Source organism: Mobula hypostoma, chromosome 2 (assembly GCF_963921235.1).
Source record: "Mobula hypostoma chromosome 2, sMobHyp1.1, whole genome shotgun sequence".
Lineage (NCBI taxonomy): Eukaryota > Metazoa > Chordata > Chondrichthyes > Myliobatiformes > Myliobatidae > Mobula > Mobula hypostoma.
Window position 1 is genome coordinate 199,111,933 of NC_086098.1, and position 133,480 is coordinate 199,245,412.

General features: G+C 41.2%; 1 protein-coding gene and 1 long non-coding RNA gene across 2 annotated transcripts; both read right to left on the reverse strand.

Moving 5' to 3' along the window:
* Window positions 1-32,836: 32,836 nt before the first annotated feature.
* LOC134342797 (uncharacterized) lies at window positions 32,837-118,680 on the reverse strand. Its single transcript, XR_010017098.1, has 4 exons — window positions 118,423-118,680; window positions 100,651-100,761; window positions 64,690-64,804; window positions 32,837-34,323 (listed from the first exon to the last, which is right to left on the reverse strand). It is a non-coding gene; the product is annotated as an uncharacterized LOC134342797 (long non-coding RNA).
* Window positions 115,681-117,886, reverse strand: rh50 (Rh50-like protein). Its single transcript, XM_063041377.1, has one exon. It carries the CDS (start codon window positions 117,774-117,776, stop codon window positions 116,346-116,348), a length of 1,431 nt encoding a protein of 476 aa, XP_062897447.1. The 5' UTR covers window positions 117,777-117,886; the 3' UTR covers window positions 115,681-116,345.
* Window positions 118,681-133,480: the final 14,800 nt, after the last annotated feature.

Here is a 133,480-nt window from a genome sequence, read left to right on the forward strand (position 1 = left end):
TGGCACTTATCCTTGTAAGCGGAACAAGTGCTACACATGCCCTTACACTTCCTCCCTTACCACCATTCAGGGCCCCAGACAGTCCTTCCAGGTGAGGCGACACTTCACCTGTGAGTCGGCTGGGGTGATATACTGCATCCGGTGCTCCTGATGTGGCCTTCTATATATTGGCGAGACCCGACGCAGACTGGGAGATTGTTTTGCTGAACACCTACGCTCTGTCCACCAGAGAAAGCAGGATCTCCCAGTGGCCACGCATTTTAATTCCACATCCCATTCCCATTCTGACATGTCTGTCCACGGCCTCCTCTACTGTAAAGATGAAGCCACACTCAGGTTGGAGGAACAACACCTTATATTCCGTCTGGGTGGCCTCCAACCTTAGGGATAGAATTAAGAAATGGCAAGGGTAAAAAGACACTAATAGCAGTTATATACAGGCCTCCAAACAGCAGCCGGGATGTGGACTACAGGTTGCAGCTGGAAATAGAAAAAGCGTGTCAGAAGGAAAATGTCAAGATAATTATGGGGGATTTTAATATGAAAGTAGATTGGGAAAGTCAGGAAGATAATGGATCTCAGGAGAGGGAGTTTGTAGAATGCCTACAGGATGGCTTTTTGGAACAGCTTGTCCAGAAGCCCACCAGGGGACCGGCTGTTTTGGATTGGGTGCTGTGTAACGAACCTGAGGCGATTAGGGAGCTGGAGGTAAAGGAACCCCTTGGAAGTAGTGATCATAATATGATTGAGTTCAGTTTCAAATTTGAAAAGGAGAAGCTGGTATCAGGTGTATCGATATTTCAGTGGAACAGGGGAAATTACAGTGGTATGAGAGAGGAACTGGCCCAAGTCGATTGGAAAAGTAAGCTAAATGGAGGGACGGCAGAGCAGAATTGGATGAAATTCCTACAAGAAATAAGGAAAATGCAGGAAAAATATATTCCAAGAAAAAGGAAAATCATGAATGGCAAAATGGCACAAATGTGGCTAACGAGAGAGGTTAAGGCAAAAATGAAAGCAAAAGAAATGGCGTACAAGGAAGCAAAAATTAGTGGGAAAAATGAGGACTGGAAGACTTTTAAAAATTTACAGAAGGAAACTAAGAAAGTCACTAGGAAAGAAAAGATGAATTATGAAAGGAAGTTGGCGATTAACATAAAAAAGGATACTAAGAGTTTTTTTAAATATATGAAGAGTAAAAGAGTGACAAGGTTAGATACGGGACCGATTGAAAATGATGCTGGAGAAATTATAATGGATAACAAAGAGATGGCGGAGGAACTGAATGAGTATTTTGCATCAGTCTTCACAGTGAAGACATGAGCAATATACCTGATAGCCAGAGGTATCAGGGAATAGAATTAGGTACAGTCAAGATTACTAGAGAGAAAGTGCTTGGGAAGCTAAGTGGACTAAGAATAGATAAGTCTCCCGGTCTGGATGAGGTGCACCCAAGGGTCCTGAAGGAGGTGGCTTTGGAGATTGTGGAAGCATTGGAAATGATCTTCCAGGAATCAGTAGACTCTGGCATGGTTCCGGAGGACTGGAAGGTCACAAATGTAGTTCCACTATTTAAGAAAGGAAGGAGGCAGCAAAAAGAAAATTACAGACCTATTAGTCTGACATCGGTAGTTGGAAAGATATTGGAGTCAATCCTCAAGGACGAAGTTATGAAATACTTCGAGGTGCATGACAAGATAGGCCGAAGCCAGCATGGTTTCATGAAGGGAAGATCCTGCCTCACCAACCTATTGGAAGTTTTTGAGGTAATCTCGAATAAGATTGACAAGGGAGAGGCTGTGGATGTTGTGTATTTGGATTTTCAAAAGGCCTTCGATAAGGTGCCGCATATGAGGCTGCTTAATAAGATGAGAGCCCATGGAATTATAGGAAAGTTATTGAAATGGGTGGAGCATTGGCTGATAGGCAGAAAGCAAAGGGTGGGAATAAAGGGATCCTATTCTGATTGGTTGCCGGTTACTAGTGGTGTTCCTCAGGGGTCGGTGTTGGGGCTGCTTCTTTTTACGATGTATATTGATGATTTGGATTATGGATTAAATGGTTTTGTGGCTAAGTTTGCGGGTGACACCAAGATAGGTGGAGGAGCAGGAAATGTTGAAGAAGCGGAAAGGTTGCAGAGAGACTTAGTCAGTTTAGGAGAGTGGGCAAAGAAATAGCAGATGAGATACAACATTGACAAATGTACGGTTGTACATTTTGGAAGAAGAAATAATCGGGCACGTTATTATTTAGATAGGGAGAAAATTCAAAAATCGGAAGTGCAAAGGGACTTGGGGGTCCTCGTGCAGGATACCCTAAAGGTTAACCACCAAGTTGGACCGGCGGTAAGGAAAGCGAATGCTATGTTGGCATTCATTTCAAGAGAAATAGTGTATAAGAGTAAGGAGGTGTTGATGAGGCTCTATGGGGCATTAGTGAGACATCATTTGGAATACTGTGTGCAGTTTTGGGCCCCCTATCTTAGAAAGGATATACTGATGTTGGACAGAGTTCAGAGAAGATTTACGAGGATGATTCCTGGAATGCAGGGGCTAGCATATGAGGAGCATTTGCCAGCACTTGGACTGTATTCATTAGAGCATAGAAGAATGGGAGGGGATCTCATAGAAACATTTCGAATGTTGAAAGGGTTGGACAGAGTAGATGTGGAAAGGTTGTTTCCCTTGGTGGGTGAGTCCAGGAAAAGAGGCCATAGTCTTAGAATTAGAGGATACCCAGTTAAAACAGAGATGAGGAGAAATTTTTTTAGCCAGAGGGTCGTGGATTTGTGGAATCCATTGCCACATACAGCTGTGGAGGCCCAATCATTGAGGGTATTTAAGGAGGAGATTGACAGGTATCTTATTAGTCAAGGTATCAAGGGATACGGGGAAAAAGCCGGAAATTGGAACTAGATGGGTGAATAGTTTAGCTCATGGGGGAGCTGCGGAGCAGACTCGATGGGCCGAATGGCCTACTTCTCCTTTGTCTTGTGAACCTGATGGCATGAACATTGACTTCTCTAACTTCCGCTAATGCTCCACCTCCCCCTCGTACCCCATTCGTTATTTATATACACACATTCTTTCTCTCACTCTCCTTTTTCTCCCTCTGTCCCTCTGACTATACCCCTTGCCCATCCTCTGGGTTTTTCCCCCCCTCCCCCTTTTCCTTCTCCGTGGGCCTCCTGTCCCATGATCCTCTCATATCCCTTTTGCAAATCAACTGTCCAGCTCTTGGCTCCATCCCTCCCCTCCTGTCTTCTCCTATCATTTTTGATCTCTCCCTCCCCCTCCCACTTTCAAATCTCTTACTAGCTCTTCCTTCAGTTAGTCCTGACAAAGGGTCTCAGCCCGAAACGTCGACTGTACCTCTTCCTAGAGTTGCTGCCTGGCCTGCTGCGTTCATCAGCAACTTTGATGTGTGTTGCTTGAATTTCCAGCATCTGCAGAATTCCTCGTGTTTTCATAAAACTGTTTGTGTGAAAAATTGTCCATTGGGTCCCCTTTAAATCCTTTTCTTCTCACGTTGAACATATGCCCTCTCATTTTAGATTCCACATAGCCTGAGAAAAAGTCTGTGACTATCTACTCTATCTATACCCCTCATGATTCTATAAGCTTCGATAATGTCATTCCTCCCCCTTTTTCAGTCCAAAGAAAACAGTCACAACCTATAGAGTATCTCCTTACAGATCAGGCTCTCCAGTCCAGGCAATATCCTGAGGAATCTTTTCTGCTTATTCACATTCCTTTTTTTTAACAAAACTATAAAAGTTTATTTACACGACAAATACACAAAGTACAAATATTTCAGTATTTACAAGACAGTGATTACATTCAGATTAAAATATGATTATTACAGTCTATAAAACAGTCGATTCCCTGGCGGGGGGCACAGATCCTGGAAATCCCCCAATGTACCCATTGTGACTGCTCCCCGATTCACATTCTTCCTACAGTGTGACCATCTGTACTGTACACACTACTTTAACTCTAGGTTAACCAATGATTTGTACAACTATAACATGATGTTCTAAGCTCTATGTCACTGCTTTGGTTGGTGAAGACAAGATTAATATATGCCTTCTTCACCACTCCGTGAACCTGTATCATCACTTTCAGGGAATTGTGTACATTCACTCAGTCTCGCTGTTCAATAACATTTCTCCAGGCTTCGCCAATCATTGTCTACTGCCTGGCCTGGATTAATTTCTCAAAGTGTATACCTTTGCACTTGTCTGAGTTAAATTCCATTAGAGATTCCTTTGCGCACTTCCCCATTTGAAGTGGATCTTGTTGTTAGACCCTAGACAACTTACTTCACCTTTCAATACATCAATAATTTTGGTATTATCTGTAAACTTGCCACCCATGCCACCTACATTCTTTTCCAAATAATAAATATACTGTACATGATGGGCAATGAAGGACCCCACAATGATTCCTGCGTCATGCCACTGATTACAGGTCTCCCATCAAAAAAGCAATCTTCCACTACCACTCTCTGCCCTCTACCACTGACAATTTGCTAATTTACCCTGAATTCCACCTATTCCAACCTTATAGACAACTTAACAGGAAGGACGTTGTCAAAGACCTGTCTTAAGTCTATGTAGACACTACCTAATGCCCTGTCCTCATCACTCTTCTTGGCTATCTCCTCAAAAATCTCAAACTTGTGTATCGTTATCTCCCAGGAACAAAACCATGCTGACTATCCTTAATCTGACCTTATCTTTCCAAATACAAATAAACCTTGTCCCTGAGAATCCCTTCAGTAACTTTCCCACCATTGAGGTAAGGTTCATTGGCCTGTTGTTCCCCAACTTCTCCTTGCAGACCTTCTTAAAAAATGGCCATCCTCCAGTCTTCTGGTACCTCACCCATGGCTAACAAAGGTCAGACCCCAGCAATCTCCTCCTTTGCTTGTCACAACATCCAAGGAAGCACCAGGGATCTATTCACTTTTGTGTACATTGAGATACCTTTACCTCCTCCTTCAGAATGTTGACGTACTTCAGAATAACACTGCTTTCTTCTCTGAACTCACTCGTTTCCATGAACTTGCTAATTTCCCAGTGCTCCGCACTTAGATAACCACACTGATCCTAAAGGAATCAACTCTCTCCCTTGATATCCTTTTGCTTTTAATATACTTTCAATCTTTTAAGATTCTGTATCTGCCAAGGATATTTTATATTCCTTTCTGCCCTCTGGATTTCCTTCGTAGGCGTACTTGTACATCATTTGTACTTCTCAAGGGACTCACGATTCCAGCTGCCTAAACCTGACGTATACCTCCTCCATTGTCTGACCAGTACCTCAATGTCTCTCAGAACCAAGGTTTGCTGATTCTACTGATCTTGCCCTTCACTCTAACAGAACGTGGTGGAACTCTCCTTATCTCACTTTTAGAAGTCTCCATTTGCCAGGCATCCTTTAAACTACAAACAGCTTCTCCCAATCAACCTTTGCAAGTTCTTGTCTGTTATGATCATAATTAGTCTTGTTCCAACTTAGGACTATAACTTGTCACCCAGTCCTATCATTATCTTCAAACTAATAGAATCATGGTCACTAGTCCCAAAGTGCTCCCTCACTGACAAATCAGCCAATTGCCCAGCCTCATTTCCCAAGAGGAGATTGATTACAGACCTTCTCTGGTAGTCCCTTCTACATATTATGTCAGAAAACTTTCCTAGACACATTTAACAGATTCTTCCCTATCTAACCCTTTTGGACTATGGCAGTTCCAATCAATGTTAGGGATGTTAAAATCATGTACTATTACAACCCTGCACCGGAAGAAGGAATAAACTCATCTCAAGCTTCCAGCCAGGTACAGATATCGAATATAACCAATGTTTCGATACTAAACTCAGAATCAGAATCAGAATCAGAATCAGGTTTATTATCACTGGCAGGTGACGTGAAATTTGTTAACTTAGCAGCAGCAGTTCGATGCAATACATAATCTAGCAGAGAAAAAATAAAACTAATAATAAATAAAATAAAAAAATAATAAATAGATAAGTAAATCAATTACATATATTGAATAGATTAAAAAAAGTGCAAAAACAGAAATTCCCTATATTAAAAGAAAGTGAGGTAGTGTCCATGGTCCACTTTGGAATCGGATGGCAGAGGGGAATAAGCTGTTCTTGAATCGCTGAGTGTGTGCCTTCAGGCTTCTGTATCTCCTACCTGATGGTAACAGTGAGAAAAGGGCATGTCCTGGATTCTGGAGGTCCTTAATATTGGATGTTGCCTTTCTGAGACACCGCTCCCTGAAGATGTCCTTGGTACTTTGTAGGCTAGTACCTAAGATGGAGCTGACTAGATTTACAACCTTCTGCAGCTTCTTTTGGTCCTGTGCAGTAGCCCTTCCATACCAGACAGTGATGCAGCCTGTCAGAATGCTCTCCACAGTACATCTATAGAAGTTTTTGAGTGTATTTGTTGACATACCAACTCTCTTCAAACTCCTAATAAAGTATAGCCATTGTCTTGCCTTCTTTATAACTACATCGATATGTTGGGACTAGGTTAGATCCTCAGAGATCTTGACAACCAGGAACTTGAAGTTGCTCACTCTCTACACTTCTGATCCCTCTACGAGGATTGGTATGTGTTCCTTCGTCTTACTCTTCCTGAAGTCCACAATCAGCTCTTTCGCCTTACTGACGTTGAGTGCCAGGTTGTTGCTGCGGCACCACTCCACTAGTTGGCATATCTCACTCCTGTACACCCTCTCGTCACCACCTGAGATTCTATAAACAATGGTTGTATTGTCAGCAAATTTATAGATGGTATTTGAGCTATCTTTAGCCACACAGTCATGTGTATATAGAGAATAGAGCAGTGGGCTAAGCACACACCCCTGAGGTGTACCAGTGTTGATCGTCAGCAAGGAGGATATGTTATCACCAATCTACACAGATTGTGGTCTTCCAGTTGGGAAGTCAAGGATCCAATTGCAGAGGAAGGTACAGAGGCCCAGGTTCTGCAACTTCTCAATCAAGATTGTGGGAATGATGGTATTAAATGCTGAGCTATAGTCAATGAACAGCATCCTGACATAGATGCTGTTGTCTAAAGCCGTGTGGAGAGCCATTGAGATTGCGTCTGCCATTGATCTATTGTGGCACTAGGCAAATTGCGATGGGTCCACGTCCTTGCTGAGGCAGAATTTCAGTCTAGTCATGACCAACCTCCCAAAGCAGAACACTATATTTGCAATCGCCATAGCATTGACTTCAAAGGCACAAGACTACTGTGTTGCGCCAATGGCTTTTTGAACTGCCTGGTAAAGGAAGCCATTGAAATAAAACTGGAGAAAAAGAATTTTTAAAAAATCTGAAGGTCTCGCTTTGAGTAAGAACTGGAATTTGATTGTAATCCAGGTCATAGAGCAGAAACCTGATTGGATGAGGACTAACCAGTCAGGAGGGACAGACTATGGGGTTATAAATACCACCGGACTAGACATGCCTCAGGCATCATCCCTAGAGAAGATAGCAGTTTTTGTCATCAAAACATCAGTTATAATTGATACCTGTACCCGGCTGGAACCCCGAGAAGAGTTTATTTGTTAACCCTACATCTGTCTGCATTCCTTGCAGAGTATGGAGTTGAGGATTTAGGCCCAGTAAATGAGGTGTACTATGAAGTCAGTTGCCTCTAGTTCCTTTATAAAGTGGAGATCCCTGGTGGGTGACAATTTTCAGTTCCCAGAGAATGGTTAATTTACAGCAAAACAAATTTCAGGGCATAATAATTAGGTATACATCTAGGAAGGTTGGGAGAAAATGATAACCTCTGCAATCTCACCCCAAGAATTTGCGGAGAGAGAAGCCAATTTACCATTTCAGGTCAATGACCTCGCATCAGAAATGGGAAATAAGACAACACAGGGTTTAAAGGACAGGGAAATGTGTGTCTGTGTGTGTGTGTGTGTCTATGGTGGAGGGTGGGGAGCTATGGTTGTGAGGTGGACATATGGGGAAATTTCTGTGATTGATTAAAGCAGCAATATTTATTAACAAATGGATGATTGTACCTGGTGAATAGAATGGTTACAGGAAGAGTGAATAGCAAAAGGTTAGACTGCAACAGGTGTAAATATAAGATACAGAATAATTATTTGAAATTATTAAAATAAAAGGATGCAAATGTGAGATGCTAATTCTGAAGCCAGGGCATCAAAGGGTATGGGGAGAAGGCAGGGGAGGGGGGATGTCTGGAAGAATTGATCAGCCCATGATTGAATAGTGGAGAAGACTTGATGGGCCGAATGGCCTACTTCTGCTCCTATACCTTATGCTCTTATGGTCTCACTGATGTTGAAGAGGCCATACTGTGAGCACCAGATACAGTAGACAACCCAAAAAACTCACAGTCTCCTCATTTGGAAGGACTGTTTGGGGCCCTGAATGTTGGTGAAGGATGAGGTGAAGGGGCAGGTATAGCACTTATTCTGCTTGCAGGGGTAAATGCCAGGAGGGAGAATGAGTGGATAAGGGATCATGTAGAGAGTGATCCTGCAGAAAGCAGAGAGTGGGGATGAGGGAAAGATATGTTTAGTGGTAGGATCCCAGTGAAGATGGCAGAACTCACAGAGAATGATGTGTTAGATGTGGAGGCTTTTGGGGTGGTAGGTTAGGAGAAGGGGAACTCTGTCCCTGTTGTGGCTGCAGGAATATGGGGTAAAGGAAATGGAGGAGATGTGGATGAGGGCAGTATCTATGGTAGAGGAAGGGAAACCACATTCCTTGAAGAAGGAGGACATCTCAGATGTTCTAGAATGGAAAATCTTATCTTGAGAACAAAGTAATACACAAAAAAATGTTAGAGGAACTCAGCAGGTCAGGCAGCTTCTATGGTAATGAATGAATAGTTGACATTTTGGGGCCAAGACCCTTCTTCAGCACTGAAAAAGAAGGAGGAAGATATCAGAATAAAAGTTGGGAATGGGGAAGGAGGATTGCTCAAAGGTGATAGGCAAAACCAGATGGGTTGGAAAGATTAAGGGCTGGAGAAGAAGGAATCAGAAAGGAGAGGAGAGTAGACCATAGGAGAAAGAGAAGAAGGAGGGGACCCAGGGGGCGGTAATCGGCAAGTGAGAAGAGGTAAAAGGCAGAGTGGGGAATAGAAGAAGAGGGGAGGAGGAATTTTTTTTTACCAGAATGAGAAATTGATAATCATGCCTTCATTGGGCTGCCCAGACAGAATATAAGGTGTTGCTCCTCCACCCTGAGGGTGGCCTCATCTTAGCACAAGAGGAAGCCATGAGCTAACACGTCAGAAAGGGAATGGGAACTGGAATTACAGTAAAATGTATGGCCACCAGGAAGTTCTGCTTTTGATGGATGGAGCAGAGGGATGAAGCAGTTTCCCAAGTTATGTCACGTCTCACCAATGTAGAGGACGCCACATCAAGAATATGGAACATAATAGATGACCCCAGTGGATATGCAGGTGAAGTGTTGCCTCACCTGGAAGGACTGCTTGGGGCCCTGAGTGGAGGTGAGGGAGGAGGTGAATGGGTTGAGAACAAATGTGGAGGAGACAAAGGCACTGAGAAAAGTGAACAATATTTATACAAATGACAGGGTTGGATGAGGTATAGTCAAGATGGTTGTGAGAGTCAGTAAGTTCATTGTCAAAATAGCTGCGAAAGTCAGTAAATGTTAACTGTTTTACTTTCTGCAGATTTTTAGTATTCTCAGCATTATCAGATGTTATTATCCAAGGTACCCAGCTTGAATTGAGAAAATATGTATAATGTATCTGAAAGTCAATAAATCTATTTGATTGGAACCATAAGAAATTGTGGAACAATGATGTGGACACAAATAGCAGTAAGGCATAGAGGAGAAGCACTGACAAATATTGGTTTGATACAAGAATCACAGAATAGTGATTATATGGGACCAGTTAATCTAATATAGGATCAGGAAATTATCATCCTCCAAGGAATGGAGTTCCTGACAATTGTATGAGGTTTGTTAAGAATTACATTTTTTAACCCTACAAATGAAAAAGCAGCACTGTTTACTTATTAAACCTGTTTCTCTTCCACAGACCTACCTGACCTGAATTTTCAGCAAGCAATTTCTCAGTACAAGCTGTATATCTTCATATATCATTCTGTGTACCCAGGCACCTCAGTGCAATATTGTATTATGCACATTGAGGATCTGAAAACAAAGCCTAAACTTTTGAAATGATGTACTTAGTCATGGAAAAGCATGCACAAGGCACAATATTTATGTACACAAAGATGGAATCTCACTTGAAAATCAATCACAAGGCTGGGATGTTCCCAGTGCCCTGAAGGATTACAAATGTTGTTCCTGTTCATAAACCCACAGATCTGGCAACCAGAGGCCAGTACACTAAACATGGGTGCCAAGGAAGCTATTTGACAATATACTCAGAATCAAAATTAATTGGCACTTGGAAAACATGGGGTTAATATATGACAGCATTGGGTTAGTCATAGATAATTCTGTTTGTCCAACTTTGTTTATCTAACTCAACTGAGTTTTCTGATCATGGGCACTGATGAAGGTAGTGTGGGTGATACTGTAAAGGGATTTGGTAACATGCCATATAATCAACATGCTGCCAGCAATAAAACCCAGAGGATGAAAGGAGTAATCAAGCGGGCATTGTAGCCTGTATAGATTGTCACTTTGACACATCCTATCACAGACACTCCTTTAGTACTACACATGCTCCCTCATTATTTTTCAAACCGAAAAGTAACCTGTACCTCTCTTTTTCCTAGTTCTGATAAAGGGCCACAGACCTGAAACACACCTGTTTCTCTTTCCACAGATGCTGCCTGATCTGCTGAGTATTTCTAGACTTTTCTGTTTTTGTTTCAGATTTCCAATATCCACACTTTCTTTTTGACTTTCATAAACTGTAGTCCAGTTCTCTTAAGGATCACAATCTTAGTGATATATTTGGTCCTGAATGATTCCAAAGATTGCTCTGAGATTGCAGAGTTGAAAGGTATTCAGTGTTCCCTCCTATTCAGCTTCTGCAGATGCATAAAATTATTAGGGACATGACATTCAACACACATCAAAGTTGCTGGTGAATGCAGCAGGCCAGGCAGCATCTCTAGGAAGAGGTACAGTTGACGTTTCGGGCCGAGACCCTTCGTCAGGACTAACTGAAAGAAGAGATAGTAAGAGATTTGAAAGTGGGAGGGGGAGGGGGAGATTCAAAATGATAGAAGACAGGAGGGGGAGGGATGGAGCCAAGAGCTGGACAGTTGATTGGCAAAAGGGATATGAGAGGATCATGGGACAGGAGGCCCAGGGAGAAAGAAAAGGGGGAGGGGGGAAAACCCAGAGGATGGGCAAGGGGTATAGTCAGAGGGACAGAGGGAGAAAAAGGAGAGTGAGAGAAAGAATGTATGTATATAAATAAATAACGGATGGGGTACGAGGGGGAGGTGGGGCATTAGCGGAAGTTTGAGAAGTCAATGTTCATGCCATCAGGCTGGAGGCTACCCAGATGGAATATAAGGTGTTGTTCCTCCAACCTGAGTGTGGCTTCATCTTTACAGTAGAGGAGGCCGTGGATAGACATGTCAGAATGGGAATGGGATGTGGAATTAATATGTGTGGCCACTGGGAGATCCTGCTTTCTCTGGCGGTCAGGATGAGGCTTTTCATTCCAGGATGAGGGAGATGTCCTTTTTTAAAGAAAGGGGCTTCCCTTCCTCCACCATCGACTCTGCTCTCAAACGCATCTCCTCCATTTCACACACATCTGCTCTCATTCCATCCTCCCACCACCCCACTAGGAATAGGGTTCCCCTTGTCCTCACCTACCACCCCATCAGCCTCTGGATCCAACATATAATTCTCCGTAACTTACGCCACCTCCAACAGGATCCCACCACAAAGCACATCTTTCCCTCCCCCCCCCTGCTTTCCGCAGGGATCGCACCCTACGCGACTCCCTTGTCCATTTGTCCCCCCCATCCCTCCCCACCGATCTGCCTCCTGGCACTTATCCTTGTAAGCGGAACAAGTGCTACACATGCCCTTACACTTCCTCCCTTACCACCATTCAGGGCCCCAGACAGTCCTTCCAGGTGAGGCGACGCTTCACCTGTGAGTCGGCTGGGGTGATATACTGCATCTGGTGGTCCAGATGTTGTCTTCTATATATTGGCGAGACCCAACGCAGACTGGGAGATCGTTTCGCTGAACACCTACGCTCTGTCTGCCAGAGAAAGCAGGATCTCCCAGTGGCCACACATTTTAATTCCACATCCCATTCCCATTCTGATATGTCTATCCACGGCCTCCTCTACTGTAAAGATGAAGCCACACTCAGGTTGGAGGAACAACACCTTGTATTCCGTCTGGGTAGCCTCCAACCTGATGGCATGAACACTGACTTCTCAAACTTCTGCTAATGCCCCACCTGCCCCTCGTACCCCATCCGTTATTTACTTATATACATAGATTCTTTTTCTCTCTCTCCTTTTTCTCCCTCTGTCCCTCTCACTATACCCCTTTCCCTTCCTCTGGGTTTTCCCCCCTCCCCCTTTTCTTTCTCCCTGGGCCTCCTGTCCCATGATCCTCTCATATGCCTTTTGCCAATCAACTATCCAGCTCCTGGCTCTGTCCCTCCCCCTCCTGTCTTCTCCTATCATTTCAGATCTCCCCCTCCCCCTCCCACTTTCAAATCTGTTACTAGCTCTTCTTTCAGTTAGTCCTGACGAAGGGTCTCAGCCCGAAACATCGACTGTACCTCTTCCTAGAGATGCTGCCTGGACCTGCTGCATTCACCAGCAACTTTCATGTGTGTTGCTTGAATTTCCAGCATGTGCATCATTCCTCGTGAAGGACATGACATTGATTGATTGACACCTTTGAGCTTATAGTTAGTAGTTTGTCATTCCAGGTCTGGGATTGCAGTTCGCCAAAGGTGACTGAGTCTTTGCTGGTAAGAGTTGAAACAAAATAAAAGTGATCCACATCAACCTGTGACTGACTTTTGATGTAGATTTTGGTCAGGATGTTAGTTTCTGATTTTTTGTCAGCATTATACTGTGATTAACAATGCAATGTGTTACAGGTCTTTCTGAAATGGATTGGGATAAGGCCCGGCTGAACAGCATTTGACATTGCTTCCATTTGCTTCCATTTCACATTGTTGTGATTGTAGCCAGCATGTTAAAGGGGACTTGGTGCATTTGTTGAACTCAAATGAGGCTTGATTCCAGTACTGCATGGTTATTTCATTTGTGGAACTCTGATTAAATACAGCACCTTTTGTGTACAGCCAAGTTTCAACAGGCCCTTTGTACAAAGACGCTCTGTTGTTTATAGTTATTTCCTTACAATAATTTCAGGGCACTGTGATGTTTCTGCCAATTATACACACATCAGTGCTGTACATCACATTGAACTCACTGTGGCTGTAATAGTAAGAACTTTTTTTTTGCAGTAAGACTCCTTGCATGCAGATGGACCTAAGATATTCATTGATATTTGATATACCTTAGTGTAATCCCTTTAGTTTACTGGCTGCAGTCATTCAAGTTCAAATGGAAGCAATTCCTCACAGAGCGGCTGGAAATTATCCTGACTTCTTGCAGAAATATTGTCACCTTCTACAATATTAATCAATATTAAGTGGTAATCAATGTAAAGAAACAGAATACTGGCTGACCAGTAGGAAGCAAAGAGTAGGAATACAGTGGGCCTTTTATGGTTAGCTGCCAGTGATGAGTGGTGTTCAGACTGGGTCAATCTTGGGCCCGAATCTTTTCAAATTATATGTTAATACTCTGGATAATAGAATTGATGGCTTTGTGGTTAAGTTTGCAGATGATACAAAGATAGGTGGAGGGCTAGGTAGTACTGAGGAAGCAGGACATCTGCAAGGGACTTAGACGGAGTGGGAGAAAGTGCAGAGAAGTGGTAGATGAAGTATGATGTTGGGAAGAGTATGGTAATGCACTTTGGTAGAAGAATATGGTGTTAGACAATTTTCTAAATGGTGAACAAATTCAGAAATCAGAGGTGGAAAGGAACCTTCCCTAGTGCTAGATTCCCTAAAGGTTAACCTGCAGCTTGGGTCAGCAATAAGGAAGGAAAAATGACATGAATATAAAAGCAAGAATGTAATGTTGAGACTTTATAAGATTTGTAATGTATTTAATTTTTTTCAGTAATATTGTAAATATGTTATTCGATTAGGCATTCTTTGTTATTTTTAATAATTCAGTATGGGTTATATGTAAAAGTACATGAATGGCATACATCATCACCCCACTACATCATAGGCGCACGTCTCACTTAAAGTAAAAATGAAACTAGAGTACATGTTATTCTCGGCTTCATGTGTTCTTCGAATTAATTTTTATGTTTTAGAGTTACAAAACATAACAGTAGCAATGAGGATGTTTTAAAGAACCCAAGATGATTACCTACTTATTGAGGTGCAGCAAGATGTTTAAGTTAAATAAAAGTGCACGGAAACACTTGAGTTAAAAAAGCACAGCTCACTTTCTTTGCAAGAGGAGAAGACATCTGAATTCTAAAAAGGCAGAAAAAAGGACAAATTAATGTGTTCATAAACAGTGAGTATCAAATAGTCATAAAAAGCAGTAAAAGCTGGCTACAACGGGAATATAGACATATTTGATTACACAGCAGATAACTGGAATATGTATACTGAGCAAATTGAACAATATTTTGAAGTAAGTGGAATAGCCAATGAGAAACAAGCACTGGTTTTCTTAGTGCCTCGGGGGTAAAATCATAAAGTTTTCTTAGAAGATTGACAGGTTTAAAGGTGAATCCTTCAGAAAATGCAACAAAGTAGGACACATCCTGGTATGAGAGGGAAAGCAACCGGAAGTCATGATGCATGTTGGGACCAACGACATAGGCAGGAAGAGGTCCTGAAGTGTGAGTTTCGGGAACTAGGCAGAAGGCTGAAGAACAGGACCTCAAGGGTGGTGTGCTCAGGATTGCTGCCAGTGCTACGTAACAGTGATGGTAAGAACTGGAGGAGATGGCAGTTGAATGCGTGGCTGAGGAGTTGGTGCAGGGAGCAGGATTTTGGATGTTTGGATCATTGGGATCTCTTCTGGGGAAGTTGGGACCTGTACAGATTGGATGGGTTGCACCTGAACTCGAGGAGGGGCAATATCTTTGCAGGTAGGTTCGCTAGCATGGTTCGGGAGGGTTTAAACTAATTTTCAAGGGGGATGGGACCCAGAGTGATACAGCAGTGAAAGAAGTACATGGAGTAAAGCCAGATCTAATATATAGAGAGGCTTTGAGGAAAGAGAAGCAGAATAAACGGTGTAAAGACAGTAAGGTGGAAGGGCTGAAATGTGTGTACCTCAATGCAAGAAGCATTAGGGACAAAGGTGATGAACTGAGAGCTTGGATACATACATGGAATTATGATGTAATGGCCATTACAGAGACTTGGCTGGCACCAGGGCAGAAATGGATTCTCAATATTCCTGGATTTTAGTGCTTTAAAGGGGATAGAGAGGGTGGAAAAAGGGGAGGAGGGGTGGCATTACTGGTCAGGGATACTATTACAGCTACAGAAAGGGTCCTCTTTTGAGTGAGTATGGGTGAAAGTCAGGAACAGGAAGGGAGCAGTTACTGTATTGGGGGTATTCTATAATTCTATAGGCCCCCTGGTAGCAGCAGAGATACAGAGGAGCAGATTGGGAGGCAGATTTTGGAAAGGTGCAAAAATAACAGGGCTGTTATCATGGGTGACTTTAACTTCCCAATATTGATTGGCACCTGAATAGTTCCAAGGGTTTAGATGGGGCAGAATTTGTTAAGTGTGCCCAGGACGGATTCCTGTCACAGTACGTGGACAGGCCGACCAGGGGGAATGACATACTAGATCTAGTACTAGGTAATGAACCAGGTCAGGTCACAGATCTCTCAGCGGGTGAGCATCTGGGGGACAGTGACCACCGCTCCCTGGCCTTTAGCATTATCATGGAAAAGGATAGAATCAGAGAGGACAGGAAAATTTTTCATTGGGGAAGGGCAAATTATGAGGCTATAAGGCTAGAACTTGTGGGTGTGAATTCGGATGATGTTTTTGCAGGGAAATGTATTATGGACACGTGGTTGATGTTTAGAGATCTCTTGAAGGATGTTAGGGATAAATTTGTCCCGGTGAGGAAGATAAAGAATGGTAGGGTGAAGGAACGATGGGTGACAAGTGAGGTGGAAAATCTAGTCATGTGGAAGAAGGCCGCATATATCAGGTTTAGGAAGCAGGGATCAGATGGGTCTATTGAGGAATATAGGAAAGCAAGAAAAGAGCTTAAGAAGCGGCTGAGAAGAGCAAGAAGGGGGCATGAGAAGGCCTTGGCGAGTAGGGTAAAGGAAAACCCCAAGGCATTCTTCAATTATGTGAAGAAAAAAAGGATGACAGGAGTGCAGGTAGGACCGATTAGAGATAAAGGTGGGAAGATGTGCCTGGAGGCTGTGGAAGTGAGCGAGGTCCTCAATTAATACTTCTCTTCGGTATTCACCAATGAGAGGGAACTTGATGATGGCGAGGACAATATGAGTGAGGTTGATGTTCTGGAGCATATTGATATTAAGGGAGAGGAGGTGTTGGAGTTGTTAAAATACATTAGGACAGATAAATCCCCGGAGAATTCCTCAGGCTGCTCCATGAGGCGAGGGAAGAGATTGCTGAGCCTCTGGCTAGGATCTTTATGTCCTCGTTGTCCACGGGAATGGTACCGGAGGATTGGAGAGAGGTGAATGTTGTCCCCTTGTTCAAAAAAGGTAGTAGGGATAGTCCGGGTAATTATAGACCAGTGAGCCTTACGTCTATGGTGGGAAAGCTGTTGGAAAAGATTCTTAGAGATAAGATCTGTGGGCATTTAGAGAACCATGGTCTGATCAGGGACAGTCAGCATGGCTTTGTGAAGGGCAGATCGTGTCTAACAAGCCTGATAGAGTTCTTTGAGGAGGTGACCAGGCATATAGATGAGGGTAATGTAGTGGATGTGATCTATATGGATTTTAGTAAGGCATTTGACAAGGTTCCACACGGTAGGCTTATTCAGAAAGTTAGAAGGCATGGGATCCAGGGAAGTTTGGCCAGGTGGATTCAGAATTGGCTTGCCTGCAGAAGGCAGAGGGTGGTGGTGGAGGGAGTACATTCAGATTGGAGGATTGTGACTAGTGGTGTTCCACAAGGATCGGTTCTGGGACCTCTACTTTTCATGATTTTTATTAACGACCTGGATGTGGGGGTAGAAGGGTGGGTCGGCAAGTTTGCAGACGACACAAAGGTTGGTGGTGTTGTAGATAGTGTAGAGGATTGTCAAAGATTGCAGAGAGACATTGATAGGATGCAGAAGTGGGCTGAGAAATGGCAGATGGAGCTCAACCCCGAGAAGTGGGAGGTGGTACGCTTTGGAAGGACAAACTCCAAAGCAGAGTACAAAGTAAATAGCAGGATACTTGGTAGTGTGGAGGAGCAGAGGGATTTCGGGGTACATGTCCACAGATCCCTGAAAGTTGCCTCACAGGTGGATAGGGTAGTTAAGAAAGCTTATGGGGTGTTAGCTTTCATAAGTCGAGGGATATAGTTTAAGAGTTGCGATGTAATGATGCAGCTCTATAAAACTCTGGTTAGGCCACACTTGGAGTACTGTGTCCAGTTCTGGTCACCTCACTATAGGAAGGATGTGGAAGCTTTGGAAAGGGTACAGAGGAAACTTACCAGGATGCTGCCTGGTTTAGAGAGTATGGATTATGGTCAGAGATTAAGAGAGCTAGGGCTTTACTCTTTGGAGAGAAGGAGGATGAGAGGAGACATGATAGAGGTGTACAAGATAATAAGAGGAATAGATAGAGTGGATAGCCAGCGCCTCTTCCCCAGGGCACCACTGCTCAATACAAGAGGACATGGCTTTAAGGTAAGGGGTGGAAAGTTCAACGGGGATATTAGAGGAAGGTTTTTTACTCAGAGAGTGGTTGGTGCATGGAATGTACTGCCTGAGTCAGTGGTGGAGGCATACAGTAGATTCCCATTCCAATATGTCAATCCACGGCTTCCTCTACTGTTGAAATGAAGCCAAACTCAGGTTGGAGGAACAACACTTTATGTTCTGTCTGGGTAGCCTCCAACCTGATGGCAAGAACATTGATTCTTCTAACTTCCGTTAATGCCCCTCCTCCCCTTCTTACCTTATCCCTAATATTTTTTCCTCACTTTCCCTCTCACAATAACTCCTTGCCTGTTCTCCATCTTTCTCTGGTGCTTCCCTCCCCCTTTCTTTCTTCCAAGGCCTTCCGTCCTATGATACTCCCCCTTCTCCAGCCTTGTATCCCTTTTGCCAATCAACTTCCCAGCTCTTATCTTCATCCCTCCCCCTCGTGTCTTCATCTATCATTTCAGATCTCCCCCTCCCCCTCCCACTTTCAAATCTCTTACTATCTCTTTTATCTGTTAGTCCTGACGAAGGCTCTCGGTCCAAAACGTCGACTGTGCTTCTTCCTATGGATGCTGTCTGGCCTGCTGTGTTCCACCAGCACTTTGTGTGTGTTGCTTGAATTTCCAGCATCTGGAGATTTTCTCATGTTTGAGTTTTAAATAGACAAAGCAATATGGTTTACACCAGATGTGAACAGCAAGTTAATTAAAATGGAATTGCACACTGGCTCGCTGTTTCAGACATTCCACAAAATGAGTTTCAATAACATTCAAAGATATTAAAATGAAGTCTGCATATATCCAGCTATGAACTTGTACTAGAGACAGGACAATTCCTATGGGAATGACATTTGTAACAGTGCAATAAATCAACCAACAAACCACTTGGGCTTGTATGTGGTAAAAGCAGGAGGGCCAACATTTTTTGGGGTGTGATTGGCTGAGACAACTGCAACTTGATTGGAGACCCATCAATATTTGCATGCCACATCCCCTGTAATAGAATCAACTGAAAGCAAATTAAGGAAGGTAGTGGATGATGCCATAACTGTCTCCATGCTGTAGAACATGAACCGTGGCCCTACAGAGGGCAAACATGAACTGTTGCCCATCAGAGGGCAAATATGTGTTGGTGCTAAACTCTGTGCCTTTGGTTGGAAAGCATATTGGACCAAGGAAGGGCCATGCTGGTCAGAGGAAGCCCAAAAAAATTGCAAAAGCAGTGGTCTACCTACAACAGTTTTTGTAGGCAACATATCTGAGACAGCTTCCGATATGTTAATCAGGCAGTTACTTGTTGAAATGTGGCTTGCTATTAAGATGGAAGAAAGTTCAAGGAGCTTCAGGAAAGTTGTAGGCACCCTGCATTTGTATTTGTCAATATAACGAACCAGAATCTACTCTGCATGCATTAAGCTTAATGCATGTACTTCAAGTGAGAGACAAAAAGCTGCTTGTAAAAGGGGATGCAAAGACCAAAGCCCAATTTGTCTGAATGGAAGGCCAAAAAAAAAATGGAGTCAATGGATTTAGAAAACGGAGGACTCATCAGATGATGTTGTGGACAAGGAAACTGAGAGGAGAGAGCAGATTGTATAGGGAGCAATAGAAGGATTAATGAGAGAATACTCCTGTGTACTAAATATACCGTCCCAAGATCAAGATGCACATGCTAGAAAGAAGAAAAAAGAAGGCATGAGAAAAGAAAGACAAGAAGTTGAAAAGGAGAGGCGATAGAGAGAGAGTATGTGAGCAAGATAGAGAAAGGTGTGAAAGAAAGAAGGAAAGTGAGAAAGAAAAAGAAAGGGGTCAAGAGTGGGATAAAGAAGCTGGGACTGGGACGGAAGCAAGGATCGAAGTAGATTCAGAGAGAAAAGCCAAGAAAAGAAGAAGAGGTGTCCAGAGCAGTCAAAACCATTTCCTTCAGTCTCAGAATTAACTCCTACAAACACCATGGAGGAGTCTCCCGAACCTGAGATTGTTTCACAGTCACAAGTCTCACCTACCAAGCAGAGTGACCTCCCTTACAATGCCTTGTGTATTATCTGTGAAAGTATGTAAATGGAAAATGTCATCATGCCACCATGTGATATGCCTCGATTAATGTGGAAAAAAATGAACTAAATCTCGCATGTCTTGGGCTCCCATCTTTTTCTTGCAATTAGTTTAATGTTTTGGAGTTATAAAACATAACAGTAGTGATAAATGTACAAAGGGTTCATGTACAGAGTGATCCCTGTGGAATGTAGGGGTGAGAAAGATGCGTTTAGTGGTAGGGTCCCACTGTAGATAGCGGATTTCCAGCATCTGTAGAATCTACTGATTATTCCCAGCTGTGTTATGCATTTCTGGGCAGAATGCTGTGGAGGTTACATTAAGGCTTTAAGCGAGAGCTTTGATAAAACAGCACTAGGCATTTGAGACTTCATCCACAATGAGACTTGAAGTTGCATTTTCCCCAGAGATTTAAGCATAGGTTTTTTGGAGATTTACAGGAGGTTACCAAAGTCATAAGGGCTATAAGAAATTAAATCATAAAAAAGCTATTTCTAATGCAGAGGTAAGATGCAGAGTTTGTTTATAAATCATTAAGATACTTCGATCTGGAATGTACTACTTGAAAAAATACCAGAACGAGGAAATCTGCAGATGCTGGAATTTCAAGCAACACACATAAAAGTTGCTGGTGAACACAGCAGGCCAGGCAGCATCTCTAGGAAGAGGTGCAGTCGATGTTTCAGGCCGAGACCCTTCGTCAGGACTAACTGAAGGAAGAGCTAGTAAGAGATTTGAAAGTGGGAGGGGGAGGGAGAGATCCAAAATGATAGGAGAAGACAGGAGGGGGACGGATGGAGCCAAGAGCTGGACAGGTGATTGGCAAAAGGGATATGAGAGGATCATGAGACAGGAGGCCTAGGGAGAAAGAAAAGGGGGAGGGGGGGGGAAAAAGCCCAGAGGATGGGCAAGGGGTATAGTGAGAGGGACAGAGGGAGAAAAAGGAGAGAGAGAAAAAAAAGAATGTGTGTATATAAATAAATAACAGATGGAGTACAAGGGGGAGGTGGGGCATTAGCGGAAGTTTGAGAGGTCAATGTTCATGCCATCAGGTTGGAGGTTACCCAGACGGAATATAAGGTGTTGTTCCTCCAACCTGAGTGTGGCTTCATCTTTACAGTAGAGGAGGCCGTGGATAGACATATCAGAATAGGAATGGGATGTGGAATTAAAATGTGTGGCCACTGGGAGATCTTGCTTTCTCTGGCGGACAGAGCGTAGGTGTTAAGTGAAACGCATGCTGAGCTCGTTGACTTCATTAACTTTGCCTCCAACTTTCACCCTGCCCTCAAGTTTACCTGGTCCATTTCCGACACCTCCCTCCCCTTTCTAGATCTTTCTGTCTCTATCTCTGGAGACAGCTTATCTACTGATGTCTACTATAAGCCTACTGACTCTCACAGCTATCTGGACTATTCCTCTTCTCACTCTGTCTCTTGCAAAAATGCCATCCCCTTCTCGCAATTCCTCTGTCTCCACCGCATCTGCTCTCAGGATGAGGCTTTTCATTCCAGGACGAGGGAGATGTCCTTTTTTAAAGAAAGGGGCTTCCTTTCCTCCACCATCAACTCTGCTCTCAAACGCATCTCCCCCATTTCACGCACATCTGCTCTCACTCCATCCTCCCGCCACCCCACTAGGAATAGGGTTCCCCTTGTCCTCACCTACCACCCCACCAGCCTCCGGATCCAACATATAATTCTCCATAACTTCCGCCACCATTCAGGGCCCCAGACAGTCCTTCCAGGTGAGGCGACGCTTCACCTGTGAGTCGGCTGGGGTGATATACTGCATCCGGTGCTCCCAATGTGACCTTCTATATATTGGTGAGACCGGCCGCAGACTGGGAGACCGCTTTGCTGAACACCTACGCTCTGTCCACCAGAGAAAGCAGGATCTCCCAGTGGCCACACATTTTAATTCCACGTCCCATTCCTATTCTGATATGTCTATCCATGGCCTCCTCTACCATAAAGATGAAGCCACACTCAGGTTGGAGGAACAACACCTTATATTCCGTCTGGGTAGCCTCCAACCTGATGGCATGAACATTGACTTCTCAAACTTCCACTAATGCCCCACCTCCCCCTCGTACCCCATCCGTTATTTATTTATATACACACATTCTTCTTTTCTCTCTCTCCTTTTTCTCCCTCTGTCCCTCTCACTATACCCCTTGCCCATCCTCTGGGCTTTTCCCCCCCTCCCCCTTTTCTTTCTCCCTAGGCCTCCAGTCCCATGATCCTCTCATATCCCCTTTGCCAATCACCTGTCCAGCTCTTGGCTCCATCCCCTCCTATTGTTTTGGATCTCCCCCTCCCCCTCCAACTTTCAAATCCCTTACTCACTCTTCCTTCAGTTAGTCCTGACGAAGGGTCTCGGCCTGAAACGTCGACTGTACCTCTTCCTAGAGATGCTGCCTGACCTGCTGCGTTCACCAGCAACTTTTAAGTGTGTTGAAAAAATACTAGACTAGATTCAGTAATGAAGCTCAGAAAGAAATTGGACCAGAACTTCAACAAGAAGTATTTTGGAAAAGAGACCAATTAGAATGAGCTAGTATAAGTGTGGCAGGCCTCAGGATTACCCTCCTCAACGGTATCATTCTAATGATTATTTCAAAGCAAAGCTACATATTCAGTAGGTAAAATAGTAATAGCAGTAGCAAAGAGAATAGCATTGCCAGGAATACTGTTCATGTGAATCAAAAATTCTCCTGTGAGCACAGCTCCACTGCAGAGACTGGCTCTATCGTCTAAGTCAATCAGGTTACCGCAATGTTAAACTGGTGATCAGTTTCCAGTGTGCAATATGGAAATAGCATCTGTTCTGAAGTGATGATATGTCCCACAGTTCATGTGCTTTTGGTGCTTTAGGACATATGCTAATTGCTCAAAGTGGCTGGGAGTACTTACTTAACAGAATATTGGCCTATCCCTTTTAGCTACTTCACGTTCAATGCAATTCATTGGAGTGAAATTGTCCAATTAAGCCAGCTGGACTCCCTCTTAACTTAATGGATGGTGGCCTTCCTGCATTTAAATTCAACAGTTCCTCTCCTGATATGTCCAGCAGGATTCATCCTTTTCCTGACTTTTGCGGCTTCCATGCAGTCTCCACCACCTCTCCTGCAAAAACCTCACCAGACCCCTCACCTCAGTCACATAGCTGGAAGGCGGCAGTCAGTCAAAGGATGCCCATTCTTTGCTGCCACCGAAGACTCAATTATCTTCAAAGCTCTTCCGGGGAGGAGATGGGCCAACAGTATACAAAAGAAGCCCAATCTTTCAGTATCTCCAATAAACTCCTTTTTTTCCCCCTCAGCCAAGTAAGAAATTAACTCACTGGATTGATTTCCCATTGCAAAATCACTCTATGTTAAATTCTGCTCTAAGTTCTTTGTTTATTTAAGATCTTGTTTATTAATGTAACAGCCTTTAGTGATATAATTGCTTATCACTTCCTCAGGATGTCCCAAAGTGCCTTGTCACCGATAGCACTTCACAAGTAATCCATCAATGTTGTAAGGTTAGCAAACATCCCCAGTAGTTTTCACAGAACAATGTTCTACAAACAGAAAACGAATAAATGACCAAGTAATCTGCTTTCAGTTGAGGAAGGAATGTTTTTTTTTGGACAACTGTATTGCTCATGCATAGAGCTGGCAGGGACTTGATGGGCTGAAGGGCCTCCCTTGCTGCTGTGATCCAAGGCTTGTGGAACACTATTGATATCTGAACTGGACTAAAATACAAAGGAATGAAAGTTATGTCAATCCCAACTGTACTAGTGTGTTCAGGTCTTGGCATGGTACCTCAAGAAGATAAACTGGCCTTCAAGAAGTTGCTACATAGATTTACTAAATAAATTAAATTTATCACCAGGCCCTTGTTTGAGTACGGAGAATTGTGGACTAATTTAATTAATGTAATTTAAATAATTAAAGGATTTGATGATGCACCCAGGTAGGATGTTATCTGGATGTATCACAACATGGTATGCAACTGTTCTGCCCAAGACCGTAACAAACTACGACACTATGTCAGCACATCATGGAAACCAACCTCCATTGCTCTGTTTATACTTCTTGCTCACTCGGAAAGCAGCCAACATAATCAAAGATCCCACCCACCCAGACTTCCTCTCTCCTTCCTCCCCCATCAGGCACAAGATACAAAAGCCTAGAAGAATGTATCACCAGACTCACGGACAGCTTCTATCCTTCTGTTACAAGACTACTGAACTGCTGGTGTGATTAGACTCTTGATCTCAAAGCCTACCTCATTGTGCCCTTGCACCTTATTGTTTGCCTGCATTGTTAGTTCTCTGCATTCTGTTATTGGTTTCACTTGTACTAGCATAACACACTATGTCAATGAAATTATCTGTATGGGTGGCATGCAAAACTGTTTTTCACTGTACCTTGGTACACTTAACAGTAATAAACCAATTTACCAGTTTAAATGGAGATAACCTATCTTCTTCAACGGAAATGAATAAAAGGATATAGCAGTAATATTTTAGCTGGACACCTCAGAAGGGCTTTGTCATCATACTAAATGGGATGGAAATCTGGAATGTTCTCTCTTGACAATCTGTTAAAGCAGATCAACTGAAAAATGTGAAAATGAATCTTGGTAGGCTTTTGTTAGCCAAGGACATTGGGTCTTGACTCTGTTACTCCTTTGGCATCTTTTCTCACTGTTTCATTGCTCTGATATTCTGATGTTCTCCCATGGAACTCTTATGTTCATAAGGCTAGGGAAACAGGCAGTTGTTCTAGTAATAGATGAAGATTGCAAAATCACAACCAATTTATCCAAAATGGTGATAGCATTGAATAAAAATATCTAAATATCTTTTGTTCCTCATGGCCCTGCATAAATCTTTGCTTTGCCCTGCTGATTTATTCCACCTTTTCTCACTCACGTATTACCTGAACCATATCTAAACCCAGTTAGCCATCACATAGGACACGCCTTGTGAAAATCCAGCCTCTTAAAGTGACAATCTGTAGCAGACACACACAAAATGCTGGAGGAACTCAGCAGGTCAGGCAGCATCTATGGGAATGATTAAACAGTCTGTGTTTTAGGCTATGACCCTTCTGCAGCACTGAGAAGGAAGGGGAACATATTTCTGCTATATTCCCACATGGCATGAGTACAGACCCACAACAGAATTTAAATGACTAATTCAGATAGGAAGACTAATCCTAGGCTGGCATGCTGGACATGTTGGTTTCAGACATGTTGTTTTGGGCAGATGGTATAAAGTCTCCCAATGAATTGCTAAACTTTGCTAAGTAGTTTCTAACTGGAATTTAAGCTATGTTCAGATATTAAGTGATGCCCTCAAACTTGCCTGTGCACATACTTCATATTTTCAAACAGGATGAAAACAGAAGGAAACAAGAAGAAATTTAAAGAAGAATTGTAAGAGATAACAGGAGTTATTAAAAAGAAAATGGAATCTTAATCAGGAGGTACCTGAAGATGCCATCAAATCTCTCGATTAAGTGATTGGCTTGCAACTATCTCCTCCTGGTGGCTAAAAAAACATTTTTATGTTGTTTTTTTTTCTGAATTGTGAGGAGTTATTGCACATATATTCCTTGAGTCATTGATAGAGATGGAAAACGTGTATACAAAGTAAAGTACCCATCAGATATGTTACACTGCATGTTCTAATCATGCATGTTCTTTTACCTAGCAGTTACTGGTGAATACAGATAAAATAACCAGAACAGTGAGCACATTTTTCTTTTGTTCAAAACCATCATGAAAATAATATTTTATAGTCACAGTGGTATAAGCTACATGAATAGCTGTAAATGGGAAAAACATGAGATATTCGAACGTCTCAGTTGATAGTTTACCCAGGCAAACATTTTTTCTTCAAAACAGCCTACAGAATAGTTTTTAATATATATCCATCTTTTGTGGAAGAACTGTAATCAAAGAACCTCATCCAGCCTGTTAGCTCTCCAAGAACTCTGCACTTATGTTTTCTTTCTTTGGTAAATATAGCTTTAGCTGTCTAATCCACAGACTATGGAATTCCTTCTCTAAACATCTTTGCATATTTAATACAGTTAGTCGTTGAGAACTTACCCAAAAGCTAACTCGACAACCAAGCTTTTAGTCACTTGCACTAAATTGTCCTTTTTGAGTTTTTTTATGTTCAATTATTCACTGTATATTTCAATGAGAGAAATTTAAATGTATTAAGTGCAAATTTATTGAAATTCCTGGTCAAATTTCAGCTTTGTGTTCACCTTCATGTATAGGTAGATTGGCAGAGTTACCTTAAATTTACCCAATGGTAGTCTAGAAATGTAGAAAATCACTGCTCAAGAAAGACATTAACAAGTGAAACACCTGTGCATGTATGACCATTGTACAACTGTATTTTAAGCATCAGATGTTGCAAGTAATTCCTATTGTGTTGGGGAAGGATTGTTTGTACATGAAAGCTAAAAGGAAGAATGAAAATACAAAGGTAAACATTTGACAGTCCACTTTTGATGTTATTTTAAATATTTCCCATTGAGGCTCATTTTGGTTCATTCAAATCCCTTAATCATCAACAAAGATTAGAAAGAACAGCATGGTGACTAAAATCTTAGCAGACTAAGCAAGCTATCTAAAAGTTACTCTGATAATAGCTTCCCAGATTCATTGTCCTTTATCACTTCAGCGCTCTCTTCCTTGAAATCAGAGAAACTGTCCACTATCCATAGATCGATGGAAAAGAGGGCCGAGACCCATCATCAGGACTAAAGGAAAAAAAGATTAGGAGTCAGAGTTAGAAGGTGGAGGGTGGGGAGTGAAGATTGCACATTGCACATTTAGACAGAGATGTAACGTAAAGATTTTTACTCCTCATGTACGTGAAGGATGTAAGAAACAAAATCAATTCATTCATTCAAGAAACACAAGGAGATGGATAAGACTGGGAGAGGGGGAGAGGTGAAGTAGAGCTGGGAAGTTGATTGGTGAAAGAGATCCAGGGCTGGAGAAGGGGGAATCTCATAGGGGAGGACAGAAGTACATGGAAGAAAGAAAAGGGAGGTGATGAGCAAGTAATGAGTTAAGTTGAGAGAGGGAAATGGGAATGGGGAGTGGTGAATTTGAGGAAGGGGGCATTACCAGAAGTTTGAGAAATCGATGTTCATGCCATCAGGTTGGAGGCTACCCAGATGAAATGAAAGGTGTTGCTCCTCGACCTGAGTGTGGCCCCATTGCGACAGTGGAGGAGACCACGGGCTAACACATTGGAATAGGAAAGGAAGTGGAATTAAAATGGGTGGCCACTGGGAGATCCTGCTTCATCTGGTGGTGCTCGGCGAAGCGGTCTCCCATCTACATAGGGTCTCACCAATAAACAGGAGGCCACACTGGGAGCACGGGACACAGTGTATGACCCCAACAGACTCACAGGTGAAGTGTCACCTCATCTGGAAGGACAGTTTGGGGCCCTAAATGGTAGTGAGGGAGGAAGTGTAGGGGCAGATGTAGCACTTGTTCTGCTTGCAAGGATAAGTGCCAGGAGGGACAACAGTGGGGAGGGATGAATGGATAAGGAAGTCACATAGAGACAATCCCTGTAGAAAGCAGAATGTGGGGGGGGGGTGAGGAAGAGAGAGAAAGAAAGATGTGCTTGGTGGTAGGATCCCACTTCGCCGAGCACTTACGCTCCATCTGACAGAAAAAGCAGGATCTCCCAGCAGCCCCCCATTTTAAATCTACTTCCTTTTCCTATTCTGACACCTCTACTGTTGTGATGAAGCCACACTCAGATTGGAGGAGCAACACCTTATATTTTGTCTGGGTAGCCTCCAACCTGATGGCATGAACATCGATTTCTTGAACTTCCACTAATGTCCACTCCCCCCTTCACCATTCCCTATTCCCATTTTCCTCTCTCATCTTATCTCCTTACCCACCCATCACCTCTCTCTGCTGCTCTTCCCCCTTTTTTTTCTTCCACAGCTTTTTGTTTTCTCCTACATACATATATAATATTTTCTTTTCCAATCCACAGGTATAGTACTGTGCAAAAGTCTTAGGCACCCTAGATTTTTAATATAAATTTTACTTTAGATGTTTATGTTTTGTCTTCTGCATTAGTGTGTCAGTAGAAAAGAGCAAATTTTAGATTTCCAAACATTCACTTACCAAAAAAGTGTTTATACTTTGTTAAAAGAACAACATATTAACTAACAGACCACTTTTCAAATAGAAACTTGGTTGGATGGCATCTGTCTGTCTTGGAGGACAATGGGTGATGATGATCATCACCACAACACTGGGTGGTATGTATGGAGATCCTGAGATGACTAGTCATTAAGATCCCCCTCTTGGCCTTAGCAGTCTAGTCTAGAGGAAAGCTTATGTAGCAATACATTTGGCACCAGCTTGGCTGCAGGAGCTACCAGAAGGATGTTCAGTGACATCCAGCATCATTAGGGGCTCCACTCCACATTTGCTGTCTGGGTTTATTCCCATAGTCTTTGTCTTTCCTGAGGCTGCCGACAAGGCAGTGGGGCTATTTACCCATAGCCGGGAATCTGGTTCATGAGCACCAGGGCATGTCTACACACTGGTTGGCCTGCGTGCAGCGTGTGGTGGAGCCTGTACTCTGTAGTTCAGCCGGAGTCCAAAAGGAGCTTTCTGGTGGAGGAGTTCCACTGGTGAGGAGGCACTCGATGAGGCTTGCCATTGGAGAGGATATGTACTGCCAGGGAGAGACTTACACATTCAGCTCTCCTCTTCGCAAAAGTGCTAGCAAGCAAAGGAAGCTGAAAGTGGGAGTGACAAGCACTACCGCATTAGATGCATCACAACAAATATTGACACTAAAACTTCTTTTTTGTTTTATAGCGGTTGGCAACCAGTTTTTCAGTGCATTACTGCCACCTGCTAGACTTGTGGTGTTCCAACCAAATATGTCCTGGAGTTCTCTACTTTAGACAATCTAGTTCAGCCTGCAGTTCTCTATTAGCATCACTCTGTAGTTACAATTCCTTGTGAATGCTTAATGCACTCATTAGATAATGTCACAAACTGCTATTCTTCTCTAACTTTGTCACGTTTTCAAAGTCAATTACATTGATTTCATCTACATCACTTGTAAAACTAAAATCATCTTGTTAAAGAATAGTAATTATCGCACGTTATACTTTTAAAATTGCTGTTTTTCCAAGTCTATCTGCTTTTTCAGGTTTTCCTTTTCTTGGATCGTAGCCTGCAGTTGTTTACTGAGACCTCGGAGTTCTTCTTCATTTGCTTCCATGTTTTCATTTTATAATCTGAATGTAGATAATTCACTTTGCAACAAATTCCTTTTCCTTTTGTATCCTTGTAATAACTTCCTCCATTTTCCAATCTCTTTTCCAACTCACAGTTGTTTTTTTTGGGTACTTCTATTTGTTGTTGGAGTTCTGCACATTTACCCTGGGCTTCAACCATAAAATCTGAGGATTTCCCTTAAGTTCTGAAACATATTTCTTAAATTGTTGACCATTTGCAATAAATATACTGCCATTAAGATTCCATCTCCCCTGCATTCAGCACTTCTTTGACTTCTTCCCACCTAATCCCTTTAATACCAAGATATTTTTCTGCAGACTTGTCTATAATTTTAATTTTTTTCAGTTCTTTTGCTTGTTTGCACTGAACAATTAATTGCATCCACCATAAAAAGTATGAAATCCTTTCTACTCATTAATAGTGTATCCTTATTTTTCATATTACAGCCCTCACAATTCACCAGTTTATTATTCCCTGTATTTGTTTGCTTGACAGCTTTTTTTCAGCAAATTCTTTCACTGCATCTGCATAACTGATTCCTTGAGTTACTTTTACATATTGTATCTCAGCCGCCTTCTTGCTATAAATGCACCCTCGATATGCTGCGATGTGTTCCTCACCACAATTGCAGCATTTCAGCCTAGCTCCTGCTTCACATTTCCTATATTCATGTTCTCCAGCAAATCTCCCACATCTTTGTTTTCCTCTGCAGACCGCCGCAACGTGCCCAAATTTCTGACATTTATAGCAACTTAAAGGCGGTGGTATATATATTCTAACTGCATATACCCTAAGTAAACGTTAGTCGGCAATCTCTCTTCATCAAAGTTAATCATTACCGATAAACTATCACACTTTTCCCCATTTCTTGTAACTTTCAAACGTTTGGCCTCAATAACTTTTGCTCCTTTTATGTTCTGTTTAATCTCATCCATAGTAACTTTTGTTGGTATCCCCGAAATAATGCCTCTAGTCCACTTTCTATTGTTGGGTATTGAGCATTGTACTTCTTTGCCATCTATTTTACTTAATATTATCACTTGCCTTGCTGAGCACTATCCCTACAAATCACTAATGGCGATCCATTTCATAAAATTTTTGCTCTTTTAATCTCGCCTATAATTTTGTTGAGCATCTTCATCAAACGAATCGGGTTTCAATCACCAAATGATGCCCCGTCTTCACTTAGTTTTATAATTGCTTTAATCTCATCTTCTTTCCATTGTTTTGCTGTCCTGTTTTGATCATCCGCTGACTCCTCAGAGTTTGATATCCCGTAGCTCTGGTTTCTTTTCTTCCTCTTTCCATTCCATTCCTCTTTCCCGCCGACCTCCATCTCTAGTTCACTTCCACTCTCGCCAAAAACTTCCTTCAACAGCTGAGCTCTTTCCTTGATGTTCTCTCTCTCCGCCATTTTCCAGTGAGCTCCACAATCTGTTCTCATTCGGTTAATTATCTCAAATCACTAGCCAGCCATAGTCCCTCACACTATAAAATTGATTACTTTGTGGGTATATAGCCCAGTGCATGATGAAACAAAGATAACAAACAGGTGCTAATGATCAATGACATAATGAGTTGAATGACCTAAACTGATTAACTGACACAGAAACAGGTATAGATGGAATCATACTGGGTGAAGGACAACCAAACTAAAAGGTAAGGTTGTGGTAGATGTGACAGTTTAACCTTCAAATCATCAATTCTTACACCATGGCAAGAGTGAACATAGCAACAAGACATGAGGTGGTCATCCTGTATCAACAATGTCTCTCCCAGGTAGAAATTTTGTGGCAGACTAGAGTTTCAAGACATGTTGTACAAGTTCTTCTGAAGAAGCACAAGGAGGCGGGCAAGATTGAGGACCAGAAACACAGTGGTTGGCCATGGAGACTGAGTGCAGCAGACAAGGGTACATCAAACTGATGTCCCCTTCTCAATCGGAAGACGTCCAGGACTGTTATCATCTCTGAGCTCACAGAAACCACTGGAAATCAAGTACACCCCTCTACAGTCTGGAGAAGTCTTGTCAGAAGTAGTTTTAATGAAAGAATTGCTGTTTTTAAAAAACAAAGCCATTCCTCAGAAGTGGAAACGAAACCAAGAGACTTGCCCTACACAGAAAAACACAAGATCTGGGTTGTTGAACAATGTCAGCAAGTGCTGGAGACTATTAAGTTAAAATTTGACATTTTTGGCTCAAACAGAAGCAGTCTCTCCATAGAAGAGATGGAGAGTGCTAAAGGTTGAGAATCTGCAGCGAACAGTGAAGCACGCAGATGTCCCCTGCAGGTTTGGGAGTGCATTTCTGCAAATGGAGTAGGTGATCTGGTCAGAATTAATGGAATCCCCAATGCTGAGAAGTACAAGTAGATCCACATACATTATACAATACCATCAGAGAGGTGCCCGACTGGTCCCAACTTCATTCTTATAAAGCTTCACTCTTCTTATCTAAGAGAATCTAGTTTTTTATTGTTTACTGCTCTTTATAGTAGAATTTTTGATATTTAGAAATTTTACATTTCATTGTATTTGAAAGCATCTTTGCTTTACAGAATCTTTTTTACATGTGCTTAAGACACTTACACAGTACTTCCCATACATATACAAAAAAAAGGCAACATCCATCATGAAGAACCTCTACAATCTGGCATATGCCCTTTTCTCATTACTACCATCAAGGAGGAGGTACAGGAGCCTGAAGACTCCCATTTAATCATTCAGAAAGAGTTTCTTTCCTTCTGCCACCAGGTTTCTGATCATCCAGGAACACTACCTCATTATTTCCTTATCTTTGCATTATTTTATTGATTGATTGAGATCCAGTGCAGAGTAGGCCCTTCCAGCTCTTTGAGCCGTGCTGCTCAGTCCCCCTATAGGCTATTGGCTCAAAACCTATAGGCTATTGGCTCAAAGCCTATAGCCTATGGGACAATTTACGGTGACCAATTCACCTACCAACTGGTAAGTCTTTGGACTGTGGGAGGAAACCGGAGCACCTGGAGGAAACTCACTGGGAGAGCATACAAACTCTTCACAGGCAGCGGCGGAAATTGAACCCAGGTCACCTGTACTGTAAAGCATTGTTCTAACCACTACACTATCATGCCACCCCAGACTAAATTGTAGTTTATAGTAATTTTGAGCCTTGGCACTATACTGCTGCTGCAAAGCAACAAATTTAACATCTTATCAGTGGCAATGCACCTGATTTTGATTTTTCCAGCAGGCTTCTATTCAAATTAATGTTCTTTTCATAATAACATTGCCTCCTTGCAATCATTTTCAGTTACAGCTGATACTCTGATTCCTTCACCTGTTCCCCTCTCTCTGTACTAATTTCTTTGCCTTACTAGTCTGCACAACGTACAGCATTTCCCCAGCCTAAAAGGCTGAATATATAAAAGAACCTTTATTTTTAAAAGCTATACGGTTTCTGAATCATTCCACTGAGTGGTGCTGCAGGCTTAATTCCTTGACGTGAGCTTGGCATCCAATTCACTTACTGCCTGAAAGATTAATATATGCACATCTTTACAAAAACTAGCTACTTTATGACTCCTGTAAAACTGACAAGCCTACTTTATGGCTGTTTTGATTCAGATTTCATATATTCATAAATTATTTGCAAAACCTTTACTAATCTTTGGGTATCATCCATACAATGATTAAATGCTATTTATTTCAAAAAAACGAGGTCATAAAACAATTTTAATAATACAGATATTAATAATATCCTTGTAGCCAGTGTTGCAAACACAAAATTGACAACGTACAATCAAATAAAAACTTACTGATCTCAGAAGTAGAATGCAATTGTACTCCTAACTTTATAGTAACACAATTTTGACTTGAGTGTGCAATTAAAATTAAAATGACCCCAGCAGTCAAAGTTACTGGGTGTCAATGCCTGGACTAAGTTACATGACTTTAATATTAGTATTAGCAGTGGCCACTTTATTAGGTACACTTGCTCATCAATGCAAAGATCTAATCAGCCAATCATGTGGCAGCAACTCCCATGTATAAAAGCATGCGGACATGGTCATGAAGTTCAGTTGCTGTTCAGATCCAACATCAGAATGGGGAAAGAAATGTGATCGAAGTGACTTTGTGGAATGATTGTTGCTCCCAGACAGGGTGGTTTGAGTATCTCAGAAACTGCTGAACTCCTGAGATTTTCACATACAACGGTCTCTGGAGTTTACAGAGAATGGTGTGGAAAAACAAAAACATCCTTTGAGCAACAGTTTAGTGGGGAAAAAATGTCTTGTTAATGAGAGAGGTCAGAGGAGAATGGTCAGAATGGTTCAGCTGACAGGAATGTGACAGTAACTCAAATAATCATGCATTACAACAGTGGGGTGCAGAAAAGTATCTCTGAATGCACAACACAGTGAATCTTAAAGTGGTCGGGTGCAGCAGCAGCAGCAGCAGACCAGACTGTTTTGTAAGGTGTACCTAATAAAGTGGCCACTGAGTATATGTGACAGCCCTTGGAAACTGATGAGGAAAAGCTCTGATATTTGGAAAGTGACAACTCCCAATTTACTCTGATCTCAGTGCGCAGCTGTGTAATTAAACTTAAATATAATTCACTTTGTAGCATTAGTCAACATGCTCAGATTCATTCTCAGAGGGTTTTCATTTCTTTCCATTGGATCTTTGCATTGTGTTTTATTCCCCTATCTTGAATGACATAGAGTCAGTGGCCACTTTATTAGGTACAGTTGTCAACCTGCTCGTTAATACAAAGATCTAATCAGTCAATCACGTGGCAGCAACTCAATGCATAAAAGCATGCGGACATGGTCATGAAGTTCAGTTGCTGTTCAGATCCAACATCAGAATGGGGAAAGAAATGTGATCGAAGTGACTTTGATGTGGAATGATTGTTGCTTCCTGACGGAGTAGTTTGAGTATCTCAGAATCTGCTGAACTCCTGAGGTTTTCACACACAACAGTCTCTAGAGTGCAAAACAAACAAAAAATAGTGAGTAGTAGTTCTGTAGGTGAAAACATCTTGTTAATGAGAGAGTTCAGAGGAGAATGGCCAGACTGGTTCAAGTTGACAGGAAAGTGACAGTAACTCAAATAACCACAACAACAGTGATGTGCAGAAGAACATTCTGAATACAGAACACATCATGAATGGGCCACAGCACCAAAAGATCACAAACATACAAAAATACACTCAGTGGCCTCTTTATTAGACAGCTCCTGTGCCTAATAAGGTAGTCATTGATTATAGACGGTAAATGACCAGCATTAACAAATTTGAAAATTAATTTATAGAAGACTTATTTGTTAACTATATGCAATTTATATAAAGTACCATGTTCAATAACAGTATTAACAGACTGATATTAACAGTCTAGTATTAACAGACTCTGTACATCTCCTGGAGTCCTGCTGATATATTGGGGAATCTAGCCAAGAGGTACTTACTTTTCTCATAACAATTAAAATATGAACTTATAGTTGAGGTATTATAGACTTGATGACTATAATTACGAATAAGTAACATGATAAATTGAGTATTTATTCAAAAAGTATAGTCACACAACAGAAGAACCTTAGTGTACAAGTTCCAGTCTCCATGAAGGTATCTGCACGTCTCGATAGGTAGTGAAGAAGGGCTATGGGATAGCTGTCTTCATTACTCAGTAGAGTAATGGTATAACATAATAAAACACTGGCATACTGTGTACAGTTTTTATGCCACATTTTAGGAAGGATTTGATTGCATCAGAAGATATCTTGGATGTTGCTTGACATGCAGTGACTCAATTATGAAGAGGGACTGGAAATATTGGATTTGTTTTCCTGGAGGGGGAGGATGGTGATGAGGACCCTGGTACAGAATCCAGAGTTATGAAGGGCATAAATAGGATAGATATTATAAAACTTCTTGCAATAACATTTATCTAAAACTAGGAGGCATAAATTTAGGATAATGGGTTCAAGGCTCAGAGCAGATGTTCCAACCTGGTGTCCCTGAACCTCTTGCTTAACAGTATTGGTCAATGGCATAAAATGGCTGGGAACCTCCGGCTTAGAAGGCTGCAATCTAGAATAGATGAAGCAGGCATCGTCATATTAGTTACAAAATGGCTCAAGGAGCACCTGAATTGCCAATGCATAAGAATTCAGATAAGTGGAATTAGTATAGATAGGTTGGTAATGCCATAGTAAGCCAAAGAGCCTGCTTCTGTGTTGTATGGCTCTATGACTCTTTGTGAATTCACATGGAACCAATGAGCTGCTGAGTATTTTAAAAAGCAAAGTAATAGCTGTATAGCTGAGAGAAGGAAGGTGAAGAATGATTATTTGGAACTAAGACTAAACAAAAGTAAATAAAGATCTTAAATATTTCATAAGGCTGGGGTAATGCTTGGTTTCCAAGTATTGTGCAAACCACTTCACTGAACTGTGAATTTACCTTTATTTTTCATTATTCTTTTATTGCTTAGTGTCAGTAGAACAAAGAACTGTTCCCGGTGTGTGTTCGTCCATCGTCAACGTCGATGAGGACCTCGACACCATTATGATGGTGTCGAGACTAGCGCGTGATTTGGATTTAAGTGAGGGGGAGAGTTGCGCAGCGTCAGCCTCACTCTCTCTTTCCAATTCCCATCTGGATCCAGTGGCAAGACAGAGTCGAGACGGCTGGAGATGGGACTAGGTGCATTGGATGACCAGGACATTTTCTGTGTCTTTTCATGCTCTACGCGTTCCACAACACTTGCAGAGACGCCTTCTTGCCTGTTGGACCTTCCATTGGTCTCGTCCGCTCAGTCCGCCGGAGTCTGTCTTCACATGCTGGGATGGACAACTCCCTATCTCACCGAGGGTTTGAGACCCGTCGGCTACCCTCACCTGGTTTAGCCGGCTTGTCGAAGCCATTGCCCGGGGTGTGGCCGCTGTCGCATGCAAACAGCTACGGGAAGCCAAAGGTGAGAGCTGAGTGTCAGGTGGGGACCAAAGGTGGACTAACCACCTTGAAAAGGATGCAACATGTTCCCCCACCAGAGGTGCTACCCCTCCCTGACACCCCATACACTCCACTGTTCCTGGTGTAAAGAAAGCAAGAATAGGGGAGATCTATGTTTACTTGGGACACAAAATCTACAGAACTGAGGAAAATTAGCAGTGAGGTCATGGATCATATACGGATTACAGAAGAGAAGATTCTTGCCGTCTTGTGGCAGATTAGACCATAAGACCATAGTTAGGATGGACGTCCCTAGGGCTTGACAAGATAAGCCCTCCACCTTGTGGGAGTCTAGTTCAGAAATTGTTGGGGCTCTGGTAGAAGTATCTAAAATGTCTTTAGCCATGGTTGAGGTGCTAGAGGACCTGAGGGTAGCTAATGTTGTTCCATTGTTCAAGAAAGGCTCTAAGAATAAGGCAGGAAATTATAGGCTGGTGAATTTGACGTTAGTAGAGGTTAAATTATTGGAGGGTATTCTAAGGGACAGGATATATCAATATTTGGATGGACAGGGTCTGATTAGAAATGGTCAACATGGCTTTGTGCATGCTAGGTCATGTCCAACCAATTTGAATGAGATTTTTTAAGGAAGTTACCAGGAAAGCTGATGAAAGAAAGGCAGTGGATGTTGTCTACACGGATTTTAGCAAGGCCTTTGACAACATCCCACATGAGAAGCTGGTCAAGAAGGTTCAGTCGCTAGGCATTCAGAATGAGATGGTTGGCTTCTTTATTAGCTTCATGGGAGAAGCCAGAAAATGGTAGTAGAAGTTTGCTTCTCTGACTGGAGACTGTGAGTAGTGGTGTGCCACAGGGATTGGTGTTGGTTCCATTGTTGTTTGTCATCTATATCAATGATCTGGATGATAATATGGTAAATTAGATCAGCAAATTTGCAATTGACACCAAGGCTGGGGGCTGAGTGAACAACGAGGAAGCCTATCAAAACTAGATCTGGAGCTGCTGAAAAAAATGGGCTGAAAAATAGCAGATAAAATTTGATGGAGACAAGTGAAAGCTGTTGCACTTTGGGAGGTCAAACCAGGGTAGGATTTACATGGAGTGTGGTAGAACAGAGGGATTAGGGAATACAGATCCATAAATCCTTGGCATTGGTGTCACACTCTATAGGGTCATAAAGCGAGCTTTTGGCACATTGGCCTTCAGAAATCAAGGTATTGAGTACGGGAGTTGAAATGTTATGTTGAAGTTGTATAAGATGTTGGTGAGTCTTAATTTGGAGTATTGTGTATAATTCTGGTCACCTACCAATGGGAATGCGATCAATAATATTGAAAGAATGCATAGAAATTTTACAAGGACTCTGATTTGAATTTTGTATAGGTTGTAGAAAGTAGTTATTCCTAGAAATGAGGGTTTGTAATGGAAAATGAAAGTGAGGATCCAAATAGCCTATGCCATTTATGTCATGTTCCAACTAAATCAACTATGGACGTGAGAATTCAACCCAAGTTCAGTCCCGCTATAATAGATATTTAGTGGCCTCTCAAATGTAACTCAGGTCACTCAAAATTTGGCTGAGAAAATTTTGAGGTTTTATTCATGAAGAAGGTGAGTCAGAAATAAATCCACATTTTAAAATTTATATACAAGATTTTTACCTGGATTGTCTTCCCTATTCTAGTCACTGGTCAGTGAGGAGACAGCTGATAATACTTCATTTTTTACTATAGTAGATTTGGTGTGGCATTTAGAAATAGCCCAATTCCAGACCTGGAAATGACTTAAGCAACTTGGACAGGGACATAAAGTAATTACCCCAGTGTCTTTGGATACGTCTGTGCACATGGCAAATTACTCTCATTTAATGTGCACATTACTAGGAGCTATTTCAGATTTAGGACATGTTTTTGAAGAATGTGGCTTGCGTGTGCAGCAATGGGTTAAATATCTGAATAATTAAGAAGGTGTTCCTTGACTTTTTAGCTTGATGACTATGAAATTTGCAGGGAGTGGTTAATTGCCAATTAAAAAGCTGTTAAAGCTTTTCTTACCAAATTTCACTTTGACTATAGAAAATAAACTACAAGGAAAAAAATTCCTATTACTTCATTAGGGCTACTAAAGCCTTTCTTACCAAATTTCACTTTGACTATATATTAAAAAAACCACAAGAACAAGAACTTGATTACTCCATGCCAGCAAGTAATTTGTAATCACTCTAAGAGCTACTAAACATATGCCGAATATGTGCAGTACACTAATGGGGGAAAGAAAGATGTAGAGAGGCAAGATTGTTATCAACAGAATAATGTAATTCTTTTCTTATTAAATTTCTTATTTGAAGAAAAACACATTGCATTACCGTTTGAATCACAGAAAGAATTTATGCCTGTTTATTTAGCTGCATGGTGAATTTATTTTGATTGTGTTGAGAGGTGTTTGGGACTTCCATCCATTCTCTGGATGCAGGCTTGTCCCAGCTCTACTAAAGAAAAATTTAAATGTTCTTTCAGACCTGAATTCATCAGATAGCATATCAGTGTCCTGTTACCCTGGCCTTCTTGAGTCAAGCATCATTCTGGGTCTTCTTTGTATCTTACTAATGTATCTTACATTATAAAGCATTTTTGACTGTAAAGTGCTTTGGGACACTTTGACAGAGAAATGAAAAGTGCTAAGTAATGCAAACCATTTTTTTCATACATGATAAGGAATCTTGCATGGCTGCAGGTTACCCAGTGACTGCTGTATAATGGCATTGAACTGCCAGGACCTTTGGTGAACTGCAATCTTGCCAGTCCCCTTCCAAAAGTAGTGCTATGGAGAGCTAATCAAAAATAAGTTCCCTGGAACTTATCAATGAAAAGGGACTGAAATTTGAGTGAAATTTTTTCTTCTCAAAATTTGTCAATGGGAGAAAGAATGATTTAAAAAAAAATTGTCCATCCTCATTGGATCAGAAGAGGATAAGAATCCGGTGGGGGTGGGACAATCTCAATTTCTACCAGAGAACCAGCATGCACAGAAACCTGGCAAAAAAAAAGTACATTCACCCCCTATGGAAACCTGGAAAACCCTTTGTTCCTACACTCACTTGCAATAAATTATTTTATTCCAGATTGCCTGCCGTGGTCTGGGTTTTATTTGTGGGAGAGAATTGGTGAGATAACCTGGCCTTGAGATTCCTCTATGGTGCAGTCCAGCTAAAGCATTTACGAAAAGGCAAAGGATTTTCCATTAGAAGTTGCATGCAGAGCAATCAAGTTACTGCGATTATTTTTTACAAACATTTGCTTGGCCTGCCTGCTGAATGGGTCACATTCCAAATTGAATTAATTATCATGCCAAGCTTCTCCTAATTAATGTTCAGCTTTGAAGTCTTTGAAAAGGTTCATAAAATTAAAGATATTTTCAGACACTTCTAAAAAAGCATTTACAACATTTTGAAAATTAAAAATATATTTTCAGAAATTTACTTGATTACTGTAGCTAGCAAATATAGTTCCTTGTAATATTATTTTTAATTATGGTTGCCAACAGTTCATGAAAAAAACTTCTTGGATGACAAATCCATTACACGAAAAGATCTGCAGATGCTGGAAATCCAAAGCTCTACACACACAGACACACTCTGCTGGAGGAACTCAGCAGGTCAGGCAGCATCCATGGAAAAGAGTAAACATTAAGTGTTTCAGGCTGAGACCCTTCATCAGAACTGGAAAGGAAGGGGAAGAGTCAGAATAAGAAGATGGGGGAGGGGAGGAAGAAGTACAAAGTGGCAGGTGATAGGTGAAACTGGGAGAGGGGGAAGGCTGAAGTAAAAAGATGAGAAGTTGATTGGAGAAGGGGGCATCTGATAGGAGAGAAGACCATGGAAGAAAGGGAAGCGGGAGGGCCACCAGAGGGAGGTGATGGGCAGGTAAGGAGATAAGGTGAATGGGAGAAACGGGAAAGGGGAATGGTGAAGGAGGGAGTGGGCAATGACCAGAAGTTCAAGAAATCCATGTTCATGCCATCAGGTTGGAGGTGACCCAGACGGAATATAAGCTATTGCTCCTCCAACTTGAGTGTGGCCTCATTGCGATGGTAGAGAAGGCCATGGAATGATATGTCAGAATAGGAAATAGAATTGAAATGGAGATCCTGCTTTTTCTGGTGGACGGAATGAAAGTGCTCAATGAAATAGTCTCCCTATCTATGTGAGATCTTGCCAATATACAGGAGGCCACACAGATGCAATAGATAACCCCAACAGACGTGTAAGTGAAGTGTTGCCTCACCTGTAAGGACTGTTTGGGGCCCTGAATGGTCGTGAGAGAAGAGGTATAAGGGCAGGTGTGGCACTTGTTCCACTTGTAAGTTTAAGCATGAGGAAGGAGATCAGTGGGGTGGGATGAGTGGACAAGAGGGTTGTGTAGGGAGTGATCCCTGTTGAAAGCAGAAAGTGGGGCAGCGGAAAGGATGTGCTTGGTGGTGGGATCCTGTTGGAGACCGCAGAAATTACAGAGAGTTTTGTGCTGGACATGGAGGCAAGTGGGGTGGTAGTTGAGGACAAGAGGAACCTATCCCTGGTGTGGCAGTGGGAGGATGCAGTGAGGACAGATGTGCATAAATTGGAAGAGATGCAGGTGAGGGCAGTGTTGATGGTGGACGAAGATCTCAGTTGTTCTGGAATGAAAAGCCTCCTCCTGAGAGTTTTCCAGCATCTGCAGATTTGCTTGCGTTTGTGGCATTGATGGTTTACTCTTTTCCATAGATGCTGCCTTGCCTGCTGAGTTCCTCCAGCACCTTGTGTGTGTGTGTGTGTGTGTGTGTGTGTGTGTGTGTGTGTGTGTGTGTGTTGCTTTGGATTTCCAGAATCTGCAGATCTTCTTGTGTTTGTGATGCACCAATCCCAACCTCACTATCAAACCTGCAGATAAGAGAGTTGCTGTAACAGTCTTGCAGACTGACCGCTACAGAGGCCAGGCAGCAACTCTCAGACACCCCCTTTTACTTGCCCCTTGAACAGGATCTCACTGAGTAGCACCAGGCCATGCTCTCTCATCCCATCACCGATCTTATCGATTTCAGGGATCTCCCATCCACTGCTATCAACCTCATAGTTCCCATTCCCACCACTTTCCATTTCTACCTCCTACCCAAGATCCATAAACCTGCCTGTTCAGGTAGGCTATTGTTTCTGCCTGTTCCTGCCCCACTGAATATGTGTCTGTATATCTCAATTCTGTTTTAAACCACCTGGTTCAGTCTCTTTCTACCTATATCCATGACACTTCATACGCTCTTGATCTTTTCATTGACTTTAAGTTCCTTGGACCTGATCTCACTTTCACTATGGATGTCTAATTCCTATACACCTCCATCCCCCATGAGGAGGGCTTTAAAGCTCTCCGCTTCTTTCTGGACAATAGACCCAACCATTTCCCCTCTACCACCATGCTCCTCCGTCTGGCAGAACTGGTCCTCACCCTTAATAATTCCTCCTTCAGCTTCTCCCTCTTCTTTCAAATCAAAGGTGTAGCCATGTGCACTCGCATGGGTCCCTGCTATACCTGCCTTTGTGTTGGCTACATGGAATATCTACACCGGCATTGCTCCCCAACTCTTCATGCGCTAGGATGGACAACTGCATTGGTACTGCTTCCTGCACCCATGCTGAGCTTGTCGATTTCATCCACTTTGCCCCAGATTTACTTGGTCCATTTCTGACACCTCTCTCCCGTTTCTCAATCTCTCTGTTTCCATCTCTGGAGGCAGTCTAACTTCTGATATCTTTTATAAACCCACTGACTCTCACAGCTATTTGGACTATACCTCTTCCCACCTAGTCACTTGTAAAAATGCCACCCCCTTCCCTTAGTTCCTCTGTCTCCACTGCATCTGCTCTTGGAATGACATTTCTCATTCCAGAATAACTGAGATGTCCTCTTTTTTCAAAAAAAGGGGCTTCCCTTCCTCCACCATCAATGCTGCCCTCACCTGCATATCTTCCATTTCGTACACATCTGCCCTCACCTCCTTGTCCTCACCTACCACCCCACTAGCTTCAGAGTCCATAATTCTGCATAAACGTCTGCCATCTCCATTGGGAACCCACCACAAAGCACATCTTTCCCTACCCACCTCCCCCCACCCCACTTGCTGCTTTCTTCAGGGATTGCTATCTACATGACTCCCTCCTCCACTCAACCCTCCCCACTGATCTTCCTCCTGGAACTTATCCTTGCATGCGGAACAAGTGCTATACCCTGCATCTCCACCTCCTCCCTCACTACCATTCAGGGCCCCAAACAGTCCTTCCAAGTGAGACAATACTTCACCTGCCAGTCTGTTAGGGTCATATACTGTGTCCAGTGCTCACGGTGTAGCCTCCTGTATATCAGTGAGACCCAACATAGATTGGTAGAGCACCTTCGCTCCATCCGTAAAGAAAAAACGGGATCTCCTAGTGGCCACCCATTTCAATTCTACTTCCCATTCTCCCATGTCAGTCCATGGCCTCCTCTACTGCTACTATGAGGCCATACTCGGGTTGGAAGAGCAACACCTTTTATTCCATCTGGGTAACCTCCAACCTGAGGGCATGAACATCAATTTCTCGAACTTTCGGTAATTGCCTGCTCCGCTGTCCTTCACCATTCCTCATTCCCGTTTCCTCCTTTCACTTATCTCCTTACCTCCCCTTCACCTCCCTCTGGTGCTCTTCCTCCTTCCCTTTCTTCCATGGTATTCTGTCCTCTCCTAAGAGTATCCCCCTTCTCTAGCCCTTTATTTCTTTCACCAATCAACTTCCCAGCTCTTTACTTCACCCCTCCTGCTCTCCCAGCTTCACCTAACACCTGCCGCCTCGTACTACTTTTCTCCTTCCCCAACCTTCATAGTCTGACTTCCCCCATTTCTTTCTAGTCCTGATGAAGTGTCTCGACCCAAAACATCAATTGATAAATCTGTTACCAGCTACATTAACAAAAATGCACCAGCTTACTTTTCCCAAGTATAGCAAAGGAAATATTTAATATAACTATAATGTACATGCATATTTTCTTAAAAACATAGTTTGTCATGGCATACATTTGTCAATCTGCAATGTCGATTGAACAGGAGCTTGAACAAAAATGTAACTTCTGAAAAGGGGAGAAAAGGGGAGAATTTGCAGGTGGTGTCAACACAGAAACTTCTGGTCTGTAAGTGCATTTGGCAACTCCTTTAACCAAATATTTGTATGTTTATAAGATCTTATAAGCACCTTGTTTAGAAGAGACCAGGTCCTGTGATATTACTGGTAATTATTAAACCAATCTGTTGCTCAATAATCTAGTATATTTGGATAGATCTTGTTATTTGGTAATCTGTTGTACTGTATTTATATGGAAATAAATCTGATAGATAGCATGAATGATCAATAGTTTAAAAAACAAAGATTTTGTTTAAGCCTCCAATGTTCTCAGTGTTCATTTTTTCTTTTTGCATTGGCTCTACACACTATGATAAGCAGATTAATGGACGGCAGACTCCATAACTCCTATTGCCTGTGGTCACATGAAGATGAAGTTGTCAGACAGGCACTTAATTAATGTTTGTCGTAGTTAGTTTCTGGGAATCACATCTGTGATAAACATTACATTTTCCATTACTCACTGCTTCTTTTGCTGTGCTTTCCATAATTAATGTCTCATTCAATCTCCCAACTACTTAAAAAGTTATAATTCAATTTACGTTGGATTGCTGCTTACCTGCGTGATTGTCTGCTACATTTAGTGAAGGAAAATCTGCCTCGAGTGTGAGCACCAAATAGCAGCATCAAATTGACCTCCAATTTTCTGTCAGACTGGTCAGCTCCAATAATATCAATTGAACTAAGTGTTTACCATATGGCCAGTGTGACAGCACTCATTTTGCATCATTTCTCATCGGCCTTCTTGCCCCACTGAATCTAATACTGTAACCTCTTGCTGACATTCACTTTAGTGTTGCTGATTGTTCTTGTATCTCCTTGTTCTTGTTATAGAAGATTCATGAGGATATCACTGGGTCTGGAGGGCTTGAGTTATAAGGAGGGGCTGGATAAACTGGGGGGGTGTTTCCCCTGGAGTGTAGTAGGCTGAGAGTTGCAATCATGAGGGGCATACATAAGGTGGCTGGTCACCGACTTTTTCCACGGGTAGGAGAGCCTAAAACTAGAGGGCATAGATTTAAAGTGAGAGGGGAAAGATTTAAAAAGGATCACACAAAGAGTGATGAGTATATGGAACAAATTGCCGGACGAAGCTGTAGAGGCAGGTAAAATTGTCATGCTTAAATGTCATTTGGACTGGTACATGGTTAGAGAAGGTCGAGAGGAATATGTGCCAAAAATAGGCAAAGAAGATTAGCTCTGATAGAGATCTTGGTCAGCATGTTTGACTTGGTCAGAGGGGCCTCCTTCCATGCTGTGTAACACTATGAGTCTACCAACAACCACCGTGGCTCAGCTGGCAGAAACTCTGCTTCTGAGTGATAAGATTGTGTGCTAAACCCACTTCACTGATACTCTAGCAACATGCACACAATGCTGGAGGAACTCAGCAGGCCAGGCAGCATTTTGTGTGTGTCGCTCATATTTCCAGCATCTGCAGATTTTCACTTGTTTGTCACCGATACTCCAGGCAGTTTCTCTTCTACATTTCTGAGAGAGTACTTGAATAAATAATAACGGAAATCATGATTTCTTTGTTGAAGATCCCTTGGCAATTTGTTTGACAAAGCAGTTGAACTAATTTTCATTTCTTAATCAACATCACTAAAGTTGAATTCTTTGGCTCCTGATAGATGAAATGAAACAACTTGTAGCAATCTTTTCTTGTACCTAAGATCCAAGGCATCTTGTGAAACACGAAAATATTCGCCAAGAGCTTTCCTCAACTATATCAGATTGGTCATGGGTAGACTGGAAGTAGGACATACAGGATTTAGGAAATGAGTTATTTTATTGAAGGCATCAAGAAAAGCAGCTTTGAAGGGATGAATATTAGGGGATGTGCTACCACGTATCAGATGTATAATCAAAGATTTTGAGGGCTGCCAGTGATGGTATGCAGTCCAAGGGAGACTAAGAAATCTTTTTATGCACTAAAAACCTCAGCAGCAAGGTGCTGAGAGCAAAATCCAGGCAAAGTGGACCTTTCTCTCAGATGGTCAATGCCATGAATCCTGGTAGCAGATCAAAAAACTGCTGCTGAACATTTAACTAGCTGCTTTGTATTCTAGATTATAACAATAGCTGAACTTTGAGTGGCTACAAACAAGTTTGGACATCCTGAGTCAATGAACGTCACCATATAAGTGAAAATTTGGGTCACTGATGTCAATTTCTGGTCATAAAACAAATTTCCGAATAACAACTTGGTATTTCAATATACCACAAGATCAAAAAGTAGTCTTCTTTGTTGAACTGGCCCTATTTTCTACTCCATTCAGAAGATCAGAGCCAATGAATCTGAATGATGGGCGGGGTTCTGAGTTGGATGATCAGCCATGATCATAATAAATGGCGGTGCAGGCTCGAAGGGCCGAATGGCCTACTCCTGCACCTATTTTCTATGTTTCTATGCTTCTATGTAACATGGGCTTTACAGCAGGGAGCCAAAGAATAAATTTCATTTGATTTCAGCAGAAGTGAATGGGGTTTGCAGTTTTCATTACTGAAAGAAGACCAAGTTTGTTTTAATGGATGGGGACACCTTATTGTCATGGGCCCGACTGGGGACTACGTTGTGGTCAGAGAGAAAGTTTGTAAAAGGATGATCATGTCAGTGTTCTGGTTAGTGGGGGTAAGGGGGGTAAAATTATTTTGGCAGCACATTGAGATAGTAGTTAGTGCTACTTCTCCACAACAGGACCTGGGCCTGATCTTGTGTTCAGATGCGACCTACATGGAGTGTACGTGTTTGCATGGGCATCCACTGAATGTTCCCAAAGACAGGTTTAGCATTGACTAGGGGGGAAATTACTTCATTTCCATAAGGTGAAAAAATGTCCAATAGATGTTTTAAAATTGTTTTTATTAACAAATGCCACCAGAGTTAATTCCTGGGTTGATGATATCAATTACATAACTGCTGATGTTTCGATCAATTCACACTTAACCTGGTGCTGAGTTTTCACCTGTTGCTATCTTTGTTGACAGCCTGCTAACACCTGGAAACAGAAGTGCAACACAAAATATTTGCCTGTAATGGGAGGTAATTCCTATCCACCATCATGAATTTATAGTGTTGTGTAAACAGTGACCAGGCTGTTATTTTAACTTCCAAAACTGAATTCACCTAGGTCAGGTGCAAAGTAAGAGTACTGGAAATTTCAAAAACAATTAACATTTGAGGTGGAAAATCAGTTCTGGAAAATAGTCTTTCACCTGAAATGTTAACTCTGTTTCTCCCTCCACAGATGCTGCCTGACCTGCTGAGTTTTCCAGTATTTTCTCTTTTTACTTAGGTCAACCATAGAGATTGGCTGGAAGCACCAACTTGAAACAACAAAACACAAAAGAGAAGTTAAGGAATTTAGGGAGGCTAAGTCCTGAACAAGGCTTACATAGCTGAAAGTATGGCTCTCAATGGTGAAGCCTTATTGGAGAATGTCTCACTACTCTTCTTGTGTAAAAGACCGGAGATTTGTAGGACTAGAACAAGAGGCTTTAGGAGTAAGGCGAGTAAGAGTATGTGGGGATTGGAACACTAAGGGTTAGAAAATCATATCAGGAATTATTTTAAAGCAGTTGAAATGAACTTGATGCAAAGTTAATTCATTCTGCTAATTTTCTCTGGCCGTGAGCCTACTGTCATTCATATTCCCAGGTGGGGTCCCACCAAATAGAGAAGAAGCTTGTTTCATTACAGCTTTATGGAGACTGGAAAAAAACTTAGACCCATTAGCTCTCTCTCATGCTGCTGCTGGACCACAATCCATTGCAAGGCTTTATACCAGCATTATCGTTATCGAAACAGTACTGGAGCCAAAATATACATTAAATGATAATATCAGATCTCGAAAGGAATGCAAGTGAGTGAGACAACTTTACTCACTTTGTTAATTTTTCTAGAACAATCCATGGCCTTTCACAATAATTATCACTTGTATGAGACCAGACAACTGACAGCTATTGATCACTATTCCTTGGCAGAAATACTTCATCATGTCAAATTTGAGCTTTAATTGAATTTTCACCCATCTTTATTTGTCTTCCTCCTATGATTTTACACCATTATATTTTTCCAATCCAATAAGTTTTAAGTGCTAGATAGCTTCCATCTCACTCTTCCTTAAGCTGCACCATAGAGAGCATCTTAACATACTGCATCTCTGTGTGGTATCTGAGTTGTACAGCAGCTGATGTGAAAGCACTTCAGCGGGTCGTCTCTAGCGCACAGATCATCGGGACACAGCTTCCAGCCCTGGAGGACACCTACAGCTCACGCTGCCTAAGGAAAGCTACAAGCATCTGTAAGGACAATACACACCCATGCAATCATCTGTTTGAACTTCTTCCATCTGGCAGATGTTATAAGATTTTCTTTGCCCGTACTTCCAGACTGAAAAATAGCTTTTTCCCCAGAGCTATAATTGCTCTGAACCAATTGATCAAGCATCTTCCATAAATTTGTTATATTGCTACTTTAATACTGGTTTATGGCTGTCATGCATCTGAGTTGTGCTTTTGTACTGCTGGACATTGCTTGTACTGGCTGGTTACTGGATTTTATTTATTGCTTATTTATTTTACTTGTTTTATAGCATTGAGTATGAGAGTTGCAAACTCATTTTCGCTGTATTGGTGCATGACAAATTGTACTATGCAATGACAATAAAGATACTTCGTTTCATTTCATTTAACATGGGAATTTTCTTTTACTCCATTTCAAAGTTTATTGAAACCTTGATCTTCTCCTTAAAGACCATAAGACCATAAGACAAAGGAGCAGAAGTCGGCCATTTGGCCCATCGAGTCTGCTCCGCCATTTTATCATGAGCTGATCCATTTTCCCATTTAGTCCCACTCCCCCGCCTTCTCACCATAACCTTTGATGCCCTGGGTACTCAGATACCGATCAATCTCTGCCTTAAATACACCCAATGACTTGGCCTCCACTGCTGCCTGTGGCAACAAATTCCATAGATTCACCACCCTCTGACTAAAAAAATTTCTTCGCATTTCTGTTCTGAATGGGCGCCCTTCAATCCTTAAGTCATGCCTTCTCGTACTAGACTCCCCCACCATGGGAATAACTTTGCCACATCCACTCTGTCCACGCCTTTCAGCATTCGAAATGTTTCTATGAGGTCCCCGCTCATTCTTCTAAACTCCAAGGAATACAGTCCAAGAGCAGACAAACGTTCCTCATATGTTAACCCTCTCATTCCCGGAATCATTCTAGTGAATCTTCTCTGCACCCTCTCCAACGTCAGTAAATCCTTTCTTAAATAAGGAGACCAAAACTGCCCACAGTACTCCAAGTGAGGTCTCACCAGCACCTTATAGAGCCTCAACATCACATCCCTGCTCCTATACTCTATTCCTCTAGAAATGAATGCCAACATTGCATTCGCCTTCTTCACTACCGACTCAACCTGGAGGTTAACCTTAAGGGTCCCGTTGCATTCAGAACTTTGAATTCTTTCCCCATCTAAATAATAGTCTAACAACAGGAATTCTGCAGATGCTGGAAATTCAAGCAACATACATCAAAGTTGCTGGTGAACGCAGCAGGCCAAGCAGCATCTATAGGAAGAGGCGCAGTCGACGTTTCAGGCCGAGACCCTTCGTCAGGACTGACGAAGGGTCTCGGCCTGAAACGTCGACTGCGCCTCTTCCTATAAATAATAGTCTGCCCGTTTACTTCTTCTGCCAAAGTGCATAACCACACATTTTCCAATATTTTATTTCATTTGCCATTTCTTTGCCCATTCTTCCAATCTATCCAAGTCTCTCTGCAGACTCTCTGTTTCCTCAGCACTGCTGGCCCCTCCACCTATCTTTGTATTGTCAGCAAACTCAGCCACAAAGCCATCTATTCCATAATCCAAATCGTTGATGTACAATGTAAAAAGAAGTGGCCCCAACACGGACTCTTGTGGAACACCACTGGTAACCGGCAGCCAACCAGAATAGGATCCCTTTATTCCCACTCTCTGTTTCCTGCCAATCAGCCAATGCTCTATCCACGTATGTAACTTTCCCGTAATTCCATGGGCTCTTATCTTGTTAAGTAGCCTCATGTGTGGCACCTTGTCAAGGGCCTTCTGAAAATCCAAATATACAACATCCACTGCATCTCCCTTGTCTAGCCTACTGGTAATTTCCTCAAAAAATTGTAATAGGTTTGTCAGGCAGGATTTTCCTTTAAGGAATCCATGCTGAGTTCTGCCGATCTTGTCATATGCCTCAGGTACTCTGTAACCTCATCCTTGACAATCGACTCCAACAACTTCCTAACAACCGATGTCAAGCTAACAGATCTATCATTTACCTTTTGCTTCCTTGCCCCCTTCTTAAATAGCGGAGTGACATTTGCAATCTTCCAGTCCTCTGGAACCTTGCCAGAATCTATCGACTTTTGAAAGATCATCGCTAATGCCTCCGCAATCTCCACAGCTACTTCCTTCAGAACACGTGGGTGCATTCCATCTGGTCTGGGAGATTTATCTACCTTTTGACTATTCAGCTTCCTGAGTACTTTCTCTGGCGTAATTGTGACTGCGCACACTTCTCTTCCCTGCCACACTTGAGTGTCCGGGTTACTGCTGATATCTTCCTCAGTGAAGACTGATGCAAAATACTCGTTCAGTTCCTCTGCCATCTCCTTATCTCCCATTACAATTTCTCCAGCATCATTTTCTATCGGTCCTATATCTACTGTCACCTGTCTTTTAATCTTTATATACTTGAAAAAGCTTTTAGTATCCTCTTTGATATTATTTGCTAGCTTCCTTTCATAGTTAATCTTTTACCTCTTAATGACCTTCTTAGTTTCCTTTTGTAAGGTTTTAAAAACTTTCCAATCCTCTGTCTTCCCACTAATTTTTGCTTCCTTGTATGCCCTCTCCTTTGCTTTAACTTTGGCTTTGACTTCTCTTGTCAACCATGGTTGCATCCTTTTTCCATTCGAAAATTTCTTTTTTCGAATATACCTGTCTTGCACCTTCCTCACTTCTCGCATAAACTCCAGCCACTGCTGCTCTGCCATCTTTCCCGCCAGTGTCCCTTTCCAGTCAACTTTGGCCAGTTCCTTTCTCATGCCACTGTAATTTCCTTTACTCCACTGAAATACCAACACATCAGATTTCAGCTTCTCTTTTTCAAATTTCACAGTGAACGCTATCATGTTATGCCTCCTAAGGGTTCCTTCACCTCAATCTCTCTAATCACTTCTGGTTCATTACACAATACCCAATCCAGTACAGCTGATCCCCTAGTGGGCTCAACAACAAACTGTTCTAAAAAGCCATCTTGCAGACATTCTACAAATTCTCTCTCTTGAGATCCAGTGCCGACCTGATTTTCCCAATCCACTCGCATGTTAAAATCCCCCACAATTATCATAACACTGCCCTTCTGACAAGCCTTTTCTATTTCCTGTTGTAATTTGTAGTCCACATCACTGCAGCTGTTTGGAGGCTTATAAATAACTGCCATCAGGGTCCTTTTACTCCTGCAATTTCTTAGCTCAACCCATAAAGATTCTGCACCTTTCGATCCTATATCACCTCTTTCTAATGATTTAAGATAATTTCTTACCAATAAAGCCATGCCTCCCCCTCTGCCTACTTTCCTATCCTTCCGATACACCGTGTATCCTTGGACATTCAGCTCTCAGAGGCATTTATCCAGACATGCAGAGACAAAGGTCCACCACAATGTGAAAAGAGTGAATGTTCTATAAAGTTCTATTCCACTTCTATCTACATTGAATAAGTAATTGATGTAGGAGTATTCAGCAACTTTTTATCACAATTGAGGCTAATTTTTAAAAAAATGTTAAAGATTAATGCTGGACGTTTTGTGAGGTGGTGTGCCACATTAACATGTACCTCAGTTAACTGGACTCAGACCAGTTGTTAGTCCTACGAGGTACTCTTGCTCTCACAGGATGAGTCCCTTTCCATTCCCATCAGCTGGGAAATCTGGTGATGGGGCCCACTTACCACCTATACAATACTGGGAGTTCTGCTGACATTGGGTGGCTCTGAGCAGGCAGATAAATATTCTCTCAAAGATTTTTGTGAGAGGTCTAATTGTTCTGGAATAGGTCACAGGCTTTGGACAACATGGCTACAGGGGCCAGAAGGGCACTTGGTAATCAGGGAACGAACCTACCAGGGCCAAGTGGTGGCAGCTGCTGGGTCACTCACTTTTGGATAAAGCTTAAAATTAGTGGGGTTTGGAATGGGGAGTTGAGAGGAAGGGTGCAAAGAGCCAATGAAGAGAGAGGAAATGGACTGGGAAGGGAACCAAGGGAAAGGGTGACTAAGCAGGCAACTCAGGAAAGAAGGATAGAGGTAGGAATGCAGGAGAGTGGGCGGTTCAAGGGTTGAGAGCTGAGGAAAAGGGCATAGGTGTGTGTGTGTATCTGTGAATGTGCATACTTGTGAGCTAAGCTTGTGCTGGAATTGAGTTGGAAATTCTTGTTCTTTGGCTCAAGCCTGCACTCTGTTAATGGCACACAATAGTTGGTGTACACAGCCACACCATATTAAAATAATTTAGAGTCAGGCACCTTCCTTTTTCACAAACCTGGAATGCAAGCAAGTCTTGCCCAAACCAAGAGGACTGACTATTGACAAGTACACAAGGGCATTTTCAAATAAGGGAATTTTAACTATTCTGAAGGCTTTTTTTCCTAAATGGTTAAAAGAGTAAACTATTCCTTCTCCTTGGTCTAAGTAATTTCCTTTATCACTATGATTAGATGGTTGAAGAATGCTTAGATAAATGTTCAATAGTTAGAAACTAATAACATCAGGAAGTCAACAAGGTTAGTGAGAAAGGCCGGTCAGCAATGCAGTACACAATCCCAAAAACAAAGAAGGAACAAAGTAAAAAAAAGCAGATAGAAATAAAGAATTTAAGAACAATGTGCAACTGATTAGATGGTGAATGAAACAAAACAAGATAAACAGAAATGATGCTTTATTCTCTTCCCCTTCTTTCATACTGCCTTTTCATTTCTCCTCATCTCCTCTCTTTCTCTGTTTCCCCACCTCTTCCCTCCCCCACATTTTATATCTCCCTTAAAACCTATCTATTTTCCTTTAGGTAGCTGTTTTCCCTCTCCTCCCTTTTCTTACCATCTGCCTGAGCTTGACTCTTCCCTGCCTTCTAATTGCGTTTGGCCATATAGTTTTGAATCTTTGAGGGCAACTTCAGCGTGACCAAAAAAAAGCACAAAATGATTGTTATTAAATCAAATGCCCATTCAACACCTCTCTTAATTCTAATTCTCACTTGAATAAAAGTCAAAATTAAGAAGGATGCACAATCCAATAGAGTAGCAGCAAAGGTTAAAGTTATTCATGCTCTCTTTTAAGAAGTGCCATGGAATATTGGCAAAGCATTTCAGGAACACTATTATTCCTAACATCCAAGACACTTGACAGTTCTTAATGTAATTGAGCTAGTTTGGCACAACAGCCAATTAAGAAATCTAGAGAAATCTATATCAACACAACAATCATCAGAGAAAGGGATGTGTACCTCAGGGAGAGAGTGGCAAAGCAAAATCAATGAATCTGGAAATTATGGGTGCTGAATATAGATATAAACTCATGGAAATGATTATGGGCTCAAAGACGAGGAAATCTTCAAATTCAAGCAACACAAACAAAAAATGCTTGTGAACGCAGCAGGCCAGGCAGCATCTATAGGAGGAGGTACAGTTGACGTTTCAGGCCGAGACCCTTCATCAGGACTAATTGAAAGAAGAGATGGTAAGAGATTTGAGAGGGGGAGGGGGAGAGCTGAAATGATAGGAGAAGACAGGAGGGAGAGGGATAGAGCTAGGAGCTGGAAAATTGATCAACAAAAGGGATACGAGGCTGGAAAAGGGAGAGGATCATGGGACGGGAGGCCTAGGGAGAAAAAAAGGGGGGAGGAGCCCAGAGGATGGGCAAGGAGTTATAGTGAGAGGGACAGAGGGAGAAAAAAGAGAGGAAAAAAGGGAAAAAAATAAAAATAATAAAAAAAATAAATAAGGGATAGGGTACGAAGGGGAGGTGGGGCATTAATGGAAGTTAGAGAAGTCAATGTTCATGCCATCAGGTTGGAGGCTACCCAGACGGAATATAAGGTGTTGTTCCTCTAACCTGAGTGTGGCTTTATCTTGACAATAGAGGAGGCTGTGGATAGACATATCAGAATGGGAATGGGAATAGGATGTGGAATTGAAATTAGTGGCCACTGGGAGATCCTGCTTTCTCTGGTGGACAGAGCGTAGGTGTTCAGCGAAATGGTCTCTCAGCCTACGTCGGGTCTCGCCAATATATAGAAGGCCACATCGGGAGCACCGGATGCAGTATATCACCCCAGCCGACTCACAGGTGAAGTGTCGTCTCACCTGGAAGGACTGTCTGGGGCCCTGAATGATGGTGAGGGAGGAAGTGTAAGGGCATGTGTAGCATTTGTTCTGCTTACAAGGGTAAGTGCCGGGAGGAAGATTGGTGAGAAGGGATGGGGGGGACGAATGGACAAGTGAGTCGCATAGGGAGCGATCCCTGCGGAAAGGAGAAAGGGGGGGGGAAGGAAAGATGTGCTTGGTGGTGGGATCCCGTTGGAGGTGGCGGAAGTTACGGAGAATAATATGTTGGACCCAGAGGCTGGTGGGGTGGTAGGTGAGGACCAGGGGAACCCTATTCCTAGTGTGGTGGCGGGAGGATGGGGTGAGAGCAGATGTGCGAGAAATGGAGGAGATGCGTTTGAGAGCAGAGTTGATGGTGGAGGAAGGGAAGCCCCTTTACATAAAAAAGGAAGATGCCTCCTTCGTTCTGGAATGAAAAGCCTCATCCTGAGAGCAGATATTATAATGATTATAGGGATGGGTCTCTGTAAATAAGGTTGATGGTGGCAGACTGGCCATTCATGAGCTAGTAGAAATTGCAATGGAAAGAAAGTTAAATATGGGATACAGAGGAGGAATTCCTTAGCTTCATTGCTGGTAATCTGTAACACTGTGCTCTCTGAATGCATCACAGAAACGGTACTTCAGAGTCAACGAATGTTTGAATTATGACATTAGGCCCAAGCATCTAATCAATTGGCAGATATTTACTCAGCAGTAAATTGCTTGTACTAATCTCTGCTTCAGCTGGAAGTTGGGTGATTGGTGAAATAACGCAGCAAGTATTCAACAGTCAACCTTCCAGTCTCTGCTCACTAGCAAAGCCATTCCTTTGTCAGATCCCTCACCACACTACTAGGATCTTAATTTTGTAGCTATTGCTTTGATGCACAATTTCCATTTCCTTTGATCTAATCTTTATGTGAGATTTCTCAAAGCACCTGAGCTACTGATTGGCGGGAGGCCTTAGCCCTGGACTGGACCTGGTCTCTAGGTCAGTCTCAGACTTTCCATCAGGAGAAGAATTGCCCTTAAATTTGAAACAGAACATTTACTTAACAAGTACTGTGGATTCCGATTAATTGGTCCATCGGTTAATCAGGGCAGCCGCGTATTTGGAAAAATTCTTGAAGAACAAAAACTAATCGAGAAAATAGCTAGGATTGCCTTTGTTTATTTGGAATGCCATGCAGCTTGATTAGCAAAGGAGATTGTTGTTGAACAGTTTCTAACTAGTGTCAGTTGTGTGCTCTTGTGTAGTTGTTAGACAGTGAACCATGCTTAGAGTGAATAGTTTTTAAATTGCATCAGTTGTGTGTGCTTCTGTTTAAAAGATAGTGATTTTTGTCACTGATAACTGGCGAGAGATAAGCAGTAAGACAATTCAGACCTGTTTTGCTCGCTGAGGTTTCAAGCATTCAGGCTTGGAGAGGCCAGAAACTGCTGGGGTTGAAAATGAAATGATTTCATTTCTTCAACAAGTTATGAACTATATGAAGAATTTGAAGGTATTGACAATCATCTTGAATGTTACAATGAAAATAAAGATATGGAGGATGAAGTAATTAAAAGCATTGTACATAGACAGTCCATTATCTGCACTAGGTGTCTGCACTGATTTTGTTCATTTACAGTCAATGAAAAGAACACGGCAGATTACATTGGATGAATTCCTCTTTCAATAACTATTGTGAACTAATACATGGTTCTATGGTGTCAAAATAGCTGTTGTGACACATCTAGTGTGGAAGTGTAGAGGGTAATGCTTGTCACTCTCACTTTCAGCTTCCACTGTTGGCTAGTAGTCTTGTGAAAAGGAGAGCTGAATGTATAAGTCATCCTCTGTAAGAATTTTTGTACATCTTTCCGAGGGTGCATGAGGTTCCGCTAGACGCTCTCTTTTTGCCACAGTCCAAAGATGTACTAGTTAGAAGGTTAATCGGTCATTGTAAACGATCCTGTGATTAGTCTAGGGTTACATAGGTAGGTTGCTAGGCAATGCAATTCATTAGTCTGGGGAGGCCTGCTCTGTGCTGTATCTCTAAATAAATAAATACACTTGGAGTCCAAAGGTGGTCCAGGAACAATTCTCTCTCTCAAAACTCCTATTTTTTTATTTCGGATGATGGATGGTTTGCGAAGCTCCTCTCATTAGAGTGTTTGAGGGTGGCTTCTGTTGTGTGCAAAGACACAGACAATGTTGAACTGGCAAACTTAGTCATGTGCTCAGCTCACCAGCGATAGTTGAGCAGTATGTTGTAGATAAACGCTGGATGAGACCTCCAGCTGGTCAGAGAGATGGTTTGTCTTATGAATAATTCTTCATTTGTGGGTGAAAGACAACATCTAGGTCTTCTCATCATTGCAGTGAGTAGTACACACCCAGCTCAAAGCCTGCACTGCATTTTGCCTGACTCCTAATGGGATGATTTAACATTCACAAAATAGGAGAAACCCAGCCCATAATCTCGACCAACTCCATATATTAGTTCACTGAATCAGCAGAGTTTTAACAGTAATAACAATTGAATAGCACATACAAGAGCTAAGACTGACATACCAGAACGCTTAGGCAAAGAAATATTGCAAAAGATTCACAAAGGACATATTGGCAAAGAGAAAGACGCAAACATGAAGTCAGTTATTGGCCTGAGTACAGGGCACTGCTCATGTGGTAATAAAGTGCACACTCCGCAAAAAGTTTTAAACCAAATCAACAAGCAGAATCACTAAAAAAAAACACATAGTGATGGCATCAAAGTCAATACTGCATTTGTTCACACAGCAGGAGGAGCGTAGCACAGTGCTGGCCATTACAAATGACTCAGAGCTTATATACTAAGCATTGTGAAAAAATGGACAAACACGTACTTTATGAATATAAGAGCATGAAGACGTAACACGGTTGTTATGAAATTGCTTCTTCATTGAACCACCATTAAAATGCAGTATAATGGGTCACTGATTGAAAATGTTTCAGTTCAAACAGTTTGCCAAGGAATAGGATTTCAATCACACAAAATCAAGTTTGAACTGTTGAGTGGATTCGTGGAGAAGGCAGAACATATTTTATAGAATTTCTTGTGGAAACTAGGGAACAGCAGATATCAGAGCTAGAAATGTTATCACATAGCACAACGATCTTATACCCACATCTTGGTAATCTCCCCATCCCAATTTCTTCCCTATCGCTTTCCTTCTTGCTCCCTGCCCCCACCCTCCAACCAATCTTCCCATCCCACCTCTCCCTCCACTACATCAATCCTCCAGCAACAGAAATATAGAATATTACATTGCAGGAACAGACATTTTAGCCCATAATGCTGTGCCAAAATAACGCTACCTGCATGCACGCGGTCCATATCCCTTCATTCTCTGTATACTCATGTGCCTGTCCAAGAGCCTCCTACATGCATTAAACCGTCCTACCACTCATCTTCGCTGGATCCATTTCTCTCAATCAAACCCCGAGCCCCCTCCCCTTGTAATCTTCTCTCACCTCACTTATATACTCCCTATGTCCCCATTACCCTCCCTCCCAAAGCTCCCTTGTTGCCTTTCACCATGGTGGAAGACTGCTGATGCAAAGCCTGTCATGTTGTTTGTCACTATATGGCTGTCTAAGACCAGGAATCTAATTTATATGCACAACACCTGGGGTTCAATATATGTTCATCTTGTGAAAACCCAAATTAAGGAACTTCCAAACCTGTCTTTGTATTAACTCTGTCAACTGTACTTTTACTTGAGTCAGGGTGAATGAGGACCAGCCCATGGCAAATTCAAACCAGAGTCACGGCATCAGGACAATGAGGGCTCTCATGAAGGTATGGCCTATATCCACTGGAGGATTTTGGGATGGGCAGGTTATGAAATACTTTGATAGTAGCCAAAAACTCTACTAACTTTGCTCAAGTGATCACACTTTTATTGGAAGGTAGATCCCTCCAACAATAACGTTTAAACTCATCACATACAAAGCATTAGTTAGTTGATGGATTTCTGCTGGTTTTGCTCTTATACTGAATACTATATGGAGTGGTGGGACACATACTAATTCACTCTCAGACATGGGTGAGTTAAATGACTTCCTTTGGGATACAGAATGTCTTGGAGTATAAGCAGAGTTCATGCTTATAATACTCTATATTTTGGAACTGGGGTGTGCAGGATGTCCAGGGAGGGATAGCATCTCTACTGATGGGGCTTGTCATGTCCATTCCGGGGCAGCTTACTCACCTTTGGTCCCCACTTGACACTTGGTTCCAAGTAGTTGTTTGCATGTGACAGCGGTCACACACCAGTACACTGTTTCAACAGCCTCATACCACAGTGAATTAGGCACATGGCTGTCCCAGCGTACAAAGTTATCTCCGACAGACTGGTCGGATGAGATCTACAATGAGAAGGTGGAACTGCATCACTCTGTGGAGAGCGAAGGGTATGACAAGGCACAAAAGATGTCACGGTTATCTGCTGTAACCAAGGAAGACCCCTGTTTGTCACACCTGTTCATACCACTGGACTTGGACTTCTGAAGTCAAGAAAATGGAACTGCCCCACAAAGGGTTCTTGTCATTGTTAAACGTGATGGATAACCTCTATATTGGAACCAAATTTGTCATTGAAACCAAATTTTAGAAATTGGGTAACTGGGACAGTCACTACACTTTAACATAGAACAAAAACATTGCCAGGAACATTCAGCAAGTCAGCCAGAGACAAAAAAACTCAATACTTCAAGTCAATGAATGTTCATTTGAACTGTTTCGGCATCTACAGTTTACTTTCTGGTTTCAATTGTATAATGTATTTAATACTATAGGCCAGGACTGAATTTCTAGGCATTTAAGGATAGATTACAGACAGAAAGGAATAACAAAAACTCAAAAAGAACAAATACTTTTATAGAAATACATGATATTCCAGGCCCCAGGCTGCACCCCTTGACTGGGAGGTAAATGACACTTTCCTCATAAGCTGGACAAAAAAATCCTGTGAACAGCAGTGTGGAGATCAAAAGTGGGTCTCTTTGCTGGTACTCTTGTACAAAGAATGTTTTTGTAACACCTCAAGACCTAATAAATACAGTTATAAATGTTACAAAGAAACGTACGTATTTCTTGAAGTTATCCTGTAACATCAAACAACTGCAACATGCAGACTGTAACCAATATTGGTTGGAAGGCCTGGAAGCTCCAGTGCATTGGGACTAGATGGGCATTGCAACAAGCCCTTTTGATCAGTGCCCCTTGCTGCAAATTTCAGCTGGATAACAAAACCAAAGACTGAGAGTGGGTTCAGAGAGATGGAGATGGCCAAGGCCACAGGCCCAATTGAAGTGCCATTAGAATATTATAGTTGAAGGCCATGAGCAAAAGGAAAACTGGGATAGACGTGAGGAAGTGAAAATTTGCTGATAGGGTCAGATGGAGAAGGGATGGAGAAGAAAATGAAAACTTTTGATCTGTTCTGTCCCTGCAAAGACCTGGTGCACAGCTCTGAGAAAGGGAGTGGGATGTTCAGTTTTACTTCTCCTTGTGCCTATGGCTTCTCAGGGGCTTCCAATTCGTTGCATCTCTGCCACTTCTACTCTATTTTTCTCTTCCTCCATATTCCATTGTATGTGGCAGTTCAATCGCGATTTACCACCAGCTTGTGGCTGGCATGGAAACTGGCCTGCATCCTGGACATTCTTCTCCAGCTGTTCTCTCTGTCCATGGGAATTTCTCTTTCCTAGCTCCTGGTTGTTTTCCTTCCTCATTTGCAGTCCTGCTGCAGCCATGACCTCCCTTTCTGACTCCTGTTTTGTCTCTATGATCAGGGCACAGCCGAGACAGAATTTTGTAATCACAGTGTGCGTGAGCACTTCCATGGTGCAAGCTGAACGGTGTCCTGGTGAGAACTGAAATTTGTAGAATATAGACAAGCACAAAATGACTAATTAGGAGGATGGAATCCCTGATCATAGGGGAACTAGTAATGTTGGAAGAAGCATAGTATTCAAATTGTCTCAATCAAAATATGAAAGCATGATCTGAGAGCAGGGAAAATAGCAAAGAGTAGAGGGATAGCAATGACCAGGAAAGCTGCAGTTTGTAAGATAAGACAAAGTAAACAGCCTCATTCCAGCAAAGTTTTGATAGGACAAAATCCTGTTAAACCATTGGAGCTGTGACTGCTGTGTTTAGTCTGAGTGCCATTCAGCACTAACTCACTTTCCTGCACCATAGACCCAGACCTTCCGATCTTTGCTGCTTCCTCGAGACTCATGGAGATATCTGGCTTCCTCTAATTCTAGTTACAGGTCATAGATTCTAATGAGACCATCACTTCTGTTGCTAAGGGACAAAACTCTGGAGTTCTCAGCCCAAACCACTCTTCTTCATTACTTCTCTCTCTTGAAGTTCTCTTCAAACTTTGATTGAAGCCAGTCATTAGTCAGCTGTGCTCACCTTCCTTTCTCTGGGGCTGGTGTCAGTTTTGTCTGGCTGCTCCGCGTGAAGCCCCTTTGGATGTTTGAAGTTCCTTCTGCATTTTCCCCCCTTCCCTTTCACTTTCTGTTCCCTAACTGGGCTGAATCATTTGCCACAAGCTATTGGGCAGCAGCTCTATTGCTGTGTGTTTGTAACAAACTCACCATTCCCAGATGCTGTAGGAGATATAATTTCAGGCTGATGGGACACATCAGATTACATCCAGATCAGTCCTGAGTCAGCTGATAATTCTCAGACTACTATGAATTTGACTCCATGTCTTCCCAATAAGTAAATGTGTTACTATCTTATCTTTACAGCTTCTTTCCAATCTTTCCCATGATGCCAATCTGTGCACAAAGTGGATCCCAAAACCTTCTGAACTTCAGTAATATCTAACTATTCGACCAAGTGGTTTGGTTGGATCTATATTGTAGAAGCAACCACTTACCCCAAAATCGTCAGCCCTAAGGTTCATCATTAAATCTGTCCGTTCTTTTATTCCTTTGTTCTTCTTGTGCTTTTTTATTTGACCTTCCCTTAAATGTATCCGTGCTGTGAACCTCAATTAGTCCTCATGGCAACCATACTCACATTCCAAGAACCCTCTGCTTAGTAAAGTTCCTCCTGAAGTTTTACCTTTCATTTCTGGGCTCAGGTACTGCATTTATTCATATTGTTATGAAGTTCATATTCACAATTGTGCGTAAGTCTTTCTACCTATGGTTGTACTGACAATAGAAAGAGTGTAATGATGTTCAACAGATTGTCAATGAGCCAAGTGCCCTGATTCTGCTATTATATTATATTGTCTTTTAGTCTTACAGAGATGATAGGTTGGAAGGAAGAGGAGAAAGTAAGCAGTAAGAGTACAGGTCCTATACCGTCTTCTGTTCAGAAAACAAATACAAAAACCCAGCATAGCAAATAGTCCATACTCCAAACTCAGTGCAATAGCTTCTGGGCATAATTAATTGACCACAGAATGCAACTGTTCAGAAAGAGAAATGACCTGATCATCTGTATAATGATATTGTTTGAAGAACCATTATTATCCAGAACTTTCTTCCACTGTCATGCCCTGGATCTTTTCTAGAAACTTGAAAGGGCAGATAGGATCTTGAATTTGAAAGGAGACAACTTTAACAAAGCAGCAATATCGTAATATTTGCTTCCAACTGTGCAGCACTTCCTCTGTGCATCCTCACCCACTATTTGAGTGCTCCGTCAGATTTAGCTCTACTAACAATACAGCTCTTGCTCAGTAAGTTCCTTTGAAACACAATATCTGCTTAATCAGTGCAGTCTGAGAGCAATCCAGCTCTCTCTGGGTAATCGCAGTAATGGTGATTATCCAGGCAGAGCTGCACCGGCCCAGGAGAGGATCTGAGAGCTGTGTGCTATTTGAATATGCCCTTCTGAGTGCTTCCAGCAGTTCCTTTTATTTCAGATTTCTGGCACCAACTGTGTCCTGAATTTCTCTTTTCCAACATTGATTTCTTTTCTCTCTACTACCCTCATCCATCTCCCTCAGCTTATACATCTCCAGAGAGTTCACCTATCATTAGCAAGCAACCATAAACCAGTCTCTGGTGGTGAAACATCATTGTGTACTTTGGACAATATTCATCTCCACTCTATCACAGATCTATATTTCCTTTGTTCTCTCCAGAGCTCCCCCACTCCACATTTTCTCCAGTTCTGATAAAAAGGTCATCAATCTGAAACATTAGCTCTGATTCTTCTTCCACAGATGCTGCCTGTTCTAAATACTTCCAACATTTATACACATAATCCTCATTTTGTAGTCTCCTTAATTTTGGGAATCATTTTATGCAGCAATATATCCTTCCAAAATTACATTTCAAAATTGCTCATGAAATTCACAGCACGGGAAACCGTCTGATATGAGTCACTCTTCATTAGAGTCATAGAGTAATACCCAATTGGTCCATGCGCAACTGGTCCATGCCAACCACAGCATTCTCCATGCTAGTCCTAGTTGCCCACATTCAGCCCAGATCTCTCTAGGCCCTTTGCTCCATGTACCTATCCAAATATCTCTCCATTGTTACAATTGTACCCCCTCTGGCAGCTCATTCCAGGTACTTACTACCCTCTGTGTAAAGAAGTTACCTTTCAGGACTCTTTTAAATCTCTCCCCTCTTATTTTATACCTGTACTTTCAAGCTTTGGACTCTCCATCCCTGTAAAAAAGACTATGACTATCCTCCTTATCCATGCCCCTCATAATTTTGTGAACTTCTATGAGGTCACTCCTCATTCTCCTGTGCTCCATGGTGTATTTTTAAAGTTATAGTTTACTAGAAAGTAAATGATTGCTTGCTGCCTCTAACTCATACTCCATGGTTTTGTCAATGTAGTTCAACATCTTACTCAATTTAGAACATAAGACCATAAGACATAAGAGCAGAATTATGCCATCTGGCCCATTGAGTCTGCTCCACCATTCAATCATGGCTGATACTTTTTTTCTCTCCTCCTCAACCCCAGTTCCAGGCCTTCTCCCCATAATCTTTGATGCCATGTCCAGTCAAGAACCTATCAATCTCTGCCTTAAATACATCCAATGACCTGGCTTCCACAGCTGCATGTGGCAACAAATTCCACAAATTCACCACCACATCTCTGTTTTGAAAGGGTGCCCCTCTATCCTGAGGCTGTGCCCTCTTGTCCTAGACTCTTCCACCATGGGAAACATCATTTCCATGTCTACTCTGTCTAGGCCTTTCCCCCCTCAACCTTCTGAATTCCAGCAGGTACAGACCCAGAGCCATCAAACGTTCCTCGTATGATAACCCTTTCATTCCTGGAATCATTCTTGTGAACCTCCTCTGGACCCTCTCCAATGCCAGAACATCTTTTCTAAGATGAAGGGCCCAAAACTGTTCACAATACTCAAGGTGAGGCCTCGCCAGTGCCTTATAAAGCCACAGCATTATATTCTTGCTCTTGTGTTCTAGACCTCTTGAAATGAATGCTAACATGGCATTTGCCTTCCTCACCACCGACTCAACCTGCAAGTTAACCTTCAGGGTGTTCTACACCAGTGTTCCCAAGTCCGTTTACATCTCAGATTCTCCCCATTTAGAAAATAGTCTGCACTTTTACTTCGACCACCAAAGTGCATGACCATGCATTTTCCAAATTTGTATTTCATTTGCCACTTTCTTGCCTATTCTCCTAATCTGTCTAAGTCCTTCTGCATCCTACCTGTTTCCTCAACACTACCTGCCCCTCCACTAAGCTTCGTATCATCTGCAAACTTGGCAACAAAGCCATCTATTCCATCATCTAAATCATTTATATACAGCATAAAAAGAAATGGTCCCAATACCAACCCCTGCGGAATGCCACTAGTCACTGGCAGCCAACAAGAAAAGGATCTTTTTATTCCCACTCGCTGCCTCCTGCCAATCAGCCAATGCTCTAACCAAGTTAGTACCTTTCCTGTAATACTATGGGCTCTTAACTTGGTAAGCAGCCCCATGTGTGGCACCTTGTCAAAGGCCTTTTGGAAGTCCAAATATACAACATCCACTGCATTCCATTTATCTATCCTACTTGTAATCTCCTCAAGGAATTCCAACAAGTAGGATTTTCTCTGAAGGAAACCATGCTGACTTTGTACTATCTTGTCCTGTGTCACCAAGTACTCAATCACCTCATCTTTAACAATTGATTCTAACATCTTCCCAACCACTGAGGTCAGGCTTACCGGTCTATAATTTCTTTTCTGCTGCCTTCCTCCTTTCAATCTGGTTATTGGTCTGTAGTTTAGCTTTCATGCTAAGGTACTGAGCAATCTATTTGGAGATATTCTTATGAAACGCCTCCACTTTGAATCCTAAAATGGGTTTCAATTTCAGGCTGGGTATGCCAGTAGAAACAACACACACTCTGTTTGCTATCTCAATCATGATCTGGAGAAGTCTGGTTAGTGGATGTCAAATAATTTTTTGAAACCCAGAACGATATCCAGATGCTTTCCTGTGGGAATCTACTCCCTTCCCCATGAGATAATGCCCACAATAATATAAGAGATTGCAGAGATTGGATCTTCATGCATTAGATGTGGAATTAGCACTTAAAACTTGCACTTGAAATTGAGGACACTGATCTACCAAGGTGCATCCAACCATAACTCCTTCTGCCTTTTACTCTGCTCAACATCTAATTGCCACACTATAGTCACACAAGATAGTTCACTTTTCATCTGCTGTTACTATTTTGTTCAGCCAGAAATGCACAAATGTTATATTGTTACATTGCTACTACAACACTTACCACAGATTCAGTCTCTTTCCAATGAGAAGGTTCTGTAGATGTCCACAGTGCTTAGTATCCAATGATGAATCATGGAAAAGACTTCAAACCAGAATCCTCTTATTTTTTTAATTCCCTATTGCAAGAAAGTAGATGGAGAATATTTTAACCAGCACATTGTTAGAAAGAACAATTTAGATTTATAATTGAATGATTAAAATTGCAAAATGTTCTCAGATATATCTGCAGGCCAAGCTGTCAGTTGAATCTCATCCAATTCTTATTTAAATGAATATCACTCTCAGTTTTCAGGATATCAAACAATTGCCTGGAATAGCTACTGAAAAGATGCAAACTGCAAAAAGATCAAGTGGCTTGCATCAAATCAAGGAAAACAGAAGGCTTATCAGTGAGTGAGTGAGATGAGCCAACGGAATGGAGCCAAAACTCCCATCTGCTCATTCAACATCTTAAAATTAGTGTTAATCTCTCATATGATATTTGATAAAAGACTGGTTAAGGAATTGAAATTGGTGGGATAATAATGATAGACAGCAATGCAGTTTAGTTAAGCAGTTTGTCCAGACAATCATCAATTCAATACCCTAATTAAGCGGTGACATGATGTTAAAACATACATTACTCTTCAGAATGCCTCAAGGCATATTATCCTGTATCATTGTTTCTAAAGGACGATCAGTTTATGAACACTACCCATCCATCTACTTGGTACCCATCCCTTAAGGTAGAGTTTGGCATCAGGATAGGGTGGGAGGTGGTGTGGTCACTGCTGGTAATGAAGTAGAGCTGCCAGCCTCATTCAATTCCTCAGATGGACCAAGAGATGCCCAGAGAAATGCTGGGTAGACTGCACCTACTGAAAAAGGGACCTAGTTAATATTGCAGTCTGAGTATTTTCAGAATCTTCTGTATTTGCTTTATCCAGTATCTGTAGCTTTCTAATTCATGCAGGGGATGATCTGGGTTTATCTAAGTGGAAGGCAAATCTGGAGAGAGGAACCTAGAAGGATAATAGAAAAGGCAAAGGAGAAACCAGAACAATGAGAGGTGATTCAAAATATGTCCTTTATTAGAAGTACAGAAAATGAAACCACACATCCATGGCCATAAGAAAAGGAGAGGGAGAAATAAAAATAGAGCATATTGGAAATACTCAACAGGTCAAGTTGAGTGTGGAGTGAGTTTTAGTTAACATTTCAACTTGATGACCTTTCTTCAATTAACAAGCTGAAATGGTAAATTTGACTTTCTTTCTCCATAGATGCAGTCCACCTACTAAATACTTCCAGTATCTTCTCTTTTTAATTCAAATATCCAGCATCTACTGTTCTATTTTTCTTGGTTTTCAAATAGGAGAGAAAGCTCTGATGCATGAACTGGAAAGCACATGATGTGTAGGCTTTCAGGAACTGTACTGCTACACTTCCACAGGAATGAGTAATCAAGCAGAGCTGAAAATGGGACTTGATGCTTAAAAAAAGATAAGAAGTTTGGGCATTACTGTTTAGACATTGCTGTGATATCCTGAAACAACAGGAAAATAGACCACACCTCGGGAAAATTAATTTCAAGCCAATAAACACAATGAAGCAAACTAAAGCTGAAAAAGAATGATAGTACAGCATATCGTAAACTCAGTAGCTAAGAATACAGCATGATCAGCTGATTGACTGATTTAAGCATGGTTGAGAGATGGCACAGTCAGATTAAATTTGAACTGTAGAAAGGTTAAACTGCACCCATCCTCGGAGCCTGAAGAATTTAAACGGGAGTTCTGATGAAACTCCATCAACCTGAATCGTTAACCCTGTTTCTCTTTCAACAGACACTGCATGGCCTAATGCATAGTTTCAGCATTTTTTTTTTATTTTGCAACTTAGTGGAAACTGTGGAAGAGAGAAGACTGAGGAGAAAAGAGCAAAGAATGGCTTCAGATGGACAGAACTTAAATCCTGAGAAAAATAACTTACTATCTCATAACATAAATGTGAGTTAATAGAACAATTGCAGAAGACCAACAACAGCAAACGTTATGCACGAAGGGATCAAAGAGGTCACAAATCGGAAGAAAAGTGGGGCAGCAACAGGACGTATAAAAGCAAAAGACAGCTCTACAATTATGGAAAAAGGGAAAGTAATGCAAAGATGGTCAGAACACATCAAAGACCTATACAACGACAAAAACCGAGAGGACGACTTTGATATTGGCAACAACAATGAGGGCCCAGCAATACTGAAAGAAGAAGTGGAACCTGCTATGAAGAAAATTCGAAAGGGGAAATCATCAGGACCAGATAATATTCTGGTTGAACTGTATGAAGCGCTAGAAGATTTTGGTGTAGAGAAATTAACAACCTTATTGAATAGAATATACAACAGCGGCAAAGTACCAGAAGAACTTTTAAAGACAGTATTCATTGCACTGCCAAAGAAACCAGGTGCAGCAGAGTGTGGACAACACAGAACAATTAATTTAATGAGCCACCTCACAAAAATTCTACTTAGAATCATCATGCTCAGAATAAGAAACAAAATTAAATGAGAGATCAGTGAAGAACAGTGCAGCTTTGTTGAAGGCAAGGAAACATCAAGCGCCACTTATATTCTCAGGAATATTATCGAAAGGTCAATAGAAGTACAACAAGACCTATAGTTCTGTTTCATTGACTACACAAAAGCCTTTGACACAGTGAAGCACCAAGTCATCATGAAAATACTTAAAGATATTAATATCGACGGAAGAGATCTAAGAATAATCAGGAATCTCTTGGCAGCAAAGTGCAGACCTACAGATAGACAACGAGATTGGTGAATATCAGCCAGTAAAGCGAGGAGTCAGACGGGGTTGTGTTCTATCACCAGACCTGTTCTCTCTGTACAGTGAAAACATCATGAGAACCATACAAAACCTACCTGGAATAAGTATAGGAGGATACAATATCAACAATCTCTGCTATGCAGATGATACAGTACTGATAGCAAACGGTGAAGTAAATCTACAGAAGCTAGTATCTACCATCAACACAGAGAGCGAGAGACTTGGCCTAACCTTAAACAAAAAGAAAACTGAAATAATGGTAATATCGAAGAAAGCTGATATCCCAAACTGTGGGATCGTATTGGGAAATGAAATCCTGAAACAAGTTCACAACTTCAAGTACTTTGGATCATGGGTAACATCTGATGGCAAATGCGAAACAGACATAAAAGCAAGGATAGCAATGGCAAGAACAGCATTTACAGAAATGAGAAACATCCTAACGAACAAGAAAATAGCAATTGGCATCTGCCTTAGAACTCTCAGCTGCTACCTTCTTCCTATATTTGTCATGGTCTGGTCCGAAGTCCACATTCCAGTTCACGGCCTGGTCTGCAGACTCCGGACTCCGGGTCTTCTGGCTGTCCCTTGTTTCGGTTGGACTTAACCATAAGCACCTGATGCTCATCTTGGGGCTGGGAATATAAGTGGCCCTGGGATTGAGTATGGTGGCTGGGTCATCTCATCAGTCTCCCCTTGGAGCAATCCACTGGTGGAAGGCTAGTGCAGTCATCGAGATATGGATTTGGCTGTCCCGTAGCCCGCTGAGGTTACTGACCGCCTCGAGTCTTGGAGCCACCCTGGACCGAGCTCCCTTCCTGTCCCTTGCCTCCATTGGGTAAGCCAGGCCATTTGCCGTTACCCTGTGGTTGGGTCTATCCCTCCCTGTCCTTGCCTCTGTGGGGTGGAGTCCTGTGACCTGCCCAGGAGTCGCCTCGAAGTACCCTTGCCCTGTCATGTCCTCGTCTAGCCTCCAAGAACCTGAGCCTCCAAGAACCTGGGTCTCCGAGAACCCAAGCCTCGTCACGTCTTCGCCTGGTCTCCGGGAACCCAAGCCTCGTCACGTCTTCGCCTGGTCTCCGGGAACCCAAGCCTCGCCACGTCTTTGCCTGGTCTCCGGGAACCCAAGCCTCTTCACATCTTCGCCTGGTTTTGGGGTCTGAGCCCAGGTCAAGACCCAGGTTTTGGATCCTTGTCCAGTCTCTGGCTCGGAGTCCATGCCCAGGCTCCTTGTTCCCAGTCCCTTGTCCTGGTCCTGCTTCCCTAGCCTAGTCTGTGTCCTGTCCCGTCATTTAGTTTTGTCCATTCCTGTTCCTAGTACTTCAGTGTCTGTGTCGTGCATTTGGATCTGTTCCCAATGCCCCCTATTATGACAATATTGATGTATGGCTGCGAGTCATGGACCATCACAAATGCAACGGAAAAAAGAATCAATGCAGCAGAGATGTGGTTCCTCAGAAGAATGCTATGCATATCATATACAGGCAGGATAACCAACAAAGAAATTCTACAGAGAACAAAAACAAAACATACATTACTTAAAAAAAAAAATCAGAAAACAGCAAACAAAATTCTTTGGACACATCATGCGAAGAGAGACATTAGAACATTTAGTTACAACTAGAAAGCTGGAAGGAAAAAGAAGCAGAGACAGACAGAGAATGAAAATGATAGATGGAATAACATCATGGTTAGAAACAGGGGAGGCAACAAATACAATTCGGAGGGTCAGGGACCATGATGGATGGAGAGACATGATTGCCCACGCCGAATGGCAAGGCACCTGAATGAAAGAATCTCATAACAGTAAAAATTGTAATTTGAGTCAAACCAATGTCAATGTTTAAGCACACCTAAAACTAAATACTTACACATCGAGATGTCTACAGCTCTTCACGCATTGTTTCTTTGGTTTTGTTTAGTAGAGTCATCGGGGGATAGAAAATTGTCTATAGTTGCGTTCACTATGGAAAACAGTGGATTAAATGGTCTCCTTTCAATATTGAACATATCTACAATTCTATAATTTTGCATGCTAAGTATTCTTTATTGTAACTCCTGCCTGTTTAACCTGCTTCTGAAATTGTATGACACTGAAGGCATTTTGGAAAGAGTTCAACATGCATACACAACTACATTGTGCTTTAGGTGCTTGCAACCAAGGACAAATTTTTAGTTTGGGAACCTGGTTCATTCTGAGACACAAAGGATTTAAAAAGCCATCAAATGAGCACCTGCTGAGTGAGAATGGGATTGCTTCAAAAAGGCTTCTATTGTGCCAAGAAGAGATTGGTGACCTGCCTCAATGACTACCATCCAGTAGGACTTACATCAACTGCAATGAAGTGCTTCAAGAGATTGTTTATGGCATGAATCAACTCCTGCCATGGAGATAACCTAGATGAGCTTCAGTTTGCCTGTGGCCACAATAGGTCCACAACAGATTTGATTTTTCTCTCTGCTCTAGACCATCTAGACATCAGAAACACATCAGGCTGCCATTCATGGACTATAACTTGGTGTTCAACACAATCACCCTGCCCAACTCATCATCAAACTTCAAGACCTGGGCCTCCATACCTCCTTCTGCAACTGGATTCTTGACTTCCTCATCAGCAGACCTTAATCAGTGATGAATGGTAAGCACACCTTCTCCTTGCTGATCATCAATATCAATGCACCTCAAGGCTCCATGCTAAACACCCTGCTCTACGCCCTATAAACACATACTGTATCTTTGAGTAGTGGACTTATCCCAATATATCTGCTTAATTTCACTCCATTACCCCATTGATGAAAATTTATATAAGTTGGCAGTTTTATTTTAAACTGTTGACAGGATAGGAATTATTAAAGTTCAAAGTACAAAGAAAATCCTTTTACCAAAGTACATACATGTCACTATATACAACGCTGAGATTGATTGTCTTGTGAGATACTCAATAAATCTGTAGAATAATAACCATAACAGAATCAATAACTATTACGTCGACTCAGGCCTAGGGGACCGGCATTGGGCACAACGTTGGGAATCAATGAAAGACCCCCCAACTAGGGTATTCAATGCGAGTGCAGAAGACAACAAATTGTGGAAATACAAATAGAAGAATTGCTAATAATAAATAAACAATAAATGTTGAGATGAAGAGTCCTTGAAAGTGAGTCTATTGGCTAAGGAAACATTTCAATGATAGGGCAAGTAAAGTTGAATGAAGTTATCCCCTTTGGTTCAGAAACCTGATGGTTGACTGGTAATAACTGTTACTGAACCCGACGTGAGTCCTGAGGCGCCTGTAGCTTCTTCCTGACGGCAGCAGTGAGAAGAGACTGGGTAGTGGAGGTCCCTGATGATGGATGCTGCTTTCCTGCAACACTGTTTTATTTAGATGTGCTCAGTGTTTGGGAGGGCTTTACCTGTGATGGACTGGGCTGTATCCACTACTTTTTGTAGGACTTTCTGTTCAAGGGCATTGGTGTTCCATACCAGGCTGTGATGCAGCCAGTCGTTACACTCTCCACCACACATGTATAAAAGTTTGTCAAATTTTTAGGTATCATGCTGAATTTCTGCAAACTCCTAGGGAAGGAGAGGCACTGCAGTGCTTTCTTCATAATTGCACTTATGTGCTGGGCCCAGGACTGGTCCTCCAAAATAATTAAGGAATATCACGTCATTGCCACTGTGTTTATCAACACTGTTCTTTCCCTCCATGTTTTTTTTTTGTCAAACATTTCCTAAACTTCTGTAATCTGTTTGTTGTTGGTTTATTTTCAGATATTTTTTATTGCTGATTTATAGTAGTTCCTCCATACTATCCATCAACGCACAGAAAAACATAGCTGCACACTGATGTATTGAACAACTTCAGTATATTAATATGGTGTTAAAGTGTGCTGTGTCTTAGATTACAAGCTTTAATCACCAATGTTGCCTGGGAGCTTCACTTCATTAGTATACATTCCGTTTTCAATACCTTGACAATGTATTTTAAGTTGCCAATTATTGGTATGATGCTCATGCTCTAGAACAGAAGTTGAGACTTAAGGGTGCTTAAATAATATAAAGCTTTATCAAAGCATCTAAATGTTATCTCCGTTTTCACATCAATGTGTATATGCTTCAAGTTCCTTGCAGTAATGACTACGGGTGTTTTGATTTGGTATGCAGCTGAATCAGTCAGCTAAAATTATGCCTTTAAACTGTAAAAAAGAATCAATCAAAATCAACCAGTGAATTAAAAGAGAAGAACAAATAAGTGATAGTTGTTTAGAGCCAGATTCCTGGGTTTTAGGATCAACACATCAGAGCCTATAGAGTTGGAGTGGTGCGGATTGAAAACAAAGGTGCTGAGATTAGTGGCAAAATATTCCTCGCACTTCAACAACTGCTGGTTTTCTGTACTGGGTAACATAATGAGCAATGAAACATACTGCGGAAGTTGTATTTTAACTATGTACTAATTTTATGTGCAAACCAACAAAGTGAAACTGACATTCTGGATTTTTTTTCTGTTTTACACATTGTAAACAACTTTTATATGTGTACCAAAACAATGCTGCAAAAATCAATACTACAAAATGCTTGCAGAGTCAGAAAAGCATGATTATATTCTCTCTGTTCTCATTATGCCATAATTCTAGTTTTTTTTTAATTGGAACTCTGTTTGACCTTTACTGAGAAAATAAATTAAATCCATTTGAAACGAAAGGCTTTGTTGACAAATGACCATAAAAATCCTACACAGGATCTTATTAAGTAACTTATAACCACTTCCTAAATAGTAAAAAAAAAGCTGAAAATCAAATATAGAAGTCCATTCGAACCTAAATTGTTAAGTAATGTACTCAATTAATGAATGGAATGGGTAGCAAATAGTACGCCCATGTGGACTTAGAATGACCTGTGCACAATCTTAGTGCTTTTGAGTTAAATGGGCATTAAGGATCCAGAGTATGTCAATTTAAAGGGTGACATTGAAAGGACGCCTGAAAAATAGCCACAAATGAAAAGTACTCATATCAAAGAATCTTTCAATGAAAATAGGAGGAACTGGCATTGTATCACCTCCACTGTTGCCACTATCATACATTCCCTTCTAGGGCCTCTCAACCCCTCTCCAAGAACTAACTGAAAACTTGCTGCTAATGAGCAGGTGCCCCAATATAGGCATTTTCCTTCTGGCAGACTCTCTGCAAAGGTGCAATCACAACTCAGAACTTGGATCAGTTATTCAGATAGGAATAAGGGCACAATTTCTATTGAACCTCAGGTAGCAAGGCTGGAACTCACAACAGCACAAGCTGAACTAACACTGTACTGCTGTTTTTCTATTGAGCTTTAAATTTGAATTAAACAATCACATGGATCGATTTAAAGATGGAAATTTCTTCCAGATGCAGTTGAGAGGGTAAATTGTGGGGAACTATAGTTCAAAACCCATTCTGTAGTTTAGAAGACTTGAGAGTGTTTACCAACACCAGACTTGAATTCTTCAGTGGTAACACCCCCACTTCCATAAGCACAAAATTATTACCAAATAAATCACTGGTATTTTGGTATTATAGGATTTATATGGAGAGAAATCAAGGATTCTGTATGAATTGAAAGGAAAAGCTACATTTGACACTGATAATAAATTTTATCAAAGTAAAAAGTTGTAAAAGCACCTTGAGAAAGTTTAATTGATAAAAGATTTCCTATCTGAATTTGTTTAAATCTAGGATTTTTTTTAACCCATCTTTGGTATGTGCACACTGGGGTGTAGAAGAGGTAGCCCTGAACTTTGTTCTCTCTTGTAATGCTCTCTAGACACAGGACTATTTAGTTTTTTTTTATCTTTATTCTGAGATAGGAGAAAATAAACAAAAAAGATTACTAATGACATGCTTTGAGTCATCATCTATGCATGCAGAAATTTTCCACACTATTAATGTAAGTGTTAGAAATTTCCATTATTAATTCCTGCTTTTTGTTGTGATGATGAACCATTCTTTCCCATTTCCTCATATTAATATTTTGAATTGTGTGCACTATTATTCTGGTTACCAACCAAAAGATTTTTATCCAGTAAAAAAGAACCAATAGTAATAAAGGTTTTTCTTGCCCTCTCTTTATCTCTCTCTCTCTCTCTCTCTCTCTCACTTCATGATATATGTTATTTAACTGTAGGATACCTTCTAGTTTGCTCACATAAAGCCTATTTATTCCATTATTAGTAATTTGCTAAATTGGAACAAAAGAACATTAAGAAAATAAGCAGTGCAGGCAGCCAGCAATAAACGTGTTGTTCATTGGCCTAACACCTGAGGGAGAGCACTGCTCAAAGCTAACCTATATGATGTTAAGCCAGGCTGCACTTCAAGACAATGAGCACAACTGATTCTACACTGGGAGAAGTATCGGAGAAACAGGACTGACAAGAGGGAAGAATGGGCTCCCTGATTGTAAGTGATGCAATGAAGATTTTGGAAAAGTGGGGTGATGTCCTCTTTCCACCAGGAACCTAATGGTTCTTTAAAAACACACACTGGCATTAATGGGTGGAGCAACAGGAAGGTAGTTTGGCAAGGGAAATGTTACAAGAGGCAGGATCAAACCTTAAGTATCGGAATACATTGTCATAAAATAGTCAATATCTTCAAATGCCACATGCATCAACTACATACAAGTACTGCTGAACCCACCATCACTCATTTACAAACAATCTCAACCAGTCAGGACCAGCAATATCCTCAAAGTCAGCTTCATAGCACTGTTGCAAGACGTGTACCCACACCATATAGTTAATGTAAAAGGTCAGCTATTGTACATTGATTGGATCATAAACTGAATATTAGCTGAAGTGCTTCCCTTTCTCTTTCAGGATGCATAGAGATATTGTGTACTCCTTAAAGGCACACATGAGGCAACACCCACACCAGTAAACAGTAGAGGTACTAATGAAGTCCAGAGAACAGATGCTTGGGAATATGCACTAGAAGTACTAAAAAGATTGACTATAACCATTAAAAGAAGAATACAGGGACACACTCCCTAGTACAAACTTCCCATCAAGTTTTTGGACCTTTGACTATTCAAAGGTTGTAGGCAGTATGTGCAGTGCCTCCATCTGATGCTGAAGGAATTCTAAAGTGGCTACTTCAGAATGCTGGGAGATTACAGACCTTCTGGGCCATTCATACACCCAACGTATTCTTCTACTCATATTAATGTTATTTCCCATAGTCTTGGGAACACATCCACACGAGTGTGGAAATCCATATCAGATTTAAGCATGGATTTATAAGCAAATAAATGGTAGAGATGAACACGGTGGACTTGGTACTGTATTGAGTAAAATAGCCAAGGCTTAATAACAGCTTAAAAGTTCAAAGAACAACTGGCAAGGGCAGAGCAGAACCTATTTCAGTCTATAATGTGTTCTGGCACCTCTTTCTTCAAGTGAAAACCTCTGCAGCATGTGCAGAGTAGCTCTTAATCAACACCTGATACACGAATGATTTCAGTATGTTGAAGAGATCCTATGCACCCCATGTGATTACCACTTGTGTCCACAAAAGGGCAATGAGGTGTCAGCACAGGATCCTCCTCTTTTCCCTCTAAAGGGAATGTATGGTCTGTAACAAAGTCATCAGAAGAACCTTATTCCTTGGGTTGATTACATTCACAGCATTCTCCTACACCAGCCCCTCAGCAGAGAAGATCTAGTCAATAGGCAAACAAGTTCCCTGGAGATCATCTGCCTAAGGAAAAGATATTCACCCACAACCTAGATGGCTAGACACTCGGTATAGGCCATGATCTATTGCTCCACCCTTTCTTTGCGGAAGAAAGCCGTAGACAAAGATACCCCTTGCAGGACAGAGGGAATATTCTGAGGTCAGATCGGTACTATGGAGAACAGCATGAAACTGAACACATGACACGAGACCCGCCTCATCCTTTACCCTCTAAATATACAAAAGGACAGGGCCCATCCTGAACATCCCCTCCCTGCCCTGTAGCTCAGGAAAAACAAAACGTAAGGAAAGGAAAGGCCAACGTTAATGTAGTAAAATCTACACAGGAAAATTTCAGCAACAACTCTAATCAAAGTTTTCCACCTGACAAATAGGATACAGGCATACCTAATCTCACCCTTCCATCTAACAAAGCTCAGATATCTGACAAAATTTGACCCTGCAATTTTGATTGAGCAACAGTCATTGCAATAAATGCTGCAAAGATTGACTCGTAAAACTATAAATCTTGCATAGACTAGCCAATGGTTTCTGGTCACACCCACTTCTTTAAAGTTACAGACCCGAGGCTATGGAAGCAACACGTGCAATGCTGGAGGAATTCAGCAGGTCAGGCACTACCTCTGGAAATGAATAAGCAGTTGACGTTTCGGTCTGAGACCCTTCTTCAGGAGAAGGAAAGAGGAAGCTGCCAGAATAAAAAGGTGGGAGGAGGGAAAGGAGCCTAGCTGGAATGTGATCAATGAAGACAGGTGTGTGGGAAAGGTCAAGGGTTGGAGAAGAAGGAATCTGATAGGAGATGCGAGTGGACCATAAGAGAAAGGGAAGCAGGAGGCGACCAAGGGGGAAGCGATAGCTAGGTGAGAAGAGGTGAAAGGTCAGAGTGGGGAATAGAGGAAGGTGGGCAGGTTTTTTTTTCTGGAAGGAGAAATCGCTATTCATGCCATAGGTTGGAAGCTACCCAAATGAAATATAAGGTGTTGCTCCTCCACTCTGAGTGTGACTTTATTTTGGCACAAGGGACCCCTTGGCCGATGTAGTTTAAGTCTGCCTTTACATTCAGTTTTATTTGTAGGAAGTTTTGCTTAATTCACTGACTTTAGTTTTTAATTCCCTTGGCCTTGGCATATCCTATGTTACCTTGGTTAATATCAACCCTAAGTAATGCTCCTACAAATTGCAATTTGTAGGTGCTTCCAGTGGAGAAATTATTTGCCACATTTTCTAATATACCATGACATTTCGTTCTCAAACCCTGGTTCACGGGCTGTTAGTGATGTTCAAACATATGCTTTGCTCTTGAGGGCCTCTTTTGTTGGTCTTTTTGCCTTTTGATTATTTCTTTTTAATTTGTGAAGTGTTTTAGATCTCCATTGCCACTTATAAAGTAAAACATACGCTTATGTGGTTCTATAGTAATAACACCTTGTATGATACTAGACACTAGACACTAGAATACTACAGCACAGTACAGGCCCTTTGGCCCTCGACGTTGAACCAACCCATATATTCCTTAAAAAGAAAGTACTAAACCCACACTACCCTGTAACCCTCTATTTTTCTTTCATCCATGTGCCTGTCCAAAAGGCTCTTAAATATCCCTAATGTTTTAGCCTCCACCACCATCCCTGGCAAGTCATTCCAGGCACCCACAACCCTCTGTGTGAAAAACTTACCCCGATGTCTCCCCTAAACTTCCCTCCCTTAACTTTGTACATATGCCCTCTGGTGTTTGCTATTCATGCCCTGGGAAACAGGTACTGGCTATCCACCCTATCTATGCCTCTCATAATCTTGTAGACCTCTGTCAAGTCCCCTCTCATCCTTCTACGCTCCAAAGAGAAAAGTCCCAGCTCTGCTAACCTTGCCTCATAAGACTTGTTTTCCAATCCAGGCAACATCCTGGTAAATCTCCTCTGCACCCGCCCTCTCCATAGCTTCCACATCCTTCCTACAGTGAGGTGACCAGAACTGAACACAATACTTTAAGTGTGGTCTCACCAGAGATTTGTAGAGTTGCAACATGACCTCTCTACTGTTGAACTCAATCCCCCTGTTAATGAAGCCTAGCATCCCATAGGCCTTCTTAACTATCCTATCAACCTGTGCAGTGACCTTGAGAGATGTATGGATTTGAACCCCAAGGTCCCTCTGTTCATCCACACTCTTAAGTAACCGACCATTAACCCTGTACTCAGCCTTCTGGTTTGTCCTTCCAAAATGCATCACCTCACACTTACCCGGATTGAACTCCATCTGCCACTTTTCTGCCCAACACTGCATCCTGTCTATATCCTCTTGTAACCTTCGACAACCTACAGCTCCATCCACAACTCCTCCAATCTTCGTGTCATCCGCAAACTGACTCACCCATCCTTCCATATCTTCATCCAGGTCATTTATAAAAATCACAAAGAGCAGGGGTCCCAGGACAGATCCTTGCGGCACTCCACTAGTCACCAACCTCCAGGCAGAATACTTTCCTTCCACTACTACCCTCTGCTTTCTTCCTGTAAGCCAATTTTTTATCCAAACAGCCAAGGTTCCACTGATCCCATGCCTCATGACTTTCTGGATGAGTCTCTCATAGTCATAGTTATAGTCATAGTCATACTTTATTGATCCCGGGGGAAATTGGTTTTCGTTACTGTTGCGCCATAAATAATAAATAGTAATAGAACCATAAATAATTAAATAGCAATATGTAAATTATGCCAGTAAATTATGAAATAAGTCCAGGACTAGCCTATCGGCTCAGGGTGTCTGACCCTCCAAGGGAGGAGTTGTAAAGTTTGATGGCCACAGGCAGGAATGACTTACTATGATGCTCTGTGCTGCATCTCGGTGGAATGAGTCTCTGGCTGAATGTACTCCTGTGCCCACCCAGTACATTATGTAGTGGATGGGAGACATTGACCAAGATGGCATGCAACTTAGACAGCATCCTCTTTTCAGACACCACCGTGAGAGAGTCCAGTTCCATCCCTACAACATCACTGGCCTTACAAATGAGTTCGTTGATTCTGTTGGTGTCTGCTACCCTCAGTCTGCTGCCCCAGCACACAACAGCAAACATGATAGCACTGGCCACCACAGACTCGTAGAACATCCTCAGCATCGTCCGGCAGATGTTAAAGGACCTCAGTCTCCTCAGGAAATAGAGAAGGTCTCGTGAGGAACCTTGTTAAATGCCTTGCTAAAATCCATGTAGACCACATCTACCGCCCTACCCTCATCAATTTCTTTTGTTACCTCTTCAAAAAACTCAATTAGCTCATGAGCGTGACCTTCCCTTCCCAAAGGCATGTTGACTAACCTTGAGTAGACTGTACTTCTCCAAATGCTCATGGATCCTATCCTTAAGAATCCTTTCGAATAGTTTGCAGACCACCGACGTAAGATTCATCAGTCTATAGTTCCCAGGATTCTCCCTATTACCTTTTTTAAACAAGGGAACTACATTTGTCATTCTCCAATCCTCTGGCACCTCCTCTGCAGCCAAAGCAGATTCAAAGATCATAGCTACTGCTCCAGCGATCTCTTCTGTCACTTCCCACAGCAACCTGGGGACTTAACAATCTTGATGTTTTTAAGAGGATCCAACACTTCTTCTTGCTTAATCTCCACATTGTCCAGCACACAGGCCTGTTCTATTTCGACCTCACCCTGATCAACGTCCTTTTCACTTGTGAATATTGAAGCAAAGTATTCATTTAGGACCTCCCCAACCTCCTCCGCCTCCAGGCACATGTTGCCTTTTTTATCCTTTAGCGGCCCCATCTTCATTCTTGTCATCCTTCTGTTCTTCACATACGCATAGAACGCCTTGGGGTTCTCCTTAATCCTACATGCCAAGGCCTTCTCATGCACCCTTCGAGCTCTCCTAAGTCCTTTCTTAAGCTCCTTCCTGGCTACCCTATATTTCTCATGAGCCCCTCCTGCTTCCTGCTTCTTATATCTAACATATGCTTCCTTCGTCCTCTTGATGAGTTGCTTCATGTGTTTCGTCAGCCACGGTTCCCTTTTCCTACTATTTTTTCCTTGTCTCAGTGGGACAACACTATCCTGAACCCAGCACAAGTTGTCCCTAAACTTCCTCCACATTACTTCTGTGCTTTCACCCTGGAACATCTGTTTCCAATTTACTTTCGCTAGTTCCTGCCTCATCCCTTCATAGTTAGCCCTTCCCCAATTAAGCACTTTCCCATTTTGTCTGTTTTTATCCTTTTCCGTAGCTATGCTGAAGCTAAGGGAGTTGTGGTCACTCTCACCAAATGCTCCCCCACTAAGAGGTCTGCTACCTGACCAGGTTCATTACCCAGAACTAGATCCAGTATGGCCTCTCCTCTCGTCGGCCTGTCCACATACTGTGTCAGGAATCCTTCTTGAACACACCTGACGAATCCAGCCCCATCTATCCCCCTTGCAGTCAGGAGATGCCAGTCAATATGAGGGAAGTTGAAATCACCCATAACTACAACCCTGTACTTCCTGCACCATTCTAAAATCTGCCTGTTTATCTGCTCCTTGGTATCCCGAGGGCCATTTGGGGGCCTATAGACTACTCCCAGTACAGTGATTGATCCCTTCCTATTTCTGACTTCCACCGACATCTACTCAGTGGATACTCCCTCTGCAGCGTCCTCCTTTTCTATAGCCATGGTACTATCCCTGACCAGTAATGCTACTCCCCCCCTCCCTTTCTACCTCCCATCCTATTCCTTTTAAAACACCTAAACCCCGGTACCTGCATCAGCCAATCCTGCCCTTTCTCCAGCCAAGTTTCAGTAATGGCCACAACATCGTAGTTCCACGTACTGATCCATGCTTTAAGTTCATCCCCTTTATTCCTAAAACTCCTATCATTGAAATAAATACATTTTAACCCCTCTAACTGGCTACATTTATGATTTGTCCCCTGCCTGTCCTTCCTCACCAACTTAGAACACATAGCATCATGCCCTTGTCCTTCTACCCTAATCTCTGCACTCACATTCTGATTCCCACCCTCCCTACCAAACTAGTCTAAACCCTCCCCAACAGCTCTAGCAAACCTGCCCGCCAGGATATTGGTCCCTTTCCAGTTCAGGTGCAGCCAGTCCTTTTTGTGGAGGTCAGACCTTACCCAGAAGAGATCCCAATGATCCAGAAATCTGAACCCCTGCCCCCTGCACCAACTCTTCAGCCACACATTCATCTGCCATAACTTCCTGTTCCTATGCTCTCTGTCTGTAGCATAGGTAGCAATCCTGAGATTACTACCTTTGAGGTCCTGCATTTTAACTTCTTTCCTAGCTCCCTATATTCCTTCTTTGGGACCTCATCGCTTCTCCTATCTATGTCCCCATGTGGACCACGACATCTGGCTGCTCACCCTCTCCCCTGAGAATACCGAGAACTCAATGCGAAATATCGTGGACCCTGGCACCAGGGAGGCAACAGACCATTCGGGATTCTCGATCTTTCCCACAGAACCTTTTATCTGTCCCCCTAACTATCGAATCCCCTATCACTACTGCTCTCCTCTTTTCCCTCCTTCCCTTCTGAGGTGAGGGTCCAGTCTTGGTGCCAGAAACGTGACCAACCTAAAGCCTGAAACAACCTAAAGCTATCATCACTTTGCTCCATTGCTGCTTGGCTTCATATTGGAGGCATTGAAAATTTGTGAACCCCAGTCCATCAGAATGTTAGACAACACGTGTAACAATAGAACTAGAAGTTTTCAAAATACATTTACACATTGGTCAGCATTGGTCCTTATGGCTAAGATTTTGAATGCCGTGGATCTTGAAAAAGCATTTACCGCCTTTTGTCAACAGTTTTGATCCAAATCCATATTTTGCTGTAGCAGCAAAAGGCAATGCTAAAGAAGTGATTATGTTCCCAAAATCTAAAGCTTTAAACTCTGTTGGATTTCTGCATTGATTTTGATGCTACAATAATTGTCTCAGACTTGAAACCAGCTTAAGTCCTGTTCTGTACTGACAGTAGTGCTGATCTCAAGGAAATTGTTTAGCTGTATCTTCATTTCACTGATTCCAGACCGTGATGTGTCACCCTAAAGATTCTGTAAAAGATGTTTTCTCTCTGGTGTACTTACAATCTTTTGCCTTTTAATTTGTCAGTTTGTTAAAAGATTATTGAACAGATTCAAAGCACAATTTCAATCAGCAATATCAAATCTGCTTTTATGTTCTGCTTTAATAATTACCCTGGCGCAGCTCGTTGAGTATTGGCGGAGGCATATCTACATTTCCTGAAAATAGAACATGTAATTTCTTGATAAAAAATGCTAATACAAGGATCAGAGGAAAAAAAACACAACTTATTTCAATTGTAGACCTGATTGATATTTTCACAGGTAAGACATTCCTATTGTTTCATTTCTCTGAGTCAGGAATGGTGTAAAGTCATCAATTCCAGGAATATAATTTGGTATCCAATGATGTATTGGTTATGCTCAGAGATTGAAGCTATGTTTAGGACTGTGATGGAAGATGCACTTAAGAAGGTTGAATGAAATATATCTCAGGTAGCTGAGAGAAATAAAAGTTAGCAAAAGCAGAAGAATTGTCCACAATATTTCAGTCCACACTGGCCAGTAGAGCAGGAATAGTTAGATAGATACTTTATTCTAAACACAACATAATCTGCAGATGCTGGGGTCAAAGCAACACTCACAACACGCTGGAGGAACTCAGCAGGTCAGGCAGCATCCGTGGAAACGACCAGTCAATGTTTTGGGCCGGAACCCTTCGTCAGGACTGTAGAGGGAAGGGGCAGAGGCCCTATAAAGAAGGTGGGGGGAGGGTGGGAAGGAGAAGGCTAGTAGGTTCCAGGTGAAAAACCAGTAAGGGGAACGATAAAGGGGTGGGGGAGGGGAAGCAGGGAGGGGATAGACAGGAAAGGTGAAGAAGGAATAGGGGAAAGCACAATGGGCAGTAGAAGGAGGCGGAACCATGAGAGAGGTAGTAGGCAGCTGAGGGAGGGGGCAGAGTGAAATTGGAATAGGGGAAGGGAGGGGGAGGGAATTACCGGAAGTTGGAGAATTCTATGTTCATACCAAGGGGCTGGAGACTACCTAGACAGTATATGAGGTGTTGCTCCTCCAACTTGAGTTTAGCCTCATCATGGCAGTAGAGGAGGCCATGTATGGACATATCCGAATGGGAATATGAAGCAGAGTTGAAGTGGGTAACAACCGGGAGATCCTGTCTGCTGTGGCAGGCGGAGCGGAGGTGCTTGACGAAGCGGTCCCCCAATCGGCGTCGGGTTTCACCGATGTAGAGGAGGCAGCATCGGGAGCACCGGATGCAATAGATGACCCCAACAGACTCACAAGTGAAGTGTTGCCTCACTTGGAAGCACTGTTTGGGGCCCTGAATTGTGGCAAGAGAGGAGGTGTAGGGACAGGTGTAGCACTTGCGCTTACAGGGATAAGTGCCGGGTGGGAGATCCGTGGGGAGGGACGTGTGGATCAGGGAGTCACGGAGGGACCGATCCCTGCAGAGAGGGGTGGAGAGGGAAAGATGTGCTTAGTGGTGGGGTCCTGTTGAAGGTGGCGGAATTTGTGGAGGATAATGTGCTGGATCCGGAGGCTGTTGGGGTGGTAGGTGAGGACAAGGGGAACTCTGTCCCTGTTGTGGTGTCGGAAGGATGGGGTGAGGGCCGAAGTGTGGGAAGTGGAGGAGATGCCATCATTGATGACAACAGAAGGGAAACCACGATCCATAAAGAAAGAGGACATTTGAGATGTCCTAGAACAGAAAACCTCATCCTGGGAGCAGATGCGGCGGAGACGGAGGAACTGGGAATAGGGAATGGCATTTTTGCATGTGGCAGGGTGGGAAGAGGTATAGTCGAGAATATATACTTACATATATGGATACTTTATTCATCCCAAAGGAAATTAGTGTCACAGTAGCATTACTAGTGCAAAGATATACAAATGTACAAATATTAGAAGAGAGGTATAAAGAGTAAAAAATAGGTTACCTCAAATAGTCTAACAGGAGGGAATCATCACTTTCTCAGCTATAGGTTGACTCATGATGGAGCCTAATAGCTGAGGGTAAAAATGACCTCATATAGTGCTCTTTGGAGCAATGCAGTCGTCTTAGTCTATTACTAAAAGTGCTCCTCTGTTCAGGCAAGATGGCATACAGAGGGTGAGAAACATTGTCCAGAATTTCCAGGATTTTCTGGAGGGTCCTTTGTTATTACCACAGCCTCCAATATGTCCAGTTTGACTCCTACAACAGAGCAAGCCTTTCTAAGCAGTTTATTGAGCCTTGGTTGATGCCATTCTCCCAGCACACCACCACATAAAAGATTGTACTGGCGACAATGGACTGGTAGAACATGTTAAGGAGAGGCCTGCATACTCCAAAGGACCTCAGACTCCAGAGGCAACTCTGGCCCTTCTTGTACACAGCCTCTGTGTTAGTGCTTTACTCAAGTCTATCATCCAGTAACACAATATATCGTTTTAGAAACTGTTGGAGAGGTTGACCTGACAGAGGAAGACCACAGCGAACGGGACTCTGGCACTCTGCCCAGTGCCGTGATCAAGAGAGCAAGGAGAAATGCAGTAGTTATAGGGGATTCCATAGTGAGGGGAACAGACAAGAGATTCTGCGAGCCGACAAGGATACCCGGATGGGGTGTTGCCAGGATACGGGATGTCTCAGATCGGGTCCAGAGTATTCTGAGGAGAGAGGGCGAGCAGCCAGAAGTCTTGGTACATGTTGGTACCAATGACATAGACAGAAAAAGAGAGGAGGTCCAGAAGGAAGATTACTGGGAGCTAGGAAGAAAATTGAAAAGCCAGGCCTCCAGAGTAATAATCCCAGGATTACTGCCTGAGCCACACGTAAGGAAGGTAAGAATAGCAGAATTAAGCAGATGAATGTGTGGCTAAGTAACTGGTGCAGGGGGCAGGGCTTCAGATTCTTGAATCATTGGGATCTATTTTGGGGGAGGTATGACTTATACAAAAGCGTTGGGTTACACCTGAACTCAAAAGGGTACTAATATCCTGGCAGGATTGTTTAATACAGCTGTGAGGGAGGGTTTCAACTAAATTGGCAGGGGGAAGGAAACCAGGGTGTTAGGGTCGAGGAAGAGGAAAACAGAAATAAGTCAAAGATACTGTGCAGCAAAGATGGCAAGAAGGACAGGCAGGTGAATAGACAGGATAATTTGCTGTGCAATAGAAATATAGCAAAATCAGTAACAGGCACTGATCTAAATGTACTGTACTTAAATGCACGCAGCATTAGAAATAAAGTGGATGACCTTGTTGTACAGCGACAGGTTAAAAGATATGACATTGTAGCCATCACCGAGTCATGGCTAAATGATGGATGTGATTGGGAGCTGAATGTCCAAGGATACACAGTGTATAGGAAAGTTAGGAAGGTAGGTAAAGGGGGTGGCGTGGCCCTGATGGTAAGCAACGATATCAAATCGCTAGAAAGAAGGGACATAGGATCAGAAGAGGTAGAATCCTTATGGGTCGAGTTAAGAAAAGGCAAGGGTAAAAAGACACTAATAGCCGTTATATACAGGCCTCCAAACAGCAGCCGGGATGTGGACTAACAAGTTACAGCTGGAAATAGAAAAAGCGTGTCCGAAGGAAAATGTCAAGATAATTAATGGACATTTTAATATGAAAGTGGATTGGAAAAGTCAGGAAGGTACTGTATCTCAGGAGAGGGAGTTTGTAGAATGCCTACAGGATGGCTTTTTGGAGCAGCTTGTCCAGAAGCCCACCAGGGGACCGGCTGTTTTGGATTGGGTGCTGTGTAACGAACCTGAGGCCATTAGGGAACTGGAGGTAATGGAACCCCTTGGAAGTAGTGATCATAATATGATTGAGTTCAGTTTCAAATTTGAAAAGGAGAAGCTGGTATCAGGTATATCGATATTTCAGTGGAACAAAGGAAATTACAGTGGTATGAGAGAGGAACTGGCCCAAGTCGATTGGCAAAGTAAGCTGGATGGAGGGACAGTACAGCAGAATAGAATGAAATTCCCACAAGAAATAAGGAAAGTGCAGGAAAAATATATTCCAAGAAAAAAGAAAATCATGAATGGAAAAATGGCGCAAATGTGGCTAACAAGAGAGGTTAAGGCTAAAATAAAAGCAAAAGAAACGGCGTACAAGGAGGCAAAAATTAGTGGGAAAACTGAGGACTGGATGACTTTTAAAGGAAGTTGGCAATTAACATAAAAAAAGGATAGTAAGAGTTTTTTTAAATATATGAAGGGTAAAAGAGTGACATGGGTAGATATAGGACCGATTGAAAATGATGCTGGAGAAATTATAGTGGGTAACAAAGAGATGGCAGAGGAACTAAATGAGTATTTTGCATCAGCCTTCACAGTGGAAGATATTAGCAACATACCTGATAGTCAGAGGTCTCAGGGAATAGAATTAGGTACAGTCAAGATTACCAGAGAGAAAGTGCTTGGAAAGTTAAATGGACTAATAATAGATAAGACTCTCGGACCGGATGAGGTGCACCCATGGGTTCTGAAGGAAGTGGTTTTGGAGATTGTGGAGGCATTGGAAATGATCTTCCAGGAATCAATAGACTCTGGCATGGTTCCGGAGGACTGGGAGGTCGCAAATTTAGTTCCGCTGTTTAAGAAAGGAGGGAGGCAGCAAAAAGAAAATTACAGACCTATTAGCCTGACATCGGTAGTTGGAAAGTTATTGGAGTCGATCCTCAAGGACGAGGTTATGAAATACCTTGAGGTGCATGACAAGATAGGCCCAAGCCAGCATGGTTTCATGAAGGGAAGATCCTTCCTCACCAACCTATTGGAATTTTTTGAGGTAATCTCAAATAAGACTGAAAAGGGAGAGGCTGTGGATGTTGTGTATTTGGATTTTCAAAAGGCCATCGATAAGGTGCTGCATAAGAGGCTGCTTAATAAGATGAGAGCCCATGGAATTACAGGAAAGATATTGAAATGGGTGGAGCATTGGCTGATTGGCAGAAAGCAAAGGGTGGGAATAAAGGGCTCCTATTCTGATTGGTTGCCGGTTACTAGCGGTGTTCCACAGGGGTCGGTGTTGGGGCTGCTTCTTTTTACAATGTATATCGATGATTTAGATAAGGGATTAAATGGTTTTGTGGCTAAGTTTGTGGATGACACCAAGATAGGTGGAGGAGCAGGAAGTATTGAAGAAATGGAAAGGTTGCAGAGAGACTTGGTCAGTTTAGGAGAGTGGGCAAAGAAATGGCAGATGAGATACAATGTTGAGAAATGTATGAAGAAGAAATAATCGGGCAGATTATTATTTGGATGGGGAGAAAATTCAAATATCGGAAGTACAAAGGGACTTGGGGGCCCTCGTGCAGGATACCCTGAAGGTTAACCACCAGGTTGGATCGGCAGAAAGGAAAGCGAATGCTATGTTGGCATTCATTTCAAGAGGAATAGTGTGTATGAGTAAGGAGGTGTTGATGAGGCTCTATGGGGCACTGGTGAGACCTCATTTGGAATATTGTGTGCAGTTTTGGGCCCCCTATCTTAGAAGGGATGTACTGATGTTGGACAGAGTTCAGAGAAGATTTACGAGGATGATCCCTGAAATACAGGGGCTAACATATGAGGAGCGTTTGTCGGTTCTTGGGACTGTATTCATTAGAGTATAGAAGAATGAGAGGGGATCTCATGGAAACATTTCAAATGTTGAAAGGGTTGGAAAGAATAGATGTGGAAAGGCTGTTTCCCTTGGTGGGTGATTCCAGGACAAGAGGCCACAGTCTTAGAATTAGAGGGTACCCATTTAAAACAGAGATGAGGAGAAATTTTTTTAGCCAGCGGGTTGTGGATATATGCATTTCATTGCCACATACAGCTGTGGAGGCCCAATCATTGAGGGTGTTTAAGGAGGAGATTGATAGGTATCTAATTAGTCAGGGTATCAAGGGATATGGGGGAAAAGCCAGAAATTGGAAGTAGATGGGAGAATAGTTTAGCTCATGGTGGAGTGGCGGAGCAGACTCGATGGGCCGAATGGCCTACTTCTGCTCCTTTGTCTTGTGATCCTATGGTACCTGCAGGTCCTCACCATCAATAGTAACAGGGAGCCATGCAGGCTTAGTTCTCCTAAAGTCCATCACCATCTCCTTTGTCTTACTGATGTGAAGACAAAGGAGATGATTCAGTTTGCACCATTTGACAAAGTCCTCCACCAGGGCTCTGTATTCATCCTCACATCCTCCCTTTATACACCCAACTATTGCTGAGTCATCAGAGAATTTCTACAGATGACTTGACTCAATGTTGTACCTAATGTCGGAGGTATACAGGGTAAAAAAAAGGGAGCTATACAGCCTCCTGTGGGACCCCAGTGCTGCTTATAGCCAGGTCTGATACACAACTCTGAAGCCACACAGACTGTGGTCTGCCAGTCAGATAGTCCATTATCCAGTATACAACGGAAGTTCCAACCTGCATTAAACGGAGCTATTCCCCCAGCAATGAGGGCTGTATGACAATAGACAATAGACAAAAGGTGCAGGAGTAGGCCATTTGGCCCTTCGAGCCAGCACCGCCATTCACTGTGATCATGGCTGATCATCCACAATATGGTACTGAAGGCACTCGAGAAATCAAAAGACATGATCCTCACAGTGCTGCCCTGCTTATCCAAATGGGAATAGGCTCTGTTCAGTAGGTAGGTGACAGTATTGTCAACTCCAATGTGCTCCTAGTAGGCAGACAGCAGGGGATTGAGGGGTTATCTGTCCAGAGTTCAGAGGTGAGCCAAGACCAGCCTCTCTAGGGTCTTCATGATGGTAGTCATTCAAGACTTTCAGCTGGCCCTTCTTGGGTATTGGAACTACACATGATGTTTATCACACAGTCGGGATCCTTTCCAGGCTGAGACTCAGAAAGAAAATGCACTGGAGAACTCCACACAGCTGCTCAGCACACTCCTTGGGGTTCACACCATCTGGTGCCACTGGTTTGACATGTCTGAGCATCCCCAGAGACCTTCTCACCTGTTCAGTAGTGAAGGTGAGTCCATGATAACTGGGGAGTTGGTGGAAGGTAGAGGCTGGGGGAGGTGAAGATCGGGACAATGAAAGTTGGTATTGGAGGTGTGGATGGTAGGTGCAAGGCAAGGAGGGGATGTAGACAATGGTAACCTACGTTACTCATCCACATGTTGAACTGAAGTGGGGGAGGAGGAAGCATTGGGTGCCTTGGTAAATGGACTGGTGTGCTGAGGGGGTTGTTTTAACTCATTAGCCCATTCACGGCTGCATTCTGAGGCTTTATAGCTAGGATGATTGAAGCCAATGATATTCTGCATGCCTCTCCACACCTCCCACGTGCTACTCTGCCCAAACTTCTTCTCCAGCCTTCTCCTGTATTCCTCTTAAATACTGAGCGTTTCTGATGTTAGATACCTGTTCAAGAAAGGCAAAGAGGGATGCACAGGAAAATATAAATTAGGCAGCCTAATATTAGTGGTGAAATAGTTTTCAAAACTGTTATTAGAAACAAAATGAACTTCTATTGAGTAAGTTAAGTCAAGGAGAATCAGCAGGAATTTGTTAAGACTATCTTGACTGAATTCATTAGTGCAGTAGCAGATCAAATATAGTGTAGCAAATATATTTATGGATCTTCAGGAGGCATGGCACAACGTGCAAACAGAGGTTTATGAAGAAGATCAATGCCCTTGAAACTGCAGACAAAATTATATTTCACATTACAAGTAAAACTGCCTGTAAGTCATGCTGTGATAGTGCTCACTTTCTTAATAGCACTGATGTGATCCTTGAGTTCAGTCGGACGGCGGAAATTTCTGATGACTAAAGTTGTTCATACATACTACTATTACAGGATCACCCACTTTTTAACATTTATATCGGAAATGACTCTTGGAGTAATTTGATGATTTAATCTATGTTGCATATCTCAAGACCAAAATGCAAATCGAGTTTTAAGGAATGATTAATGATTGATGAGGCAAAGAATGTTCCAGAAGGATTTGATATTCATCAACAATGGCTGAAAGAATCTCAGTCAAATTAAAAGAATATTTCTTTATACTTTACAAGAGTAATAGAACTGACATAATCAGATGAGCAAGGTATCTTCTGTCACAAATGTCCTTTGAAGATTCATACTAAGCCCCTCAGAGGCTTAACTCCCTAGCTGAAACAATAGCTAAGACTTTTCCAGCTGTTCCACATTTAACTTCCACAGCGGTCAATAAACTTTCTGGGTGGATTGGGACTATTTTAAATTGGGTTATACAGTTTTTTTTGAAGTTTCCAACAGACAATTCTATCAGCTGTTGGAATTTTTGTTTTTGTAGTACTCTTTCCATTGAAATGTTGAAATTTGCAAGAATGGAAGCTTGACTTCTGCTTTTTGTATAATGGCTTCACACCTAAGGCTTTGTTGACTCCTATCCCAAACCAGCACTACTATGGGTTATCGTCCATTTCTCTGCTTTGCTATCCTTTGCCTCTAATTTGCCTTTTTCCCTATTTTTCTGTTTCATTCTTAACCCTGGAATAGTGAAGGGCTGGGACTACCTTGATTATGTTATTCTTGCTTCTCTCCTTTTCCTAGTCCTGATCACTAACATTGCATGAGGGTATGCATTTCCTTGGCCTCATCTTGAGGGGAAATTTAGATGTATCTGTCATGAATAACTGGGTTAATAATAGCACAGTAAGATAAATAGACAAACATTATTTTTCACTTACCTACTTAGATGTTGCATATTTGCTTTTTTTACTTTGTAAATGTGTTGTTCATTGCTAACAATAGCATTATACTATCATGGTTTACACTTTTGTCTTTTAAAACTATCTATCTCACTATATTTTGTGTGATATGCTATACAATGGCAAAAGACTTACCAGGAGGAGAAAGATAGCTACCCTGAGGAATGCTATACTCCTGATTACCTCTTTACCTATTCTATTGTGATTTCTTCAGAAATGGGGATGTAATTCTATTAATCTTGCTAATTAGTGTTATATTTAATGTTACAAAAATAATTTGAATGTTTGGTTGATAAAATCCCATGGTTTGACAGAACAAACTGGGTAAACTTTGCTCACTAAAATTTTTTCTGGGAAAACACAAAAGTTGGGAAGATGTGTCAATTCTTCTCAGTCAGGTACAATCCTTAATAAAGTAAAGGTGGATGTCCTGAATAATTATACCCCGAGTTCAGAACCACCAAAATGGAAAGAACATTATGCAGAATGTTATCAAAATGTTAAGTTACAGCACACCAATGGGTGTACACTCCTATGGGAGGGACATAACCAGTCCCTATGTTTTGACATTTTTTTCTTGGAGATTAGAACTAAAGGTATAGACAGAATTCTCAACAGGAGAACAATACGCTTGTAAGGAAGATTTGCTTGAAAATGTTTCAAGTTACTGTATGTTATTACATTGTGAAATTATGTAACTGTTGGATATACTTTCTATAACTAAAATGTGAAATTACTAATCTTTAGGAAAAGATGACAGCAGTACAGGATCAGTAACTTGTTTTCAGGAAAACTGAGTAATGTTGTGAGCTGCATCAAAAGCAATGCAAACATCTCTGTGAAAGGGGTGAACTCCTTTCAGCTTATTGAGGGTCATTGCCAGCTGACTTGATGAACTGACAATGACAGAGATGGTGATTTATTGTCATAGTCATAGTCATAGTCAGACTTTATTGATCCCGGGGGAAAGCAGTTTTCATTACAGTTGCACCATAAATAATAAATAGTAATAGAACCATAAATAGTTAAATAGTAATATGTAAGTTATGGAAATGGCAGGAACTGTTTGTTGGGAAGTGTTACTTTTGTTCTTAATAAAGACAAACAGCCAGGTAAAAATGATAGTACATCTTTAATTATTCACAGAACATTCCAGTAATTGCTTCTGCCCGACACGCGCGCAAGTGACCAGCTCACCAATGTCATTTTTGGTTCCAAGTGACCAGCCCACATTGCACACTAAGAACTGAAGTTCTTTATTATATACACATATAATAACACACTTCCCCCCTTTAAGGAAAAAAAAACAAATACAATACGATGTCATCGTAAACCTGCAAGAAACAATAATGCTTTCCAACAAAGATATTTACATTAACTTCAATTGTAATGAGCAAATGCAGTCCCTTATTCTTTCATCAACTCTCAATCAGTCTCTGAGGTGGTTTGATGATCCTTCCTGGTCTGCTGTTTGTCTCCACAGATGTATTGCTTTCACTTGCTGTGTTAATATTGGTGTCTTTCTAAGAACTCTGATAGATAAGTTTTTTTTTCACATCGGCTGGTCCCTTTGGTGTACTAACAGGTGACGTGTCACACCTCTGTGTTGGAGCTTGTGGTCAAAGATTCACATAGTTCCTCTTCAGTAGTCTTCCACGCTCCACCTGGATCCGGTAGGAGTGTGGAGCCTTGCATGGACCATGTGCCAGAATCATGATCTCGGATTTGCATCTGATCTCCAGGCTTCAGGGCTGGTAGGCTTTTTGCTGGCTTGTGATACTGTTTCTGTTTTTCTTTCCCTTTCTCTATAGCCAATTTGAGCTTGTGTGCTCGTTTAAGTGTCAACAGGTATTTGTACACTGGGAGGTTAGTACGTATAAATGACCCAGCAGCATTTGGGCTGGTGAAAGGCCATTCTGCAGTGACGCACTTCTGTAAATCATCAGACTTTTGTGTAAGTCCTCTCATTTATCTTGCACATTCTTCATGGGGCCCTTCACTACCTTGAATGAACTATCTGCTAGAAGTTGTATGTCGAAACCCCCAATTATTTGCAATGGAATTGAATTCATAACTTGAAAATTGTGGGACATTCTCTGATACTACCTTGAAAACACAGCTTTCAGGTAGACAATGGCCGCTTTGCTGGACATTGAATGCAGTGTTGCAACTTCTGCGTAATTTGAAAAGAAGTCTGTTAGAACAATACAACTCTTCCCATTACATTCAAACAAATCCACTCCAAATTTGAAATACAGCCTGTCTGGTACAGGGTGTGGTGTAAGAAGTTCTGCTTGCTGCTTTGGTTTGTAGGTAAGACATATTTCATCTGAAGCAATGATCTGGCTGATGCCTTGGTTCATCACTTCACGAGTCTTTGTTTACATTTTTCCTCACCAAGATGCCCTTCATGTATCTTCTGGAGCATTTCCTTGTGTAGTGACACTGGAATCACAAGCCTGTTCCCTTTGAAGACCATGTCTTCCATTACTGACAGTTCTGCTTTGCATGCCCAATAATCCCGAATACACATTGGACAGTCATTCTTAGTTGCTGGCCATCCTTTCTGCATTGTCTCTTTGAGTACTTTCATTGTCTCATCTGTTGCTGATGCTGTCCTAATCTTCTCTGTTCTATTGGGAGATACTGGAATCAAGGCAACAATAATGTTACTATAGACCTGTATATCAGCCTTAATCTCTTGGTCACTCTTTTCTTTCTTGCTGACTGCTTGAGACAACACATCAGCAGCAAACATATACAAACGTGTATTTTCCCGGTGTGTAGATAATCTTCACGCCATATTTCTACAGCCCTATCAACATGCGTTGTATCCTCATGAGACAGTCATTCAGTAGTTTGAACATAATTGAGACCAGTGGTTTATGGTCTGTCTCCATTTCAAAAGCTTGTCTATAGATTAACTGATGGAATCTTTCACGTGTATATGTGCTGGCAAGAAGCTCTTTCTCTGTCTGTGCATAGTTGACTTCTGGACTTGTTAAAGCCCTTGATGCAAAGGCTACAGGTTGCCATGTGTCATCATGCTGCTGCAGTAGTACTGCACCACCACGGCCATACTGGGATGCATCAGCTGAGATCCTAGTACACCTTTTCAGATCATAAAACTTCAGCATGGGCTCTTCGCTGAGCATTCTCTTCAGCCTCTTGAAATACTCTTCTTGCTAGTGAGACTAAATCCACTCATTTTGCTCCTCAAAGAGTGACCTAAGTGGTGATGACACAGTAGACAGTTATGGGATGAACTTAGCCAGGTAAGTCACCATCCCCAGGAAATGTTTCACATCCTCCTCGTTTTGGGGCCTTTTCATGTTGTCATTGCCTGACATTTTCTTGGGTCAGCCTTCACTCCCTCTTCTGATATGACATCTGCTATGAAAGTCAGTGTCTTAACACCAAGCTCACATTTCTAGTATTCAAACTGATATTCTGTGCCACATCAAGCACCTGTCTCAGTTGTGCATCATGCCTGTCCTTGGTAGACCCGCAAACAATGTGGTTATCAATCATGGTCTCAACACCAGGTATGCTTTCAAAGATAACGTGGATGGTTTTATGGTAGACTTCTAGTGTGGGCAAAATCCCATACAGTAACTGAAGAAAGTGATATCTTCCCTCTGGTGTGTAAAAAGTACATAGTCTCGAACTTGCTTCATCAAGCTCCCTTTGACAAAGCGCAGATGATGCATTGAATTTGCTAATCCACTTGGCACCTGCAAACCGGGACATGATCTCCTCCCATGTTGGCAATTTAAAATGCTCTGTCTTGGTGGCTTTATTGAAATGTCTTGGTACCAATGAGCTCACCCATTCTGCTCGTTCTTCAATTTTCTGTATGACATTTATTGGTTCCATATATGCTAGTTCTTGTTTGAGTTTCCTGCATACTTTCCTGCATACATAGACAACAGGATCCACTGTCTCATCTATATGGATTTTGTGTATACCAGGTAAGCATCCAAGCCCCTCAAAGACATCTGCGTACTCTTCCAGAAGTGAAGTGTGGTCATCTTTGGACTGTGAAGCCACTACCAAAACTCTTTTCATGTGCACTCACACCTAATATTGGCTGTACTCCCTTTTCTGCAATCAGTAGTTGTGCCTTTATGTGCTGCCCCTTGTGCTTGAAGGTCACTACATAGCCCTCTTTTACTGGAATGCTCTCTCCAGTATAGCTTGTCACTTCTAACTTAACTGGGTAAATGTGGTTCATTACTTTGAGAGTTTGTAATCATCCATGGGTAATAGATTCACTTGGGCTCCGGTGTCAAGCTTGAATGGAATTACTGTCTCATTCAGTCACTGGAACAATCCATTCTGTTTTACCAGCACTAACAGCCTGTAGAGAATCAACAAAGACTTCCTATATTTCTTCAGCAACAGTGTGCATCTTTCTTCTTCCCACAATTATTGCAGGACTTTCCATAAGCAGGATGTGTCTTTGGGATGTGCCTATCTCGACATTTGCTGCAGTTACTGTCTGAGCCTATCTCTTTGCTTTGCTGTTGCTTTGGAAACAGCTTGTACTCTGCCCCCTTCCACTGTTGTTTCTGTCCTGTGCAGCTCCTTAGTTTGCAATCGTGTAGTCTCTGCTGTCCTACATATATCCATAGTCTTTTCCGATGTTAAAACTTTTTCATGAAGCAATCTTTCTCTAAGCCCATTATTTGAAGTTCCACAAACTATTTTGTCACTAACTAGTGAGTCTTTCAAAACTACAAACTCACAGGATTTACTCTGGGTGTGAAGCTCAACTAAGTATTGGTCAAAACTAGCACCTTGTTTCTAGTCACAGGAAAATAACTTGTACCTTTCAAAGGTGATGTTGACACTTGGGACAAAATACTCCTCAAATTTTGTCATCAGAGTGTCCAATGTAAAAGCTGTCTTGTCAATTTGAAAGCTGTTGTAGGCGTCCAAAGCATCTTCACCAATTATGTGCAGAAAGATAGACCTTCAATTTTTCATCCACACATCTGTCTCTACTCGCTGCTAAATGTACATTGAATCACTGTTTGAAGTGTTTCCAGCTATCAGTTTGATTGCCAGTAAACCGCATGGGTGTGGGAGAGCCTAGCTTATCCGTGTGGAATTGTTGGGCCCTCACCTGAATCTCTCTTGTTGAATTCGGTAAACAACGGAGGCTTCAGGACACAATGTGCTCTCTGGGTGGCAGCTTCTCTGTGGTAAACCATGTATACATGTTGTAACTGGGTTACCTGTCTGGACACGCCCCTCTGCTGACTGATCCTGTGGCTCCTCCCACAGAACCCTAAATAAAGGCGATTGCACCATTGCTCCTCCTCCTCAGTCCAGGGGCAGATACTCAGCATGATGGAGGTCACATTTTACTTCTAATAAAAGCCTTCTAGTACTTACTCTACTTCCAGTCTTTTGGAGTTACTGATGGTGCATCAATTTTATTCGCAGTAATTTTAAAGCATGGAACGCTCTCTGAGCCCCGACAAGTTTGAACTCGACCCGCAAACACCTGAAGCTGGAAACACTTTCGAACTCTGGCTGGCTTGCTTCGAATCATACTTAGAGGAGATTGGAGTGACCGAGTCCACAGCGAAGCACAGAGTTCTACTCTCCAGGGTCAGTCCACGAGTCTACTCGATGATCAGAGACCAGCTGAGCTACGACGGCACAATGAACGCCCTCAAAAGACAATACCTGTGGCCAGTAAACACCATCTATGCGTGGCATCACTTAGCAACATGGCAACAGCAGCCCGGGGAGTCAAGTGCTGAGTTCGTCCAGGCCCTACAGACACTCATGCGGACCTGTGGCTGTCAAGAACTGATGGCAGAACAGCATGCGGAGCTCCTAGTGAGAGACGCCTTTGTCACAGGGACCAGGTCAGTGTATGTGCGCCAGCGGCTGCTGGAACAAGCTGATCTTACCTTACGTTCGGTGATTGAGCTGGCCGACAGGCTGGAGGCCACTCTGCACAACTCTGAGGCTCTCCAGGTACGCGATCCCCCGATGGCCTCGTGGACACCGCAGACCCTGCAACCTGCCGGCGAATCGACCTCGGCTGCTGCCAGTCGCAAGTCCGTGAAGTGCTACTTCTGCGGACTCAAGAAGCACCCCCGGAAACGCTGCCTGGCCCGAGAAGCTACCTGCTCCAGCTGCGGAAAGAAGGGCCACTTCGCCAAGGTCTGTAAGTCCAAACTGCGAGCGGGATCGAGCAGCGCCGCGTGCGAGGCATGGGGGCCGCCATCTTGCCTGCACGCTGCCACCACGTTCGAGACATGGGGGTCGCCATCTTGCCTGCACACTGCCACCACGTGCGAGACATGGGGGCTGCCATCTTGGTCGGTGCCACCTCCCACCGCCTACGACCAACGGGTGTTCACGGGGCATCCCACCGCGCTGGACCAAGACAGTGACTCAACCCTGGCCTCCGTGACCCTTGACCAAAGCGCTCCCCACCAGCTCGCAAGGTCAATGATGGACATCCTGGTGGAGGGGCACAGGACAAGCTGCCTGTTTGACACGGGCAGCAGAGAGAGTTTTATCCACCCGGACACGGTGCAGCATTGCAGACTCGCGATACGGCCGGTAAGTCAGAGGGTCGCCATGGCTTCCGGGTCGCATACAACAGACATCCGGGGGGGGTTGTGTAGCAACGCTAGTGGTGCAGGGCACAGAATATCGAGACTTTACATTACTGGTCATGCCTCAACTGTGCGCCCCTGTGCTCTTGGGGTTGGACTTCCAGGGCCACCTGAAAAGCGTGACAATGGAGTATGATGGGCCCCTCCCACCAATCACTGTCGTAAATCCTCAGTTTTGTAGGAATACGTCACATACCCCACTACTGACCACCCACACACACCGACCCGCACATCCCACCCAACAACATGCCAACAGCTGCACTACCGACACCACTTGTGGCCTCTCCACCCTCAGGATCCCTCCCCCATCGCTGTTCGCCAACCTGACCCCCGACTGTAAACCTGTGGCAACTAAAAGCAGGAGGTACAGTGAGGGGGACAGAGCTTTCATTAAGTCGGAGGCGCAGCGGCTGCTCAGGGAGGGGGTCATTGAGGCAAGCACAAGTCCTTGCAGGGCGCAGGTGGTCGTTGTTCAGAACGGGGAGAAAAATAGGATGGTTGTGGACTATAGCCAGACCATCAATAGGTTCACACAGCTCGACATGCACCCTCTACCCCGCATCGCGGATTTGGTTAATCAGATAGCACACTACAAGGTGTACTCGACCATAGACCTAAAATCCGCTTACCATCAGATCCCCATCTGCCGGGAGGACCGCCCTTACACTGCCTTCGAGGCGGACAGCAGGCTTTATCAATTCCTGCGTGTCCCCTTTGGTGTCACGAATGGTGTATCTGTCTTCCAGAGGGAAATGGACCGGATGGTGGACCAGTGCCAACTGAAGGCCACGTTCCCATATCTGGATAACATCACCATCTGCGGTCACGACCAGCAGGATCACGACAACAACCTCCAAAAATTTCTCCAAGCGGCCAAAGCTTTCAATCTCACCTATAACAAGGACAAGTGTGTGTTTGGGACCATCTGACTTGCTATCCTTGGGTGTGTTGTGGAGAATGGAGTCATTGGCCCTGACCCTGACCGTATGCACCCCCTGTTGGAACTCCCTCTTCCCAATACCCTCAGAGCCCTCAAAAGTTGCCTGGGCTACTTTTCACATTACGCCCAATGGGTCTCTAACTACGCGGACAAGGCCCGCCCCCTGGTCAAGTCCACCACATTCCCCCTCTCAGCCGAGGCCCGCGCGGCCTTCAGTCGCACAAAAGGGGACATTGCTAAACCAGTAATGCATGCGGTGGATGAGGCCATTCCTTCCAAGTAGAGAGTGACGCCTCTGACTTCGCACTGGCTGCTACCCTCAACCAGGCAGGAAGACCAGTGGCGTTCTTCTCCCGTACCCTTCAAGGCCCTGAAATTCAGCACTCCGCGGTGAAAAAGAGGCCCAGGCCATAGTGGAAGCTATTAGGTACTGGAGGCACCATCTCGCTGGCAAAAAGTTCACCCTGCTGACTGACCAGCACTCAGTCACATTCATGTTTAGTAACCAACAGTGGGACAAAATCAAAAATGATAAAATTCTGAGGTGGAGAATCGAACTCTCCACCTTCAACTATGACATCATGGGAAACTCAATGAGCCCTCCGATGCCCTATCCCGGGGAACGTGCGCCAGCATGCAGATCGACTGGCTATACGCCCTACATGTAGATCTTTGCCACCCAGGGGTCACCTGACTTTTCCACTTCGTGAAAGCCCGGAACCTGCCTTACTCCCTTGAGGAGATCAGGATGATGACCAGGGACTGCCAAGTCTGCACAGAGTGCAAACCGCACTTCTACCGACCCGAAAAGGCACAACTAATCAAGGCCACCCGCCCCTTTGAGCGACTGAGTGTCGATTTTAAGGGCCCCCCTCCCTCCACCGACCGCAATGTGTACTTTCCTAACGATATCGACGAGTACTCGCGGTTCCCCTTCGCCATCCCCTGCCCTGATACCACTAGCACATCAGTTATAAAAGCCCTGCGCAAGCTCTTCACTCTGTCCGGATACCCATGCTATATCCACAGTGACAGAGGGTCCTCGTTTATGAGTGACGAGCTGCACCAATACCTGCTGGCTTGGGGAATTGCAACTAGTAGGACCACGAGCTATAATGCCCAGGGGAATCGACAGGTGGAGAAGGAGAATGCCACAGTGTGGAAGGCCACACCCTTAGCCCTCAGGTCAAAGGGACTGCTGGTCTCCCGCTGGCAGGAGGTCCTTCCCGAGGCACTCCACTCCATCCGCTCCCTGTTATGCACGTCCACCAATGCCACCCCTCATGAGCGGCTCTTTTCTTTGCCCAGAAAGTCGACCACTGGAACCACCCTACCAACTTGGCTGACGTCCCCGGGGCCAGTGCTGCTCTGGAAACATGCGAGGAGCAATAAATACTCCCCGATGGTTGAGAGGGTTCACTTACTTCATGCGAACCCCCAGTATGCCTATGTGGTTTTACCTGATGGGCGGGAGGACACGGTATCCATCCATGACCGGGCCCCTACCCTGAACACTCCATGGTGACTATCAACCTCATATCTACCGAAATATATACCCACGAGACACCGCGCACTCCAAGCCCTACACAGACACCATACGACACTCCCATACCGGGCGCGACACACACGCACGAGGGATTACCGACGCCTAACGTGCTGGCACCTGAAGTCAGGCCGGAGCCAGCACAACTGTCGTGGCCAGTGCAATTACCACTGGTGCTACGTAGATCACAGCGACGGACTCGACCGCCTGATAGACTTGACCTGTAAATTTACTTGTTTTAAATATTGTCAGGCACTTCACCCCGCGGGACTCTTTTAAGAAAAGGAGGGGTGAATGTGGTAAACCATATATCTATGTTGTAACTGGGTTACCTGTCTGGACACGCCCCTCTGCTGACTGCTTCTGTGGCTCCTCCCACAGACCCCTGAATAAAGGCGATTGCACCATTGCTCCTCCCTCAGTCCGGGGCAGATACTCAGAATGATGGAGGTAACATTTTACTGCTAATAAAAGCCCTTCAGTATTTACTCCACTTCCAGTCTTTTGGAGTTATTGATGGTGCATCATTCTCTCTTTTGGAACTAGCGTCACTTTCTCAGCCACACACTGTTCATTTATGCTCCAAGTTTAGACCTCATGACGACTTCTAACACCATTTTTTGTTTGTCTTCGTAAAGACAAACAGCTTGGGTAAAAACACTAGCGCATATTTAATTATTCACAAGATACTCCAGTAATGGCTTCTGCCCAACAGGAGTGAATGTGACCATCTCACCAATGTCATTTGTGACACAGGGTAAACGTCCCACATTGCACACAGGGAAATGAAGTCCTTTATTATGTACGTACATAATAACATGCGTACAGTAGTTGCTCTCATTTCTTTTCATCAAACCCTCATTTTTGAAAGGAAACCGACTAAAACTGTTCTCCAAGTGGAGAAGGTTGCATCTCCAAAGAAAACCTGCCATAATACACCAACTTAAAGCCCCATTTACTCAGTCTTTCCTGTCTACTGACCTTTGCATGTTCTAGCTAGTTCACATGCAAAGCGACGAAGCAAAACAGAGACCTGAGCAGTCAGTGACACTGACACAGACCCTGCCCTAATTCAAAAGCAAAATGAGTTTTTCTCTTCAGGTTTATTTGGTTAACAGCTTGAGCAGCACCTGTTGATGAATATTCCTGCTTTCATGATTTACAAAGCAGTTTAGAAGATAGAACATAGAATAGTACAGCACAGTACAGGCCCTTCGGCCCACAATGTTGTGCCGACCCTCAAACCCTGCCTCCCATATAAGCCCCCACTTTAAATTCCTCCATAAGCTACAGTTTAGGAACTGGAGCTTATATTCTTATACAGACGTTTGGTGCAGAACTGTTAAACCAAATCTCTGACCTCCAGCTGTGGCTGGGATGCATTTGAAATTCACTGCGATGTTCTCTTTGTAACTTCACTGGTATTTATGTTGCATATTTTATCCACATAAAGATTTTTCTAAAATGAACTTACAAGTAAGGAAAATACTCACTCTAATACTTACACTGGAGATATCTTTTGAAATAAACTAACATAGAAGCTGGACTACAGGCAGTTGTCTGTTCACAGCTTATTGGCCACACTTGCTGATGAAATGACTGGAATCAAGTTCCTGCTGTTAGTGACAGAGAGAAAAAAAACAAGATGGATAAACCCTCACAAAAGCATCAACATTAATTTGAGAACACATTCTAGTATAATATATAAAAATTCTGATATAATCTTTGTACATCAGACACTGTGAATAAATCCAAATAGATCAATTGAACAGACGTGCTGCCAGGCAAAGAATTACCAAGAAACAATAGCACCACAAGGAAGCAGGGATTAAAATAGCTGGGGTGTTCTCATGGAATCTCAGAGGGGAAAATATTATTTTACAGTAATTTATGGGGTTTGAAATCACTTTTCCTTCCTTTAAACATTAAACATTAGTTCAAAATGTGATTGCTATTATAGTATAAAATTCATAAATAATCCTAATCCAAAAGAATTGCAAAGATAACTGTAAGGGATATTAAAGACAAAGAAAAATCCAGTGCTGATAATAGGAACATGGTAGGCTAGTCCATGAAAGACAAAATAAGGAAGATATCCAGAAAGCTTGGAATGGGCTGGGTGGAAAGGGAAAATCTTACCCCACAGCCCATGGCGTACCGTGATGGCAAGATTAGTGTAGCAGTTAACACAGTGCTTTTCAGCATCAGCAATCAGCAATTGGGGTTGAATTCTCACCACTGTCTTGAAGGAATTTGTACATTCTCTCTGTGACCCCATGGGTTTCTTCCAGTTATGCAGTTTCCTTCCTCCATTCCAAAGATATAGAAGTTAGGGTTAGTAAATGGTTGGCATGTTTTGTTAGCGCTAGACTATGGCAACACTTGCAGGCTGCCCCCAGTCCATCCTTGAACTGTGCTGGTCTTTGACGTTTCTCTGTATGTTTTGACATTCATGTGACAAATAATAAAGCTAAGCTTTAGCTAATCATAGTGCAAACCTGACTGAAAGAAGAAGAAAGCCTTAAGATGCATGTACTGGTTCAGTCAGAGGCAATGGAGAATCCGGGTTTCTGAGCAAAAAGAAAAACAGTTTGGAAGTAGGATGTTATGCCCTAAAGAAAGCACTCAGGATCGGTCAGCAAGCTCTGAGGAGAAGAAACACTTCAAGAGGAACGAAGCGCAACAAGAAACACTTAGGCCAGGAAGCAATTAGAGCAGGAAGCTCTCAGGAAGAGTTGGCAGACAGCAAAACACTTGGGCAGATCTCACAGTAAGTTTAGCAATTAAACAGGAGCTAAGTTAGTTTACAGGTAAATTTGTTATCTTGTAAGTTACTTTCTTCCCCTTCTGAAAAACATAGTTGTAAAACAATGGATTTTCCAGAAATATTTGAATGAATAATTGCTTATCGTGGACTTTGTGGTGACGTTTCTAGACTGTGCAATCTTGATTGGTTGATTAATTTTAATACCTCTAGGTTGGTATATTGTATTGTTGGGAAATTGGAAAATTTGTTGCTCTTAACTGGTATGTTTCCTAACAGTTCATTTGTGATTAAGTGAAGATTAATAAAAATCAAAATATATATTTACATTTTCCACATGTCCAATTATATAATTTGATAAACTTAATTGAAATTGATGTTTGAATCAGTCAGGATCAAATATGACACTTTGAAGTGTGACAGATGTGTACCAGATGTATTACAGACAGAATTGAAACAAAGTGACTTTCTTGTTACTTTGATTGAAGAAAGATAGGAATTTACATGTTGCTTTATAACACGTGTGTTATAAAACCAGAAAACACTTAGCGGGTTAGAAAGCTTCTGTGGAAAGAGAAACATGATTCATGTTTCATAGAGAAGACCTTTCACTAGAACTTTTTAAGTACTGTAACTTGCTGGAAGTTTAAGCTGAGAGGCAAGGAGGGGGAAAGGATTAGATTTATTGAAGCAGAAATAAAAGATATTGAAAGCATTTAAAGCATTTTTGAAATTGCATATAACATAATTTTTCTTTTTCTGGGCTTGAGAGTTTGACTAACATTGCAACAAACACATTAAAATAACTTGCATTTAGATAATGTCTTTTTGAGCTTTGGGATATTTTACACTGTTTAACAGTTAATAAATTACATTTGTCAGTGTAGACACCATTGTGATTTACAAATAAGAAGGTCCTATAACCACAATGTGATAATAATCAGCAAATTAGTTTTATTGATAATAGTGTGGGAAAATCTTGAATAAATTACCTATGCTTGGCATTGTAGTTTGAAAACCATTTAGGATTAATTTTTATATCAATTAGGTACAAGGGAATTGATTGCTATTTTATATCAATCAATCAATCAATACCAAGAAATCAATAAATGGCAACAAATTAACAACTTTTGTTTACAGCCCATATTTTATAGATGAAATAAAGAAAGTAAATTCACAGATATTTGTCTGGCAACCACTTTGTTTTGTCTGCTATGTCTTATATTAATAAAAATCTCCTAAGTATAAAAACCTTCTTCAACTGTTCTGTATTCTGTACCTACAGAATAATGCGAGTACTCACAATTTAAATCGAACACAAACCGATCCATATAAAGTAACTGCAGAGAAGATATGAATTGCAATCTTTCAGTGCTTTAGAAGCCAACTTAAATATCAGCAGTAGTCATCTTGAATAAAAACTACAATTCCTAACTTCCTTTGTTTCTGTTCTACATTTGTTGTGCTCCTCTATGTTTGTTATGCCACTATAACAACATCTAAAAAACTGTGGATGGGCATGTGAATTAATAGGGTGTAAATGGCTATGGACCAAGTGCTGGTGAGTAGGATTGGTATATCTGATGGAATGGCAGAGCAGGCTCAATGGGCTTAATTGCCTAATTCTGCTCCTTTGTCTTATGTGGGTATCTGATGGACATGATGGGTCAAAGGGCATGTTTCTGTGCTCTATGACTCTCTGACTCTATGACAATAAATTGCAACTTATCACTTAAGAGATTCTGGACCTCATAACTTACATTCTTGCCTCTTTCTGCAGTTCATATTCACTCCATTAACTGAAATAATCATATTAGAGCAAAATTCAATCAATGATTGCTCACAGAGAAAAAAAATACTGTAGAAGTCAGAAGTATGAAAGAAAATAACAAATGATGTGAATACACAGGATGGGGAGTATCTGTAGGCTTAATAATGTATTCAATAATTTTAGATCTTCTTCACATTTGTGGGCTATAGTAGCCAATCAATCTTATTGATATTTACATCCCTTTTAAACTGATACTTTGTTTGTTTCCCTGTTCCATACTATTTAACTATTACATTTCTGATGTTGTTTAATTTGGGTGAAAATTTGAAGACCTTTCTTTAACTCTCCATTCATCTCTCAGTTATTTACATTAGTTTCTGATTTTCTTATTTCAATGACCTGGATTTCATAGAGATTGCTGGGAGTTCTGGTCAGATACTCAGGATTTAAATCATTTTAATAAAACCTGGGCCTTACTGAATGATGGATGGCACTGCAAAAGTCACTAGGATCTATTGCTGGACCCCAGGTTACTCCACCTCTCAAAGTCCCCTTCATGAAAGGTGGAAATGGGTAAGGTTGACTAACAGGGATCTGGAGAAGCTATATAGGCCAGCCCCTGTACAGTGGATGCAATAGATTGCAGAAGCATTGATGAAATCCAACCATACCATTGATTTCAAAGGACGATGGAGACAGGAGGTCATCAGTGGGGGGGGGGGGGAGGAGGAGTCACTTAGGAGCTAAATGCCCAGGTAAGAAAGTAAGGTGGAGTACTTCACATAGTATAATCTTGAGAGGATCCTCTTGGATCTTGCCCTCAATTAGAGTCCATTAATTTAAAAAGAGACTTTATGATTGTAGAGGTGGTAAAGGGGAAGTTTGAGTTATATTTTGAAATAATTTTGTTTTGTTTGATGTTTTTATTTATATAAGCATGTTATATGGTTGTTTCATAATGTGTAATGGATTTTATATATTTAGATAATGTACATCAATTTCAATGTGTTTTAAATCCTTGCGAACTATTAAGAGAACTCACAACCGGTTCAGCAGGCTAAGTTCTACCCCCCTTTCAGTCTATTTTTGCTGACCATCTTTTGGGCATTGTTGCCATTCAGACCTCACTGTTGGATTTCAGGAGAGTCATTGAAATAGCCCTTCTGCATCTAGCTCAGACAAGTGCAGGAGTGCAGATGACAATTCCAGTATCACGTATTATTTGTTAATGAGATTGCAAGATCTTAGTTCCAGTTGCAACCGCAAAATTCTATCATTACTGGAATGTGCATCATATATACAGCAGATGGAGGTGGGGGTAGCAAGGAAATTGATGTATTGGCTGTATTATTTGATTTACAGAATGACAATTATATTAGACTGTAGATCTCTATGCATAATTTTTTTATTGAAATATTTATTTTAAATTATTTGCTTTTGTATGGGTATTATTTCATAGAATAATAATATGTTTCAGTTAAAAGCCCTGTCATTTGAATATAAGGGTTTAAGAAGCAGATATAATTGTAGTGTTTATGACTACTACTACGTCAACTACGTCGACGCAAGCCTAGGGGGCCGGTGTCAGGCAAGTGTTTATGAGAGAGTTAAATAAACACATGAAAAAGTAGTGGATGGAGGGATTATGGATCATGTAAAGGCTGAGGAGATCTAGTTTAATTTGGCATTGTGTTGAGTGCAAATATTAGTTGTAAAAGGCCTGTTCCTATTCAGCCTTCTAGGTTCCATGTTCTATTATATTTTCTGACTGGTAACATAGTTCTAAGTGATGTATCACCTTGTATAATATGTATGATTATGAGGCTTATGCTCAAATTGACATGAGAGAAAAATAGATAAAATTGTGTTTATGTAATACCTTTTGACTAGAACTCCTAAAATTGCTTCATAATTATAGAAATGTAGTCTCTATTATAATGTAGGGAAATGTACCAGTTGGACTCCAGACTTTTATTGATGTTAATAAAGGGATTAATATCAGTAAAAAACAGTGAAAGACGAATGCAACTCTTCTTTAGATTGTGTCATGGGACGTTGAACTTATGGGATATTACACTAATGCTACTTCAGAACTACAGCATCTCTAGTATTCAATATTGCCCTCACTACACAAGTACAAGAAAGAATTGGAGAGCTTAATCCACAGTCCAAAATTGTGCCAATTAGCAGGTTAATTAGTCGTCGTAAATTGTCCTGTGATTGGGCAATGGTTAAATCGGGAGTTGCTGTGCACTGCGGTTCAAAGGGACAAAAGGGCCTATTCCGCACCGTATCTCAATAGATAAATAAATAGGTTTTTCAGGGCTGCACCCTCTTTCTCTATTACATTATTTCTTCAATAAAATAAAATCAGGGAAAAAAATGTTACTTTAATGGATAAAGTATTTGGACAAGAGACCCAGGGGTGTTCAGAAATAAAGTTCTAATTGATATAACAGACATAATCTTCAATGTAAATGTTTATCCACACAATGGAAGAACAGTTAAACTAAATTATAATGCCAGATGCAAGACATCATAAGGGACACAGATTTCAGTAAAAGGCTCAAGTTACAATTATAAGCATAAAAATGAGGATCCAAACTAAAATTCTCATTGTGGGCAAATAATACAATATGGACACAAATTCTACTCAACAGAGCTAACAAAAGTAACAACACCTCAACAACCATAGGTAAATAACTTTTCAAATGTGCCATTCCTTTCCTATACTTGGCAAAGAGCTCACTACATTGTATAAATATATTTTGATGCTTAGTATGGTCAGAAGCAGATCAAATACATAAAATCACAAGGTAGGAAATGCAATTGGATGTCTTTAAGGCATGACATTTCATTATTATTGTGACAGACTGCACTTTCATTAAGAGTAAACTTTTAAAAAGTTATGTTCACTGATAATATTGCTGTTATTCAAGGGCCAGCACTGTGCATCAAAATTCTGATGCATAGTGCTGGCCCTTGAATCTGAGTTTGAGGAAGTGTTATCCCAAATGAATGGAAACTTCAAACAACAACAACATCTCCCCCTCCCCCTCCCACTTTCAAATCTCTTACTAACTCTTCCTTCAGTTAGTCCCGACGAAGGGTCTCGGCCTGAAACGTCAACTGTACCTCTTCCTAGAGATGCTGCCTGGCCTGCTGCGTTCATCAGCAACTTTGATGTGTGTTGCTTGAAAAACTTCCTTCTGTTTAGGTAGTAAAGGCATCTATTAGTCTTGCGAAACCATGGATCTGTGCCTGGAAAGTCTTCACTCTCCAGGGCGCAGGCCTGGGCAAGGTTGTATGGAAGACCAGCAGCTGCCCATGCTGCAAGTCTCCCCTCTCCACGACACCAATGTTGTCCAAGGGAAGGGCATTAGGACCCATACAGCTTGGCACCAGTGTCGTTGCAGAGCAATGTGTCATTAAGTGCCTTGCTCAAGGACACAACTCGTTCCCTCAGCTGGGGCTCGAACTCACGACCTTCAGGTAGCTAGTCCAATGCCTTAACCACTTGGCCACGTGCCCACTAGGTAGTATGTACTGTAGATCTCATTCTAGAAATTTAGTCCCATGCTATTTCTTAGAACTTGTACTTTGTTCTTTGGCTGGCTCTAGTATTTTAAAGATCCTAACTCTAAAATATTATGGGCTGAAATTTCATAAATATTTAGCCTTAAGGAGCTACCTAAATATAAGAGCAACACACAAAATGCTCAAGTAAACCAGCAGGTCAGGCAGTATCTATGGAGTGGAATGAATAGTCAATGTTGCAGGCTGAGACCCTTCATCAGGATCACTTTTTACCTGATCAATGGTCTCGGTCTGAAATGTCCACTGTTATTCCCCTCACAGATGCTGCCTGACCTGCTGACTTCCTCCAGCATGTCATGTATTGCTCTGGATTTCCAGCATCTGCAGAACCTCATGTGTTTATTGTACCAAAGATACGCTAGGCAAAGGACAAAAGAAATTGAGGAGTGGGAAAGTTGTACTTGTTTTTATATTGCATCCACATTTCTTAAATGTTTGCACCTATCAATGAAACCTCTGCCAAAATTCTCCATTGTTCAGCATGCAGGACATAAGAATGTGAGTCTGAATGTCACAACTGAATTTTCGATGCAAGCATATTTAAAGCAATACTTTTGTTTTATTTGGAATTTTTTAGGAAACCTATTATTTTTTTCAGAGCTAAGACCAACGTTGAATCTTGGGGATCTTTGAATACATTTTAAGAGTATTAGAATGAAGTGGTTAGTAAACATTCAGAATTGTATACTTTCTTGACATACATTGCTAATTGTTGTAAAGGATGGTTGGGAGGGCAGCAACACTTTCTATTCATACAAAGGAGTAAAGATTTGGAGTACAGTACTCACTACACCTACCTCTGCTCCAGAATGGTTATGCAGATTTCTGTTGATCTTACATTACTTATGTCCCACTTTAAGCTCCTAAAGTTCAAGGGAAACCTTGCTATAAATTATCGATGGCTGATTGTGTAAGTTTTGGTGAAACCTGCTGATTTACAGTTTCAGGGAAACAAATGGGCCAGTACCAAGTGAAATGCCTGTGTGGCTGAATTGCTATGTCCATCAAAACAAGTTTAGTATTTTGCAATTCATCGGTTTCTTCCTTCCTTTGACATTGCATTTCAGTCTTTAAAAAAAACTTTATATGTTTTCTAACAGAACACACTTGCTATAGCAAGCTAGCCAAGATGATGGTCTGTGACTTAATGAGATTCTTGAAAATAACTGCTCTCATCCAACCCCTGGTCATACAAAATACTACTTAACATGTTTGGTTTATACCAAGATTCCTTTCAAAACCTAAAACCTTTGTCAAAACACCTTAAGTAAATATCTTTGACTTAAAATAATTTCTATTAAGTAACCTGATTATATGTTTCTTGGTGACATCAACATATAACAGAAAATTGACTAAACAGTATTTATTTAGGTGTTACTGTCGTATTCATACTCCAACATCCCCTGACAAACTGCTATCTAAACTGATTTGGAGAAATAAAACTGTAATAATAAGGGAATAACAACACCAAACACCAGTATTTTGTCTGTTAGACAAAATCAAATTTTAAAAAATTGGATGATGATTCAGCTAAATCCGAAATCAGTTTGACTCTTTAACCAAAAGTCTGTATTTGCTGCTTCCCCTCACTTCTTCACCTCCCACACCCAGCTCCTCCAAAATTTCATCACCTAGATTTTGCAGAACAAGCTGAAAGGCTTCCTTTACTTGCTGCAGAAATCCAGTGACCTATGGACTTTTAAACTATAATTCGTTAGCACATAACAGATAAGGTTTCTCTGTTGAATTGCTTTGGATGCAGATTTTCAAATTTGCAAACACATACTGAAAACTAATACAGATTTATGCAATGGTATTCTGACCATGCAGGTCTTTCAGAAAGCAGTACTTCACCTTATAACTCTGTAACAGTGTGGTAGTTCTATTTAATACAAAAGCAAAATACCACAGCTGCTGGAAAGGCAAAAAAAATGAACCAGATGATCCTGCGAAAATTTAGCAGGTCAAGTCAGCTATGAAACAGAGTTAATGTATCCGTCAACTAAACACATTTTGATGGGCAGTCATGCATATGACTCAGCTTTCCTAACAGTGGAAGTTGTTTGATTTACATACAATCATGACAAAATAAGGAACAGAAGTAGGAGTAGCCCTTCCATTTTACTTTCATGAATTGGTGTTGACTCTGGATAGTTCTGTTCTAAGTTGCTAGTTATCACTTCTCAAATAATAGATTCCAGAATTTTTCTTAAAACCCATGTGAGGCTATCTAGTTTACAGTTATGTTTTTGTACTCTCTCCCTTCCTTCTTAAATGGGAAGGTTTTATTTGCTACCTTCCAACCTGAGGGAAACATGCTTGAATCTAATCTCTCTGTGAAGCCACTATCACTTTGCCACTCACTCAAATCAAGGCTTTTATCTCAGTTATTTTCATGCTTCAGTCCAATATTCCCTTAAAATCTAAAAATCTAAAAATCAATCAACCTCTCTCGACTATATTGAGCAAGAAATTTTACAGCCCTCTTTGGAAGAGAATTCCAAGAATTCCAAGAAGCTCCAGTGTGACTTTTCTCATTTTGTGTTTCGGATGGCTTATTACAAAACTGTGATCCTAATTCTAGACTCCCCACCCAACAAAACGCCAAACCTTCATCTACCCTGACAAGCCCTATTAGACATTTTTTCCTGATGTAAAGAGAGCAACATACAATCTATGTCATTTCTCATTGAACCATTAGCTCACTATCCTAGCAATCAATCAGAAAACTTACAGTGCATTCCTTCTATGTAGGTATATCCATCCTTACATAGGATAGCTAGATCTTCCTCAGTATATCAGAAATGGACTCACCACAATTCTATGTAATTGGAGCGAGATGTTCCTGTGTAATCAAAACCACTTCCAATAGGATTCATCTTCCTAATTGCTTGCTTACTTGCATGTTAACTCACAAGATTTCATGTACAAGGACACTCAGCTTCCTCTGAGCATTGCACCATTCCATATTTCATCATTTCTATTCTTTTCTAGGTGTATGAACTCCTATTTTTTCACATTATTTTCTATCTGTCATGCTTTTTTATTCACTTGCCCTGTCTGTATCTCCTTGAAGCCTCTCTGAATGCTACTCACAGCTCATACTGACATTCAGTTTTGTATTGTTAGCAAAATTGGTTACCTCATCCAACTGACTCATAGATATAGATAAAAAATCAGCTGAATCCATTCAATATGCTACAAGTTCACACTCTCCTATCTCATAAATGACCAATTTATTCCTGCACTCCTATCTTCTGTCCATTAACCAGCCCTCATTGAGAAACTGTATATTGCTCCCATTACAGCATGTGCTAGTTTTGTTCAATAACCCCTTTGGTGACAACTTATCAGAGTCTAAATATACCACAATAGCAGGTCTCCCTCACAAACCTGACAATAACAAATTCAGAAAAATCTAATAGATATATCACAGCTGATTCAATTTTCATAAATCTGTGTTGACTCTGGATGACACTAGAATTCTGTTCTAAGTTGCTACTCATGGCTTCTTAAGTAATAGGTTCCAGTATTTTCCCGGCAATTCATTTATTCTCTCTTCCTCACTTTCTTGAAGGGTAAAGCTAACCTGCAACCTGAAGGAACCATCTGGAGATCTATCAGTGCACCCATTATCTCCCTAATCATCCCAATCAAAACCCTAAGATGCAGTTCATCTTCTTCGGGGACATGTCACCTTTGTATTACGTAATTGAATCCTTTTTTTAACCAATGATAATTCCTTTGTAATTTCTCACTCACATTAGTCCTTTAGTCCCTTACCATTTCCAGGAGGTTCACTGTGTATCCTTTCATGAAAGCGGGAACAGAATATCTATTTAATTTCTTTGCCATTTCCTTATTCCCAAAAGTATAAATTCTTCTGCCTTAGTCTCTAAGAGGATCACATTAAATTTAGCTAGTCTTTTCCTTTTAACACCCTTATAGAAATTCTTACCATCTGTTTTTATATTTCTTATTTTCCTCCTTTTCTACCCTAACTTTCTTTTTTCATGCCAATGCCACAGTCCACCTTTAATGGATTCTCAAATTTTCCCAATTTCCAGCCTTACTAGATCCACTTTTGTGGCAATATTTTTTTTTCCATTGATATCAATAAATTATTTACATAGCTACTGATGGACTACTTTTCCTGTTGATTTTTTTTTTGTCCTAAAGAGATATGGACCACTTATAAACCTTTAACTATTTTTTAAAAAATAACTATTGTTTTTTTCCCTAGCAAATCCTTTGATAATAGCTTGTCAGTGTACCATAGCTATATCATACCACATGTCTTTAATAGTTTGCTTTGTTTAAACCTAAGACCCTAAGTTTCAAAATAACTTTCTTTTTTTGGGTAATATCCTCTTAAACTCAGCACAGCGTGCAAATTACTCTCTTCCCTTATACAATCTGCTGAACTAGAAAACTATCTCACAAATGTTTATTTATTGACAATTTCCACCATTTTCTGCTTTGTTCGTAAGACTTTTTTGACATAACATTCCAGCTTCTAATGAAATAACTCTCAGGAATTTTCTATTGATGTAATCAATATAACACCAGTTCTTGTATATAATCCTTTACACAGAGCAAAGTAGCAGTTGGGTGGAATTACTGAGCCCTAGCTGCATAGTCAATGAGAATAGACTTTTTCCTTATTTCCTATGATATTAAAAAAAGACTATTCAGTCCCTTTTTGTTAGGCAGGCTCACAATGCAATCCTATTCCACTGTTAATTTTCTATATAACCAATTCCTTCTGCATTCCAAACAATTCTACACCATAATACATCGGGATATTTTTACAGTGACCGTTTAACCTACCAACCCCAAACTAACCCTTAGTACACGGGAGAAAACTGGAAACACAATGGAAATACACATGGTCAGAGGAAAAGCATGTAAGCTTCACAATGAAAGCACCAGAACTGAATTTAGGTCACTGGGTTGTGAGACAACAAAAGGGGCAAAGGTCCTGTTAATATCTGTTTAATGCACCCTGACTCACTTTTAATTATTATATTGCATGTGGATATTGTGTACTATCTTGATAAAGCATGTTCAGATATTTATCTACTTCTGCATGGTGGAATCTTAAATTCGAAAGTGCATGTAGGGCAAATTATTTAGAGGACTATAGGCACTGATTGTGGAAATAATAAATTATTAAAGATCAAGTCCCTTGAAATTTGGTACACACCTTGCATTCCAGTTATTCAATTGGTAGTTAGTGCTCTAATAAACTTTAATATTTTTTTCTGGGACTTGGCCCTTTTACAGATGTGGCAATCAACTTTCAACTTGCCAAACCAAATGGCAGCACTGTAGGATTTTTTAACATGCTATCGAATTAAGAACATTCCATTGTATCACTCCAATGGAGAGCTTCCCAACTTTAAGCAAGTGAGTTCAAATGTGTTTAATTTTAAGCTTTTTTGTTAACACCTTCTATAAAACCACAGATCTTATTTACAGTAAGGAGATATCATCTGAACTTCAAAATAAAAATATTTCAGCTGGCCTCTCTATGGGCAACTAAGATTTATTAGTAAACACTAGTATTCAGAGTGGAGAACAAAGATATGGTATCGTGGAATAATTTAATCAGGGTGATGTTCACATTATCAAGCAATTACAACATGATGTATGCCTGTTTAACACTTTCCTTTTCAGCTACTTACAGCCAGTGAAAATGAATATTGATATGTTGGGAAAACAGGGCCCCCATCTCAACAGGTCAACATCAGCAAACAAATGATTTAATAATGATCAATGTTACAATCCAAAATGAAAATTTAAAAAAAGGAAAAAAAATTTCCCCATTGTAGAATCATCTTTTTTCATGAATATGCTGATCAAAGATGCCTTGCATTATGATACAGAGAGGAAGTATCTGAGAGAGGAATAGGAAATCACATACACTATGGTTAGAGAATCTACGTTGATGAATATCTTTTTCATAGCTAGCTCACACAAATGATATTTCCAAAATGAACTGCAGTATTAGAGTACTGAGGGAGAAAACGTGATATGGTAAACATCTTTCTGTGTCTTGATAAAGTAGTCTGTAATGAGAATAGAGTTGGAACTGAGTGTATGCATCAGAAATAGAACTTTGCTTATTTCCTAGCCATTGCCAATTCAGTTCTGAAGTTATTGCTTAACTATCTTATTATTAGGCTGGTGGAACTTCTTTTGTTATGATTTAATTATATTCCATTATTTTGTGATTAACCAACACAATTTGAATTCACCCACTGTACCGTCGGAGAAGATAACTGAAACATATTTACTTCTAAAATGCACATAATAAAGTATAATTGTTTTCACAAGGCAAGGAAATGTCAATAACCAAAATTTACCTGTAAGCTCGTTAAATCCAAAATATATTTAATATCCAATCTTATATGTAAAATCTATACAGACTTAGAAGGACACTGAAGAACATCCAGCTAAGTGATTCAAAAGGCACACAAAAGGTGAAGGACAGTAAAGATAGCAAATCACATAATAACTTAAAACAAAACTTGAAATGTACAGGGTACAAAGAAAGCTAAGGAATGAAAATTTAGGGAAAAGAAAGTCAAACAGAACTACAATAACAACAGAGAAATCAGAACTCTAGTATAGCTTGGTCTGAAAAAGAAGTGAACAGAGATTTGGACGATTAACATGAAAAGGAGTCAGATTAAAACTGCAGTAATGGAAGCAAAGATTCTTCACTGAAAATAGTAAGGTTCTCATAGCTTCTTCAAAAAAACAATAAGTTTCTTTTCTCACATCTTAGAAATCTGTCAGTTATGGGGGAAAACTGACAGATTTCTGAAGCTTTATAGATTCATGAGGCTGAAAAGATATGGTTAAAAGGGAAACTAGAAAATCTAGTACTGGATTCACTCGAACACTGAAGAGTAAAGGTGCAGATTTGACAGAGAGGGAAAGTGATGAGTAATTACTCTAACACTGAAGAGAGAGATGCAGATTTGACAGAGAGGGAAAGTGATGAGTAATTATTTCTGAGTCAATAGTGTAAGTTATGGGTTAGAGAAGCTAATGTTAGAAAAATAGTTCATTTAATCAACATAGAATGTTGGTACTGGTCAAATGAATGCTGAAGCCAGATCAGTCACGGCATTAAAAGAGAATTGAATCATCAAATGAAGAAGAGAAAAAAATAAGGTCATAAAAAAGGAAACCAGTATAACATTTTGGAGCAAACGCTGCCTTAAATATAGGCCCAGCTACACGGGTAGAGTAGCTTTGTGTGATGTCATAATATTTAGGTCTCCATAGTATATTGGACACTACATGGTTGCATATTTGATTCACCTAGATTATTTGGGAGAAAAACAATAAGCAATTAGTACAATAACTTTAAACAAAATGTAAAATGGATAAGGTACAACGATAGAAACTTTTTTAAAGTTCCTGAACCATGGGGAGAAATGCTAAAGAAGAATGTGCTAACTTGGCATAAATATGTTTTCATACAAACTAACAGAATAACAAATCTCTGAAGACAAACATTCATTTATATAGCAACTTACATGATTTCAAGACTTCCCAATGTACTTTAAAGCCAGCAAAATATTCATGATGAGTGGTCAGTATTGTACGGAAATGGGACAACTGGAAAGGGCTATGAGTATGAGGAGTGAAAAGGGGAAAACAGCTGACTTTACATTTTTACAGTGAAAAAACTGGTGTTAAATGCAGAATGAAATGAAGAAAGATGGAAGATTAATCATAACCAATAGGGAAGTGATCTGAATTATATTGTAAGTACTTTTTGATACAATTGCTGACAACTTACAGAGTTACAGGGTCTGGAAACAGAGGCTACAGGCCTTAAGGGCAAAGAAGGGGCAATGTAAAAGGGAAATGAAGGAAAGTCCCCTTGAAGATTCAGTTGGCAAATATGAAGCAAATTGATGTGGAAACATCAGGAAACACCAGCTTTTATTTCAGTCTGTGGTATGTTTACTCCTTGATGCTAATATTTCTGTGACTCCTACAGAAGATAAATGATGAGCTGGTGTCAGGACTGGAATGGGGAGGTGAAGGTGGTGTAATGGGTAGTGGAAGCAAGAGGCTGGAAAATGCATGGACTGAGTGGTTTTACATCAAGTTAATGACAGGACGTGGCATGGATACAAACTTCTCTCCCATGGTGAACTGAATACCCTGCCAATATTCATTATCTAGGTTATTTGTGGAATATTCTGGAAGATCCTGAAGAACTGCACCTTTTAGGCAAAGGTGCGGGGAGAACAAAGTCAAAATAGATATATTTACATATTTGAGTAAAAAGGAATACTGAAGCATAATCAGTTACATTTAAAAAATTGTTGGAAATATTGTACCCAGGAAATTACTGAACACTGAATCATTGTGTTTGAACAACTTTATTTGAATTTCTTAAAACTATTCATTACCTTATTCATTGCAAATAAAATTCTTTTAATTTTGTCTGGTCTAAAAAGTTGCTATTAAAATCTTATAGTGTGAAGTTAAAGAGCAATCAGTTACTGACTTATAAAAAGGAAAAATGGAAACTCACTCTTACACAAGCACTGGCTGAGTGTCTCGTCTGGACAGAGTTGGCCTGGCAGGTAGCACTGAGATTGACATTTATGATTAGCGTGTCACAGCGTGTTAAGAAGCAGGTACCACAGACTTGTAAATTTATGCCTCATTCGCCGTATGTTGTAGGTGGGAAAATAGGGCAAATCATTTTTAAACAAGTATGAGAAACATTTTCTGATTCACATTCCGAGTAATGTTTTAGTCTAAAGCTCAGATAAGAATATGCAGGAGTTGTGAATGATTTTTGGAGGAGTGAGCACGTCCTGATTTTTCAATCACTTATAATATAAGGCGTTCCGCGATGCCAAACAGTAATTTTCAACTCAATTCGGGTTAAAGGCTTCTCTTTAATAAGTATATCTGGTAAAGCATTGGACAATTAGCTTAAAATACGCAGACCACAGCGTGTGTTTCTATCGCTGCACGTCCAGAAAACTGACGCAAGATCGATGCACGTGCATCCTAAGCAGTTGAAATCAAACTGGAAATTTAAGGCGTTGATCGTTGTTCGCATTATTTTTATCACTAAATTCAAATTCTTCTTTCTCTTCCACTTCTGGCATTTCAAAATAAGGGCCGTCGTTGAAGCAATACTCGTCTTTTGGCTGGGCTAGGAAGGGTAGTTTCAGTATGAAGCCGGTGATGGTCCCTCCCAGGACAGCGATGCCTAAACACACACCCATTGCCGCTAGTTGATACTGTGCTTGGTCCCATGCAGTTCGCCCACTTCCAGCCTTCAGTTGCGGGAGCACCCGGACCAGTTCGGCCAACCTCTCGTCGCCTTGCTTGGGGACTCTTTCGGGGAAGGTATCATACAAGCCGTGGCCGTACATCTCATCATTTGTCAATAGGATAGTCACAATGCCGCCTATCGCCCCTATGAAGCCGGGAATGCCGTGCAGGTTATTGATGCCACATACGTCTTGGATTTTGAGTCTTTTTGCGAGGAAGGGTGACAAGTATTTAAATCCCAACGTGCAGAGGACGGAAGCGATGCAACCTAAGGTGAATGCCCCGGCTGGAGTGACCATCATATCAGCAGCAGAGCCCACCGCCACACCACCGGCCAGGGCAGCGTTCTGGATGTGAGCGATGTTAATTTTGCCGCGCTTGTCCAGTAGGCTGGATATAGCGAAGGTGGTGAGGGTACACGAGCTGAGCCCTATGTAAGTGTGCAGCACAGCGCGATGCTGGCCGTCCCCAGTCGATGCAAAGACTGAGTTAAAACTTGGCCAGAAGACCCAGAGCAACAGGGTCCCCAGCATGGCCAACTTATCGGAGTTATAGTCTGGGCCCTCGTCCTTGTGCCCGTCTTTTAAACCGGGTCTGTATAACACCGTGGTGACACTTAGCCCGAAATAGCAAGCAAACAAGTGGATGGTGATAGACCCCCCGACGTCCTTGATTTTTAGCAGTTCTATAATAATCCACTCGGTTGCAGTGAATATTGGGACTTCCAGAAGAGCTAGAATGAGGATCTGCACGGGGCTGGTTTTGCCGAGCACGGCTCCGAAGGAGATCATGACAGTGGCACAGACGGCTTCAGCCGTCAGCAGGTTGTATACCCCGATGTGGATCTTGCCCTCGTAGAAGTGATAGAACCAGCCTTGCACTAGCAGAGCCCACTGAACGGAAAACACCGCTATCATAAAAGTGAAGGCGATTCCTCCGTAACCGTACTTCTTTAGGAAGCCCATGAGGAGTCCAAAGCCCACAAAGATCATCACCTGGATGTCTTGGAAAACAGGGAAGATTGCATAGAGTTGGTTACGGCTGTGATCAGTCTCATTGCCCTGGGCGGCAGCATCGGAGTGGTCATCATAAGTCACAAACAGTGCGATCAGCACAAGTAAAATCCCTTCCAGGAATATTACTAGGAAGGGCAGTCGGCACCGTACAGCGGACATCTCCCCCCTGAGGTTGTACAACAAAAGCTCCGCGGACTGTGTAGCGGTTTCAGCTGGTTTAGCACTGGTCACCCTGCGCCAGCCTGGTGTTTCTTCGCGTCCTAGCGCTGTCTGTAAAGGGCACCTGAAACTGCGCTTTTATATCCCGAAGGGAGCACGTGACTTGAACTTTGCTCATTCACTACACCGGCTTATTTTTTCATTAGTTAAAAAGTATAAATAATAAATTATTTGCTTTCCTAGTTAGATTCCCCCCCCCCATTACTTTCCAAAGAGTTACGGCGGACTGGTCAACGACCAGCCAGATTTTGTACGACACTTTCGAACGCTAGTTGACAAAGTAGTTTTCGAAGTGGATCTTTAATTATTTCTACTCGAAGCAGACTCGTTCCTGTTTGCAGAGCAGTCGGACTCCCCGCAGCGGTTTGAACTGGATTGTGGAAAGACTTGCTTTTATTAATAGTCTGGAACGTTTGTGAAATTGCTGTATACTGTAGTTTCTCCATGCCAGCTTGCCTCCACCATTCTTCGTGGTCAGTTTATCACCCATCGAGGTAAGTCGTAGTTCATGGTACCAGATGGCAGCGATTAGATAAACTATTATATATGGAACATGATGTCTACTGAAATGGAAGCCGGTACTTACCTACACCACTTGAAGAACTGTCTTGGTGTGTTCATGCTCGAATTGCCCACTGATTGCATGATAATAATCCGTGGAGATTTACGAACGTGCTTATAAGTCACATTTATTGCAGACTTTTTGCACTGCTGTAAAATGTTGGGGAGACGGCTGAAATGTCAATTTCTTGTATGAACCAAACCTCATAGCTTCTTTTAGGAACCTACGCTGTAGTCAGCAAAACCAGCAGCATTGCATGGAAATAGTCATATCAAACGTCTGATCTTCAACGAATCACAGAGCAATGAAAAAAAACTTCCATTTATATAACACCTTTCACAAGTTAGACCATAAAACATAGGAGTAGAATTAGGCCATTCTGCCCATCGAATCTGCGCCGCCATTCCATCATGGCTGATTTATTATCCCTCTCAATCCCATTTCCTGCCTTCCCCCCGTAAACTTTGGCACCGTAACTGTTTAAGAAATTATTAATCTCTGCTTTAAATACACTCGATGACTTGACCTCCACAGCCGTCTGTAGCAATGAATTCCACAGATGCAACTCAATCTGGCTAAAGAAATTTCAGATGTTATGAAACATTACTCTGTCGACAATTGGATGAGCCTTGCATTTTTGCGGCTCTCGCCATTCAGCTATTGTTCGTTAGTTATGTGTTGTGACGTATGACGTGGGCGATCATGATCTTTTCATAAATGTTCTTGGCAAATTTTGCCAAGTGGCTTGCCATTGCCTTCTTCTGGGTAGTATCTTTACAAGACGGGTGGCCCCAGCCATTATCAATGATCTTCAGCGGTTGTATGCCTGGCATCAGTTGTCGCACGAGCAGGACTTGTGATACGCACCGGCTGCTCATACGACCACCCACCAGCTGCTCCTATAGCTTTACCTGCCCCTGATTGGGGGGGGGGGGTTGTGGAGGCTAACCTTGCCTAAGGGTGACTTGCAGAGCAAACTAGCGCCTTACACCTCCCTTGGTAGAGTCGTCTCTCCGCACCGCCAGTCCCATTCATCCATAAGCTCCGTAATGTACTGCGCAGAGGGCTGAGGATGACTGTTCTTCCAGCAGTATTGCCCACTGCAATATTAAGAGGAATACTGTAGTTAGAGTGGATAGCCAGCGCCTCTTCCCCAGGGCACCACTGCTCAATACAAGATGACATGGCTTTAAGGTAAGGAGTGGGAAGTTCAAGGGGGATATTAGAGGAAGTTTTTTTACTCGGGGAATGGTTGGTGCGTGGAATGAACTGCCTGAGTCAGTGGTGGAGGTAGATACACTAGTGAAATTTAAGAGACTACTAGAGAGGTATATGGAGGAATTTAAGGTGGGGGGCGTTACACGGGAGGCAGGGTTTAAGGGTCGGCACAACATTGTGGGCCGAAGGGCCTGTACTGTGCTGTACTATTCTATGTTTTATTTTTTATGTTCATTCATTGTTGATCAACTGCGAGTACAAAGTCAACTTGCTGAGTTCAGTCTGCCTTTTTCTGACGTCAATATAGACATAAATATCTGCCGTGTATTCCTAGCATGGCGAATGGGAATGGTAAGTAAATTACTTGATTTTTAGTTAAAAGAGTTCATTTTTTAAACTACAGTGCAAGACGAACGACAGGATTTATTAAGTGGCTCTAAAATTTATATTCTCTTAGATAATCGTAAATGCAATTAAAATCTTAAAGTGCCTCCCATTCTGCATGCTTTGCTCTGTCCAAAGGTGTTGACTGACTTTTCACTGACCGATTACGATAATTTATTCACACCCTTTCACTGTGTGATAATGTTAGGTGTTCTTGATCCTTGCCCACTTCATCTTTCTCAAGTCTATGTCACTCAGTAACTCACAGGCAAAGGTGAAGCTTCTGTAATTACACAAATCCATGATGTCTCTAGAAGTCATGATGATTTCTGTCCAAGTAGATAACTTGACTGATGGTTAAGATTTCTGTCCAGTACTCCCACCCTGGGGTCCACAGACCCCCTACTTAATGATATTGGTCTATGGCATTAAAAAAAGGCAGTGGACGCCTGAGTTAGGTGAACCAGAAATTTCGCTAAAGGAAAATGACAACATATAAGTTTTTATTCAATCAAGACACTTCTTACCATTACATCCATCCCTCTACCTAATGTGCACCCAGGTGAACTGTTCCATCCAAGTGCAGACGTCTTATTGTTGAGCCTTATTTTTGCATTCTCTTTGACTCTTTAAAGATCAGGATATCATATCTGACCACCTTCTGCATGCAAAAGCCCTTCCTCTCCAACCACCTACCCCACCTAATTCATCCCTCCCTCCAATGTTGCTCGCCTTGGGCTAGCAGTCATTTTAACAGTCATTAATCTTAATGTTGTTTTTCCAACAAGTTAGACCTCATTTAGGAGTAAATATTTGAAAAAGTTACCTGTATAGGAATCCATCATCTAGCCTACTTGCTTTCGGCATGGTTGCAAAATAACTTTCTGAATCATTATTTAATGCTAACAAATCAAAATATGATTTCTCCTTATCGGCCTTCTGAATTCTACCTTCCTCATATTTTAACATTTAAGAGTTAGAGTTGCTTTTTTGCCAATTTAGCCACTTTTGCCAGTGAAATTTAGAATTTGAAGTCCTCTTCAGGGTTGAAATTAGCTTTCTTTTCCCCTAATCCTCCCTTCTGAATTTCTTTTCCTGGCATTATCAATGGTAGGTCCCAGTTCTGGTTATAATTAGATTATCTATGGAAATACATAGTACTATAGTTAGCAAATGCTATGTTGTGAGAAGGTGTAGTCGTCAGAGGAAAGAAGACTCTGTGTGCATGAACAAGACATAGAAACATAGAAAGTAGGTGCAGGGATAGGCCATTTGGCCCTTTGAGCCTGCACCACGATTCAGTATGATCATGGCTGATCTTCCAACTCAGAACCCTGTACAGTACCTGCCTTCTCTCCATACCCCCTGATCCCTTTAGCCACAAGGGCCATATCTAACTCCCTCTTAAATATAGCCAATGAACTGGCCTCAACTGTTTCCTGTGGCAGAGAATTCCATAGGTTCACCACTCTCTGTGTGAAGAAGTTTTTCCTCATCTCAGTCCTAAAAGGCTTCCCATTTATCCTCAATCTGTGACCCCTCGTTCTGGACTTCCCCAACATCGGGAACAATCTTCCTGCATCTAGCCTGTCCAATCCCTTTAGAATTTTATAAGACAGTTAATTTGCTTCTGGAACAGCAGTGATTGTGCTTCAAAATAATTACATGATATGACTTTCTTGGTGAATATGAGAGTGTAAGAGATGCTATGTAAATTTAACTCATCTATTTCCTTGCCCTGGACCTGTCCATTCCCACTAACATCAATGACACTTCAGATATCCTCTGCCATTTCAACAGTTTCCAATTCCCAAGTCCCTAATATAAATTTTGTATCACAGCCAAACAATCCCGCTTTACAAATGATCTGATGAAGGACCCCAAAACTAAAATGAGAACAGTTTTTCTTTCAACTGATACCACATGACCTGCTTAGCATTTCCAGCATTTTTTTTATCATTTTATTTTGGTGCTCTAGTATCTGCAGATTTTTTGTTATTAATTATTTTACTGTTGATGATAAAGTGCATGAACAACAATGACTTTGTTTTTAACAGCTGTGTTGAGGCAAAACAGGTAGTTCAAGAATGCAGAGAATAGCTGACTTATTTTTTCAAAACAATAGCATGTTAATTGAACATCTCTATGTAAAGCTAACACCTTTTACATGGCAGCTCTCTCTCACTACTGCACTTGAATAGTATACCTCCTGGTGTTTTTGCATTACATTTTGCACTTCTTATTCTGCCCAACTTTAAAAAACACCTTGAAATCTCACCAATGTACATGAACCATATCTCTAACATGTCTCACTGTTGTCTTTTTCCTTCCAGCATCGATAAGTGTCTTGGAATATACATCTACAAGTTCTCCACTCATATTGTTACAAAGTATTTGCATGCTTTGACAACGACAACAGGTTATTTTTATGTGGAATCATCTACCAAATCCAATCCTGTAGATATTTGATGGTTGACCATGCGCATTGGATAAAAGCTAAGACTAGCAACTTCTGTGTTTTGTTTTCTAAACTGTGGGAAATACAGGCTAACAGAGCAGTATACAGTGCTTTGATTGTGCTTTAAGTTATTGCAGTCATGAATCCCATGTAGGCTTTTATTCTGTACTACTCAGTGGAACTCCACACTGGATAAATAGTCCAAGGTAAATATAGTACAATTGAAATTTTAATTTTTTATCAGAAAAATATCAAAATTATTTTTCTCAACATCAGAGTCCACCCTGCACTTTGTGCATAAAGTATAACAAATCAACTGAATTGGATTTAAAGTTAATTGATAATGAACTGGTGATATATTTTATGATGGAGTAAACGGAATAACTTAAATTTCTATAATTCCATACAACTTAAGCATAGCAATAATAATACTGTCTAATGTTTACAGGCTGAATGAGGATCTTTGCATATTCTTCAATATTAGTCCAAAAGCTAAAACTGATGAAATGCTTTTGGTACAATGCATCCTTAGAATCAGTTTCTGTGTTAGAATCAGGTTTATTATCACTGACATATGTTGCATGATTTGTTGTTCTTCACATGAGATTATGCTTCAGGTTGAACTAGACTATTTAGAAATTCAGTATGTTACCTGGTCTCCTCATTTATCAATTGAACTCTTAATTTTTCTCTCTATTATAAAACTGACTTCTTCCAATGTGTAATATTTGTCTCCGTTCTTGGCTCAAATAATTTATTGCTGAAGCTTTCTTTCATACTTTCAATATACTGCCACTGAAAATCTGAAATGAGAATAGAATATCTGAAAATACTCAGTGAGTCAGACAGCATTTGTGGTGGAAGTATCAGAACAGATACATGGAGCAGCAGTCACTTTGGTTCTTCTCAGGACTATTTTCCTCTTTTTCTAAGTGCATTGATAACCCTGTTCTGATGGTTTCCTGGAAGATATCCACACTGTTAAACTCAGTAATATTGGTTTATTAAAAACTCACCCAATGGTCCCGCAGTTTTTAAAATTGTTCAAATTCATTCACATGTTCCTCCTTCCAAATACTGTAAATGCTTATTGCCCCACACTTCACTGCTGAAGTGTTGACCTGAGTTTCATGTCATTCAGAACAGAATCAGATTCATTTGAAATTGCTTTAATTTTGACCCTGTAGAGTCAATGAATAATTTTATACAATTGCACTTATATACAATTGACATAGAGTCCATTTGGGGACACTTGATCATGTATGTGCCCAGTTCCATTTGTGCTTGCAATTCATGAAATAACTTGTCAACCAGTCTTTTTTTCATCATTAAACAATGGTGACCTTTGAGACCAAAGACTGCTCTGGTTCAATGGACAAATTCAGATAGTTTAGTTGATTAAACATTGACTGAGAACCAATTGTTAAAAAGGAAAGCTCTAAAGATAATACAAAAACAGTTTCAAACAGTAGCAAGCTTGAAATATTTTGCAGTAATCATAAAAAAAATCTGTGAATGATAGCAGTGAAGATGATTGCAGCATTCTGGGGCAAAGTGAGGTCACAGTTTGATTCCTAGCTCCATATTCATATTTTAGTAGAATGCTTCATTATAGCTTTGAGGTTATTTGGTTAAATATTAATATGATCCAACATTAAAAATACAATGTCTTAAGGATTTAACCCTAAAATTTTTTCCATGATATTGGTTGGGTATAAAGTCAGAGAGGTAGGTAGCGTAATAATTAAAATTTTCTTATTTGTAAATATCTAAAAAATGGGATCTGGGCAAATTATATTTGTTGGACAACTGTTCAAAAGACATGAAACAGTTATCCAAGAATGAGTCATGAAAGCATATTATACCCTTCATCTTCCATATCAAAAAAGCTTGATCCATAACAGAAGGTTGGAAAAAAAATTAGACATAATAGGGCTTGATAAAATAAATTTGTTCAAACCAAAAAATTTACGAAATTGAAACCATATTCGTAGTGTATGTTTAACTATTGGATTAACCATTAGTTTATTCAATTTAGAGAGAACAAAGGGAAGTGAAGTTCCTAAAATAGAAACCAATGAAAACCTTTGTACAGAGTAACATTCAAGGTTTACCCATTGTGGACTTGGGATTATATCCCAATCTTGTGTCCAAAATATTAAATATCGAATATTAATTGCCCAGTAATAAAATCTTAAATTCGGCAATGCCAAACTACCGTCTTTTTCGGGCTTCTGTAAGTATTTTTTACTTAATCTGGGATTTTTATTCTGTCATATACAAGAGGAAATTTTAGAATCAACAGTATCAAAAAAGGATTAAGGAATAAAAATTGGTACCGCTTGAAATAGATATAAAAATTTAGGTAGAATAATCATTTTAATAGCATTGATTCGGCTGATCAATGATAAAGATGATGGGGACCATTTAGTAAACAATTGTTTAACCTGATTAATTAACGGTAAAAAATTGAACTTAAATAAGTCCTTATGCTTCTTAGTAAGTTTAACACCCAGATAAGTAAAATAGTCAGTAATCAATCTGAATGGTGAACGTCTATAAATGGGAACCTGCATATTTAATGGGAAAAGTTCACTCTTACTAAGATTCAATTTGTACCAGAAAAGTTGTTAAACTGAGCAAGCAGAGCTAAAACTGCCAGAATGGATTTCTCAGGGTTGGAGATATATAATAATAGATCATCTTCATATAATGATAGTTTGTGTATCTCATTCCCGCGGGTAATGCCAAATATATTAGGTGAGTCACGAATAGCAATAGCTAAAGGTTCCAGAACAATATTGAATAATAGTGGACTAAGAGGGCAACCCTGCCTGGTACCACAAAATAACTGAAAAAAAGGGAGATCTTTGATTATTGGTGAATACAGAAGCCGAAGGAGTAAGGTATATCAATTTAATCCAAGATATAAATATCGGACTAAAATTGAATTTCTCAAGCGTATTAAACAAATATGTCCATTCGACTCTGTCAAAAGCTTTCTCAGTGTCCCTTGAAATGACGCATTCTGGAGTTCTAGATGAAGAGGTATAAACAATATTCATTAATCTCCTAATATTAATCTCCTAATAACGATTTTTAATAAATCCAGTCTGGCCAACGGAAATAATTGAGGCAATACTTTCTCCAGTCTAGTTGCCAGTATTTTAGAAAAAACCTTGGAATCCACATTTAACAAGGATATAGGCCTATATGATGCACATTCAGTAGGATCCTTAGCTTTTTTAAGAATTAGTGAAATAGAAGCTCGATAAAAAGATTATGGTAATTTTCCTATAAATAATGCATCCTTATCAGAAGGGTTTAATAACAACTATTTATGATATAATTATGAAAATACAGCCAGGTATATCGGATAAAATTAAAAATGAATGGGAAAGGGAACTTCAACTTCACTTACCTATAGAGAAATGGGAGAAAAATTTTCAGTTAGTTAGCTCTTCCTCTATATCTGCTAAACATACATCGATACAATTTAAGGTGGTACAAAGGACTCATATGTCTGAAGATAAACTAGCTCGTTTTTACTCCCATATAAATCCTGTTTATGACAGATGTAGCTTCTTTGACTCATATGTTCTGGTCTTGCCCACTGTTGGAAAAATTTTGGAAAGATATTTTAAATATTATTTCAACAGTTTTGTGCATTGATTTACAACCTCACCCAATTACTGCAATTTTCGGTTTACCGATGATGGATCATGGCTCTTTATCCTCCTCAGCTTGTCAGATGATCGCATTTGTTACATTAATGGCTCAAAGATCCATCTTATTGAATTGGAAAGAGACCAATCCCCCTACTACATTTCAATGGTTTTCCCAAACCATATCATGTTTAAATTTGGAAAAAATTAGAGGTGTCATTTTTGATCCTTTGGTTAAATTTGGAAAGACCTGGAAGCCATTTATTTAACACTTTCATTTGATGTAGCTTGACCTTTTCTGAATCCTTTTTAGTAACCTAGAATATATGGATAGAGGAGCGGAGTTGACGACATTAATGATTGTATTCAATATATTAGCCCAGCCTTGTTTTGATTTGTTTCGATCAGTTTTAGTTTTTTTGTTACAAAAATTTAAAAAAATACGATATGTTTTATACTTTTATGAGAACGCAGTTGAAGTGTTTTTAGATTGAGGTATATTTTACTCCAAGAGTGAAGAGCGCAGATCAACTTTTGGATACATTGTTTCGACTGAACAACCCACATCTATAAAAATATAAAGTAGTAAATAGTGGAGATTCAGTTTCCTGCTTTGTGTCTAATGTTCTGAAAACAGTATAATCATTAAGGGATGTATCTGTTGAACAATTCTGGTCATGTATTGTAAAGGGAAAACTGTTTCATCAGTCCGATTTGTTTTCACTTGATGCAATTTTGTACCTTGTGTAAATAATGTCTCGCAAGATTCTGCATTCAAAGCTAAAACCGGTACAGATGGTGTTTACTTCCAGAATTTTCAGTTTTTATTTAAATTATGGTATATGCCATTGTGAAGGCAATTAGCATTGTGTACCTTCACTTTTAAATAATGAGAAATTATAAACTGGATGTATCATAATTTTTTTCATTTACATGTACTGTACTTATATTACATGTACATATTTGCCTATATATGAGTAAGTTGCAGTTACATTTATATTTATTTGGTTACTAAACATGTATGACATAAGATATAAATAAAATTCAGTTTCATATCTGACTTAAGATGTCTGATGATATCATTAATAACATATGAAGTTTGAGCTATTATCATTGTTATCAAACATCAGTTTTGATGTTAAGTCTGTAGAGACTTGGGGTGGGATCACACTATATAAAATGTGTAAGGAAGTGCCAACATATATGAGATTCTGTTGACCATTATTTTGCCAACATTGTTTAACAATTGGAAAAAAATATTAATCCTTTGTTCACATGATCAACAATGAACACTTTTATGCCAACATCACGGAGTGCAGTTTGATTTCATTACTTTCTGCACTAGAATCTCTTTATCAACATAAAAATGATAGCATTAACAAAGCAGGCTCATTTCAAATAATGCTGGTTCAATGTAAATTAGACAGTTAAATAATTTACATCACAAGTCCTGTTTAGCTATCATAGATGTCCATCAAGATTATTATTTGTTAAAGTTTTTAGTTGAAAGCTTATCAATCTGAAATGGAAACATTTAAATCTTGTTCTTCATAGGTGCTTGTCATGCATTGAGTATATCATTATTCTTTCTATTTAATATTCCCAGAGTCAGTTATTCTAGGCTGAAGCAAGTAAGCCGTAAGCTACAGTGATGGCTTGTATATACTGTAAGCATAAGGACTTAGAAATAGCGGGAGAAGACTACTTGACTCTGCAAGTCTGTCCTGCCATTCCTTTAACATCATGGTGGACCTGCTGCATCACTGCCACTTTCCTCCACCATCTCTATATTTCTTGATCTCCTTCATATCAAGAAATGTACAAATCTGTGCTTTGATTGACTCAGCGATAGACTCTCCACAGCTCTACAGAGCAGAAAATTTCAAACTTTTTACTACCTCCTGCATGAAGAAATTTCTTCTCATCTCAGTCCTAAATGGCCTACCCCCTATTGTGACACAAAACCCCCATGCTTTTAGATTTCCCTGTCAGGGGAATCACCTTCAATGTATTTAGTCTGTTGAAACTTGTAAGAACACACATAAAATGTTGGAGAAATGAATAGGCTGCATCAATGGAGAAAAATGAACCGTCAACATTTCAGGCTGAGACGCTTTACCATAGCTGGAATGAAAAAGGGCAGCTGCCCTAGAACGATAGAGTAAGGGGAGGGGGAGGGGCAAGAGCTGGCCATTGATTGTTGAATAGAGGTGAGAGGGGAAGCCAGGAGGGCGGGAGAGGGGGATAAAAAGTAATGATGTAAGAGGCTGGGAGATGATAGGCAAACGAAGTACAGGCTGAAAAAGAAGGAATCTGATCGGAGAGGCCGGTAGATCATGGACTAAAAGCAAGGAGGTGGGGAACCTGAGGGATGAAGTTGAAGATGGTGGGCTGGTCATAAAGGTGAGGAAGAGGAAAGAGAAGGGATAAAGAGGCCACAAGTCTAAGGAAAAGAAAGGTATGTTGAACAGGTAATGTCATGGCAGTGCTCAGGCAGGACAAACTGGAGGGATTGTCTACTGAAGCTACATGAGTTAAAATGAGAAACCAGAAAAGACGACCATGTTAATGGAATTATATTATGGAACTTACAATAGTCAATGGGATTTAGATGAGCTCTGTAGAGACCTAGCAGATAGATGCAAGAAAAATAATGTTGTGATAGTAAGTGATTTTATCCTTGTATTCTGACTGGAATTCCTATACAGTAAAAGGACTGGATGGAATAAAGTTTGTCAAATATGTTTCAAAAAGTTTTGTTAATAAATATATAGAGGTAACAACCAGAGATAGTACAGTACTGGATCTCCTATTAGGGAACGAGCAAGGGCAGGTGACAGAAATGTATGTAGGTGAACACTTCGGATCTAATGATCACAATTCTATTAGTTTCAAGATAATTAAGGGGGAGGATGGGACTGATCCTCACGTTGAGATTCTAAGCTGGAGAAAGACCAATTGTAATAGCATCTGTCAGGTATGGACAGGTTGTTGTCTGGCAAATGGATGCATAGTAAGTGGGAGGCCTTCAAAAATGAAATATTAAGAGCACAGAGTTTTTATGTTCCTGTCGGAATAAAACTTTAACATTCAAGGGATGTTGAAGCCCTGCTTAAGAAGAAGAATAGATGCAAGACAGGTGTATGCAGCAAGGAACAAATGAGGCATCTCGGAGTATGAGCAATACAAGAGAACACTTAAGAGGAAAATCAGGAAGGCAAAAGGAAGTTTTTAGGTTGCTTTGGCAGACAAGGTCAAGGAGAATCCCAAGGGCTTCTACAGATGCATTAAGAACAAAAAGATAGCAATGGACAAATTTGCTCCACTTGAAGATCATTTATGCTTGGAGCCAAAATAGACTGGGGAGATCTTAAGTGGATTTTTTGCATCCATATTTATCTGGGAAATGGATACAGAGTCCATAAAATTGAGGCAAAATAGGGCAAATTGGCTGAAAAATAGCAGTGGAATGTAATTCAGACAAGTGCGAGGTGTTGCACTTTGGGAGGAGAAAGCAGGGCAGGACTTACGCAGTGAATGGTGGGGCCCTATGGAGTGTGCTAGAGCAAAGGGATCTGGGATTACAGATCCATAGTTCCCTGAATGTGGTGTCACAAGTAGATAGGGTCATAAAGAGAGCTGTTGGCATGTTGATTGGCCTTCATGAGTCAGTGTATTGAGTACAGAAGTTGGAATGCTGTGTTGAAGTTGTGTAAGACATTGGTGCAGCCACATTTGGAGTATTATATGTAGTACAGGTCACCTACCCAGAGGATTGAAAGAGGACAGATAAAATATACAGGGAAGTTGCTGGGACTTGATGACCTGTGTTTAGGGAGAGATTGAATAGATTACGACTTTACTTCCTATAGCATAGGAGAATTAGGGGAGGTTTGATAGAGGCAAACAAAATTATGAGAGGTATTTATCGGGTAAATGCAAGCAAGTTTTTCCACCTTGGTTGGGTGTGACTAGAACTAGAGGTTATGGGTTAAAGGTGAAAGATGACATTTTTAGGGAGAACCTGAAGGAGAACTTCTTCACTCAAAGGATAGTACGAGTATGGAATGAGCTGTCAACAAAAGTAGTGGATGTGTGTTCAATTGCAATATGCAAGAAAAGTTTGGATAGATACTGTACGTGGATGGGATGGGTATAGATAGCTGTGGGAGGGGTGTGGGTCAATAGGACTATGCAGAATAACAGTTTGGTGTGGACTGGATGGCTTGAAGGGCCTATTTCAATGCTCTATGAGTCTAACCAATTGGGGTTTTGCAAAAGAAACTTGTTCTTCACAAATATGATAAGTGTCCTGTTCTTTGATTTCATAGATGGTGTTTTCATTCTGAGTGCTGTTTCACTTTGCATGTTGATGACACATAAAGGGGTTCAAGCCCAATTTGCCTTCTGATCAACTGTTCACGGCTCTAACTTCATCTATTTATTATTTAGTTATATCCTTTTCAAACAAAATCTTTTCAGTTCTCTTTATTCCTGGAATGATTATGTCAAACTAATTTTCCATGGTTGCTAAATCATTGATTTTTTTTAACCTTTTCATCAATTTTTATTTACCTTGTCAAAACTTCTCAGTATATTTCATACTTATTTTGACCTCTTGTAGTCTTTTACCACACATTGTAACTCACTCTTATATCAAGCAGCAAAATTCTACTTGCACGGATTTGTTTGCATTTTTTTTTAAAGATGGGTTTTAAGTGAACTACCAGATTGACCAAAGGAAAAGCGCTAATGAAATTGATTAGTGGATGATACAAAAAATACACTTAATAAAGTGTCAGTTTATCTGTTGAATGGGATGCAGTTAAATCATTTTAACATTAACAACCGAATGGCTGGACCACAGAATAGCAGATTTAACAAAGTATAAAACATCTTGATTAAATTAGTATGGTTAAATCATTTGCAATTCTGTTATTTGCTGATTCATTAAATTTGATTTACTAAAATAGATATTACATTGATTGGAGAATGACAAAATTAATTGATTCAAAGGGAAAGAATAATTCCCAGATAAGTTTAAAGCTGCAATTCAGTAAAAAATGCATTGGACAATAACCTCAGTGAGGGTCCATTGATCTCCTACAAGTTCAATGAATATCCCTAGTAAAGAATTAATTTTTTTAAAACAAGTTCTCCAAATTTTACTGATCTTTTCTTTTAGAACAGCTGTACAACTTGCACATAATTTGGAGTACATGTAATGATTTTGTGTACAAAGTTAGAAAATGCTCACTATACTAAGGGACAAATGACACAGGAGCAGGTTTGGCAGTCTTTCAAACCTACGCAACCATTACGTGAAAACATGACTTTTGTATTGTGATTATATCCACTTACTTTGCTTTCATATCTCCCAATTCTCAAGGTTAGCAAAAATCTGTTAATCTCACAACTAAACTTATTAGTTGTAGATGAGAGTTCCACACTTTCAATAGCCTTTGTCTGAATGGCCTGACTCCGATCTTAAGGCTATGACATATTGTCCTAAGTTTCTCACTAACAGAGAAGGTTCTCACAATCTTTCTTTCAAAATCTAAAATCAAAGACCTCCCTGTTTCCTGCATTTCTTGCAAAACTTCAGTGAAACAAACCTTACCTTATTAACTAGCACTTGGAATCTTTATTTGATTATGGTGAATTTTGCTCTAAATCTTCCAGTGTTATTATCCATTTGTTAACGTGTAAAGAGTAGGGCATTCTATTGTTTACTTTGAGGTAGTGGAAGAAGCTGTTCAAATGCATCCTTCCTCATTTCTTACCAACTCTTTAAATACAAAGATTGACATTCTTTAGTGCTCTGATTTTGGATCTTCTCAAATGCATCCTAAAATTTCCGTAGGCATATTGCAAACTTTATAGCATATAATTAAATACTGAGTACTTTCTTCATGGATATTTTGTAACTAACACTAAAATTTTTATACTTGGACTCTGAAACAATGTATTAACTTGGATTTATGAGGCCTTACAATTACTTGTTATTTATAGAACATAGAAAACCTACAGCACAATACAAGCCCTTTGGCCCACAATGCTGTGCCGAACACACACTTACTTAAAAATTACCTAGGCCTCTATTTATAATAGCCCTCTATTTTCCTAAGCTCCATATACCTATCCAGGAGTCTCTTAAAAGACCCTATTGTATCCACCTCCACCACCATCGCCAGCACCCATTCCACGCATTCACCACTCTCCGTGTAAAAAATTTACCACTGACATCTCCTCTGTACCTACTTACAAGCATCTTAAAACTGTGCCCTCTCATGTTGAATTTCAACAATGCTCCAAGTGCTCATTTTGTTTGATTTTTTATCATAAATATGTTGTTTACTCTGCTCTGCTTTTTATTATTAAAAATTGAACTGAGAACATTCCAGAAGAGTACAAGTTTTTATATCAACAATAAAATTTTTAATAATATGCATCAATAAACCTTCACCTACCATACATTGGGATTGTCTTTTCAAATACACAGTTCGAAATGTTATTAGAAATTGTCTTAATAGCATCTTTCCCAGCTTTCTTACTATTGCATCCAAATTTAAAATAGTTTGAGTTCAAGACATCTGATGTTAATTTATAAATTTTGGGTACCAAACTTTGCTTCTCTGCTACATCTCAATCCCTCCTTTGGCTTTGGGGTGTCAGATTGTCCAAGATATATCTTCTTCTTAGGCATTCCCTCAGGATCAATCTTGACACTTGGTTTCATCCTGATTCTGAGCAATTCAATGCAAGAGATTCAAGATGATTACAGACCAGGCACTGCTGCAAAGAATTCAGTGGATGCACACATAGATGTGTTCTGATCATAACCTAAACAAAAGTACACAACTTTTTTTTTAATGCCTCCCCTTGATATTTGAAGTATTTTGAATTTTGGAATATATAATAAGATATCTTGGGATCGCCATCATTTCCAACTCTGAATTTATGTGTTACCTGTACGCTGTCTTTGTCTTACACTTGTTCACCACACATGTACTTACAGTAGAAACTATTACATACCATTAATATAATGAAAGTATAACAAAAGCAGACCACAGCATGGGGAGAATACCTGAATTAGCTGTATGCAACAGCAAACAGTGGCAGGTTTTCTGTCTCCTCCTATGATGCTGTGTTTTATATAAAAGGTTAAGGTACACAGTATTTGTATTTTACTTCTTTAAAGTTTTATGTATAGAGTATGCCAATTGAGTACATAAGGCATTGATTTGCTGCAGTTTGGTGTTTGAACAGCAGGCAATCAGTGATCAGAATTGATTGGCAAGAACAGATTAAAATAAGGCAGGGGCAAGTGGAGCTGTTATTATTGGAGTAGCCTTTC

What these genes read in the sequence shown, in the direction of transcription:
- rh50 (XM_063041377.1), bottom strand. Translation starts at nt 117,776, where the DNA reads ATGTCCGCTGTACGGTGCCGACTGCCCTTCCTAGTAATATTCCTGGAA.